At 28.2% G+C, this 144,179-nt stretch overlaps 3 protein-coding genes across 3 annotated transcripts in view; 2 read left to right on the plus strand and 1 right to left on the minus strand.

Moving 5' to 3' along the window:
- Window positions 1-7,825, minus strand: part of LOC129981247 (probable methyltransferase-like protein 15 homolog) — a 10,849-nt gene extending 3,024 nt beyond the window's left edge. The window contains exons 1-3 of the mRNA XM_056092009.1: window positions 7,494-7,825; window positions 5,147-5,280; window positions 3,410-3,601 (exon numbers count right to left, since the gene is read on the minus strand). Coding sequence (XP_055947984.1) covers window positions 3,410-3,601; window positions 5,147-5,280; window positions 7,494-7,679 — 512 coding nt within the window. The 5' untranslated portion in view covers window positions 7,680-7,825. The remainder of the gene's footprint in view (window positions 1-3,409; window positions 3,602-5,146; window positions 5,281-7,493) is intronic.
- Window positions 7,826-58,848: 51,023 nt separating this feature from the next.
- Window positions 58,849-97,924, plus strand: LOC129981547 (heat shock protein beta-1-like). The gene is made up of 3 exons (XM_056092422.1): window positions 58,849-58,983; window positions 89,447-89,837; window positions 95,706-97,924. Exons 2-3 carry the CDS (start codon window positions 89,472-89,474, stop codon window positions 95,901-95,903), a joined length of 564 nt encoding a protein of 187 aa, XP_055948397.1. The 5' UTR covers window positions 58,849-58,983; window positions 89,447-89,471; the 3' UTR covers window positions 95,904-97,924.
- Window positions 97,925-121,705: 23,781 nt separating this feature from the next.
- LOC129981552 (oplophorus-luciferin 2-monooxygenase non-catalytic subunit-like) lies at window positions 121,706-142,015 on the plus strand. The gene is made up of 3 exons (XM_056092428.1): window positions 121,706-121,841; window positions 137,015-137,900; window positions 141,131-142,015. Exons 2-3 carry the CDS (start codon window positions 137,015-137,017, stop codon window positions 141,283-141,285), a joined length of 1,041 nt encoding a protein of 346 aa, XP_055948403.1. The 5' UTR covers window positions 121,706-121,841; the 3' UTR covers window positions 141,286-142,015.
- Window positions 142,016-144,179: the final 2,164 nt, after the last annotated feature.

Below are 144,179 nucleotides of genomic sequence, written 5' to 3' on the forward strand. Positions count from 1 at the left end.
CAAACTCAACAAATTTTTAAAAATAAAAATTTATGAAAACTAGAATTTTTATCCTTGAATTCAGTAAATAAATCATTTGCCAGCTTATAAAAGTAACTTGACATTTTGGTGTTCCATGAAGATTTGCAGTGTGAAGTTTTAAATTGAATAATAAGGAAACAATTTTGGCATAAATCTGAAAATCTGGATTGATATGTTTTGTCTTTTAATTGATTTGCCGATAGATCAAATGATCATATATCTGAAATTAAATTCTTCATAAATCTTCTAGTGGTATTTGGTTAATATGAAGCTACAGAACCACAATAAAAATTTGAATTCAGAATAAGCTAACAAAAATTAGTACTATAAGATAAAATGGCAGTAAAGATATATTTTTAACATTTAACTGCTATAATATATTATAAATAAACATCAAGTAATTTTAATAGGTTAAGTAATAATTAAAATTAACTTTTTAATACCTATAAAAATCCTAAAAAACATTTAGTATATACCATCTTAAAAAAAAAAAAAAAAAAAAAAAAAAAAAAGCTTTATTTTGTTGGATTTCACTGAATAGCATTCAGTCCTTGAGTGAATTAACGACCTAAAAACATTCGCTTTCACACAATAAGAACACGAGATATAGAGACATTTAATTAGTAAAAATCAGTATTTTTAAAAATAATTTTTAGTTTAAACTTCAAATTAAACAAAACAAATGAATTATAGACAATATTTTTACATTATGCTGATTGAAATTCAAGCTATTTCTGAAAAAAAAAAAATTAAAAAATGAGCTAAGTGCAACTATAATTTGATACAAAAATTATGTGGGGTTCACAGATATTTCAAGCTTGTATAAAAAAATAGAAACACAGTATATAGGTAGAAATACAGGGTGTTTATAAAGTCTCGGACCCATTTTGATGTTTAATAACTCATAAAATAATAAAGATAGATTTAAATTAATAACATAAATGGTTAAATAGACTCAAACAGTTTCATGACCCTTGTCAATGAACTTCCACGTGTTCCCCCTTCGTCGCACGGAGAATATCAAGTCGATAGTCAATTTCACGCCAGGTAGCGACAATCATGTCGGCATCCACAGAGCCATTTGCGCACTTTATGGCGATTAAACATGCCAGAAACATGAAAGGATGCTTCATCGGAGAGCATTATGCTCTTCAGAAAATCAGCAGCATCTTCTATCGTCCTTAGCATATCTGTTGCAAATGCCATCCTCCTAGGTCTATCGTTCGGTTCCAAAACTTGAACAATTTGAACTTTGTATGCATGCAGTCTTAATTTTTTCTTAATAACCTTGTACACCGTCGAAATTGGCCTATCCAATTCTGTTGCCGCTGATCTCACAGATATTCTAGGATTGTGTAAAAATGTCTCTCTGACACGCTCAACATCAAAATCACTTGTGCAAGGACGTCTGGAACGTTTCTTATCTTCGATACTTCCAATTTCTAGAAAATTCTTTTTCCACCCCAAGGTGCTGTTTTTGGATGGAGGATCTTTTTGGTAAATTCTTCTGAAATTTCTCTGTGCTTGCACTATCGATTTCATTTCTATTAACCACCATAAAATCTGTGCTTTCTTTTGTGGTGTATGCATTCTCCTTAATATCCGCTCGAATAAAACATCACTACAAAAGTACTACATAGAACAAACACATCAAAAGTAAACATAACATTGCAATAGTTGACAAAAAAAAAGTGAGAAAAATGCAATTAATAAGCAAACCATATTTAGAAAAGTACAGATATTTAGACTGGAAAATGAAGTTATCTGAAATTAACCACACGCGCAGACGATATTTACAAAAGTAAAAATATTCAAACCTGAAAAGGAAAATATATGAGTTATTCCATCAATAAATGTCATAAGTTTGTTTATATCTTTATTATTTTATGAGTTATTAAACATCAAAATGGGTCCGGGACTTTATAAACACCCTGTATAATGTTTGGTACACTTATTGGCAATAAAGGCTTCGATCATTTCCTCCTTACTGTGCTAAATCTGCCTCAAACAGAATGAATCTACAGTTGTTGTTCCGATTTAAAATCCTACCAAATAATTAAATGTTCTGGCATGCAATTTTTCTTTAATACAAAAAGTAAATGTTTACCGGATATTCACAAAGAAAATATTTCTATTCAGGAGTACCTAACAAGTTTTCAAAATGTAACAAAGTTATGTTGAATTTTCTGGAGGTGAAATGTGAAATTTAAGCTCATACTACATGCAAGAATGACTGAATGTCATTGCTCTCTGACAAATTTTTTTTAAAAAAATCAATAAGCAATTCAAATAATTTGGTGTCTTTCAATGAGAGAATCACTTGAAAGTATATCTGAAGTGATGAAGACATCTCTTTAATGAAATGAAACCAATATATGTAGAATTCTAGATAGTAGGATCTTGTGATACGGGATATAAAAGCTTATACCTTGATTTAATTTGATGAATACTTGGCAACTATGTTGAGAAATAAAGATTGCTATTTTCAATAATTTGTAGAATATGTATTGTAAAATAAAAAATGCTTTGAAATGAAAATTTTTTTTGGAACCAAAGTTTAAAAAAAAATCTACACATTATCTAATTAGATTGTATAAGGAGCCACAGAGACAAATTAATATGCATGTCTTTAAAAATCAAAGGATCACCTTCTTTAACTTTAACCATTTATTTCATATTAAAATGAACATCAGTTTTAACTTTATTTTAAAGCACCATTTATAAAAATAACTTCTTAAATTTCAAATAAAATTGATTTTCATTAATCTCTTCTCTAAATTCATATAATTATATGGAATAAAATGAAAGAACTATAACAGCAATGTAATAATGGTTCTCATTGCAATGAAAGTTCACTGGTGATGAATGTTACAAATATTTGTTCCAATAGAAAATATAACCTCAAAATCTAATAAGAATTCTGATGATAGAGATAAATTATGTGACTATCACAAAATCTAATTATAAAACAAATACACAGCTAGAAATCTAATTTGACAAATTAGTATGGAATAAACCCATGCTTGCTTGACTTTCATTTGTTCCACTTACATCTGGTTTCATAATCATTTAGTGTGGGCCTTGACTGTTTACTCCTGTATAAAACAAATAGATATCCTTGTACATTAATCTATTTATACTCATCCAACTGATGTAGTTATTCTTGTTATTCTTAATATGTGTTCTATTCAAAAATGCATCGTAAAGTTAAATATTGCATATACTATTGCCAAATATTGGTAATTACAGTACTTAGTATATTGTATACCAATATATTGGTTGCACAATATACTAAATAATTACATAACTTAATGCTTATTTTAATCTTTACATTATAAAACAAAACAGGGAACATTTTTTTAAATATCGATTTTTAAAATAGAATTACCTGTTGCCATCCATACGCATATCTAAAGGCCCATTTTTACTTATAGAGAAACCTCTTTCAGAAGAATCCATTTGCATAGATGAACAACCAGCATCAATTAAAATTCCATCAATACTGTTTGGTGTAACACCATGTTTTAAAAGAAGTGGCTGAATTTCACTAAACTTACCAAGTAAAGGTATAACTGCATCTCTGCAATTAGATACCACACAATTAGAAGAAATTTAGCTATACATCTAATGGTGTCAATTCATGTTTATGTGACACATATCAAATGAACAGCCACAGTTTAACTTGAAATTAATAGAGTATGTTACTTCTAACTTTAAGAAATTCAAACATTTAATTAAAATATTTAAACTTAAATTAATTTTTTAAAAAAATCTATAATATCTATAAGTGAAAATTTATAAATAGTTAGAACACTAGAACAATTCAAATTGCAGAATGGATTTTCTACAAATTTTCCTTAAATACATTATAAGGTATGGTAATTTTGAGACAATTAATAAATAATCAAATTTAATACTTAAAACTATATTTCCATAAAAGAAAAAAAAATTCTCATTATTAATGCTGCCCTTTTCAATAAATAAAGATATTTTAAATATTTTAGTTATTGGCTTCTAACTTAACACTGGCAATATTTATTAATGTTTTGTATCTATCTCTCTTTAAAAAAAATTAACAACTTATAGAAAGGAAAAAAAGAAGAAAAAAAATCTTTCAGTAGATTTAAAAACATTTTTAGTGTAATTATTATTCAAATCTTAACTAAAACTGTAGATTATAAGAATATTTCATTTATTTTAATATTTTACATAAAAATATTTTTTAAATTAAATATACATATGCATATATTAAAAATGTATTAATTTACAAAAGCATTGATATATCATATGATTTATAACTTATATTTTTACTTTCTTACAAATGACATTTAAACTATGAAAGCCACAACAGCCAATTAGTATGCAATATATTTTTATTATGTCCAAAGTACTAACAATTTTTTACACAAATACTGGAAAATAGAGTTTTAACAAAGATATCTAGACAATAAAAGTTAATTTTTGATTAAAAACACTAATTATAATTTCATTGTTTTAAATAGTTTATAAAAAATAGTTTAGTTAAAAATTTTCTGGATGTATTTTAAAACAAAGAAATAAATTTAACATTTAATAAGTAAATAAAAAAAATATTTTTGATGATATCATATTGCTATTCTAAAATAAGATATGGAAATGTTGTCTTTTCAATCAATGTCAAATATAAAGCTCATCTGTAATAATCCAATGAAACTTCATTTGATAACAGAAATTCATCTCTTCAAATATAATTATACACACAGCAATTTCAAAACATTTTATATTTTAATAATAAACTATTATTATCTGATAAATACAGTTTTACAAAAATGAACATGCTTCTTTCTCACAACTAAATACAGTAAAATTATGAGAACTATTACTTGGATTTCAAGTTCATTATTGCAAACTCCATCTAAATGTTCAAATTAATTTGCGATGTGAAACAGGAATAGTTCTAATCCATTTCCAAACATTATAATTAATGCAATAATTACATCTGGAAAAATAAAGCATTAGAATTTTTCTGTGATTTTTTTTTTAGCACAGGAAGTTATATGTTTTAATTAATTTAGTTTTCAAAGGAAGTTAATTTCTTATTGCTTAATGTGTGCAATTAAAAATATCACTTAATAAATTTCCTTACCCATACTCCTCAGCCAGTTTTACTGCTTTCTCATATGCACATGGATCTCTATCTAAACAGAACAGTTTCAATTTTGCAGCTTGTAACAAACAGCGAGTATGCCCTCCTGCCCCAAAAGTCATGTCAATAAATACCTGTAAAATAATGAGGAGGAAATACCGACAATATAAAATTAGATTTGCCACTGACAGAGACAAGTGAAATAAATATTCTGAACTATTTGAGGAAAATCATAATTTATTTTATGGAAGTTTATCATCCTCTGACATAAATGATATCCAAATTATAGACAGAAAGAGATATGAGTTATATTAAAAAAGAAATACAAAAGAATATTTTTTTTATTTAATATTTAAAATATAACTGAATTTTGAACTTTTATTATAATGACTAACAATTTAACTACAGAATTAATTAGTAGCAGTTCACCATTTGAGAAATGAACAATGCCGCAAGAGATATTTCACAAGCTAATAATTAGAACATAACTTTCCTTCTAAATAACCTAAAATTTTTAATTTTTTGAATTGTATTTTAGAAAATAATCTATGCGTTTGTTTTGGATGAGTGACATCTAATAATGGAAAATGAATGTTAATTAAAGCAGATGAGCTTTTACAAGAAATGGGAAAGTGAATCAAAGCCAAATTAAATTACAAAGAAAATGAAATAAAAAAAATAAATAAAGAGAACAAAAGAGAGTTTTGCAAGAGAGGATGATGGGAAAGGTAAAGAAGAAGCATCATATAGTTAACTATGCACCAAACTTCGACTGCAACCACACTAGCTGAACCAATCAGCCACATTCAATAGGAGAAATCCTTTATCTTCACCTTCCACTACAAAGCTGCAATTTTGAAGAGAGCAGATTTTAATACTTTCTGAGTTCTCGAACACACCAAACTTCTATATCTTTTACTTATTGATTTTTTTAAAATATATTTTTCCATTTTTATTCACTAAACAGTCAATGTGGAAAAATAATCAAACAGGATTAAAAATAAAAAAAAACAAACTTTAAAAATATTTTCAGGTAATGTTGCAGCTTTAATGAATAAGCCTACCACAGGGAAAAACACAATGCTCAAGAAATTTAATGGTGTTACCTCAGAGCAAATTACACTGACTTAAATTAATTTAAAAACAATAATTTACATCATTAAAATGCTCAAGTTGTATTCTGCATCATCCTCTTGCCTTCTTTTAGAATGATTCAAAATTTTCTATTAACATTAAAAGCTCAAGTCAACATAATGGGTATATCATAACTTTCAGTTAAATAAGTCTAAATATGATTTTATATTCAAAAGGAACTTATATATTTGAACTGAGTTTAATTTTAAAAAAAATGATGAAAATGAAGGTTTATATTTAAAGCAATTTATGTTTAATCCTCTGGCTGTTTTTTTAGCTTTAAGATGCATAAAAATATCATTATGTCATTCATGACGGAATATAGCTTCTTATGAACAAATAGCTTGAGTTATTCATGATTATATTACTGCAGATTCAATATATATATTACTTCAGAATCAATACAAAGTAAACAGGAGAATATGAAAAGCTATTGAATTATTATTTGTTGATGCTATATGACTATAAAGGAACATTCACTTTTTTATTTATTTTATCAACCTTCTCTCTATATATTATATATGCTTTATTTTTTATTGTCAACTTTATTCTAAAAAATTAGTGACTTCAATTTTTTAGCGTTTGAATAAATATTTATTCTTCTTACAAGATACTTAAGTAATCCAAAGTAAAATAATAGTTTCAAATATGCAACTTTTCACTACTTGCACATTTATTTAGATATTGAATGAAGATGTGCATGAATACATTTATGCACAGCTTTTATCATAATATTGAAAATAGAAACAATGTTATGTTATTAACATCAATGAAAATCTCCATGATAATCAAAAGCTAATGTGGAAATGAAATATCACCACTTGTTTAAGGTGTTATAAACATTTAAGAAGAAAAGCAAGGTTGCAGATATGTATAAAGGAAATTTCAGATGCTATCAAAAGGGCATGCTGTAAGTGTAAGTAATTTTTCTAAGTGTAAGTAATTGTATACCTTTTAAAATAATTCTACTAAGAATTTCTAGCAAAATATATAAAAATATGGAGAATTTCTACAATTTGATACTTCAGTTCATTCAGGAGTCCTTATCAATATAAATAGAAAATTAAAGAAAAGTTAAGTAAAATAATGATAGCAAGAATTAATTTTTTAAAAAAAATTTCAACAGTTCAATTTGTGCAATGCAATTTAAAATTCTTTCTATAAGTTAATTCACCATTTAAATCCCATAGTAAAGAAAGCAACAAATAATAACCTTATTGTCTTGGGGATTTAAAGCTTCAACCACTTCATTTGGCATTACTGGAGTGTGTCCTATGTTTTCTTCAAAATATAAATCAGAAGTTCTATTACAGTGGATTTCAGTACTGATGAATCTAGCATGGACATATTTATGAAACAGAACGAAAATATTCCTTCGAAAAGAAAAAATTGAACTCATTTTAATTTACGAGTTAAAAATTTCGTAAAAAAATCACATGCTACACAAACTTATTAAACATATTTCAAACTGTTAAAATGACACAATGTAACATTCCAAGGCTTTGACAGAAATCTAATATTTGCACATGAAATGCCGACTTGTTTATTTACTATTTCAAAGAGAAATGCTGAGTTGCAACCCGCTCCTTTTTTTCAACTATTCAAAAGGGTGAGGAGAAATTTTTCTTTTGGTAAACTAGAGCTTCATATGTAAATTTTAATTGCTAAACGTCCTGTTAGTTGCAAATTCTAAAGTAATCAAAATAGTCTACTAGACTTCAAAAATATAATTCTAGAAGGATTTTAGGCATAAAATAATGTTTGTCGAGGTATTTAGACTTGAAATTTGGCGGAAAGTCATCGCTTTTAGTTATTGCGGTAAAATGTAAACTTCTCAGAGAATGAACATGCTAAATTTGCGATTTCAGTTTTTAAAACGAGAATGAGTTTTGTTATTTTTTTAAGAGTAATAAGATCCAGAACCGTTTTTCATCGGTTAGATCCAGAACCGGCAATCATTGTCACGATAGCAATGAAATTAATTCATCTGGCAACATTTCTTTTTTACTTTTTCGTATTCCAAATATATGCAGAAAGGAAATAAATAATATCAAATTTGGAACAGGATTGTCAAAGAGTAGATTGTCTAATGGTTTGTACTTTCTAACAAGATATCTCAATAATGCAATATAAACAAGATATAAAGTATATAAACAAGATATCTCAATAATGCAATATAAACAAGATATAAAGTATATAAACAAGATATCTCAATAATGCAATATAAACAAGATATAAAGTATATAAACAAGATATCTCAATAATGCAATATAAACAAGATATAAAGTATATAAACAAGATATCTCAATAATGCAATATCAAATAAATGGAATTTGGTCTGTGATTTTGTGACTATAATAGTATTTCTGTGTCAAATTCAGATTTTAATCGGTCTCGAAAAAGTCATCCAAAATGCACATTCGGTATTCTGGTACTTTTGTATTAGCAACATCCTAACGATTAATCGCAAAGAAGACATACTGATAAGCTCATTTGTAATTATTTTCCCCCATTAACTGAGGGTAAAAATGTGCAAGTACATTTGTTAGAGAATATACGAGAAAGTTGCAAGGATACTACATCTTTTGCAAGATGCGCTCTATCTGTCTACCATGAGATCTCTTCTTGACAAGAATCTAATTCACTATAGTGATAGACATATTAGGGAATATTAATTTCGAATATGAGAAATCGGATGGAAATCAGGGTTTTATTTTATTATTGACGATAATTTGAGTCAGGTAAAATGTTAATACTTCATATTTTTGTTTTCACCGCAGTTGCACGTATCTTTACATTTGCCTTGCTTGCTTTAAAAAATATTATTAAATTCTTTCTAATTAAAATTAATTACGTGTTATTATTTGTTAATTTTTTTTCTTATCTTCCAAATCTGCATATTTATTAAAATGGTCTTTTAGTTTAATAATAATTCCGACAAATGTTAAAATCCCAAACGCGTAAAACTGTGTAAACCGTTGCAGAGATTTTTTTCTCAAAATGCTGCTACGAAATCTTTAAAAATTCCTTTCCCACTAGCAATCAAAAGAACTATTTTTAAGAGTTTGGAGTTTTAGAATTCACCATTAGAAAAACTAGAAATTGATTTAATTATTTTCTTAATTTAGTATAGATGAAATTAAAACGATTAATTTTTTTAAAGATATGAATTAATCCTAATGATACTTTAAATTTCTTAAGTAATTTATTTTTTTTAATAATGCTACTGTTAGGCATACAAATTAAATAATAATTTACACAAATAATTATTTAGTATTTTTTCATTTGATATGTGTTGTTTTTTGTATACATATGACAGAAATGCATGATATTTCCGAGACTCTGGGTACTTTACTAACTTTGAATCTGTTGAATTATTATTTTGAATTTGTTTTCAAAAATTATTGATAATAATTCCATATATTGTTAATATGGCGCTGCTTACGCCATTGAAACAAATTTGGACGTAAGGTAAGTTGTAAGTTAATTTGTTCCTATAATAAGCGTAATCAATCTAGACACTAAGAAACGTTCTCATGCCGTGGATGAACACTAATGGATTCTAAAAATAGATTGGATATTTCATCATTTGTGTATTGCATGAGGACGAGTTGGCTACATTCATTTAATGTATTCATTACATTTTTTTTTTCTAAACTTGTAATGTTGAAAAGCGAAGCAAGAGAGCTTATAATGCTGCATGATACAAACTTACAAACTTTCCTGAAAGTATTCCTACTTCTGTAAATCAACAGTTGAAAAGAACCGTCATGTTCACCACAAATGGTAATTATACTTTGATTTTTAAAACAGAAATAAGCTCTGTGCTATTGGAGAAAGAAAAACACACACACACACACACACACACAGTAGAAACTTCGGAAAAAATCTAAGAACAGCTGCGAGAAGAAATTGTCGAAACTGAAGAACTCTGAAGTCGAGAACGCTTATATTGTTAAATCAGATGCATCACTTTCCTTTATTTATTGTTTAGGAAGATGCTTTAGCACATCTGCCACGCAATTTCATTTATCTAAATTGCTGCGTTTTTGATTTATTGTTAAAAAATGATTTAAGAGTATAGACTGAAAAACAGTGAATATCTTGAGGGTAAAATTTGACAAGGAGCTATATTTTAGATGCTAAATCCAAGTACCAAATTTTATCTGTCTAGTTCTTTATATTTTGTAGCTATTGAATTCAATTATATTCGAACAGGAAGACTTCCTGAAAATGCATTTCAATCAAAATTTAACAGAAATCTACAAGAGTGGCGTAAAGTCTATATATTAAAGTTCATCAGTCTAACTCAAAGCAATGTTAAGTTATCGAGTTCACAGATAGACATTATTCCAAAAATATGTTTATCGAATTCAGGGAAATCTGAAATATAGAGTTTTGTCAAACTCTTGAGTTCAAATTTTTTGCCGAGATATGAGAAAGTAAAAATAATTTCTTAAGTAGTGTCAATGAAAAAAAGTTTCATTTACTAATTCTGATATTCAGAATAGTACTGCTTTTGAAAATGGTTACTTCTTTTATCGAATTGAAATTTTTTTATACTCTTTTAAAGAATGTCCTTCGTATATCTTACCGAGCGAAATGGTAATCTGAAACGCAAACGAACTAGATGGATATTTTCTGAATATTTTTGTTCACCTTTTTATTACAGAATTGCCAATTTATTTTAAATTTTAGATCAACGACTCACTGTTGGTCCATGTTTTCATATGTACGTAAATGTGATGACAACGCAGGCAGCTAGATTTAGTACTTGGACATGAAACTGTTGTTGCAGATACGTGTCAAATCTGAACTGAAAACAGGATGCTAAGAGGCCAAAATGCGTCGTCAGTTGTCTTTACTATGCAACGAATTTAAAAGCAAAACCCATTATATTGTGTATCTTATTACAATATATTGTTCTGTCTTTCATGAGTCAAAAATCTGTATGAATTAGGGATGTGTAAACATTTTTAGGAGCGAGACAAAATAAATTTCAGGAGGCAAGTATAATTTATTATTAAAAAAATCAATCATACTATTTAAAAATATTACTGTTATTTTAAATTTTAAGGTTATTAGCTGCCTTTGGCGGTTATTTGGTTCGTTGTTTTCGATGATTGTTTAAAGATTCACTTAAATATTTTGCGTAACTTTGCCTTAATGACAGGGTCGAATTATCAAACAGACGAAGTAGGCAATTGCCTTGTGGATCCTGAAATTTCGATATATTTTTTACGATATTTTCTGAGTATATTAATATTGTGCTCTTTTTTTAAATTTACAAAGGCTGTATACATGAACTGATTGAAATAAAATCACGTATCTTTTAAATTTTATAGCAATATTCTAATATTATTATTAATTGTTTTTTTTTACATTAGTTAAAAAAACCCTAAAATATTGCCTTATATTTCAAAAAATTCCGATTTCAATAATTAAATGGTGTGTTGAAACGGCTTATTATTTTGTTTAGATTTGCTTTTATATTTGAATTTTGTATATCCAAAATATTGAAATCAAATCTCTCTAATGGGGCCTTTAATGAAATGTTATCTCAATTTATCAAAATTTTCAACATAAAAATGATTTTATCGAGAATTATAACCAATAAAAATATTTGCTATAGGAATTTGGCTAGAAGGCTTTCATTGCTTAAGTGTTTTTAAAAGGCTTAGTTTGATCCTGCTTAATGCCTCCTTCAGCAAATTATATTTAAATTTCACATTTTGATAGACATGCAACTCATATTATTTTAAAACTATACATTATTATGTTCATTGTGCCATGTATGCATTTCAATAGTTTTCTCTATATATATTTATACATTCAATTATATCACAAAAAAAAAAGAGCAGCGGTGTTTTAAACTGTGCGTACTTCATCTTTGTTTGATTCTGAAATTAATTAAACCTTAATATAATAACGAGTATAACAGAATTACAGAAATTTCAATAAAAGCATACCTTATACTGAAATTTACTCAGCATGGAGAAAAAAGTCGAATCCTCACGCATCGGTCATCAACAATGAAATAAAACAACAACAAAAAAAAAAAAAAAAAAAACCCAGGGTGAAATATTGGTAACAAAGATGAAAACGATTTAAGTTTAGTTTCAACAATGAAATATATTATTCAAAAATACGCTTGAAATATTTTTTGAAAATCGAAACAAAAGTATATGCAGAAAAAATGGCATAATTGAAAAGGCAATTTTGTGAATTATAAAATGATTTTAAAACATTTTTGTGTTGTAATATTTTTGAAATTTGCTGTAAAATTTTGACAGAAAAACATCCACATTTTGCTTAATTTTTAATTAATTGGAATTTTAATTAAAAAGTCAAAAAATCGCTTTGAAGTGAACATTTCCACTCTCCATAATACATGCATGCGAAGTTCAGTAACTCTAGGTCAAATGATTTGGCTTGTAGAACATCAACACGCACAGGTTGTTGTTTACATTCATACTTTTTTTTTACTTTAGCACAGGTAATATTTTTTCAAATTCGCTAGAAAAGCATTATTTCGAAATTTATTCATTTCACCTCAAATATTAACATTTGATTATGACAAGATAATAAGTATCTTTTATTCCACTAAAAATGATGCTATAAAGCCATTCAGTACTACGCACAAGGGAATAGAAGTCGATTCCACGAGACCTCTTAGGTAATATTCCAAGCATTTGAATAACAAAGAGAGTTTTTTGGCGCAAGTCCCGAAAGTTTTTACTGCATTGTATTGGGAATGAAAACAATGCGGAAACGAATACCATTTCTTAAAACAGAACAAAAAACGGATCTACTTTTTTTTTTTTTTTTCAGTTTCAAAAAAAAAAAAAAAAAAAAGTTACATCTAAGTAAACAGATCATTCGGACGACAACCAAAGGGGAAAAGATCTATTATTATTAACCTTGAATTCGAACTACACGCAGGAAATTTCGTAGACTTAATACATTCGCACGATCTCTAAACAACAGGTGTTTTGAAAAAGTACAAGTATTCAAGGTTCCGCCATTGTTGGCCATCGTTTTACTTTCGTTTGTTTAACTACGGTAGAAAGGCAATTACCTGAATGGCATACATAAAATCGAAATTGAAAGTTAATTACAAGAGAAACTGCTTTATATAACTCATTTTTTACTCTAATTTTACGCAGCAGTTAAAATAAAAGAATATAAAAGGTGGAATTCTTTTTATTAATTTGTTTCGCGGCAAAAATTTATTTTAGGAAACCATTTTTTTGCTTCAGAATATTTGAAAAAAAAAGTTACAATTACATAAAAATACAATTTGAAATAAAAGTCATAATTAATATTATAACAGGCTTGACGGTATCTTGGAAGTAATCTGAACTGGCAGTTGGTAAAAACAAAACAATAAAAAATATATAAATACAGTTAATGCAGAGAATGGCAATAACGGATAATCCGCAAAATGGTGCAAAAAACTATCAGTCAAATGATATAAAAATAATTAATCGAGTAACAAAGAATAAAAAAAAACAATCAAATAAATAAAATGATAAAACCTGAAGCCATTGAAAAGAATAAAGACATCAATCAATCATAACACACACTTATTTTGTTCGAAAATATTTGCCGAAAAGCCAAATTGGAGTGATTTTCCCAAATGTATACTCTCTCATGTACGTTATTAACAGCAATCTATTGGCGAACAATAGTTGTGAAATAGCATAATAGCATATGATTTTTGGCATCGGCTATAATGTGAATACACAATTATCAAAAGATTGATTAAGTATTTTGGAAGGGTTTTTTTTTTTTCCATCGAACTACTTAGAACTGCAATTGATGTTACAAAATTATATACCAAATTTTATATTGTCAAGTTACTGTGCTTTTGAGTTATCGCTTTTAATGTTTGAGAAAGTATTGACGACAGACTCTTTGAGAAATGTGAGTTAAAATTTGATAAAGGTAACTTTGGATGGTAAAAGCTGTACAACAAATTTCATTTACATGAGTTGTTACGCCTTTGAATTATCGCTTTTATATGCATACAAAAGAACAGACCGACAGATGATTAACCCCTTGACAGGTTTGGTTTCAAATTTGATACATATCTATACTTTAGATGCAAAATCCGAAATAAATTTTATCCATAAAGCTCTTTTTTGTTTTATAATTATCATATTAATTCATATTCTGATAGTCGGACAGATAGACTTCCTTCAAATGGATTTTGTTTAAAATTAAATGGACATTTATAAATTTAGCTTATATAAAATTTTTAATTTGTATAGCTCAAACGTTTTTGACTTATCTTGTTCATAAAGAGACCGACACCATTCCAAAAATGTGTGTTTGGGACACAGGAATGTCTGAAATGAAGAGATTTGCCAAAGTTTCCAGAACGAATTTTTGACGAATATAATATTTCCTCTATACTCCGTTTATGAGAAGGCAAAAATACTTTGAGATAGACGGATGAAATTTGGCAAAATTTTTGACACCAAATTGGTAAAGTCCTACCAAAATTTGAGCGAAATCAATGAATCCACAGAAATTTTGTTTGTCCGTATGCTGTTAAAACCGATAGCTATAAAACGTAAAGAGTTCAGTGGATAAGATTTAATATTGTTAAAAACTAGTAATGTTGTTTCCCAGCACGGTTAGTTCTATCACCGAAAAGACCGATTTACAATCATCTGTATTGGATGCTGCTCGGGTGCCGAGCCAGTAACCCCAGAACTTGGCGAGCCTTTGGCGACTTTATTGACAAAATGCATAATGATAGAAACTTTGAGAATTGTAACGATCCATCCAATAGGAACTGAGATGCACCTGATTGGGTACACCAGAAGGTTCTAGGCCCGCCTCTCGGGAACTATAAAATGACGGTAGTCTCAAGCTGCAAGGAACCAGAATTGAATCGCAATTGGAGTCGTAGACAAGTAACGAGTCTTCGAGAGGATAGCGAAGCAATGGCGGAGTGCCAGCATCGTGTGAAGCCCAAGCTAGTGCTGAACTGAGCTGTGTGCCACGTCCTGTTGTCATTTGTGGAAGCAGCATCAAGTTGTGTGTGGAGTAGCCAGTCATGTGGTAGTGAGTAGGCAGTTGGATACAGCTAAAGCGAGGAGACAATGAAAACTTCAGCCGTTTGGAGAGACCGTAGTGCGAAGCTCCGAGGATCCCCTCTCCTGCTGGATTCTGTCTGGCCGCTTTGTATGCTGTGGTAGATTACTAGTTGTGGGCTACTGTTTGCTGTAGTGTGCTGCTGTGTGCTGTCCTGTCTGTACGTCTCGGCTGTATATAGTTGTCGTCTTTGTATTCTTCGTCTGTGTCTTTGAGTTTAATAAACATCGTTGTTGTTTTCTACTGAGGCCTACTGATTGTGTTTTCACATCACACACCCACTACAGGCGAACCCGGTGATCCGTAACTATATATAGGTAAGTAAAGATTTGAAACAAAATTTGAACTCATTCTATCGTGATGTTGGTCATCTGGCAGTCTGCACATTCGAATACAAATAATCACTATAATTCAAAAATGTCACGACTGAGATCAATGAAATTTGGTACTTAATTTCGCTGCTAAAAATTGAATTCCGTGTCAAATTTTTGTTTTAATTATCCGAAACTAGCATCCAAAATACAAATATGAATTTTCTTTCTATAAAACTAAGAACAAAACACTCAAATGCGGCATCCTAGCAGTAAAATTTTGAGCACTCGTGGCGCTCATGGCCTTGCCCAAGGTCCACAATTTTATATGGGAGTCAGGGATAGTACTTTTATTTGCAAGTACAGCATACTCCCGAGTATCCGGTTCGTTACTATCCGGCCTAGTACTTGTCGTGTGCAAAATACAAGTTGTTATAGGAAAAGTGCGGCCCGTTGTTCATTGTTTTGTCAGTGTGTAACAGAATTCAATTGCTGCCGCTGTTTTGTTACGCACAGTATTCGTAAATTGTTCTTGGGGTTTGCTTAAAGTTTTTTTGAGTGTACCACAATGAAGATTTCAAAATGGGCAATAAACGAAAAAAAGTTGCAATATGGAGGAAAAATTACGCATTATATAATAACTAGACTCTAGGGTAACAACAAAAAATATAGCTTCGATGTTAGAAATTTGGAAAAGTACTATGAGGGACTGGCAAAAAAATCGGGTAGAAATTGAAAAGTGGTGTATTGCACAAGCTATTGGAAGTGGAATAAAAGTAAGAAAGACCATACTGAAAGCTAAGTTTAGGATTACCTTTTCATAACTGTGTGATCATTTATCAGTGAAAAGTAAAATCAGTTTGAGTCAATTTTCTTAAAGAATAGATCTAGATTTACATTCATGTTTTGTTTATGTTTCCTGCATTTAAGTTGGACATTACAGAATTTATATTGAAATGTTTATATCCAACTTACTTTTTCTCTAATAAATTCTTGAGACATGCAGTACAATATATAAACATATATAAACTGCCAGTACAGGGTCTTCTGTTTTAACTCGACACGTTACCGGCAACGGCTTCTATGATTCTCCTAGCCGCGTTCACATGGAGGGATTATTCAGTAAGAAGTGAGAAAATACGTATTATAACACTGAGTTTTGGTAAAAAAATCTTCTGGTATTGGTAGGTAAAGAAATAGAACTCCGGCATATCCGGCTTTTTTGTTATCCTGTCTGCCTTTCCACCACATTGGGTCGGATACTCGGGATTGTACTGTACAAAATAAAGTTTAGGGAGGAACAAATCCCACCGGTTTTATAGTGCGAACGTGGTTAAGAATGGAAGTGAGTTCAGTTCTTGGTAGAAACTGATGACGGGTGAGTATTTAAAAATTTTCCGTGGCATATTATCAATAAAGCTGTCATAAGTGATAAATGACCTTCAGATGTTCGTTGTTTCTCTAAACATCTATCTGCACTGATTTTTCTAGAAGCAAAATTATCATATTTTAAAATCTATTCAATAGGCAAAGCAAAAACTATTGACATTTTGATAAACTTGAAACTTTGTGCATTTTCTTGATTTCACAAGGAGTAAATAATAAAATCTAATTCCGGATTATAGTTGAATAATAATAAAAATTATTTGGATATTTATTAAATTTTTTGGTTGAAAATAAATTCTATTTAAAACTTTTATCACAGTTAAATGAAATGAAATAACATAAAAGCTTTCATTTCAGGATACTGTGCACAGAAATTGAAAAAGAAACGAAAATAACTAAAAATTTGAAGAATATACGAAAGAAATTTGATATGAAGGCGAAATCTATCAACGTCTGTCTGTTCGCCTATGTGAAATGATAATTCAACCAGTGGGGTGGTCTTCTAAAAATTTTCTGGCATGCTCTCTAATAAGGTATTATTCCAAGGACTATCTTGCATAGTCCTTGGAATGCAAGTACATGGAATAGTCCTTGGAATGCAATTCGTACAATAGTTACGAAATATTAACCTTTGGCGTGAATTTAGTATTTTTACTGAATCTATCGTGTCATTCTTGGCGATTTTTTTGGCTATTAATTTTAGGTATTCCGTTAATAGTATGCGAAAGTCGAATTTGAGTTTTAGACAGCTTTTCCCAACCAATGGATTCCAAAATTCGACACATGTAGTCACAAATCAGATGACAAATTTAATATATTTAAGTCAATGTGTTTTTGAATTATCGCATTTATATAATACAGAAAGTAAAGACCAACATACGGCCAAGTGGTTGGATTTGGCCCAAACTTTGATAGCTGTCTACAGTATAGATGTCAAATCTGTGTACCAAGTTTTTATCTATCTAGTTTTCTTCGTTTTGTCGTTATAGTGTTAACATATATTCAAACAGCCAGATAGACTTGCTCTGAACAGATTTTGCTCAAAATTTGATAGAAATATACAAATTTAATGTAACGACTGTATACCATATTTCATCCGTCTAGCTCGAAGCAATTTTGAGTTACTTTGGTCACAAATAGACGGATATTTTCCATAAAATTTTTTTGAACTTAGGGAAGTCTGAAACGATGATTTTCCTCCAAATGTCGAGTTTGAATTTTGATGAAAATTGTTGACTACAATATTTTCTTTATACTACGTGTACAAGAACGTAAAAACGTAGAGACTAGTTGGATGAAATTTGACTCTTATGTTCAGTTTTGTTGATAAATGGTTTTATCATCAGAATCACAGATTATTGTTATATTTCAGATCCATTCTATCAAGAAACTGTCTATCAATCTATCCGTCCACTCATAAACACGCGAATACAAGTTGAAAACATAAAAAAAAGCGCGTATATGAAATTTGGTATCTAATCTCTGCACTAAACCTGTAGGTCTGCATTGTATTTTTATCCAAATCGGTAAAAGAAAATTGGTCCAAAACGCAAACTTGATTTTCTTTACTAAACCAAAAATAAAATATAAATCGTGCCATAAACGTGTGTATGAGAATTTCAAGGAAAAAATACTCCTGGTTTTAATTTTCTACTAGAATTTTGCATACACTATAAAACTTGGAATATTTGCTGAGAGGCAAGTGAATTCAATTTCGATACTTTATCATGTAAATAATTTTTTTTTAAATTGCGAATTCACATTAATGAATGAAACTGACGTGCTTTTCAGTAATTTAATACCTTAACAAATCAAAATAATACGAAATTGCAGTGAGAGAGTGGCATAATCACTAATAAAGATATTATCCTTCCGTTTAAAAACTATAGATTTTGAGCAAGCTTGTGGACGCCATGGGCACTCAGATTTAATTTTCAGAATTCTGCATATGAGCGTTTTGCGCAAAAATGCATTTTGGATGCCTTTTTTACTTTCTCGTATCCGTAGTATAGAGAATATAATACATAGTATAGTAATCGTCAAAAAATTCGAACTCTAGATCTTGATGATTCTCCACGTTTTAGACCCTCCTGAGTTCAAAAAATACATTTTTGGAAAATCTCCGTCTATCTGTCTGTTACAAAGATAATTGAAAAACGCTTTGAGCTAGACAGTTGAAATTTGGTTTATGGTCTTTACACCAAATTTGCAGATTTCCATAAAATTTTGAATAAAATCTGTTTTGAGAAAGATCGTCTGTTCGGCTGTTGTAATATAATTTAATATGATAAATACAAAACGAAGAGAGCTAGATAAATCAGACTTGAAAACCCAGATTTAGTATCTATAATATAGATACCTATCAAATTTTGAACCAAATCGAACAGCTTGTTGATTGTCTGTCGGTGTGTAGTTTCAAAAAAATGTAAACTCAATAGTTAAAAAAACGCAATGGCTTAAATGTATCGAATTAGGTATAGGATTATGGAACCATAAATGCAATTTTATGTCAAATCTTTGTTTTTGTCGGTTAAAAAAAACGTGCCTAAATCCCAAATTCGATTTTCGTATACTATTAACCGCATGCCAGGAATTAATCGCCAAATAACTCGCCAAGGATGACCCAGCAGATTCAATAAAAATGCTAAATTCAGGCCAAAAGTTAATATTTCGTAGCTATTGCATGCCAATGCCGTGCAAAGCGCTCTCTGGCATGAAAGGTTTATTAGAGTACATGCGAGAAAGTGCTGGGAAGACCAATCTCACTGTTTTCCGTGCGACTGAAACCAAAAGTTGGCGCCCGCCTATAATTTTGGTAACAAGACATTATACTAAATGTCACTGATTTAAGTAATTACTTTTTTGATTTATCACATTTACATGTATAGATACATATAAAGTATAAACAGGCAGACAATTACCGCCTTAACGGTTTGGGCTCTAAATTTGATACAGATTACACTTTGGAATGCTAAATTAAATTTTGTGCATTAAATTTTTTCTAGCTTTATAGCTATCATGTTCGCTTACACTCGTTTAACAAGTCATACAACCTTCCTGTGAATGGATTTCGTTCAAAATATGGTGCAAATTTACAAATTACGTGTAAATATCATGTGTAAAGACTACATACCAAATTTCATCCTTCTAGCTTTTTTGAGATCTTGTTCGCAGATGTACACATGATACACACACATGTACACATGTAGAGCGATAAATATAACGAAAAATGTGTTTTTCGGAATAGGGAAGTTTGAAAGGTGGAGATTCGTCAAAATCTCAAAGAATTAAGTTTGAATTTTTTGTTGATTGTAATAATTTCACTTTGTACATTTCGTACACAGGAAAGCTTACAACAGCAACAACAAAAATGCAGTTTCACCCAAATTTAAAAGTTTCTTTTCGCCTTGTTTCTATTAACGGCTATTTTTGACGGATGACCTGCTTATTACATGCTTTCAAAAGCAATGCAAAAGAAAACGGATCAAATGATTTATGTTTCGCGGATCGATCTTCTTACGATGTCGGAAATGACTGGCGCCAGGACGATCGGCTTTCCTGCGGTGTCGGACAGCTCTGCTAAGAAAACAGTTTACATAGAACAAGATAAGGGGAGGGGGAAGACCCAGGAGATTTTCCTCGGGGCGGGCAGATATGAAAAGGATGGTCTATGTGAAATGTGGAGTCACTTTTTTTATTGACTTGAACATAAGGATAGCTTTATAACGTTTATTTTTATTTAAAAATCCAACAAAAAAATGACAATTTTTAGTTCCAGTTATTTAAAAAAACGTATAACTAACGTATACCAATTATTATATAAACGTATAAACATAACTTATCCAGTTATATAAACGTATAAGAGTAAAACGTCCAGTTATTTAAAAGACGTATTACGTATTTTCATAAACGTATAAAACGAATATAAAAAGGCATTCCAGTATTTAAAAAACATATACGTGCCGTTGTAAAACGATAATTGTTTTAAATGTATGCTCAATTTTTTGGTCATAAATGAAGAAACTAAACATAAAAATTATCGTGATTAAGAAATTGAAGTTTTTTGTTTTATTGCCACATATTTAATTAAATAAGTTTTATGTAATGGGTTGAAAATTAAAGGTGGAAATAGAAGACGAAAATAATACCAGCCATTTCTAATTAAAAATGTAATAAAGTGGATGTAAAAAAAATTTAGAAGAATATCAAATTTGACGGACAATTCTCCTTTCTTACCTACTGTAATTATTTTAATATGTAAAATTATGTGTTTAAAAGGTAATCCTGTTAGAAATATTAGAAAAATATTCGAGGTTAAGTGATGATTTATATACTATAATTTAGATAAATATATGATTGTATCTATAAATAGTTGTTTTAATTTTGTTTTTTCTAGCCTTCCAGATAACAGTTTCTTACCAGGTAACTATGGAATACCTCAGAGCGGAAATAAATTTTAAAATCTTATCATTGTTCTTTCAAGAAATTTCTTTAAATGACAAGTAAGATTTAGAGAATAAATCAGTTATTTGTTATTTTCTTTATGAAAAAATCTTCATGCTTCAAGAAACAGTTGAAAGAAAATAGTTAATGCTTTATTTTTAACATGATAATTTACAAGTGGTATGTTATTCGTGAACTGGATGATGAAAAAATAAACAGAACTATCTGCAGATTGTTGGGCGCAAAGCTACCAAATTTAACACATAGTTATAGGTAAGACATGTTCACTAATAAAATTTTTTCAAAATTGTAATTAAATTTTTAATTAAAAATTAAATAAAAACCATTTTTTTCTCGATATCTTGGAATATATTATGCACAAAAGTTATTTTTATACCAAATAAAAATTCAAAAAATAAGTTTTTTATTAATAATTTCATCTTAATAAACTTTTTATCCGATTTTAATACATTAAGTATATTTTAAAACTAATTTATAGATTTTAACTATTGCATTTAAATTCATGCGGGCTGCGACTGTATTAAATTTTTTTATGCGCTTGCTTTCATTGATCTAGAATTAAAAATAAGTTTAAAAAACAAAATAAAGATTAGAGAATCAAGCGTTAAACATTATAATATGTCGATATTTTGGATTAGAGGTCCGATTCTACTTTACTTGTTTCGCATCTCTTCTAATATTAAAGAAGAATGTGTGGGTGTCGCTGTGCATGTTGGCGCTTTACAGACCAGGCCGTTTGAACTAGAGCTACCAAACTTGGCACACATATATTGTGAAAGGTAGAAATGTGCACCTCTAAACGATTTTAATTAATTAAATTTATTGAGTTAAAAGTTAAACTGAATTTCGGTGTCTTTTCTGGGTAACTTCCAGAAATATTATTTCATAAAAATTTACCATTCCAAAATTTAAATTAAAAAAAAAGATAACAATTTAATAACTGTGCAGAGTTTCTCTAAATTTTGACGACTTTTTAAAAATATTTCTTCTTTTTTGCGCATTTTCTAACAATAGAATAAAAAGCTGCTATGAGACTCAAACCGTTTTCATTGTTTCATCATATATTTGGTCGCATAATTTCTCCCATTGTTAAAAGTTATTGAAGAAGGATTCTATTTAATTTCATTGTAGTTTACAAGACGAATAAATTAAAAATGAAGTTACAAGTACCGGAAAATTTAGAAGACAAATGAATCTCACTTTTATGTTTTTAATAGCACTATGAGTTATGTTTTAATAGCGCTATGAATTATGTTTTTAATAGTGCTATGATATTATGGAACTGGTTTCTATGAGAATGGTTCATTTACACAATGTGACCATGTCAACATGTAAGACACCATATGCAGCAAACTTAAGTAAGAATATACGTATAATTAAATATATGCAAGATAAAATAACACGGTTGACAATTGATGGACAAGGAACATGAAAGTATGCTTAAATTTTTCTAACTGAAACTAAATATTGATAGTATCTTTAGTGAACCAGCTGGTGGCCAAAGATGACGAGTTATGATTTTATAAAATTGAAACATACTCTTTATCAAATATAAGACCAATATTTTATTTTATTAAAATATGAACAAAAATCCACAGAAATTAAGTTTTCAGTTTTAATTTAAAAGCATTAAGTGTTTAATTGATATATTTATTGGTAAACTGTTCTTAAACTTTTGATGTGACATTTTCTTATGATTTTCGCGTCATTGAGAGCGAGTGAGTGTTTTTAATTCGCAACCAGCGAGACTGCTGCCTTTATAAACAAAACAAAACAAAAAGATTTAGGAACAAGATAAGAGTAGTAAAATGTACAAGAAACGAAAAATTATTAGGAATTTCAGTTCTCTTTAATTTTAATATTCAATTTTATTATGCGAATATTATTTATTAATTTAAAAAGAGCCGAACTTATGCATTGCATGCGGTTTAGTAAGAAGGGTGGACGCGTCTTTATTTGTTAGTTTTCTTGATTGGATGTCCGAGGCAAACTTTATAAGCAAACAAAAGTATCCGAGAGGCTGCGTTCTCGAGGAGTAATAAACTTAATTAAGAGCTTTGTAAGCTCTTAATTAAGTTTATTACAAGGGAAACAGAGTAATTTTTTATGAGAGATAAAATAACCAAAAATTAATGCTATATATTTTGATATGATTAATTTTTATACTTCTCAGTACTAGGCATAACCTTTTTTCCAATTGGTACTTTATTCTTTTCTTGAATACTTAAACCTATAACGAACGTTTTCCAATTTTTTCGTAATTCTGTAATGATCATTTTTTTTATGTGCGCGATGGATTCTATAAGGCATTTTTTTGCGATTCTTTCATTTAGAGTTATGAAATTATTTATGTATATCTATTAAAATATACGTTAAATATCTTTAAAAACCTCTTTAAAACAAAATATATTATTTTTTAAAATTAAAAAGATGCATAGTTAAAAAATTTTAAATATTCCAAATGATGTACAATTTTTGATTTTTTTATCGTTTTTTCTTATTATTCTACAAAAGTTTATCTGGAAAAAATTGTGCACGATTTCGTAATTCCAAATAAAAATTAATTTTTGGAAATACTTTTATGCGCACGCACAGAATTTCAATAAGTTTTTGTTTTTCTGAACTAAAATTGATTTCTAACTATTTAAGAGAACTAAAAACATAATATGTATATCCAACTTTCTTTTAAAGTTTAACCGAAGTCTTCATTATCAATTGTATGCAATTTACTGAAACATTAAGACACCTGGAATACTTTAAAGATATTTAAATCTAAACAGAAAAGTGTTTTTAAAGAAAAGTCTTTAAAATATATTCCCCTAAATTCTTCAAATATTCATTTTACTGAACAATACTGTTTATAATGTTTTTTAATTGAATATAACCGTATATTTAGATGATGAAACAAGAAAAAGTTACTTTGGTATTTTCGCCCTTTTTTCCTTTCTTTTTGCTAATTTCAAAGTTCACCGTTCCCTTAAAAGATTTACTATAGAAAACTTGAGTTTAATATTCATTTATAACCACTTTTGGCTATCAACTATTCTTCGGGAATATTGATTGTGTTAAATTTCAATTAAACTTATTATACATAGCCTGTTGGAATAAAAAAAAATTAAAAACAAGGATATGTAGTGTTTGTAAGAAGAATATAATACAGAAAAATAAATCAAAATATAAAAAAAGTTGAGGATTTCTGAATTAAATGTTTGTGGTGACAAACTGTGTGATAAAGTGAGACTGTTCTTAGAATTCATAACAATGAAATATTTTTTTTACTGAAAACTTGATTTATCAGATCAATAATTTTTTCCTTTTAACATCGGAAATCCTGTTGCGTGAGGCTTTAAAGCAAAATCGTCATGACATGGAAAACTGACATGAAAAAGCTTACATGCTCATCAAGATACTGTGTCACTCAGAACATTGAACTCGAAGCTTCGAAATTTAGAACAAATATACTTTCGGAATGATGGCGGCGACAACGGAATAATTTCTAGAAAATTCTGTTCTATCTTTTTATTTAACATTTAATCGGAAGTTTATGTTTCTCATAAAGTGTAATAGTTCCATTGATTTTTCATAGAGATTTTTTTAGCTAATATAAAGTTCTGAAGCTTCTTTGAACTGATTTTTGAACATATTTTTTTGCTGTTCTGAAAATTTAAAAAAAAATGTTCTCGTTTCAATTTTGTCACAATCTTTCACATAAAGATGTTACTAAAATTCATGGAAAAACTTGATTGGGGATTTTCAGGGAAAGGTTCATGACTGGTCTGTTTAAAAAAAATCTAAAAGTGTTTTGGATTATCTTTTTGATTAATGGCTTATTAGAATTGATTTTTGGTTGTGTAATCTTCTTGTTTCCCTGAGATAAATTTGGAAATTATTGTCCATAAGCAAAATTATTATCTTTCATCTTAACCTTTAAATGTCTGATTTTTGAGAAATTGAATTAAGAATGTTTTTTTACTTCCATTTCTTTGTACAAATTATGAGGAAAATGTTTTGAAAAATCATATTTTGTTCTAAGTGTGCTTTAAGGCTAAAAAAATTGCCACCATTAGGTTTTTATTTGGAAAAAAATTTTCTTGATAAAATTTTCTAATATTGAACACAGATTCGTTTTAAAATCTATAATAGAGAATTTCTTCATATTACTTTTGAAATAAATAATTTATAAGATAAATGCCAAAATTAATTACAAAAAGTTACAAAAATCAATATGAAATACAAAATAAAGTATTTTATAACGAGAAGTAAAAAGTAAAGTAAGTAAAGTTAAGAAACATATTAGTTTATCTGAAATTAGAATTTACCTTAAAATTTATGAAACGGCTGTTATTTTTATTAAAGCATAATCGAAAACGTAATTTTGCGGTATATCCTCCGTACTTTGGGAAATTATATTGATAAAACCATGTGTTCAGAATTTTCACAGAATGATTAGTTAATTCTTTTATTTTCTTTTAAGTAAAGTATTTTTTCTAGACATTTTCAAAAAAAAAAAAAATCCGAAAAAATTGCAAACAAATATAAAAGAAAAATGTCTTAGATAAATTAATTTCGGGAAGCTTAAATTTAGACCTCTCTAAAAACGAATCTTGAACAACAGATATAAAATATAAATAGTTTAATGTAAATTTAAATCAGATATATACAATCAATGCTGATTATTTCTTATTATCTAAAACCAAAACTGTTTTTTGTTCTCTAGGTTGAATGAAACTTTGTGCCTACTGTTGCCAATATTAAACACACAAAATTCTGCTTACAACAAACATGCAACAATAAAATGACTAAAATCCCTATGAATAATTCTTTAAATATCTTACTTTTCAAGTAGCAATTTTGTATTCACCATTATAAAATAAAATACGATGGTCTCAAGCGTACAAACAAAACAAAAAGAGCATCAAACCACAATTGAAAAACATAATTGTATTATCATTTTTCATCAGTACCAAGTAGGGATTGCAATACCGGACCAAAATTTCAATACCGGTATTCGGTATTTTTTAGATCTTAATACCGGGATACCGGTTTTAATACCGGTATTAGAAATTTTAGAAAAAGAAAGAAAACGCAGGTGCCAGTTTTATTAGAGAGTGTAAATATCACAAAAAATAATTTGTAACCTATAAATTATAACAGTATATAACCACAAAAAAGTAAAGGAACATCTTATTTATTTAAATCCCCAAAAAAGGTAAATATCACTATTCAGTCTATTACACATTTTTGAAATGTGATGTTAAAAAACATAATTCATCAATTGCACTGTCATTAAGCCTGAAAAGTAATTTTGTGTAAAAATGACCAGCTGTCGAAAACGCTCTTTCGGCATCTACGCTAGTAGGTGGTACTGTAGCAATGCGCGATATACTTTTTCCAAGTATTTACCTCTAAATCCTTCCCTCATCTACAAATAAATCGATTTCTCGTCGAATGGTTTTGGATATAGCTGATTTCTGTATTGTATTTTGGTTCGTTGAAATTTTTTTATTTATCGCTAATCCTAATTTTTGTTCAAGAGACAATTCCTTTTCACTGTCGACAGTAGTGACATCATAATCTTCGATAATTGAACCGAATTCTTCTGAATGTGGATAGGTTCGTGGGTAAAAAATTTTAAGAAAATTTACTCAAAACTTAATCAGATTTGAATTGGTTATTTTCTTTTCTTCTTTTTCATTTTCATTCTTAAAATCATTATAATTATGTAAATACCATAAGACATTTTCTATTTCGGTATGTCTTTCTTCTGCGCGATTTTTCAATGTAATATATAATTCTTCAGATAGTGATGTGTGTTGTTCTTTCAGTGACTGCAACATGAAATGTATTGTTGCATTAGCTGTTAATAAATTAGAATCTCTCTGACATAATGCCTCAATTGTCAGTTTTATTGGAAATAGAGCTGATATAGTTCTGGATATTAAGTCGAATTCACTATCTGAAAAATTAATTTACAGGTTTAAGTCGATTATTGCTTTTTGGATTGGATTTCTCAGTTTCAAAAACCGTTCTATCATTAGGAGTAAACTGTTACAATGTGTTTTAGAATCTAATATTAACATATATTCTGTTTTATTTTCAGTTAGTATATATTTTAATAATATATCATTTTTTATAGGGAAACGTTAAAATATCTTAATAATTTTTCGAACTTTATAGGAGGTAATTCTTGATGGGTTAATATTTCATCCTAATTATTAATATCTTCTTCAACAATTACATTGTCATTATCTTTATTGTCAATCTCACTCTCACTCTTACTCTCTTCAAAGTTGGAATCCGAAGTTTCTATATCCACAGTATTTGGATTCTTCTGTTCTTTATTTTTTTGGTATAATTCATCTATTACTCCTAATTGAATTCCATGTGCATAACACAATTGCTGATTTGTACCAATCAACTTTCCAACTTTTTTCATAACTGTTGCTCCATCAGTCGTTATGGATACAATATCTTCTTTCGGGGATAATCCATGTTTCGCTAATTTAGATTTAAGCAATTAATTAAGCCATTAATTAGCTAATTAATTTCGCCCGTTAAAAAGACATAAAAACAAAAACGTATAATATTTTTCTATGTTCGCGATCCCTGAACATATAATGAAGAAAATTTTAAAAACTTAGTAAATACAGAAAAACCGGTATTTAAACTTGTGAATACCGGTATTACAAAATTGTACAAATGGCTCAAAATACCGGCATTCGGTATTCCGGTATACCGGTATTGCAATCCCTAGTACCAAGCTACCATTTATGTATTAAAATTTAATTTAATGATTTTTTCAGTTTGTATCTTATTAATAACAAAATCAATTAGAGCTTTAATTTTATTTTCGTAACATATTAAAAGAGAAAACTGAAAATGTTATTTTAGGGCAAAATTTCGTTTTAAATGTTAAAATCCAAAAAATAATCATTTAATGACGCAATTTAATTGCTTTATTCTTATTTAATTTCAAAAAATTTCCAACAATTAATTTTTAATCATAATCTTGTAAACTGAGATAGAAATTTATTTATATTTCATATTTGCCGTAAACAGAATGGCAAAGTGATTATTAAAAAAAACGGTAACTAAAATTGTATATAATTTTTCATTTAAGGTGAATGACATCAATTGATTTAAAACATCTGTGTTAATACGACATAATTTTTTTGTCCAAATTCATACCGTGAAGAAAACAAAATATTGTTATTACGAATTTGTAATGCTGCTTCCCAACGCCGTAAGTCTTCTGATAAGGAATATATTTTCATTGATCTATCTGATGGATACTGAATAGATGTCGAGTCACTGATTTTCTCAGCTTTGGCGACAAACTTGACGACCATTTTTCGATAAAATATTAGAATATGAGTTTATATTGATTTTTCTAGAAAGTTCTTCGTCCTGTCACGGAAACCGTAGTAAACCGAATGACAGAGCTGAATAGTTAGTCAGCATTGAGTCAATCATTAATCAGTAGGTAGTCGGCAGTCGAGCTCAACTCAAGCGAACAAACAGAAGAAAGTAGCTGACGTTCAAAAGACATGGATAGTTGAGTGACGCTTCTCCCCTGCAGAGCTTTTTCTGAGCATTTTCTGACGTTATGATTGTTTAATAATAATTTGCTCATGTTTGTTGTAAATGCTGTTCTTGTGCATGCTTTGACAGTATTTTGTTCTATGTGTGTTCTTGTTTTCATGTAAAATAAAGTGTCCATATTTGTATTAAACTGTTTTTATTAGACTGTTTTACCGTAAACTCAATGAACAGGACTGTTGATTTTAGGATATTGGAAAATTCTCCTTAACAGTATATATTTTAGTAAGGCAACTTTACTTCGTTTGAAATTTTAATACTGATGTGCAATTTATATGAGTGTACAAATTATACACCAAATTCCATTCATCTGCCCATTGTGTAATTTGAGTTGTCCTGCTCACATGCTCCAAAATAGTCAGTAAATCAGTAAATATTTAAAATAGAGTCATAGTCTAGTCAGTAAATATTTTTTTTAAACGCAAAAACGTCTCAAGCAATAAAGTTCTCAAATTTCGAGACAAAAATTTTTTATGATAAGTTTTTGCAATATGTTCCGAATCCAACTTCTTATAAAAAATATTTGAAATTAAGAAAAATTTTACAAAATTATAAAACATGATTTTTACGAATATTTTACTTTGATTTTTCATGCGTAAAGAATTTTTAGAATTTTACAACAAACTGTTTTAATCAGAACAAGATTTTTAAACAAAATTCATTAATTTTTCAAAGAATCAGTAACAAATGCATTTTTTTGTATGTTTTAAAATTTCAATACATAGTATTAGCATATATATTATGCACTGAAATTTCGATTTATTAATTTTATTATTTATTAACTTTTTTCACAATATTATAAACTTCGGAAAAAAACAACAACTCATATTAACGAAAACGTGTTTAATAGAAAAGTTACCAATCACGTTAAATTAAACACGATATTTCCATCCTATCAATGAAATTAAAACAGCTCTATTGCTTTATACTTCTGAATCTAATGTTGAATCTTCAGAATTCTATCCCGACGTTAATAAGATATATTAAGTACTTCTTGACACGCATAAAAAATTTGACAATGTCGTGCTTGTCAGCTTAGTGACAACGTTTCCGCTTTCCAGGAAATATCTATTACTTACATCCTATTAATATAACTAAAAGATATTAAGTTGATGCTGTTCAAACAAAAAAGTGCTAAAAGCGTTTGCTCAGAATCTGTTACAGAATTTAATTTTAGTAAGTGCTTCATCTCTGAGAATTCCCTGAAACAAAAATATTACTATCATTCAAAGAAAACTTTTTTTTATTTCAAATATCTAATTATGAAAGGTTCAAATGATAAAACTAAGAGGAAAAATGAGATTTCATTTGAATCGATTAATTCAAGAATATTACAATATATTTGCGAACAGAATTAAAATTTAATTCAAACAAAATTCAGAAAAAAATCTGAATGCGAATTTTTTGGCTAAAATAAAGGATTTAGGGGCGAGTAATTGGGAACGAATTTTGCAGAAGTTGTTCTATTTCAAATGTTTTTATGAGAAGGAAAATAATTCTATAATTTATGTTAATCCCAATTATCCCGATCTGGAGGATTCATTAAACAATGCCTTTTTTTTAAAATTAACTTATTAATAAGACATTGTTACTCATAGAAAGTTCATAATTACCTCCATATGTTCCGAATTACTCAAAAAAATATGGGATAGTTGGGAATATGTATTTTGGCTTCTGTCAAAGTAACGAGTTGATTTGAACTGAACATATTTGTAATAATAAGAAATGATTGCTTATTGTCTCAGAATTTGTTTTATCGTCCTAAATATTGTTTTTGCCAATAAAAATATATTACATTTGATATAACATCGCATATAAATTTTCATAACTATTTAATATTTTCAATTTGGAATAATTTATAATTATTCTATCTCAAATTTTATCCTGAAATGTTAGGAAATAAGCCCCTACAAAACAGAAATGGCTGAACATTATGAGGAAATGTAACATTATGAGTAAATTTCTAAATATATAACATTTAGAAATGTACTTTAACCCTTTAAAGGGCCATTTTTTTCTAGTCATATTATGTTAAAATATTTTTAGGTTTGAAATTAGAATAAGAAAAGGGATTCATTTAGCTTATTAGATAAATTTAATTTGATTAATGAATTAATTTGGTTAATTAATAATTAAGTGACAAACCAAGACACATCATTTTGTGGGAGATAAAGAACTGAAGCATCTAAGTTTCTATCTTTCTAAAAAAATTGTCAGAACTTATGCCAACCTATATAATTTCATACAAAGATTGATAAATTTGGTGGGAAGCATACTTCCCACGGTCTTAGAAAGGGTTAAAATGAATAGGCTTATAGTTATTTAATTTAGTAGTAAAAAAAAAAAAAGAAAAAAGCTCCCATTTCAAGTAGAATGTTCAATCTCTAACTTATTTTTCGTTTACATTTATGCTGACTGAAAAAAATTTACTGAACGGAAGGATCTGGTATTATCTTAGCAATCATAAACTATCGTTAACCACCAAAACAAATTATGATTTGACCAAAATGGTGCTCTTCAAACCTGTCACATCCAGCTGACTACTGTCAAATTTAACATAAGAATGAGCAATGATCATTTATTCAATTTGATACCTCCAAGATCGATCGAAGTTTATATATTTATTGAAAACTCAGCCGTAGATGATTCCAGATGTTACTTTTTTCCTCACCCATAGCCACCATTTCTTATTAAAAAGAGTCAAAATCATCATCTTCAGATTCTTCCTTCAACAACACGTTTTGTTCCTCTTCCTTGAAGTAAGTATTCTTTTTTCATCTATACACTTTAATGAGTATCAAATCATTATCAATAACCAACTTTTCCTCGTGAAAAATAATGTGTATGTAGATCACATGATAAATTATTTAAAAAATACGTTTTTATTATATTAAAAGTCAAATAGGTTTAAATATAAGATTTTAGTATTTCCGTAACTATCTCACAATGAAATTTACTAACACCCTAATTTTCAAGAATTTCTTACATCATTGCGCTGAGATTCAAACCATGTTCATTATTTCATCAAATATTTATCTGCGTGATTTTCTTCCGTTATTGAACGTTAACGAGGAAAGGTTTTGTACAATAGCCACATTTTTTTCTAGCTACCTTTGATGACCCATTTGTTCACCCAGATTTTTGGCATTTTAGGCTATTAAATAATTTATATGGAATGCATTAAAAAAAAACACAGTTAACCTTGTTCTAAAACGACTGAAAAATATGAATTAAATTAAATCATATTACTATAACTTAGAAAATATATATATGTAATGATATTTTAATTCTAATTTCAATTTAATTAGTTTCCAAGATTTTATCTTAATATAGCCCATAGTAACTTTATTCTAAAAATATTCTCTTATTTCGTGATCTAATTCCATTTCCGGTTTAATTAGTCCCTTTGTAAAAATAATACGCCATCAGTACTACGTATCAAATGAAAGTGATACTTCCTTTGCCCTTGTCAGAGGTCAACAACATGTATTCCATTGGCACATGGCCGGAAATCCCATATTATATAAGACTAGTGATCATTTGTTACGGCCCTTCTTCCCCTTTCTTGCTTCTGCTTTTGTGCCGTGCTGTGGCGGACGTGCCTTGTCCACGTCTTTGCTTGTAAATAATTATGCTAATAATTATAACATGTCTCTCCAACGTCTTCGAATCTGCATTCTGCTTCAACCAAAAACATGTTACATATATATAGAGAAATGAAAGTGGAAATTCTACTATGGAATTAATGATTGATGAAAACACACGATTTGAATTTTAAACTTGCTTTTATTCCATCCCGAGAGACATAATTTATGTTCCAGAAGCGCTGATGGACTGACGCCCGTTCACCAGCGATACAAGAGAGAAGAGAACGAAAAAAAGGCAGAAATATTTATCCTCAGTCTTATATACCATGAGATTCTGATAGCGATTTCTGTACACGTGTCGATTTAGGCAAGGGAATTATAGGGATTTTTTAAAGGAATGTGTTAGATAGACAAATTTTTATCCCTTCATTCGGAATGTGGGAACTTGTCGATGTCAGCAATTTTACAGAGCTTTTGTTGCATTAACTAAATAAAAAAGGTGGAATTGGACCAGGATTAAATTAAGATAAAATTTTGGAAAATGATTAGAACTGAAATTAGATTTTAAAATACCATTACACACACACACACACACACACACACACACACACACACACACACACACACACACACACACACACACACACACACACACACACACACACACACACACACACACACACACACACACACACACACACACACACACACACTTAATCACCTGACTTTCTTCTGTTGTTGAAAGTTAAAGGATAAAAGATCCTGTTAATATATGTGTAATTAAGACGAATAAAAAAAATGAAGCTACAATATCGTGAAATTTAGAAAGCAGATGCACTGGGAAATTAATGAATTAAAAGCCCTGTGATATTATAAGATTGGTTTATATTAAATAGGTTCATATATTTAGCAAGCCAATTTAATGTTAGAATCCTGGACATAAAGTTATGTATAAAAGATTTAATTGAAATCAAATGCATCCAAAATATCTGGGGTATCAGCTGGTCGTCAAAATCGACTATCAATATAACATGAAAGCTACATAGATATAATCAGATGTTTAATTTTTATACAAATTAAAGGAATAGTTGGAACTATGTGCTTATTCATGCCTTATTTTAAATTTTTATGACTTTTACAGAGAAAATTTTGGCACGAATGAAAAAGTTTGAGAGAATATACTGACCTAAATCCACACTAAAACATAACAGAAAAGATTTTTCAAGTGTCTTTATTGCCAAACTTGGTTCAAAATTAAATGCAATAAATAATTTGGCGAAGTGGAACACGAAAGAAATTTTGGAGATTTTCCAATTTTGGTTTCGATGATAGGATGAATATTAGATATTTTACTAATTGGCACAAGACTTCGTCTAATGGAAAAAAATATTTATTGCTTCTATATTATTAGAATCTTGCCAATTTCATTTATTTTTACTTTCTCGAGTAAAAAGGGAAAGTATTGTAATGATCAAAAAATTTGAACTCGAGGTTTTGATGAATCTCGAAGTCCCAGACTTCTCAGAGTCTTGAAGAAAAAGTTTTGGAATTATGTTTATGTATTTCTAAATTCAATAACTCTAAAATGCTTTGATCCAGATGGATGAAATTTGGTATATAATCTTTACATCACATTTATAGAATTTGTTGAAGGAAAGTATGTCTGTCCGCCCATGTGATTAAAATAACACAATTAGAGGAAGTGGTTCTACCTTCTTTGTCGCATACTCTTTAACAAGTATACTTGTGTATTATTAATCACACACTATTGGTGAAAAAGAGTCACAAAAGAGTCTATTAGCATGCGATCTTTGGCGACGTTTTTAAATGATAAATCGCTGAAAAGGGGTTAATGTACAAATAATAGAAAGCCAAATATGTATTTTCCCAAGTCTTTTTCCCTGATCGATTAAAACCAAAATTTTGCACAAAACTATAATTAAAATTAAAAGATCACATACAAATTCAATATATTTAAGTCATTGTATTTTTGCGTTATCTTGTTTAGATGCGTGTGAAAAGTACCAGCACACTTTGACAGGTGTGACTTAAAATTTGACAATGATCTACACTTTAGACAATAAAATTGTGACCCAAATTTTATCCATCTAGCCCTTTTCGTTTTGTTGATTATTGCGTTAAATTTTATTTGAACAACCGAGCAGATAGACTTTTCTGAGTGTATTTTGTTCAAAATTTGATAGAAATCTACGAATTTGGTGTCAAGACTTTCCTGAGTGCATTTTGTTCAAAATTTGATAGAAATCTACGAATTAGGTATCAAGACTTTCCTGAGTGCATTTTGTTCAAAATTTGATAGAAATCTACGAATTAGGTATCAAGACTTTCCTGAGTGCATTTTGTTCAAAATTTGATAGAAATCTACGAATTTGGTGTCAAGACTTTCCTGTGTGCATTTTGTTCAAAATTTGACAGAAATCTACAGATTTGGTGTCAAGACTTTCCTGAGTGCATTTTGTTCAAAATTTGATAGAAATCTACTAATTAGGTATCAGACTTTCCTGAGTGAATGTTGTTCAAAATTTGACAGAAATCTACAGATTTGGTGTCAAGACTTTCATGAGTGTATTTGTTCAAATTTTGATAGAAATCTACGAATTTGGTGTCAAGACTGTATACCAAATTCCAAATTTCATCTGATTAACTCAAAGAGTGTTTGAGTTATGTTTGTCCCAGACAAACAGATATTTTCTGAAAATGTGTTTTTCTAACACAGGAAGGTCTAAAATATGAAGATTTGTCAAAATCTCGAGTTTGAATTTTTTGACGATTACAATACTTTCTCTATACTTCATGTACGAAAATGCAAAAATCTGAGAAATCATAGCATTCATAGCCTTTTTACTTTCTCATATATGAAGTACAGAAAATCTTTAAGACTTAGACTTCTGTAAGTTCAAAGAATATATTTTTGGAAAATGTCTATCTATCTCTGACAAAGATAACTCAAAATTGTTTAGAGATAGATGAAAGAAATTTGGCATACAATCGTTACTCCAATTTGTAAATTTTTATCAAAGTTTGAGCAAAATTTGTTCAGAGGAAGTCTGTCTGTTCGAATATCAGTTAACGCGATGATAACTACAAAACGATGAGAGCTAGATGAACAAAACTGAGTAAAAAGATTTAATATCTATGTTATAGACATCTTTCAAATTTTGAGTCAAATCCAACAAAGAATTGGCAGTCTATCTGTCTGTACTTTCAGAAATATACAAACGTGATAATTCAAAGATGCAACGATTGAACTATATCAAATTTGGTCTGTGATTTTATGACTATAATTGCAATTCTGTGTCGAATTGTTGTTTCAATTGGTTTGGAAAAACGCGTCTGGAACACAAATTTGGTTTTTGGATACTATTAACCGCATACCAAGAATTAATCGCCAAATAACTCGCCAAGGATTTCACGACAGATTCAGTAAAAATATTAAATACACGCCAAAGCTTACTATTTTGTTACAATTGTAAACCAAGATGTTCTCTGGAATAACATCTTTATTAAAGAGTAGGCGAAAAAGTATGGAGAGATCACTTCTGCTGGTTCAGTTTAGAGTTTTTATGTTAGTGATGGTGAGCAAACACTTTTATGTAGAAAAATTTCCAGTAGACCCGTTCTCCCAAGCTATGAAAAGAAATTTGTTAAGAATTCCTCCATTGATAAGATTTATGCATTATTTGAAAGAGTCATTTATTTCCCAGAAAGAAAATTCCCGAAATTTTCAGACAGCAAAGTGAAAAATGGGCGCAGTTACGCAGTTGGGGACTCATTCCAAAGTAAACGGTTTTGAAATATAGCTGTTTTCGCAAAGCACTACTGAAAAAATAAATTCCAAAGGAAATTTCAACCTCTATTCTGAAAAGTCGTTGCAGGGTAATGTTTTATATTTGGTTCGTCTATCTTTACTTAATTTTTAAAACTTACTTTTAATTATATCGAAGCGACAAATGAAATATATATAATATCGTTGTTGTTGTTTTGGAGTTTTGGCGCAAGAGCCATTTTTTGGCCATACTGTATCATAAAATATATATAATATTTATAAATGACTAGCCGCCTTTCGAAACCAGTTTGATGGATGAAACCAGTCGTCGCAATGCGCATAAATATAAATCAATCAACTAAGACAAGGAAAATTCTTGTTATAATATATGCATAAAATGTTTTTTAAACTTTATTAAAAAATAGAGAAAATTTGTTCAGAAATAAAATTGGCATCATTAAAAATTTACTATTAATTTTTTTAGAATATTCGCATTTTAGATCTTTCTCAAACAGAATAACACATATTTAGAATTATGTCTATCTGTCTATGAAGACTATAGTTCAAAAACACTTTGAGGTAGACGAATGAATTTGGTATGTGGACTATTGCTATCGAATATTATTCGAAATCCATTCAGAGAGAATCTGTCTGTCTAACTGTCTAAATATAAATTAGCACAATGATTATAAAATGAAGAGAGCAATATGGATAAAATTTTGTACACAAATTTAACATTAAATTTATAAATCTGTAATTAAATTTTGAACCAAATCCTTTGAGGCATAGTGGATTCGTTTGAGCCCATATAGCTTTCTATTCATGGTCAGTCGTGTATATCGCTAAGATTTGCCACCGTGGCTTCAAATAAAGCCACCCCCTAGCTTGTATGTAAAATGTATGAAAAAAATTAATAAACTGTCATTTTCATTTCGTTATTGTGCGTTTGTTTCAATTTAATCAATTTCCCTCTGAAATTCAATAGTTTTATGTTCTGTACCTCAAAAGGTCAAAGACCTGAAATTTTGAATGTGGTTTTGTGACTACAATTGTAGTTCTGTGTCTACTTTTCATTTTAATCGATTGGAAAAAAGCTCCAATATACTCATTCACTTTTCTTGAGGCTTGTGTATTAGCAGTATTCCAGAGATTTATCGCCAAAAATATCGCCAACCCGTATAGGCTTTTCGGAGTTATTTTTTCCAATAATTATACAATTAATAATACACAAATACATTTATTAAAAGTACGCGAGAAAGTTTCGATGAAATCACTTCCGCTGGTTTATAAACATTATTGCGTGGACAAAGGAAAGACAATTTCAAATTTGTAATATTCATTAACTTGTATTATTGTATTGTAAGCTTCAATAATATATTAAAATTATTCGTAATCCATTCTAAATTAATTTTATAAATTTCTTGTAATTCAATAATTATTATGACGGATGATAAATAGACAAACAAATGACAAGTTAATCAGACAGATAAGTGCACCATTGCTATAGCAACCCTTAATAAAGACAACCTAGGGTCGTATACCAATAGATGATATTCGACTAAGGCAGGCTAAGCAGCTACTTAGATTCGCTGAGCTCAGTGAAGTGGTGGTCGTAGGTAAATCGATAAAAGAATATTACTTGTCTAATTGTCAAATGAAAAAATAAATATTTTTTTTTAATTATAAAATATTAGGATAATTTAAGACTTATACTCAAATATTATTGGTCAGAATATTATCTATGTTTTTATATTTATTTACTTATTACAATATTTAAAATACCGAGAGTCTACTCGAATTAAGTTATTTATAAGCATGGATGTTGCTTATCCATGTGTCACGATAAATAGAAGCGTTTTATTTTCACAAAGCTATTAAAATAAAAAAGGACCTAAAATAAATCTTTAACACGCTGTTTAAGCACAAAAAAATGTTGAAATTTAAACGGACCGGTTTATTAAAAGAAGGCCCTCCATCATATGCGCTGTCTAGGGCTGCAAAACAACAAAATCCACCACTAGATAAAACAGACCCCGCGGTTATTCAAACAGTTCAAAAGATTTATATTTCGTACTGTCTCAAAAACGCTTTTGAGAAACACTAAAAGTTCGTTCCATTAAGTTAATTAGATCACATTATACACAAAAGGTAAAATATTTTCAACATTCCTGGTGTCACGTTTCAACAATTGGAACGATTCGTGAATGGATTTCGCATACAGATGAAACGTCGGGGTCACACGCGCAAAATGCAAATGACTGTCGATGAGACACAACTGTTAGGTGCGCATCTTTTTTGTCGTCAGTTCCTGACGATGCAAAAATAGCACCCACACGCTGCTTATGTTAAGAAATGTTTGCCTTGGCATTCATCAGCAGCGCTCTACGTAGAAGAGAATTCCCGATTCACTCCTTCCAAATTTATGCTTTTAAGGGTGAATCAGCGCACACCGGTTGCCAATTACTCAAGCTGATTGCGCCACCGTTTTGTTGTTAGGCCCTTTTTGTGCAATCCCCCGCCACCCACTGGCCCATAAGAGAATTCCGCGGTAATAAGCGGCTATAAGCAACTTATGTGCGTAGGCGTGCTTTATCATAGCTGTTGGTAGTTTTGAATGAATTCTGGAATTAAGTATTTCGTTTTAAAACGTATTCGAAAACTCACAGTGTTCGATTAATTAATGCAGTGTTTTAACGATCGATGAGAGAAGGGGCATATAGAGGGGTCAGGCTCCAAACTTAGGGAAAAGCGGTACTGTAGTCTTATATGAATAAATGTGGACAGATATTTGATGATAAAAGAATAGTTGTAGAGAAAGGAAAATGTAAAGGGAAAAAGAAATATTTTAGAATTTTTAGTTTCATATGGATAAATGTGGACCATATAATTGTTGATAAAAAGATAATTTTTAGAAAAAGAAAAATGCAACGGGAAAAAGTGGTACTGTAGAACTCCAGTTTCATCTGAATAAATGTGGACTGGATGATTGTTGATAAAAGGATAAGTTTTAAAGAAAGAAAAATGCAAAGGGAAATAGTAATATTGTAGATCTCCAGTTTCATCTGAATAAATGTGGACCAGATAATCGTTGATTAAAAGATAATTTTTAAGGAAAAAAAATGCAAAGAGAAAAAGTGGTACTGTAGAACTTCAGTTTCATCTGAATAAATGTGGATCAGATGATTGCTGATAAAAGGATAATTTTTAGAGAAAGAAAAATGCAAAGGGAAATAGTAATATTGTAGAACTCCAATTTCATCTGAATAAATGTGGACATAGTAGAACTACAGTTTCATCTGAATAAATGTGGACTGGATGATTGCTGATAAAAAGATAAGTTTTAGAGAAAGAAAAATGCAAAGGGAAATAGTAATATTATAGATCTCCAGTTTCATCTGGATAAATGTGGACCAGATAATTGTTGATAAAAAGATAATTTTTAGAAAAAGAAAAATGCAACGGGAAAAAGTGGTACTGTAGAACTCCAGTTTCATCTGAATAAATGTGGACTGGATGATTGCTGATAAAAAGATAAGTTTTAGAGAAAGAAAAATGCAAAGAGAAATAGTGATATTGTAGAACTCCAGTTTCATCTGAATAAATGTGGATCAGATAATTGTTAATAAAAAGATAATTTTTAGAGAAAGAAAAATGAAAATATAATGTATTAATGACTCAAAAACAATGTTGATTACATTTTGTGTATTTATGTATATATTGCATTAAAATATCACTGTCTAAATTTATCAATCCAAGTCAGTTAATTGTTTTTTCTCTTGCGTCAACTTAAAAATGAGTGGATATAGACAGTCACACTTGAATTTTCCGCTTCATCCTTTTTAGCGCTGTGTGAAAATACCTAAACCAGTGGTGTAATGAAGAAAGGGACAGGTTACGGAAAAATAGTTGGCCCTGACGCCAATCTTAGGGGACGCCAATGGGACATGCGCCATTTTTTTTAGTGCACTCATGTCATTTTTTTAAAAATAAAATATAACCAAGGAGGGAAAAAATATGTCATGCCCCTGGCGCCATTTCCATTTGCTAAGTCAATGGTGTCATCTACACCACTGATTCAATAAGTCTCTCTGAGTAACGACCCTGCATCTGGTTCAGTGGATATGTCACCGCCATTTTAAGGGCCAACGAGTTCTTTTCTTACTTTGTGAATGAGTTTATCGTCACTTAGAATTTGAAATCTAGGAACCGAATATTTATTATTCGATAATATTTATATATTTTCGTCTTTAAAGCTATCCAGATTATTGGAATTCGGATAGCATTTTATATCGCTAAATAGCAATTTGATTTTATATCGCTAAATATGATTCTAGAAGAAAAAAAATAATTCAATACATTCGACTGCATTTACTTTCGCATTATTACAGATTTTCAACCTTGAAGCAATAAATATCGAATTTACCCTATCATTTTCACACGATCAATGGCTTTTGTATTTTTATTAATGTGCCATCCTCTCCATGATGTAAATTTAAGAATTTTAAATAAATAATATTAAAATATTTGTATACATTTTCGTAACAAATATTGAAAGAGAAAGTATTGCAATCTCCAAAAAATCCGATCTTGATATGATGATTGGCCAATTTAAGTTTCTCAGAGACGAAGGCAAAAAAAAAACCCTGGTCACTTGGTTGTTTTTTTAACAATCCGCGTTAATAATCTACATAAATATAAAAATAAATGTTTATTTTATAACTTTTATATAAATCTACAGTTTTTTTCCCGATCTTGCTGAAATTTGATTCATATGTTAATCAAGAAAACAGGAAGGAAAGTGTTTGGTGTCCAAAAATTAATTAAAAATAAATACAGTTTTTAAATATTTTTCAATTATATCTTTAAAAACATTTCCCCACAAAAATTTAGTGATTGTGATTTTACACTAACTTATAATTCAAAAATTTAGCTCTTTTTAATGATACTAAATTCATTTCCTGTAATATTTTTTCTCTAATTTTAGTAATTTTCAAAACTTTAATGCGATACTCAATTTGTAACAGTATTTTTACTGTTATGATGAAATTCAAACTAATTTCATTGTTCCATCAAACTATTCAGTCGCTTGCTTTTACTATTGTTAACACTGGGTTTTAAAAAAAGTGATTTCTTCGGACAGTAACACAGAATTTCATTTCCGCTTTGATTTCGTATATATACTTTGCGCAACAATTTATAAAAGCCCTTAAATTCGTATTTTTAGTCATCAAATAACAAGGTGAAATTGTAATTAAATGCATTCCATGTTAGTAGTTTAACAATCAGAAAATGCAATATTTTGTACCATCAAACTGGTTTCGAAAGGCGGCTAGTCATTTATAAACATTTATATCATAATGTGAAAGCTTATATATGACTAAAATATAAGCTTTTTGTAAAGATATTTTATCAAAGTTGATAATTATTTTTAATAAAATTTGAATTTTCTGAATGATGATTTAATACATTTGTGCATTAGATTGAAACATATATTAAAATACTAGTCGCCTTTGGTGATCAGCTAACTTGTTGTCATTACTGCTCGCTAAAATTTTAATTTAAATATTTTATGTAATTTCGTCTCTTAATAGCTTCTTCGACAAAATATATTTAAGTTTTAAATATAAATATAAATTATACTATGATAGAAGCGTTAAGCCGTTCCGTTCATTGTACTACGTATCCCATAAATTTTCTAACAGCTTCCATAAAATTTGAACTTCATTAATACAAAATTAAACTTTAATTAATTAAACTTCAATTAATACAAAAATACTTTTGCTGAAACCGAGCACGTTTTGTTGTTTTTAAATATGAGTACGGGAAATAGAACGACATTGAAGTTCTAAGTGCACAACAGAATAAATTTCATAACTTATGCAATATTTCAAAGAATTATTCAATAAAAAAATTCTCTGATTCATCATAAAATTCAGTTTTTAGTTTGCTTTCAAAAGAATTTAAATGATGTAAATAACAATGTTTTATTTTGTTTCGGTAAATAAATATACTTCAAAATAAAACATAAAATCTTTCTTTCTGCGATCAAACTTGACTGGATTATGAAGTTTAGAATATTGCGATTTTTGAACAAAAAAAGTTTTCGTAATCTTAGGCTAATCAATCTTGGAGAAACTTTTTACACTGATTAGTGTATCTTTTTTTGTGATAATAGTTGGAATGACACTCAGATACTAATATTCAACACACAGATACTAATATTCACACAGATACTAATATTCACACAGATACTAATATTGACACAGATACTCAGATACTAATTTATTATTCACACAGATACTTTAAACACACAGATACTCAGATACTAATTTATTATTCACACAGATACTTTAAACACACAGATACTCAGATACAAATATTCAAAATTTTATTATTCACTCAGTATCAATCACAATAAAGTGGATCTTTTTAATTATTTAAAATTATTCGTCTTTAACGACCAGTTGGTTCGCTCTAAATATTGATTATATTTAATTGTTTTCAAATCGTGTTGATATAATTTTATTTTCAAGGTTCCCCGATATTATCATAATTAAAATCGTGTTATCTTAATTGTTTCTTACACATGCTCTGTTTATTGTGCACATGAACCTTTCTAATGGTGATCAGTCCCAAAAATCATCATGCTATTAGAAACATGATATCCTGTTAATCTATTCTATAAATTTGTAACATTAGAACTATTGGAAATTGCGAAAAAATTTATGAATATCTATAAAATTCTAATATAGATCTATTTTCTCGATTAATTTTATAAAAAAAAAAGGAAAATGTAATCTCTAAAAAGTGAAATTACTTTTAACTGTATATTGTTTATCATTGCTGGAAAATTACAGATATTTCCAAAATAAAATATGAAGTTTTCAAGTCAAAAACATCAATAAATTCAAGTTATTGTATGTTAAATACATATACATCTTCTGCTATAAAATATATTGAGAAAACAAGCAGGAGTAATCTCGCTGAAATTTTTCCGAATACTCTGAAATAATGATTTTATTTCCTTTCCCTCGGTTAAAATTGTAGTCCCTAGGTAAGGCTACGAATACCTTGAATAATATTAATGAACAATAGTTACGAAATGTAGATCCTTTGTCAAAATTTAGCATTTTTATTAAGTTTATTGTGCGAATATATATTTTGAACGCCTTTTTTATCGATTAATTGAAGACCAAAATGGACAAGGAACTATCTTTGTAGCCACAAGATCACAAATCGAATTTCACTGATTTAAATCATTGAGTTTACAAAAATGCGGAAGTACACTGATAGATGGTCAACTCTTTGATATTTATATTTTAGATACCAAACGTATATTAAATTTTATCGGTCTAGTTTTTTGCGTTTTGTTGTTATAAAGTTCACTTGTACTCGAACAACTAGCCAGACAGAATTCCTGTAAATGAATTTCGTTCAAAATTTGATAGAAATCTACAAATTTGGTAGCAAGTTTATACACCAAATTTCATCTGCTTAGTTCAAAGCATTTTTTTAGTTAACATCTTCACAGGCAGACAGATAGACAATGCCAAAAATTAATATTTGGAACTCGAAGAGGTCTGACACGTTAAAAAAAAAAGACAAAAATCTTTTTTTTTTTTTTTTTTTTTTTTTTTTTTAATGACTTTAATAGACACTAAACTCCATATACAAAACATTAAAAAAGTAAAAAAATATCTTCAAGATTTGCAATGTTCTATTTTTTTATTATTATTACTATCATCAGATTGGTCAGAACTGGGTTAGTTTAATTTGTCTTTTGTCAGAAAAAATAACGCATGACAAGCAAGAGTGATTAAGCTGACACAATTTTTTTTCTTTCGCATTTGGGTTCCTATTACAAGCTAAGGGTTTCAAAATATAAAAGAATAATTTTTATCATCAAAATGATGTAAGCCACTCAGTAGGAGAGACGGTGTATCTTGCTATTATGCGGAAGAGAAGAATTTTATGACTCTGTGTTCAAGTTTTACGATAGGTCCTGAATCAGTCGACCGAGAATAGCCAAACCCATTAGACGTAAGTGTTCGGGAACATTCTTTTTTCTCTAAAAAAATGCTACGAGCCCCCCCTAAAAATAAAGAGCTGTCAACCCACTTCGGACCCAGAGGGTATGACGTCATTTTTACCCTCTTCCCCTTCTTTATATCCACCGATTGACGTTGTCCGCGTGTCTTTTGAACGAGGATGCGAATTCCATTCTTTCGGATGAGGCAGACCATCCCGCCTTCGGTGAGAGAATCAGGATCGATGGATTGCTGGGTTGCAATATTTGGCGATATTTCACTCTTTTATGCTTTATTGCTGAATTTGGTGTTGCTTGCAGAATAGAACGGAAATTGATGTACAGGGCAATCGGTTTATTCGGTGTGGGAGGATGTTTTGTTGGAATTGCATGAAAAGACGCATCGTAGCGTTTGGCAGGTCTTTTCAAAGGCTTAATTGGTTTTTAATTTGTCTTTATTATAAGGCATCTGGTTGAATAATAGGTGTGTAGCTTACGCCCAAGCGAAAGAAATATTTTTCTTTAGTATCTGATCGTACCTTATATAACCTCTTGAGTAGTTTGAAAAAGATATTTGGCTTTTTTTTTCTGCGAGAATGTGTGTGGCATTCAGATAAGAATGAAATCTAGATATAAGGATCTGCACTTCATCATATAAAAAGCCGAACATAAATTTATGTTTCATAGAATATGCATTTTTAAAAAAAAATAATAGTCGGAAATACAAAATGCAATCAATTTTTTTGTTAGCATTTCTAACAAAATAAAAATGAAATAAATTTCATCAAAGTTTTTTTTTTTTTTTTTTTACATAAATAAATAGAAGATTAACTGTTTTTTAAAACAATTATTACAGTAAATTGTTTAACAGAAATACTTTTTAATCAAATTTCGTCAAAATTTAAATAACTTTTTTTTAAATTACAGAAACCAAAAGTGCTTTATAAGAAGATTTAAATATTTATTAAACACATTATAAAGATAAAAAATTAAGAATTATAAACTGAAATCAAATAAAAAAAGTTCATAATATTGATCTGGAACTTTTTAAAAATATTCCAAATCTCCATTAATTTTATATTCTCAAAGCAATATATTTTTTAAAAAGATGTTATTTCCTTTGTTTTTATTTGTTAAATATTTAAACAAATAGGATTCATGTAATAAATATTGCTATAAATTAAAAATAACTACATAATTCATTTGCTGAAAATTCAAAATTTAATCTTCTATAGTTAAATTATCAATTATATTCACAATGAAGCAATAAATTATAAGACATACACTCATGAGATGTAAAAAAATTAAGTTAAAATTAAAAGTAAACTTTTCATTAAAAATAAAATTAATTTTGAAATGTAAACCGATAAAATTCTATTTTGCTATATTTTTACTTTCTTGCATATAAATTATTAATAATGTTATCTTAATGTTAACAATCTTCAAAATATTCAACATCTAAATTTCGATGACTATTTGGTTTAGATATATTTAAATATTGTTGAAATTGTGCCTCTAGGTAGGTGAACATACTAAATAATAAAATCTGCGATATTAACGGACAAAATTTATTTTTAGATTATTTTGGTTTAGAAATTGTTAGAATGCATCACATTTTGGAATAGTAAAAAAAATTCATTTTATAGAACTACATATTCACAAATTTCTTCCTTTTCTACAAAAAGCACAAAGACTTTCCACATTAGGAAATATTTTATGTTATTTGAATAAAACTACCAAATTTAAAAATTTTCGCAGCAAATTTTTTTTAAATTAGTAATATTAAAATTTTATAGACTGTTATCATGTGACATATATTATTAAAAAAAAATTCGTTGAAAACACCGCACTGAGAGATAGTTGAACCTAAAGCTTTTAAGCTTTAGCCTAATGCTACAACTTTGTGCATAAAAACTAAAGTTTTGGTATTTAGACGTTTATTATGTAAACAGTCAAAAAGAAAGTTTGAAAAAATGTGTTTCAAAACATTAATTAAATTTTTATTTAAAAGGAATCGAAATTTCAAAATCTTTTTTTAATAACTTTGGAGCAAATACTTACACAAAATAATTACATTACAGAGCACTTAAAAATTTAAAAAATTACCTTTTTAGCGATTTAAATTTTATTTCTGTACTTTTTCCTCATTATTTTAAGAAATTAAAAAAACATTTTAAAGTAAATTTTATAAAAATACTTTTCATTTTTTAGCAATTGAATTTATACTCATGCGCATTACAAGATATTTAAATGTATATATTTTTTGTGCTGACGTTAAAGCTTCTACAATTAAGGCAAAATTTAAAAAATAAAGATAGATAAACTTAGCATTCAGCATTATTAAGTTAACATATTTCCGAGAGGAACCTATTTGGACCTTCTTTAATTTTTTTTTTAATTTTCTGTTCGTTATCTTTTATATCCAAGTGGGATACTACATGTACTTTTTTTATTAACACATTTGTTGCCATTAGCGAGGTAAAAAATTACTTCATCTGCTCACTATTGTGGTTATAATTAAGAATTAATTTTGAAATATAATAGGCAAAAAAATTGACCAATTAAAGCGGTATTATTGAATAGGCAATTTTCTTCAGAATTATAAAAATCGTTTGCTTTTTCATCTGATAGTAATTTTACAATCGATGAGAATTTTCTGAATTAGAAATAAAACAAAACATCAATGATATGTCATCGATGAAAAGGCTTAGAAGATTATTAGAAAAGTGAAAAATGAAAAAAAAAAAAAAAAAAAATTAGTAAGGAAGTCACTGCCATTAAAAATCTCGCAACAAAAATAACAAATTTTTTATACATTCCCGGGAAAACAATTTATGAAATCCTTCCCTTCTTCTAATTAAAGATTCAAATAAAATTAACAACCTTATTTGGATGCCTATTGGCAATTTGAGTTAAGGAGAAACACACATGATAATTCCCTAAGAAAACTTATTTCCCTATCTCATTAAACAAAAATCAGAAAAAAACAACAACATAGAAGGCACTTCAAGGAATGTATATATTTGGTAACACTTCTACAATAGTAGAAATTCGTGAACCCAAATTTCGTATCTCAGTTGACGTATATTTGATTCCCAGAGATAAGAGAATCTTTCATTGACGGAAAAGAAAGCAGACTCGAATCAGCGGGACGTTTAAGCGAAAGAGCAACAAAATGTTGATGCAACAAAATGTAACATGAAAAGAATTTAATTCCATTTATAGAATGGAGATTCGCGTATGGTTTGGGTAATTCACTGTATTATGAAGCATTTAAATACTGCAACTCTTTTACCTTGAAATGTACTTTTAACATAGATGGAATTATGAATGATTTTTAAATTGGAAGCATAACAATTACTTGAAATATTTTAGATTATTATAATATTTCCTAGAAATGCATAGTGACTTCAAAAAGTCTTCGTATACTTTTAAAATATGAAGAAAAAGGGCTGTAGCTTGGAAATGAATTTGAGAATGGAAATCCAGTATTTTTCATATCGTCTCCACGAGATTTTTTTTTATATCTTTTAAAAAATTGATTTTATTTTTTAAAAATAAAATGCAATAAGGCAGAGATAAAGTGCGTCACAAAAATACTCATACATTGAAAAAATTTTGAATAAAATCATGACCAAAATTATCGCCTGTCACTTTTTTTATGTTTGCATTTTGATAAGGTTTAAAAATCGCTTGGCTTTAATCTTTGCTTATTTACTTTCCAATGCTTTATTATTTTGAGATGTATATATTAGATGAGAGGTGTAAGGCAACGACAATTAACAAGAAGAAAAGTGATTATTGTTCGAAAAGTGATTACCTTTAATCAGGATGATGATAAAGCAATTTGACATATCGTTAAATTTATTAAATTTATCCTATTTTACAGTGCAGTGTGTAATAAAATGCTTTAAAAAAAGAAATCAAATCGGAAACGCTTTCTCTATAATTGTCCATAAAATCTGAAACACCACTTCAGACATCGAATTTTAACCCAATAGATCATATTTGGGCAGAACTGGAAGTTAGAATACGAAGACACAACATTAATACGGAAATCGAACTAAAAACAGTAATGACAAAAGAATGGAATAATATTGTCGAAGAAATAAGAAAAACACTAGCGCATTTTATGCCTAAACTTTTAATTGTTGTTGCGGATTCTACAGGATATCTTACAAAACACTAATTGATCGAAATATTTAAAAATATGTATAGCGTTTTTTAAAGTGTAGGAAGAATTTTTGTGATATAACCTTTTTTTGCTTCTTTATTTTACTAAAACTGTTTTTGCATATTCTTAAGAAATAGTTGAAGATATTATTAAACAATTCTCCTTCTGAAATATTAATTTTTAGTAATGAATTGATTAGTTTTTCATTTAAATTCACAAATATACGAGCATTTTTGGGAGCCACTTTATTACCATTGAATCATATTATAGTTGCCAAAAATTTTAAAAAATAATTGAATCATGTTGCAATTGTCAAAAATGTAAATATAATTTTGATATAAAAATATGATAGTTTTATTTATTATTTTGTTAAAAAATTATATGAAGCAGTTTAGATTATATTTTTACAATTGTTAAAATCTTGTAAAAATCATTGCTAAATTGTGAATTGGGTTGATTTGAAATTTTAAAAGTAACAGTAAATTTTTAAAGTGCCTTTTCCCTGTAATAAAAATATCCCTCAAGTTTCTGATCCTTCAAGAATAAATTGCCCTGAATAGAGAGAATGAATATTTATTGATTGACGCTCGTATCACTAAAATCGTAAACATTATTCTTCATCACGTCTTCCTTTTTAATTAATTGTTTTCATTTTTATCGCCTTATTTCACCAGACGATATCATTGTCACGAAAGAAATTAATCTATAACGACCCACTTCATTCTCAGCGCATGGAATTGTTCCAGAGACGAACAGCAGGAGTCCCTAATTTTGTAATCTAAACAAGAATTTTCGTGAAGAAAACATTTGTAGAACAACAATTTTAATTCTTGAAGCTACAATATAATTTTACAAAAAAAAAAAAAAAATCTAATGTATAGATCTAAGCCTACATTATACTTTTGCAAATTGTGGAACAGCACATATAGATTCAAGGTTTTGTTGCGATTTACCAAAAATTGATGGACGACATACAGATTGGGAACGTCTAATTTAGAATGCATAAATACTATTTTTTGCTTATTTAATATGAATAATATCTGTATCGCTTGCAATTCGATTGGGCCAATTTTTTAATTTTAATCGTGTATATTTTAAAACAGGCTTATTTCATGATTTATTGTGTTCACTCATTTATATTAAATACCTTAAATCGAATTTAATTTGAAACCAGAGGACACGATGGCATTTTTGTTGAAATTTTTTAAAAGGCTCTGATTATGTATGTAGATTTGGAATTCATTTATAGAGAATCCTGACGAATGTATTTTTCGTATAAAGATGCTTAACAATGATTCAAAATTTTATAAAAGAAAAATGAATTAAATATTAAAAAGACTTTCTCTGGTGAAAAAAAGTACAACTAATTCTGGTCAGAAACATTTAATTGCTAAAGATAAAAAAATCTAGCTTTCATTTTGTTATTCTGAATGTTAATTAGAATAGTCTGTGATTTTGTAATTAATATTATCTGATGTAGGGTAAATTTGTTCAGGAAGAAGAGGGTTTCTGTACATCAAGAAACTGTTTAGCAAAATATCTGCATTTTATTTTATTTATTTTTGTCACAATATTTTGGGAATAATGTTTATATTTGGAGTATACTTACCTGAGATGAAATAAATTTAAGGATTTGCGACTACAAGGATTACTTGCAGACCTTAGAAACTTCTCTTAATGCACTCTGATGACTATACTCTTTGAAATGCAGAAGCCGTCTTTGTTTTCACAAGCTGAGCAACGTTGCAAGAAATTGAGAAACTCTGATTTTCTTTAAAGAGGGCTTTCAGATCATGTATAGTCAAAGTATTGCAGTTTTAAAAATGACAACACAAGCTTGTCTTACAGAGAATAGTGCAATAATAGAAATATTTATTAATAACTCATTATTCAAAGACTGGATAAAAAGATTTTTGAAATATCAGTCTGACAGGATATAATGGTATATAACTGATTAGTAAATCAAATTTACGTATAATTTTTTTCTTGTGTTTTGACCCACTTTGTAAATAGATATGCCTAAAGCTGCAATAGACAGTGTTCGTTATTAAAATGTACTAAAAAATAATCTGTGAAAAGAATCCTCAGCTATAAATTAATTTCAAACTAAAATTTGAAATTTCTTAATTATTAAATTATTAAATGATTGAAATTGTGGAGATAAACGTTTTTCTAGTATTCACCTAAAGGGGAAAAATCTAGAGCAGTCTTTAAAAAAAAGAGATGCATGGAAATAATTTGGAATATTTTCCAAGGTCATGAAAATCGTTGTTAAATTACTATGCTAAGAAAATAAATAAATATTCAATTTCCTGAATAATTAAAGAAAAGCTTCGATCTTTGAGCAACAAAAGAATAAAATGCAATTCGAAAAACTAGAATTAATATGTTTTTCAGAGGAAAGTAAGATGAAATCAGCGATTTCAGGAACTCATTAAATCTATTAGAGTATAACGAATAAAAATAACAGATAATTCTCGGAATAGAAAGGTTGTGAAATAACTATGAAGAATCATTCTCGCATTATTTAACAAAATATTCCACCTGAATATCCAAGAACTGTCATTTAAAGAAGCATTTGGTAAAAAGTTTCAAATTAAAATAAATATTATGAGTGAAATTACATTTTATAAGTTATTATCACCTGAATTACTTTTGCGTTAAATATTTAGAACTAACATTTGTTTCTAAGAAATACTAAATAATGATGCTAAATTCTTTTCATTTTAATAGCAGCATGCTTATTTATTTATTAATCGATTTTTCTTAATGGTGTGAAATAAATAATATCACTAGAAACAACAAGTAAAGAGCTATACATTAAAAGAGAACAAACTTGATAAACTTTCTGTCAGTATGGTTGTAAAAGTTAAATGACTAGAATTAAATTTTATTTTAAAAAATTATAAATTATGATACTACATTCATTTCGCTTTAATAACTTCATATTTATTTATAGATAAACTTGCATTTTCTTAATGGTGTCAAATAAATAGTACCATTCTAAAATTTATGAACTTAAAATCAACTTTCAAGAATAAACTTTCAGGAATTTTATAAAATAATAATAAAAAAATTCATCGAATAAATGCAAATGTCAGAATATCCTTTCATTTAAATAATAGTTCTATTTCTCTTTCATTGTTAAGCTCAAGGCCTTTTTTTTTACATCAATTCACTTCAATCATTTTTATTTTTTGTATCCTGCTTTTTAATGTCAATAGAAAACTTTCGTTTTCTGTAATTATAATGCTTTTAAAATAAGGATGTAATAACGGATTTTCATAATTTAATGATTTATATTGCTTGTTCTGTTCTGTTAAAATTTAATATATTCCCAGGAAATACAAGTGATGATGCCATCCTCTGATAAAGAAACTAGAAATTAGAGTTGTGCTGTAAAAGTTCGCATATTAAACTAAATTATATAATTACAAACATTATAAGTACATTAATTGTGACAATACCTAATATCTAAACCTTTAGAGATTTATATCTGATTAGAAAAATGCACCAAATGATTCAAAAAATTGCTTTTTTATTATTTTGCATTAATAAATGCAATATTGAGAAATTAGGAATTCTAAACTTCATACAATTCTATTAGTCATATTTACATAAATATTAACACACAAGCATTACAAAAAAATAAATAAATAAAATTCTTTTTCTACGACCCAAACTGATTAAATCAAAGAACTGAATTCAGGTATTTTAGACCTCAACGTCCTTACCAAGGAATGTATTGAACTGTGGAGTTTCTTAGAGGCGGTTAATGAAATGTGAGGAAATCATGATTTCAAAGCTTCATAATTCCATATTATAGAAATATGAAACTATTTTTTATTTAAAATGTCAATCTGTCAAGAATACATAATTTAATATTGTTAAGAAGACAGAGGACTATATAAAAAATTGATTTCGCAATTTCTTTAGAAGTAAGTTTATTGACTAAAACAGCATAAAATATAATTTTCTATATCATTTGGATCCTTTTTTTCCTTTAGAAGTATATGCCTATTTTGCCTTTGAATGATTTAGAAATTAGCTATTGACCTTCGTTTAATCTGGACACCCTCTATGCCATTCTTTTAATATAAGTATTGTTTTATCAGCACGTAATATAATTTCATAGCAATAAAAGCCTCGAGTAGGCAAATTGTATGGAGATATGCCCAGTTTTCTTTCTATGCAAGATAAATAAATAGAACAGACGCATATGAAATAATCATTCATAAATATTTATATTTCCAGGATGTTATTTCAGGATTTGTGTGAAGTTAAAACATGTAGTTAAGGCAGAAAAAAAAATCACCTGCTTTATCCATTCCATGAGAGTTTGTATATATAAACTTGGTCCTGAAATGGAAAAAAAAATATTTTGAATTAATATCATTTATAACATCCGTATGCAGAAATTAAAAAAAGAAATTTTTAATGAATCTTATACGCTTAAAGGGATTAAAATCAATTTATTCATGTAATATACAACAAATGCGTCGAGAAAATTTAACATAGGAAAACATTCCGTATTTTGACGATCACTTGCTACCATGGCATCCATTGTATTAAGCATTTAAATAGCAGACGATGTATGTATGCAATTATCTTTTCATGCGGATTTATCGCCAAACGGATTGATTCCATTATCGAGTTTTTTTTTTATCATTCCAAAATATGTAACATACACCATAAAATATCCATATATCACATGTTGAGAATTTTTATTTTATAAATCGATTTTATGACTTCGGTGACGGATTTTAAATCACCGAGACAACCATTTGTTCAAAATCTTGAAAGAACGTGTCTGTGAGAAATTCAGGCTAAGGCCGAGATAAGCATTTTGTTCATACGAAATCACGAAATTTATGACGGTGATTTATTTGATGAAATTTTGTTGTATCGCATTTTTTTCTTTTGGTGCCAAGAAAGTCAAAAGTGAACAAAGAAGAATGATTCGCAATGTCAACATAGTAAAGTGGAATTTTTAATATAATGCACGTAAAAATCCAAAATAGATGGATGAAAACTTTTAAATATCAAAAAAATAAAGCGATTTATTTCTAAAAATGTTATTTTGGAACACTGTGCAATCTCATCCTGCTGTAAATTGGAAAGAAAAATTATTCCATTTTTGATACAAACTGAAACTGCTTGTAAATTCTGCGGCTTATTGAACTTCATTGCCCGGATATAATCAAGTTTTGCAGAATTTGTTAGTTTTTTTGTTTGTTTGTTATAAAACTTCTTTGAATTTCTAATTTAAAAGTATGTTCTCATACTTTTCAGGAATCATATACAATTAGGTTTTTCTAAATTTCTAAAAATCATTCCATTTTAATAACTATTTTTTCCATATTGATGGCAACAGCGTAACATAAAAAGCAGATGTACAATTTGAGACAAAATCTGTCACAATTTTCTGTTTTATTTATTTTTTTAATTGAATTCTAAGCAGAGCAATAAATACATTTTGAAGGAAATATCTAGAAAGTTTTCTTTTCGAAGATCTAATATGATAAAGATTAATTTTACTATCAAAAGGATCGAGAAAGTAGGTTCCCGACAAGTATATTTCGAAATATATAATTTGAATTAAATAATAATTAAATTTAGTCAACTATTTAATAAATCTGAGATTGATGGCTCTCATTTATGAATTATTAGTTTTATAAAAATTTTTAAAGGAAAAAAGTTATTAAATTCAGAACAATTTACATTTTGGAATAATATAGAAAATCGTGCTAAAACTTTTGCATAAAAAGGTAAAGGAGATTTGACCTTCTAGTACGAAATGTTGTGGCATAGCAATGTTTTAGGCTTGATTCATTTATCCTTATTTTATCCTTAAAATTTACTTTTAATTGTATAACAGCAATAACATTGCCCCGAAAAAAAAAGTGTTCTCCATCATCACAGCACACATGAATATAAATCCCGTGATTAGAACAATCAAATGTGGTGAGAAATATACTTGAATTTTTTTTTTATTTATTCCCATTAAAAATACATAAAATAAAATAATTATCACTGAAAAAGATAATTTTCTAAATTTTAATGACAACTGAAGATAATTTTGAACTTTAATATGATTAGAAATTATAGGGGAAAAAATGTTTTGAATGAAAAAATGAATGAATATTTGAAATATCCTTTTTTAAAGAACACCAACTACTCAAGAAAAGATACCACAGCATCAATTGTTCTTTCCTGTACAGCATTTTGAATGGTTATTTTTAAGCCAGATTATAAACTTTTATCATGTAAAAGTACATAAATGTAACATATAATATTCATCTTTCCAAAATACCGCCAGTTCGCTTTGCATCGTATACTGGTATCTACTTGATACTGTATTCAAAGTATGCTAATCGAAACTAAGATGGTAAATCCATATTATGACATAGAAAAATGTGTGCTATTCGATGAATGGGTATATATGGCTACTTTTATTGTTTTTTCTCTCTTGATCTAAATATTTTTTCAATTATGTTTGAGACTTACTTTTGATATTTTTTATTACCCTTAAAAGGATTTGATATCATTTAATATTTATTATTATTATTTATACATTGCGAACTTATATTTTTCCATTTTTAGTGGAAAGATTATAATATTTTTCTGTGTTATTAGTATTTGTTTCTCTATTTGGGTTTCATTTTCACGGGCATTTCTAAGAGAGGGTAATAAAAAAAATTCGTATTTTTTTGTGATTCTTAATTAAAAAAGACGTTTTCAAATCCATTCAATCGATCCGTAGCAATAATAGCTACACGCACAGTGGTATGAAATGGTATTTTATATAATGAATAAGCAAGTTATTTGAAATATATATTTTTATAATGGTATAACTGAAATTTTTTATCTCGATAGGAGCTGAGTTGTAAGAATGGCAAGTTGAAAGAAAGCTGACTGTGTAGTTTTCGATTTCTAAATTGCATTGAAATAAATAATCTAGATGCAATATACATATTAATCCAAGCTTAAAAAATATGCCTAAATATTTCAATGATTAAATTCATAAGATCAAACATTTTATAAATATGATGTAAAAAATTTCAAATGAAATATCTGTGTATTATCAGCAAAAGATTTAAAAATGATAAAACCATTGATATGCAAGCGTTACAATTTTCTTTATGTAAACATATTCTTTGAACGATTACACTAAAGTGATTTCGATTACTTGACAATATTCCTATGATTCACAGTAGCGTAATCGATACATATTTAGTTCTAAAAGACAAACGAACTCTCTAAAATGTCTTTAAAAAGATATTTAATGACGTAAACATGATTTTATCAATAAAAAATGTGGGAAGATTAAAACTCTGCACTACTTTAAGATAAAAATTCTTAGCTATTTTTATTATCATCCAGAAAAGGCAATATTTATCACTTGATAAATTTTGAAATCTTTTACTTGGGTGTTAAAATCTTAAGATTAGTTCTGAGTCTTTAAATTCGCTTCAGCAAATCATTTACTTCAGTTTGTTGCCATAAATTGTTCAGTGTAAAAGACTACAGGGAGGAATTTTAAGTTGAAAGAACATTGTTAATTTGGACTTCAGAAAAGCAGGTGGATATTGATTTATTATTACAGCAATTTGTAAGTACATGTCTTATTTTTTTCATTATTTAATTCTACAAAATAGAAGAAAATAAAAATGTGAAATTTAATTTTAAAAATGAAACTGGAATTTTAAAAATTAGATGAAAAAAAGCATTTTTTCCCTTTTAGGTATTTAATTTCAAATTTTAACTATAGGTGTAAATAGTTTAATGTTAAAGAAATGTAATTTACTTTTATTATCTACCAAATTATGTGCGCGATGCTGCCCAGGGTTAAAATTTCCTGTCTAATATTTTTAATACAAAAAAAATACTTTGTATAAAATATCATAATACACAAAAACTTTTTATCGTCTAAAAATCAAAAGGCTGTCTAAAACACTTTTTAATAAAAACGAAAATATAAGCTGGATCAGACGATTTTTAAAATCCACCGATAGCTAATTTACTGTTTATCAATAAACCAAATAAACAGTTGTTCCTGATATAAAATGTGAATCATCTGCTTTGAAACCTTCTTAGTGCTCTTTCAAAATTCTGTTAATGTATTCTGACAACATTTCTTTTTTTGTATTCTTTTTTTCCAACAGCAAAAATATTCTTACAAAAATTAACGAAAAATTTAAAGCCAATAAAAAAAAACGTTGCAAATATATTTAAAAAATAAAATAAAAATGTCAAAAAATAAAGGTAGTGTAGTTTAGAGTCTCACCGTAATCCAGCAACGGAGAAAGTAACCTACAAACTTCCATATTTTAAAATCCACTGCATCTATTTAATTATTTATTAAATTTTGAAATTTTTTTTAAGAAACTTCCACAGAAATAAAATGATGTCATCAATAATGTAATTTTTTGAATTATAGGATACTTCAAAAATATTTCTTAAGGAAGAACTTACTTCGAAGTTATTGTTGGAAAATGATCCAATAAATAAACAAATCCAAAAACAAAATTCAATAAATGAATAAAATAATTATTTCATTGTTTTTGAAATATTATGTTATAAAAACCTTAAATAAATTAAAAGCATTATCATATTTTTCTTTTTTTTGTTACTATCTTTGTGCAGTCTTAAGTATTTACATTAGTCATATATAGATAAGCATATTCAGGGTTGATAATTTTAAGACTTAAATTTTAGAACAAAAAAATGAAATTATTTTTAATAAGAATGACGCAGAATTTAAATTTAAAGCCAATTGTGGACACTTTTCCAAATCCTGTAGAAATTATTGAATGTTTGGAATAATGGATGTTTGGTTATTTAATAAGAATGAATAAATGCCTTTTCTTGTCAAAAGTATCGTGATTATTTTCTAAGATGAAAACATCTATTTTCAACTCAAACAGAGCTTGAATTTTGAATAGAATATTTCAAAATAGAATGTCAATTAATTCAAACTCTATTTTTTAAGCATGGTTTATGATTTGAGGTTTGTTACGCTTTTTCCATTAACTGTTTTAAGTCTATATTTATTAAAATTATATCTCTAATTTTTTGGATATGAGTTATTTACAAATAAAATTGAGAAAAATTCTGGAACAAATAATCAATTGCAGCCTAATCTCGATCAGCCACTTTATATAATTAAGTTTTACATCATTCAGCCATCATAATTTTTCTTCTTATTCATAATATTTTACCGCAATGGTATTTAATTTGTTTTCTTTAAAATACATAACATATTTGGTAAAAAAGAAGATATACTCCAAACCTTCGGAATATCACAGTCTTATAGATTTGATTAGTTCATATTTTATTTTTAAATTTTGCTTTTAATATATATAACAGAGATAAAGTGTACACAGAGATGCCTTGAATATCATAACAATACACATGGGTATAAATTCAGTAGTTAAAATAAATATAGTTTCTGTTGAATGTATATTTAAATTTAAAAAAATAATGTGAGGAAACTTTTTAATAAAATAAAAGCGTTACCATTGAATAATTTATTATTATTAGCGTTATAAAATTATTTTTGTTAAATAATATACGTCGAATTTATTTGCGGTAAGCGGCATTAATTTTGATTAAAAATGTAATTAAAATTTTGAAAAATCTTTTCTGAGTGAGCATCTATTGATCAATAAGTATGCCAAATATTGTTATTCCATGTTGGGCATCCAGCATTTCTATGCAATGTTGATGGTTTCGAACGATTTATCACTATGCATGCCACATAAATTGAGGAAAATTAAAATTTAAAAATAGCAGAGCTCTAATATTATTGATTCAAAGTAGATAATTAAAGAATCATTAAGAGATCAAAGTTATTAAACAATATGAATTATAAATAAAGAAAACAAATAGTGATTCCGGAGAGGTTATCTTAATGGAGGAAACATCTGCAGAACAGTTTTTTAATAAAATCTCTCCGGTGCAAAGTCTAGCTTTAAAAAAAGTAAAAAAACTGGCGGCAATAACTGACTCAACACCACGTATTAATGCCAAAAAGTACGTAAACTGAAAAATGTCAACTGAGAAAAAGATGAAACATTTGGCGACCTTTCCTTGGCGAAAAATTTGCCATCACAATCGGCATTGCAACCCTAATTTTGCCGGTTATGTCTGCGACGCCACTGTCTGCTTCAAATTAAAGGTCAGCGTGGTACAGAAAAGTTGTGAGAAAATTTTGTGCAAAAACCACCTGAGAGACAACCGTGGAATCGACCTTTTATTCTAGGTAAGTTCTGCCTATTGCCGTTTTGAACTGTCAGTTGACATGTCACATTGTATATTGTTTTCCGCGGTATTCTACTGTTCGAAACTTTAAATGTGACGTAGCGTTCATCTGTTTCCATGACAACTGCGCACGAAAAGTCGTGAGGAGAAAACACAACGCAAACGATAAGTTTATGTATTTATTCGGTTTTAAACGTATTTGCGTTGAAATGAATTATCGGTATCGCAAAGTTTTGCCCGAGATTTGTTTTAAGATTATTTTTAATCTTTTTATTATCTGTCACTTGTATTCAGCATATTGTGTAGTTACATAACTGTGTATGCTTAAAATATTCTTCATAATTTTTTTAAAAAAGCTATTGAATGAAATAAATTGCGGTTTAAATTGGCATAAAAATAAAGAGCAAAATGAATGATGCTTTTATAAGTATATGCCGAAAAATATAAATAAAAAAAATTATTACTCGGTTATTGAAAGATATTGTTTTAATTTTATGTAAATTCTGAAAATATATAACGTTTTAAGTTTTAAAACTTTTCAAGGAAGTATTTTTATTTATAGATAATAAATGAAATTATCAATGATGACTTAATTTTTGTATATAATATTTATGTAAATATAAAAAAAAATGACTTTTTCGATATGCAAGTCCTAATTTTTTGTGAAACATTTTTGATTAAATCAGTTTTGTCTATTTTTAGATGGCTAAACAAGAACTAACATAGTTTTTAAGTATTTAAATGATTTCAAATAAATTTGTTTCACTTCCTGATCTCGTAAAAAAAATTCTTAATTTTATTCCAGAATTTTTAATAAAATATACAAATATATAAAATTGGTTGAGATATTTGTATTGCATATTTTTTTTCCTGATATAAAGCCAGAATTTTAGAATTAAAATATAAGTATTATGTTGAAAAAAACATAGTACAGATTTGTCAAGAAATGTAAGTTTAACATCATTTCCGATAATTTGCGCAGTTTGCGTAATGTAAATACTGATAATAATAAATATGTCGCCGTTTTTTCCATTTAACTGTTCTACAGGGTTCTTTATGCACTTTAATATTATTATTAAAAATACTTTCTTTTATTTTTTCAAGCTCTACAAATAATTTTAGCTCAAAATAATAAAATATTAGATTCTTAGAGCATAAAATTTAGTGAAGTTTTTTATAGAACCACTTTTATTAGAAGATTATTCTTAGTATCATACTGTTTAATTAGAAAATCAATCAAATTATCTTCAGCTATGGTTAATATGATGGTTTGTTTAATTCAATTCTCGTGGAAATCCTAAATTTATACCTAAATTTAATTTGCCATAAATGTAGATTTCTAAAATTATTGCAAAAATAATTACCACATTTTTAGTGGCTTTTCTGTAATTTTTAAAACCTTTTTCCTAAAGAAATAGTTCAGAAAATGGTTAAATGATGTCCTGCATTCGTTTACTTTATTTATGTTAGTATTTATAGAGCATGTGTGTCGTAGATGCGCTTATAAAGAGCAATGCATTTAAAGCATACTTAATTATATTTAATTAATATGTCTTACTTAGTATTGGAACTTTGATTATTATATAACTGCGTTAAATTTTATGTCTTGTTTTAAGTTCCGAAAGGAAATTATCCCTCTTCTTTTTTCGTGGCAGTATCCAGTATATTTTCATATATTCAAATAATAATTTATGCCTTTATGAAAGTCACATTTCGGATACTTATAAGTATATTTATGTTATATAATTTAGACCTAGATATTATAAATTTATGAAGTTCTAGATATTTTTGAAAATAATGTTATAGATGAAATAATAATAATAATAATAATTTTTAAAATTATATATAAATAAGATATTTTAATGTTTATGATAAATGTATTTATGTATGTTTCATTAATTGCAACTGAATTAGAATAAGAAGTTAACATTGGCTCCTGATTGTACTGCGATATTATAATATTTACGTTTCGGTAACAAAAAGGGAAAAAATTAAAATGCTTTTATGAATATTAACGTTTTTGTTAATAATTTTACAATCAGAATTACGATTGAATATAATTAATATTTGCGTTTACCCCTACAAAATTTAAAGGCCGAAGTTGGTGTGGGATTTTGGCGTCTATATCATGGGATTGCCTGTGTTTGTTACTGCCGAAACTTCACACTATGTGTGAATATGATGTAATACTGCGTGCTTATTATATCGACATATCTATTTTTATTTATGTGTCTTTACATTAGTGTGGCGTGGTAGTTTGGTTAGAGGTATATCGTCTTGAGTACTGCAATCATTTTTCATCCACGGTTTAAAATTGAGATATATTAATTCAAAATACATTTCATGTAATTTCAAAATAGATATTGCATATATCTGTCAGATCAAAATTGGATTTGCGTATATCTATTTTACTCCTTGAACCGGCAAAGGCACCAATTAACATCAATTATGAGGATTATATTTGTGGTTAACGTTGTCAGTAATTTGATTAAATAATATACCTAGGCTTGGAACAAAAAAATCGTTTGTAAAGTAACGAAAAAAGTTGAAATTGTGTAAAATTGAATAATCGTCCGCATAATTTTGATTTAAGGCAGAAAGAAATTGTAAAATAATTTGTAATAATAATTATTATTGTTTTTCAAAATTCTGTGAATTTATCATATATATATATAAATTCTAATTTCAATTTAATTAATTTCCAAGATTTTATCTTAATTTAGCCCATAGTAACTTTATTCTAAAATATTCTCTTATTTCTTGATCCAATTCCACTGTCTTTACTTAATTAATTCAAGAGAAGCTATGTAAAATTGCTGAATTGTCTAAAAGCTCAACTTTCCCACACTCCGCGTGAAGGACCAAATACCGCTGACGAGACAAATTCTTTTTTAAAACCTCCTTGTGTTTCCCCTGCCGTGTCGACGCGTGTAGCGAAAATCCCTATCGAAATCTCATTATATATTAGTACTATGAAGAAATATTTTCCCTATCAAAAGCTTAGGTCGTATAAGACCAGGGATAAAATGTTCAATAGCTTATTCCTCATTCCTCTCTGTGTCGTTGTGCGTGTGTACTCATCGCTTGTACATATGCCTGCTTCTCCAAAATGAAATAGAACGACGTCACGAAATTGAAAGTCTTTTCACTGTCATCAAACCTGCATTCTGCTTCACATAAAATAATGCTTATAAATGATGCTAATTGCAATCGATTATTAAGATATACTGTTTGCCAAAATTATGTGAATTTATCATAGCAAGATGATAAATTCACATAATGCAAATGAATTCAGTTTATTGAGTAATGACAGAATGATCAATATGCTTTTAAAAGTGAAAAACCAAAACGAGAATGTTCGTGTAGTATATTTAAATAAAGCACGTTTTGCATGATATAATTTTTGCGCAGCATTTGGTCAATGGTATGCGTGTCACGTTTATAGGTTACTATTCTATTTCTTCATTCACTTTCATGATATAACTGAGTCATACATAAAAATTGCGTAAACTTTTTACTTATAAATGATTAAGTTAAATGAATTTTCCGTGAGTCATTCGATTGTGTAACGTGTGTTTTGATGTAAAAAGCGGTATTAATTACAAATTCGTTCTTAGCCCTCAGATTTTGTCAATAAGGAAATGTCTTAACGGAAAAATAAATTCGTAAGCTTTGGATTTGGCAGAAATATTTTGAAATATCTAATACTTCGGCGTTTCCACTGGTGTCGTAATTCAAAATAAACGCGGGGGTAGAGGGGAAAGAAACCTTAAAATACAAATAAATGACGGGAAAGAAAAATAAACTTATTTTATTCTCCGTAACTTAGAAGAAAATCTTTTTAAAAAATTTTTTACAGAGGAAGGTTGTTTTTTAAAGTAAGTATTTATTTGTATGCTTTATAGAATAATTTAAAGGAATTCGAATTTTATTATACTTTAACAATATTGTTTCAAAAAGTTGTTGCTTTTAAAAAATTCGGCAATTTTTTTTTTGGGGGGGGGCGGGGGTTATTTTTTCGAATATTATGGAAATAGAAATTTTAAGCGTATGTAAAGTAGAAACTAATAATTGGCATCTCTTTACATGGTACTTAAGATAGAGAAATGCTTTTCTACAGGAATTCTTTGGAAAAGTTAATTTCATGTATATAACGCTCTAAAGATAACGAAGTAAATATACTTTAAATGCAATTGCACATTCAGTTTATCTATTTTCCAAATAAAGTTTAGAGATTTGGGTAGATCAAATTTTTATATTACGAGTTTCGCAATATTGGATGAAAACTTGGAAACAGAATTAACATTTGGTATTGTTTTAATTTTAGTTTAAATAGTTTTTAATTTCATTTAAAACTTTATCCTCATTTAATTATTGCTTTGAATAAAGTTTTTTAAAAAACAAGAAATATCATTTATGCATAATTTGATTGTTGTCTTAAAGAAATGATCTAAAGACAGAAAAAGAAAATACAATCATTGAAAGAATGTAACTCTATTTTTTCTTACCATATTTTTAGTTATGGCGCGGAAAATTACAAGCAAATAATAATAAATAATTACGAATGGAGATATAACCTAGATTAATGCATATTTTATTGGAAAATTTACTCTTTTTAAGTGTTAGAGAAAATTTATGCATCTTACCGTAATTATAGTAAGCTTAGATGCAGAAATGACGCTCTAAACTTTATCTAAAATCTACATCTTGATTGATTTTAACTTTAATTTTATTGCATTTCCTTATGGGTGTATGCTTGAATATAAAGGATTTGCTTAATCATCGGTTGGATAAAAGCTGCTGAATTTGGACGATCATTTAGGTTCATTGAACGTAAGGTTAACAACCTATTTCAACAATTCAATTAATAGAAATACACGAAGTAAAAATATGCAAAAGCAAACATTCACTTGTACATTTTTAATAGATACTAGTATTACGAGAAATAATTTTACTGCCTGTAAATTATACTAATTGTATAGTTTAGCCGATCTTTTAAAAATTCACCACAAAAATTAATTATTTTTTTTGCATTAGAAGTTTCATACGCATTTTTATTATGCACAGAATATAATCATCTATTTATGAGCTATTTATTTATTAATCATCTATTAAGAAAAAATAGTAAAATTAATAGCAAAATTCATTATTAATGCGTCTTTATCTGTTTGCTTTTTTATTTTTGAAAATTTCCCAATAACTATTCGTTATTATTTCAGATTGCATTATTTTTAATTATTTATTATTTAGATTTTATTATGTTTTATATTTTATTATCACCCCCCCCCCCCATGCGTCTCTCCGGTTAATGCCCTGGATTGCATATCTTGGTTCTACAGCATTCCAGTTAGAAATCCAGAAAATCTGATTGCTTTATGTATAGTAAATTCTATTTATTCTTGTTTTTCGGAATCTGATTAACTGTAACTTTCACTATCTGATCCTCAGTATCGAGAGCCTCTTAAAAAACACCAAGGAAGCACTTTTTTTGGGAATTCCTCTTTTCAAATTTATAAATACCAACTGTACATTTTTAGTTTCTTATTTTTAAGATTTCATTTTTGCTGTCCAAATTCCGTTTGCCATATTTCCTGGATTTATCTAAAATACCAGTTTATGATTTTAATTCAACCATTTTTTTTAATCGCCTATCATTGAATTAAGACTTATATGAAAACATTAATAAAATGAATTTCCATCTTTTGTCTCAACGATCCAAACTGACTTTAATATTCATGTTTTACTGAATATTTAAGCTTAATCGATGTCGGATGGCGAAAACTATGATAGTAATTCCATTCATAAAGAATAAATGTTCGCTAATATGCGGCGAAAAAAAATTATGTGAAGGCGAGTCATTTATTTCATCTTTCTCACGAGCATTTTCCTTGCCCAGTCCTCTGTTCGAAGAGCGAGAGGGGTAGAGGGGTCACTGATCTCCATTAACTGCTCTTTAGTAGAGACTAACTGCTATTTGATTAGCGAGGTAAAAGGCCAAGTAATCAAAACCTCATATAAATCATTTCAGTTTCGCTTTGGATGAGGATAACGTTTATTAAGTGGGACGTAAATTGCTGCGATGTTTACCATCAGTTGGAGGAAATGCATTTAAGAGATCCGGAGGATGTTTTTATGGTGCTGTCAGAGTTTCTGTGCATTATGCGTTTTGGTAAAAATGGTATCAAACGCGTCGATTATTCGTCACTTTTCTAGATTTTGCCTTGGCTGTTTATTTTTTAGCCTTAACATCAAGCAGTATCAGTGAAAATGAAATTTATATAGTATTAAGCTGCTCGTGTGAAATCTATGTTATCAAATTCGCATTTTATTTGCATTTCGTATGCTAATGAAATACAATATTACATTTTATGTTGTTAGATTATGTTTACGTTTGACTCTAGCTATAAAAATTGCTGCTGTTCCAATGCTCAGAAGTTGTTTTTTTTAGATAGTTAGCTAAATTGTCGATGAAAAGAAGCAATACATTTGTGTGGATTTAGTGGGATTTTAAAAATCCTTATATATCAGTATTCGAAACCAAAAATTTGTTAGGTAAAATAAAAAACTATTTAAGTTTCTTGAAGCTTCTAAGATTTTCAGGAGTATGTTCGATATTTGTTTTTTAAAAGATTTTAATGCTATATGTCATAGGCTTAGAGCAGAAATACATTATATTCAATTTATATGTTCTCAAATTTTTCATTTTTTTTCCCTCATCAGCATTTGAAACTCATAATTTTAAGATTTCAATTCCTGATATTATCGAGAAAGATGAAAAAAAAAAGTAATACATTTGTGTGAATTTAGTGAAATTTCAGAAATCCTTACATATTAGTATTCGAAGCCAAAAATTTGTTAGGTAAAGTAAAAATCTACTAATGTTCCGTGGCATTGCCAAGATTTTCAGGAACATATTCGGTATTTAATTTTTAAAAGATTTTAATGGTACATGCCATAAGCTTAGAGAAGAAAATTATATTCAATTGATATGTTTTCAGATCTTTTATCTTTTTTTTTTCTCATCGTTATTTGAAACTCATAATTTACGATTTAAATTCCTGATTTTGTCGAGAGAAGCTATACAGTGGAATGTTTGAATTTCAGTTTAAAGAAATAGCTATGAATTTTAAAATCTGATGTAATATTTTTTATCTTATCTTAACGTCTACATAGTTTTTAATTAAGTTGAATTTCTTCCAGTGCATTTTTTTAGTGATTACATTATACTTATCTCAGAAATAATAAAAGATATTTAAATAAAGAAAACGTTAATCTGACAGATATCAGACCACAGAATGGTAGGATAAAGAAAACGTTAGATTAATGTAAAATTATTAAAAATAGCATTTTAAAAGAAAAAGGCTATGTTTATTACATATTACGAAATTATACAGAATTACCAAATTATATGGAACATATAAAATTATCTTTACATATAATAAAAGAAAATGTATGTATATTGGTGCTACAAGGAAAGACTGTTTGATTTATAATTACCAAATTTAGCACAGATGTACTTTGGCGTGGAAATGTACATTTCGGTGTGATTTGTTTAAATTTGTAATTAATTAAAAATCAAGAAAAATTTTCTTGTTTTTCCCATAATGAAAATATTATAGCACAAAACATATTTTTATACCATTTAAAAATTTGTAACTATCTTAATGATAAAAATTGAATTATTGTGTAATTTTTTTCTAAAATTTGGCAATTAAAAATATGTTTGGCATAATTTTTATTAATAGATATTGTTGTTGCCCTGACATTAAAATCCTTTCCGTTTTTTAAATCAAATATTTAATTACGTGATTTTTTCCAATCTGTGAAAAACAGGGAGATTCTGCTAATTAGTGCCCAGTTTACTGTTGGAATCGAAAATTCAGGTTACATTTTCCCAAAAGAAACGCAGAATTCGAAATAAATGGTATTACAACTTAAATTTGAGATGATAATGTGATGTCATGGGATTCGATTCCATTAAGAAGGTTCACATGCATACTAAACATAGTAAATACTATTAAATAAGCCGTGTAAGGCTGTGAAAATAATACGCCTTTAATGTTTATCACAATTTGATATTTAAAAATGCTTGAAGAAATCATGAGCTTCAAGTTATGCATAAGAGATTTTAATTCAAATTAATACGCAATTTGTAATTCTGGCAAACGTGTTAGTCACCATATATAGCTGAAATATAATAAATATGGAAAAATATTAGAAAATCTGAGTAGCAGCTAAATATTCATGACTGAACTTGATTAAATCATTTTTTTTTTTTAATTTTTGCTCCACAAACATTTTAAAATTCTGTCATTTACTTTGGAATAACTCAGCTGTAATGTTTAGCGAAAACATCGGTCACTCAATCCCCCCAAAACTAACTGCATTCGGGAGTCAAAAGAGAATTAGCTGAGGGGCTTTCAAAATACACCAAGAAATTGTAATAAAATGTAATTTATGATTGTGATTTGTTGAAAGAAAATCTGTTATAAATGAACTGTAAATTAGATTCGAGAACTTTCGCACTTAAATGCGCGCAATTGCAAGAATTTGGAATGTAAATGGGTGGGAAGCAAATAGGAACCCCGGAAATGTTGCCAGTGTGGGAAAGGAATGAAATCAATTTTCATTTGTATTCGAAAATTGTTAAACGTAATTAGGGTGCAAGGGGAAAAAAGACCTTTCAATTACACAATTGGCGTGGAGCAATTGCCCTTGAGTGATTTCTTTCATACTTTTTTGATGGGAAGAACTGTGAATAGAAGGGAAAAAAACTCATTTCAAATTGATTTTTTGCTTTGCTTCAGGGTAATAAAAACACGTTGAGAATCGAATTGGAAGCGTGAAATTAAATATTTGAGCATGTCTAAAGCGTTATATTAATGTTTTGACAAGAGTTAATAAATATATTTATTATTTCTAAAGTTTCCAAACGATTTTCGTTTCAGGAAGCATGAGTTTATGCATCTATGTTATTTCATCATTGATGGAAATAATAAAATAAGAATGAAATTGCACATTAAATGCATATAATAATAGTTTCTCAATGAATCGAAACCGGGAATTGTTGCAAAATTAATTTTATACATTATTATTATGGTGTAAATTTCGAAATTATTTGAAAGAAACGTTAAAGAATAAATTTATTTAACAGCGGAAAAATATGAAATGTTGAGATATATGCTTTGCATTATAGTATTAATCTTATAAAGCATTTAATAAAAATAAATATTTTAATTCTTTTCAAAAATGATAAGACATGTAGATTAACTGAAGCTATTTTCCTTTTTATACCTATAATTTGTTTAATTTTTTTTGTTCATATTTAAAATTTGCTGAATATTTATTTATTACTGCGGGTTTTTTTTCATTATGAAATTAGAAAAATGAAAATAATTAATTTAAGATTAATTACTACTGTAAAATAAATTATTTCTCATTTTGATAAAACTGAGAAATAATTATTACATTAATTTTATAAAGCCTTTAATGAAAATAAATATTTTAATTCTTTTCTAAAGTCATAGGCATGCAAGTTAACTGAAGCTATTTTCATTTTTATACGTATAGTGTGTTTATTTTTCTTGTACTTATTTAAAATCTGCTAAATATTTATTTATTATTATGTGTGTTTTTTATTATGAAATTAGAATAATTAAAATAATTAACTTAAGATTCATTAATACCGTAAAATGAACTTTTTTCTTTTTGATGAATATACAAAATATAATCTCATCATAATTTTGAAATATTAAATAACATTTTGAAATTTTTATAAAAATTAAGTTTATAATGAATTTTCTCAGTGAAGAAATCAGAAATATTCCTGCCATCAAAGGCTAAAAATTATTATATTTACCTGTTGGATTATTTTAAAGCAATAATTTCTAAAATGAAATTCATGATAAAGATTGACATTAAGAATACAGATCTCTCTAAATGATTCCCAAAATTTTAAAATTAAAACTCTTTTTCATCATTAAAACGGTAGAAATTTTAATCCGTCCATTGAATTTTAAATGCATTTTTAAATTCAGGATTTATTGTGCAATTAATTTTAAAAATTTTATCTTTTCGAAAAATATACGTTAATATTTATTTCTAATAATCACGTTCTATTATTAACAGTTTTATTTTTGTAATTTCCTTTATAAACTAATTACTTGCACCAGTCCAGACAGTTGCCTTTATGTTTATTATAATAATTTTCAGCTGTCTGATTCTTTATGGAATGATACGAAAGCGATATGGAAAAAAAAATCACAAAAATGATTATGAAAATGCGTATGCTAAAATTAGAATGATGATTTTTTCATACGGTTTTAAGATTATAATTTTAAATACCCATTACGTATTAGTTGATTATACTTGATTAGATAAAACTGGTGTAAAATTATATCTTTACTTTATGAGGGCATAATAAACTGTGAAAGCCATTAAGTATTACAATCAATATAGGTAATTAACGAATTCAGCTAATTATCAAAGATTTTGATATTTTACATTATTTATATATTTTCGTTTGTGCAAATGATGCACAAGAACTCTGGAACACAATGCAAGAACTCTTTTAATTAACGCTTTGGAATAAGAGAAGGAAAGAAAATACGATCATTTGACTTCACATACCACAATCACTATTCTAACGAGGTAAATGAACTTTACTTAGGGTTCGTGCTTGTGTATTTAGTTACAGAGCTTTGAATAAATTATTTCATTATTATTACTGGCATCATTATCTGGTCAGTTACAGCAGTCTTCATGTTCACTGATACGAAGCTTACGGCTACTAAAAAGAAAGAAAGAATTTATCGATTTCGATTTGGAATTATTCCAAAAATTGATATCCGACCTACCCTTGAATAGAATGAAGAACCTCATTGATGAAGGATTTCATCAATGGCCATAATCAGTATTAGGAGACATGGACATGTCATCGGGAGTAGGCTTGTTTCATTAAAGAACTGAAAAGAATTTTGCGTAATATTCTAATGCTTCCCAAAATTTTAAAACGAATTCTTTATATATTTCATCAGAGACTGAACAATATGTAACGACAACATATTCAGTTAATCTTGATTAAGAAAACCAATTTCAGATATCCCAAGTATTTTCTTCACCTTTGTTTAGGGAATATTGATTTTCTAATTTTCAAATTAATTTTAATCTCATTTAGTTTAGTGTATATTATTATATTATGGCATATAATGTCATTATATTATTATATGATTTCATTATATTGTGGAAGCTCGTCAACCTCAGAAATTAGCAGTTTTACAAAAATATTTATCAAGACATTTTAACTTTAAAATACGCAAATTAAACTATAAGTAGTCTAAATTTTTTAATTTCAAAGTCTGATGTGATTTTTTTTTACTAAGCATCATAATGTCTGTAAATTTCTCAAATATTTTTCAGGATTTTTTGTAAGCATTTTTTTTTTGGAGATGGATGACGAAATTGATTCACATTATTAACATCTCCATGCCTCATCTCCATCATAAAGAAAAAAAAAATACAGCCCCCCCCCCCTTATAACCATGTATAAGTATCATTACATTATTAAACAGTGATTAAAATAAGTTTGTCTGTAAAGTTTTCATCGCTATTGGTTTCTCATATATGCTCATATCCGGCATAGAATGACTTGTATTTTTATAATCAATTTTTCTTCTTATGAAAATTGTGAAAATATTTTTTGCTATGTTTTTCGTTTTTTGCATGTAATAATTAGTAATAAATGACTCCTCTTTATAAAAGCTTTCATTTGAATAAGGTGTTTGGAAAATATCTGCGTACCGTTTTTTCGAAGAGCTTTTTCTAATAAAAGCAAATGAATATTCAGTGAACTTGATATGTTTTGTCGAGGCCATAAAGAGCGAAACTAAAATTCATAAACAGCTAGTGAGAGAAAGTAGAAAAAAACATTAAAAGAACAAAATCAAACTCTGTAAAAAAAAAAAAAAAAAAGATCAGTTGTTTGTTAACATCTTCAATAATTAATATGGATGTAATATGAGAGAACATTTTAATTGCGGATATGTACATAAAAAAAATTCTTAAAGAATATTTACACCGACAAAAACAAATCTGATAACTGGATTTCATGCTGAGTTGAGTTCTAACTGATATGACGCATACTGTTGCTTACGATTTAAAGTTAGTCTAATGGAATTGCAACTCTGATATTTCTAAATTCAAACGGAGAAAACTTTGATTTTAGTCTTCACCTCAGTCAATCAATTGTCTATGCAGTGAGCTTTCATGAGTTGCCCATGAATAATCCCGACGTGAGTTTCTCTTACTTGTTGATTTATTTTCTATCTTCATGATTTTATTGTTTCTTCCCTATTCTCGTTTTTCAGAGGACACTAAAAATGATAATATAGGCACAGAACATCTTTTCAGAATTAAAAAGTTAATAAATTCGATAAAAAACAAAAATGCGATTTTCAAAACTAATTTCAAGGGGTGATGCACCTCTACAGCCCTAATAGAAGAGCAAGCATTGATATTAGGCCATTATATTACAATGAAGAGTTATGCCTTCTTCCAATGGTCAAAACGACCTGGAACACTTGATGCAGAAATCTGCCTTACCTCCAATATTTGGATGGTGGGAGAATATGGGTTGTAGTTCGAATTTCAGAAAAATTAACTCATCTTTATGTTTCCTTTGAGGAAAGTAAGGAAAAACTACAGGTGTCAGCCGGGCAGCATCAAGCAATTCGTTGTTAAAGCACAAAATAGTTTACCAAATTTTAAATAAAATTAGCTAAAAGCATTGTTTGAGGGGGAAAAATCGTATGATCTTCCTTCCATTCATGTTCCCCAGCCGTACATCATTCCTTTAACTCTTAAACTTCTGGTTTCTTTCAATCTTATGGTTGTTTAGATGTAAATACACAAGCATTAGATGCAAGTATACAGATTAAATTAGTAGTGGAATCTGAGCTTAATTTTATTCTTATCACTTGATTATTAATATAATTACTATATGAGTTATATTATAATTACTATATGATATATCTCTCCCACCAGCTAAATAAAGACAGTCAGCGGTTACTTCGCTCAGATTTTCCATCAAATATTTCTCAGCAATGGTAATCAATGGCAGATTTCCGACTGGGAAATTCTTTAGAACCGTTAAGCTGAGAAGAGGAGCATAGGCAGATTTATTGAAGAAGTGTTATTAGATAGTTGTCAAATAAATAAATAGTACAAAACTACAAATTCTATTAATTGTAAAACATTAGGATAATATTAATACTTCATCAAGTGTAGTTGGTATGGTTGTAATCTTTTACATTATGATTACTTTTTTAGTACAATATTCGTAAACACAAATCATCTGTTTAAATGGTGTTGAGCAGCAAAATGCTGATGCCATGCTAACATGAATAAAAATGATTTTAAAAAATAACGCTATGCCCACTTTTATGAAAATAAGAAATTAAATCTTAAATAAATCCTGAAAAACACTATTATATTTAAAACGTGGTTAGTTATAAGTTTATCATAAAAGATGAGTCCTATAATGGGCACTAATAAGGCCGCAAAATGTTTAAATTCGTCATTGCAGTCCATATTTTTTATAAAATTTTTAATTATTTTATGACTTATCACAAAAAAATAAACAAGCTTTGAAAAATATTCAAAAAAATATTTATTTCAACTACTCTGTAACAAATATGTCCCAGAGATCGTGTAAAACGTGAAGCATGGCTCCAAACTATTGCACTGCGATTGCCAAATATACAAATGTTTATAATAAAGCAGGTAAGTAGGTATGCAAAGCTAAGCTGAAATTGTTCAAGGTGAAGGTTTCGGAAAAGTGCGCGTGTGAGCCAAGAACTCACCATCCATCACATTCCATCAAAGCATGTGGAAAAAGGGAAAACAAAACCAGCAGGAGTTTCGTCTCTCGAGTGAAAGTTGGCTCGTGCATATAGATTTCATCACACTGGGTTCGTATAAATCACGCCCACTTCGAATCCACCGTTTCCATTAGGGGGGGACGGAAGCTTTCAAAAGAAGATGGCGGGACTAACTGAAGGATTTGACAAATGCGATTATCCCACGGAAGGTTCTAGCATTTGAAGAGTCGGACAACCATTTAGGGATTCTGCAAAAAATGTAACCATCCATTTCGCGTTTCTTTTGTCGGTATCGGGAATTGCAGCTGTGTATGGCGAATTACATGGTTGCGATCAATAGAATAGAGTAGGTTAGATGTCTTGTTGAGCATCGAGCTTATTCATTTTTGGGATGTCTGATTTGTTTCTACGCATCTGCATCTTTTGAATTCTATCAAGAACAGAAACTGGGGAAAAACATATAGCATTGTTGTCGTTCATATAATTAGAATAATAATAATAAAAAAAAAGACATTGTCGGATCGCAAATTTTAGGTGTCTGCTTGCTACAAGAGGAAAATAAAATTTTTTTTTAATAGTCATATAACTCTTAAAACTTAATAGCATTATTAGTTTGTGACAAAGCTTGTAATATTACTTACCAATGGAATAGAGTAGGTTAAACGTTTGTTGACCATATCGAGCTTTATTCATTTTTAGGATGTCTAATTCGTTTCCATATATCTATTGCTTTTTAATGGTGTCAAAAGCAGAAACTGGGAAAATATCATTGCTGTCATTCAAATAATTAGAATGAAAAAAGTAACATTAGCGGATTGCAAATTTTAGTTCTATAATCTTGTTGCTTGTTACAAGAGGAAAATGAAACAGTTTTTTTTGAGGCCATATTACTTTCAGAGCTCTACAGAATTACTAGCTTGTGGCAAGGCTTATAATTTTACATTTTTACAATGAAAATCAAAGCAGTTTGTTGTTAATTTTTTAGAAAACTTTAAATTTTTAATAATTTAATTTGATATCGTTATTACTGTGCTCTATAAGAGTTATTAGAATTTCCGTGTACCCGTTTTTTAGTTAATTCCTACTGCTACTAAATGTTAAATAATTTAAAAAAAATATTTGTTAATTCAGTTTTTTTATACTTCCTTTCATTTCAGTGTAGGCTTTTTCAAATGTTCATAATGGAAAGTTCAGCTTTGGAAATTAATTCACTTTAGCTGGACAAAACTGAGCACTTTTAATACGATTTTGAAAGCTTTGGAAAAATTCCAGCAAATGGAATTTAAGTATAATAATCTTAAAATCAGCTAGACAATTACTGCATCGTCTTATATTCTAGAATGATACTTTTTTGTAATTATAAATGCACATTTTTTTCGTCATTCAATGTATTTTTAAAAAAAAAATTATTTTCCTAATTTTTTTCTCAAAAAAAACAAAAACAAAAACAACAACAAACGATCTTAGAACATATTTGGGATTCGGTAATTTGATCGATTAAAAATATACTTAAATTGTTTTAAGGTTTTGAGCACCTTTCTTTTCTTTCTCCCTCCCTCTCTTTTTTTCTTTCTTTCTTTCTTCTTTTCTTTCTTTTTTTGACTATCATTAAGGTGGCTTCACATTTAAAGCCATTTGATAATCGAAATCGAAGATATACATATCCTGCTATTCAATATTAAGAATATCTGGGTATTGATTAATGGTTTGCCATGGCTATTGATTTTTTTAGAAGATCTTGCCACCTATTCAATGTATCTTTTTTTTTTTCTTTGATGATAAGGCATGCGTAAATTGAAAAATTATGGATATACTAGAACAATTTAACAAGTTCTTTCAAATTTTTATTTTGAAGCATTTTCGACGAAAACTATTAGCTGAAATATTTATTTACTGTAACATTACCTTAACATTTATTAGCTAAAATCATTTGTATAAGTGAATGTAAATTTAGAAATAGATTAATAATACATATCTACGTTATTCCTTTTTATTCTCCATATTTAATATCATTGTCTGATTAGTAAGATACAAAATTTATGTCTTAATATGTGAGTCAATTTTTGCACCAAGTCCTTTACTCGATGGATTTTGCTTATGATGTATTTAGCTATGATTCAATCATTTGTTTGCAGCAGTGGAGCTAATGTACATGAAGGGGAAACAACTGAATATAAAAGCATTTTGTTTTTGCTCATCGATGCTTGTGAGTTAAGTAGAGGTAAAAGCAGGAAGTTATTAAGCAAGTTAGAATAAGAATAAAATATAATAAGGAAAAATTTCTTAGTTAAAAATGGCGATTTTATTACAGACTCTTCTCCATACTATGTCTTTTTAAGGTAAGTTTTAAAAAAATCTGCTTTGGGTCGTGATTTTTGAAACAATGAAAGACTGATATTTGGATAAAAAAAAAGGGGGGATGCATTTAAATATTGTGTATTGGCTGGATTGTATATGTAACGCTCTACCTATGTTTAAACAGAATTATATAAGGTTAATTTAACTTCACTGTCATTGTTTGACGGTAGACCGTCTGTAAAATGTCTGTTAGCTTTTATACTAATTTTTCTGTTTAGAATACTCTTTAATCCACTGAGCAATGGACTAATCCGCAACAACATATTATCGAGTTTTTGTTTAAATTGCAGTCAAATATTTAGTTTAGCTGTACTGTATAAATGGCACAGTCAAAGTCATTTCATAAATATTTTAGCATATTACTTTGCTTATTATTTCAAAAGAATTTTGATAAAATAAATTAATTTAAAAATATTTGTAACAATATTTAATGATCATTGTAGCATTTTTATTGTATTAAATCTTTTTTGGATAATTATATAAAGATATTTCTTTTATTTGGAATTCTCTTTTCAGATTTGGTAACAAATGTAATTCTCATTAATGAATGCATTGCGACGTTTAGATAATTTTATTAGAAAAGATGGAAATTGAAATGATTAATTTTTATTATAATATCCCCCCTTCTTTTTTTTCTTACTTTTAGGGGAAGGTTTGCCAGGAAACGCTCCCAATTTAATTTTCTATCGACAAGGGAAAAAAATCTGTTATTTCGATTGTTATGATGTTTGATTTTACATTAGAATTAAATTTCTGAATTTATATTCTTCTTTTTTTTGTTTCATGGTTTTAGTGACGTAATATCGAATATCCACTACGTTATAAAAATAAAATTTGTAAACATTGTATTGGATTAGAGTTAATCGGGGCCAAGGTAATAAACGAAAAAAAGAAAGATGCTTATTTGTATTTGTAAAAGCATTAAAATAAAATAATAGTAAAAAAAAAAAAAAAAAAAACGATGAAATAAGCATACAGTACATGTAGTTACATTTTATTACATGAAAAATTCATTGCATTATATAAATGTAATTAAAATTGTTATTTTTCGAGATTTCTTGTTTAATTCCTCAAGCAATATTATTTAAATATATTTGGATATATCTGAATAATATTGATTCATTGCACTTTAAAACAAGTTTTTGAAGTTACGAAATGTAATTTAATGGATGAAATAATTTAAAAATAATTGCTTGAAACGAACGAAGTTTTTTTTTATACAGTTTACGTTATGTTGCTGATTTTGTTAAACATTTCCATTGTATTTAATTTTTTATCGTTTAGTCTTACCGAGTAAAGAAAGAAGGAATGGAGAAACAAATAACTCGATTTTTTAAACTTTCAGTTATTTTCATTTGATTCATATGCCCCCTTTTTTTAAAATGTAATTTGATAATTTTCCCATGTATCGTACATCCTATTTTAGAGATATGCGAAAACAAAAATTTGGAAAGTACAGTTTTTTTTTTTTTTGTTCAAAAATAAGAAAATTAGTGGCGAGTTTCCACTGCTTTTCTGATATTAGGTATCTGTCTAGGACCGTTAAACTGAGAGGCAGTTATAAGCATTTTGATTTAAAAAAATCCCTAGTTGTCAAATATCATAAATATGTTTGTAAAAAATATAAATTCTTTAAATAATAAAATATTAAATAATATCAGAACTTTTATCAAGTAGAATTGGTCAAGTCATTATATTTCAGTACTTTTACTTAATTATTAGAATATTTATAGATTCGGACATATTCGTCAACTGTGTGCAAATATAATGGCAAGCAGTCTGGATTTATGGTAAATAAATAAATAAAAAATATGTATTCACTAAATTAAAAAATATTATCCTATAATTAACCATTAACAAGTTAAAAATGTGTTGAAATGCAAAGTTACACTGACAATTATTAAAAAAGGGGTATTTCGTAAAGTACACTGCCATGGACTGCAAGATACCTAAATTCGTCACTGATGAAATGACGTATTTATTAATGCAGGGTGTCCCAAAATTAACGCAAGATTTGATTTCACCACCATTCGCGCTGTAAAGCGTTGGAAACCCTATTAAAAAACCCATTTGACAGCTGATAATTTAGAGTTAGTAAAAATGGAGCGTTACACTATAGAACAACGTGTTAATGCAAAATTTGAATTAAATAAATTTTTTTATAATTCAATAAAAATATAATAATTAAAAGTGCACAGGATAGGGTCATGTATGGAATAGCACATAGGACAAATTGACCTGCACGGCTTTGCTGCCACATACGCACTTTCTTTTTTTTTTTTTGAAATTTTCCATGATCATTTTGGATAAATGAGGCTGAATTTCGTTGAATTTCCACCTTCAATGCACGCCATAAAAAAAATCCAATGGTGTTAAATCACACAATCTAGAGGGCCAATTCTCAGATTTTCGACTGTGGCCTTGAGATTTTCATTATTTTTGAAATATTGTTCAACAATGAAAACACGTTTTTCTGTCGTGTCATTTTTACAAACTAATCTATCAGCTGTCAAGTTATTTTTTAATAGGGTTGGTTTACTGCACGAATGGTGACAAATTCAAATTTTGCGCTAATTTTGGGATCCCTTTATTTGACGAAAAGAAAATATGAGACTCAAAATTGATAAACTCCAACTACAAATATAAAATGAAGTGTTTTAAAACTTATTTTAAACATAGAAATATAAAGCAAAATTGCTAAAATTGATAGAGAATTTATTTAACCGCGAGTAATCAAGTAATCGTTTCTAACTCAGTTTAAAAAAATAAAGCAAATTTAGGAAATAAGCACAAACGATTTTTTTTACTGTGCGGCATTAAAATAAATAAGCCTTTGATCTAGGCGCCTTTTCTTTCTCTCTCCCTTTTTTTTTCTTTTTTCATTCGTTTTCTTGAAACTCCTTTTCGCAATTCCCAAAAGAGTAAATGCGTGCCTTGCAAGTTAAAACTTAAGTATACTTTATGGTCCTTTTTTTATTTTTGTTTATCTCCCAGAAATTAATTTTTTGTTAGATTTTTTTAAAAAAAATTTAAAGGAATTTTTCAAGGTTTTATTTTTTCCCCAGATACATCTTCTTGTTCCAGGAATGGAATTTCCTTGTTCGTTCGAATTAGCCCTTTTAGAATCGTCTGTAACATCGAGAGCAGAGTGAGGGGGGAAAAAAAGAAAGAAAGGAAATCAATATTCATTTGGGATTTCGGCCAACAAAAACAGGAAATCGCAACCGTAACCTACTGAGAAGTGACGTCACACCTCTGAATCACAATCAGGGGTGAATGGGGCAGGAAAAGAAGTGTCGGGGTTTGAATATCCCAACTTAAATATTTTCATGCTTTTTGGCCCCAGTCCCGAAATTTCATATTCATCAGATTTTGTGTTGCAACATCGCGTGGCAAGACGCCTTTTCATTTTATTTTTTAATGTCTGCTTATTTAATTAAAACAGTCATACATTGTTACTCATTCTAGCTGGGCACTCTTTTTATTTACTTTCCAAATTCACCTGTTATTTAAATCATCTTTACGTGTTGAAAATCATGACAAACAGCATTGCAGCTGTATTTCTAAAATAAGTGAACAGGTGTATGTTGTTTTTACAGCTGAATTTAGTAAATGATAGATATGTAGATAAGTTCTGAGAGAAATGAGTAACTTTTCACAGATTCGTAATGAATGTGTTTAGTTTTCCTGATTCCCATTGTTTGGTCTTTGTTAAAATTTATCTTTCTTCTCTCAATATTGATCAATTCATGATAAATTAATATAGATTTTTCTATGTATTTCTTTATGTATACATTTTTATGTTCCATATATTTAAATATGTTTATAAATGGAAAAATCATTCCTGCAAATTCTATTTATTGTACAAATAAATTTCTTTTAATATTCACTGTAACTTATCAGTCGTTTTTAGAATCCTTTCTTTAGAATGAAACATTTATGTAACAGCCCTCTTTGTTCTACTATGCATTATATAATTCGCAATAAATTAAACTATAAATCTGTCAAAAATTACAAAATTTGTCGTTGTGACTCAAAGCTTAATTTAATATTTTTTAATTTGTCAAATTTCGTATGATTTAATTTTTTTGAACTTCTTACATATTTCGCGATAATTATTATATGAAGGGCAAAATTTAATTAAACTTAAAGAACGATTTTTATTAAAAATATGGAATTTTTGTATTTTGAATTAAAATTATGTTTATTTAATTTTGTCTACATTGTTTATTTAAGTTAAAATTGTGCGTTATGGTTGCTTGTTTATAAACTTGCGTTATTGTTCCGACTGTTAACTGGAAATATATATGAGAAAATTTAAACGGAGATTTCAATGTAAATATAAAATTTGCAGAATTTTTATATTGAATATTTCTTTTTTTTAACAAAGATTTTTTTTATCAAAAAACAGTCGTTAAAAAAGAAAAATAAGGATTGAACTCTTGTCATTTTCATCTTTCTGATAAAATGATATTAAATTATTTTTTAATCCTTCGAACTTTATGAGATTTTATTTACTGCCATCAATAAATTTGTCAATTCATATCTCATACTGAAAAATAGTTTTTATCGATATATAATTTTTGATGAAAAAATACCTTACTATATGCAACACAGTAAAAATTTGCAAGCCTTGTTTTAATATTATCTTTAAATCATTAAGATATGAATATCTGAATGTATATAAAATATTAAAAAATCTTGCAGAACTTCCATATATTACTTATTTTTTTTCCTGATCAATCTATTTATAACTACCATACAAGATTGCAAATACATCTTAACTAACAACAAACATCAAACATTTTGTCATGGTCCATAAAAACATCCCAAAAAAGCAAACTTGTATAATCTTCCTTATTAACCTTCAAAGAAGTATCGTAAATGAGACTGTGGAGCAGTGACCATTACAGCCCCGTTTTGTTAACAACATAATAAAACCAGGCGTGCCACGTTTATTATCTACTGATAAAACTTCGTTGCCATAGAAACCGTTACTGCCGCATTAATCCTATATGATGGATGAGGGCTTGTTATTCTTTGGCATTGTTATTGCGAGTGCTTATCAATCAAAGGGATGCTATTGTAGACCGCTTTCTCATGAGACGGAAATTGGACAATTTTTCAATTGCGATTGCTTCTGTAGTCGTCTAAGTCAGTCCGGACCATTGAAAACGTCTGTCTTAATTACAAGGGATATCAATTAAAAATGTCTTTGTGTCTTCTATTTATGCTATTTTTTTTTCATTTTTCTTTTTTAGAGTATTATTTATAAAATCCTGATAAGTTGAGTAAATAATTTGAAATATTATGCGCTTCAATGATGTGTTTTTCAAAATATATTTTACGATATTTAGTTAATTGCTGACAGCTTTTGCAAAATAATATGCGTTTGTATTGTTTGCTATTGCTGAATCTGATTATTTTTGATTTTTGAAAGTATAGAGCTTGTTCAATAAATAATAGTGTTAAAAGAAAAAAAAAATTAGAACTTAAAAATGTTTATACTGACAAAAAATAAAATAAAATTAAAAAAAAAATAAAGGGAAAATTTTTTCTTTGCAGAACGTAGTTAAATTTTAATAGTATCCTTTAAAATTTATTGGATATATTTTATATAATTGATTATAAGAAATACGTCATAGTTGCCGTCAATCTTTTGTACTTCAGTATATTAAAATCTTTTGAAATGATAAAAAAATTTTAAATGTCATAGATTGTTAAAGAAAAATACTTTTGATTATATTACTCGTTTCCGTTGCCTACATTTTCTTCTGATTATCAGAATTTAAATTAAAAAAATATTGTTTTATAAACAAATTAAAATATGTTGCATTTCAAAGAACTGCAAAAATATTTTTTTTTTATAATTTATAGTTTCTTGTAAACATAAGATTAATGATATATATATATTTTAAATGTCATTTTCGTCTAACCGTAAACGATTTAATTTTACAAGAATCGATAGTATCAATTTGGCAAGAATCGGTTGAACAGTAAACAAACCAGTGTGTTTTTCCCTTGAATTCCTGATTTCAGAGATCAGTAACAAATTAAAAATAATCAAATTACCTAAAAATCAATTAGTGTTAGTGCTTTTTAATTTTTTTTAGTAACAGATGTTCTGTTATCTGTGCATTCAGTACTTAATGTGTATCAGCATTTATAATAATTTCTTATCTACTCTCTAAAAATAAGTTCCTAATAACTCGATCTCTGGCTTCACTGTAACTTTAACATCAAAGTTGCGCGGGCTATTATTTTTCTAACAGAATCAAATTTATGGAAATGAAGATAGGGAAAATGAGTTTCCTAAAAAGAATGTTTCGATTGTATTAGTCATCATAAATTTTCTAATTTTTTTTTAATAACTGAACCGATGTTTTTGGTAATAAAGGACCGGAAAAAATAACCCGTTGTACCTTGCGTATATAAAAAAAAATCTCAGTTGAATAAATATAGTTTTATCATGATCTTGTAATTAAATTTTTCTCGCGCTCAGTACTGATCTGACATCACAGAGTTTCCTGATGTGTTTCATTCTAAGAAAATGCGAAGTAATCTTAAGGTCATCTGCTGTGATGGATCGCCTTAACCTGCTGGCAGAAGAGCGGAACTTGTGATTGCAATTCAGCCGTTACCTTCTTATGAACAGGCCTGGCGTATGCATCTTGCTCAAGGGAGGAGGGGAGGGGGGAGGCAGAGTGCTATAATTTTTATTTACTTCCTCGTGCAATGAGGGCAAATTGAATTTCAGACTACGTCTTCTCAGTTTCATACTAAAAGACGAAAAGTTTTTATTCTGATGCCATTGAATGGAGTTATTCGTCACATTTAATCACATGGCCAGGGTAACTTCACTTATTATTTTATATCTAACTGCACATTATCGAGTTATCTTATGCTTTGTTATGATGACATTGTTATTTTTGCTCTGTAAACCATACAATAAAGGTAATGTAAATAGCACAAAAGAACTAGTCATTGATCTGATTCGGCCAATTTTTATTTCGTATGAAAGCTTATCATCTCTAAGTATGTGATAAGTTGACATCTGATGGCACCACTACCAATTTTCTTAAGAAATCTCAAAAATACTGTTGCATTGTATGTTCTCTATTACAATCAATAAATAAAAACTCACGACTTAGCTTCCAGCTCCAATTATTGGTTCAATTTTGGTAATTTTTATTCGAAATAAAAGCTTATTGTTATTGTTTATAACGGCACTTGCCATGGATAAGCTCGCTGACGAAGTCATCGATTTTAAGCCGAGGGAGCGTCTCTTGTTTTAGTATTGCCAACTTGGGCCAAGAATACGTCTTAGCTACTCACGCATTACATTCGCTTGCACAACCCCTTTCTATAGGGGGGCACATTCACACATCTCACAGATAGAACAGATGAAGAATAACTGTACGCGAACTGGGACTCGAACCCAGGACGCCCAGGTCACGGGGAAGACGCGCTACCCCTATGCCAGGACGCCGGCAAAAAAGCTCATGCCCTCTAGATATGTCACTAATGTGTGTCTGAATCCCAATTTTCTACAGAAATCTTAAAAAAGGTACTTCACTGTGAGTTCATTACTGGGAAGTAGTTAAAGCAGATTTCGCCAGCTCCAACCATGGCTGGATTTTGCCAATTTTTATTTCATATGAAATCTCATGACGTCTAAATTTGATATTAATGATTGCCTTCCCCAATCCAACTTCCATTTTCAAAAGATGCCTCAAAAAACCTGTGGCACGGTCCCCCAGCTACAACAGCTGCACTTTTTCACCAGTTTGTGTGCATAGTAACAATCAGAATGCTTTATGTTAACTGTGCAAATATAATTTCAAGTTGTGCTTTATTTTGATGCGATAAGAAATAATTAATCGAAGTTGGATGATAATTTTGAATGAGTGCTATAATGGTTCATGAACAGTTAGTTGCTCGCGAAAAGTGAATAATGGATTCAAAAATTAAATTAGAGCGTCGCATTTGATGTATACTACATAAGCATGAATTCCATTTAGATTGATTATATTCATTGTGGTTCATATTTTCTCACTGAAATGTCTGTGTCTTTAAATTATTTAAAAGAGGAATATACAATACTACAGTAAAGAGAAATCTACTGGACAGTAAGTTAATGTACAGTACTTAAATTTTTATTTTTATATAGTACATTTAGAATTTTTTCATAATATTAGTGTAAGGGACACAGAAGAAATAATATAAAAAATAATTTATCTCTTAAATTTATCTGGTTAAAATTGCCTACTTAATTTAGTTAAGGTAATTTTTAAAATAAATTATATTAAAAAATTATTTTATTTATAATTATTAAATTTTTTTAAAAAAACGCAAATTTGTAAGAGATTTAAATAATCCAGTATTAATATTTCAATATTGGAAGATATTTAACATTTTTTTTAAGGAAATTGTGGGATATTTGCAATTGCTATTTATGCACGACTCTGATATGCGGAAATACAGTACAGTGTATGCACTTATTGGTTCTTAACCTCTAATTATTGCTTTTTTGGAATGCAAGTAGCATTACAGAATTGAATCACAGTTATCAAGTTATTCTTGTCGATTTTGCCTCTTAATTAATAACAAAAGTCATTGTTAGTTCTAATATTGAATTATGCATACTGTTTGGAAACTCTCAAGAAATAAGAGTTGTTGACAAAGAGTTATTTCACTTCATCCATTATCGTAAATCCATTTTGTCCATTTCTTTGTAACAGTTGGTAATTGTCATTTATGTTAAATCAGTTTTTACTTTTTCTATGATGACCTTTAAACTTCTTGATACGCCACTTTTATGAAGTATCATTAACATTTAAGTGGCAACTGCTGAAAAAAAAATTCTTAAACAAGAAAATGGTCCTTTGTTGGATTGTCAATCAGCAAATTTCTCTAAAGTAAATAGGTATTTGATCGTTATCAATTTATTTTACAGAACTCAGATTACCGAATTATATTGATCGAAAACCTCTCATTATTTTTGGGGCAAAGTTTTAGAGTAAATTATGCAAAAGCATTTTTGTATTGTTTTAATTTAGGGTTTTATAAACTGGGTGTCTCGTTTGAAATGGCCAAACTCTTTAGATCAGCCGATAAAGCAATTTTTTTTAAATACTAATTGATTAGTAACTAAATAAAAAAAATTAATTGAATTCAGGAAACTTTAATAGAAGACATTCACTTAAATCTCAACATTGAAAGGTTCGTCTCTTTATTTATTTTACATTTTTTAACTATTAGCAAAAATAGTAAGAAAGTCATTTTCGTTAAAACCACTTTCTTAAAATAAGAGGAATAGGATAAATTTTTAATTAGCAATATATGCTCTATTTTCGTTATTGGTTAAAATTACCAATAAATTTTCGCGATGCAGCAGAAGTTTTGAATAAAATTGGAGACCATTTTTTAAAATCACCTAACGGAACCACAAATCAAAAAAGATTAAGCAGCAAAAGATTTATTGTTTTCAAGTTTTTATTATAGTATTTAGCTCTGCTTTTAATCCCTCTGACTATGTAATTTTTTAAAATCACTATTTAGATGCGATGTTTGCAAATAAGTTCAAATATTTTTCACACAAAGTGAACTGACACTACATGTTACACGATAATAATATGATATAATAAATATCTGTAATCGTAAAAGTAAAAATTCTAAACAGCGAAAAACGCGGAATGCAATAGAAAATGAACTGATTTACCAACCAGCGGAAATCGCGGGATAAACAGCTGGAAAGTTAATTATATCACATCAAAATACATCATTTAAAACAAAAAATATATGTTAAAAAATTTAATTTCTTGCAGGGAAAAAATTACAAATTAATTGGAATTCTAGGCCTGTTTAATAATTGCTAGATGTCTAATAAGCTCTATCTTAGTTGAAAATTTAATTTTCTCTTTATATGAACATGCTCTTAGGTTGAATGACTACGCGCTTCATTCATAACGATCCAGCATTCCTCACGTAATTAGGTGTGGTAGGGGCAATGCAACAGATCGTATCCGGTGTAAGGGGTTTATGTATGTGTTTTTATGAATATCATTAACGCACGCGTGTATGTCTTTTCACTAAAACTTTTTCATTAATGAGCAGTGGAATCATTAATGAGAATGGGCTGTAGATATTTACTTCCGGTGGATAAGGTTGACGCCTCGAATGTGAGTAACTCTTTTATTTATTTATCTGTTGGTAAAAGCGCTAGTGCTTATCTATTTGGCGTGGTAGGTTCAACTCTCGTATCCAACGAAATAATGCTTATAGGTTACAAGATAAATATAAGAATTTTTTTTTCTCGACAAAAGTTTTCTTTTATTTTTTGCTATCGATTCTTTTTTTATTTGTTTCAGAGCTGTTTCTCGAATTCGGTAGCTTTTTTTAAAAAAAATAATGATGTTAAATAGATTTCATGAATTATTTAGGAAATCAGCGGAAATTAATATATTATTCAGTCCAGAATTCTTCTATGGTATTAATTATTTTCTGAGACATTAATGTTTTGTTCTTTTTGGCAATTTATCAGAATGTAACGCTAGATACATTCGCTTTTAATGATGCGCTTTTAATGATGCATAACATATATAATGAATCGTTTGGAAAGTCGATGGAAATAAATCTGCTAATTTATCTGTAATTTATCCAGTTTTAATTAACATATGGCTATCTTTTAATTCTATTAGGCGGTTTTTGATCGTTCTTTAACGAAACTGGCATTTCTATATCAATTAGTATTTTTTTATCTGGTCTATTTTTAAACGTAAAGGCAGGTCTAGTCAAAAAAAAATTCTAGATTTGATTAAGGGACGATAAAAAATAATATATAAGTAAACGAATATATATAACTAAAACGAAATAATATATAACTAAGTATTCGATATTTTAAATTAATTATTTATTACCTTTTAGTATATCAAAACAAAAATTACAGAATTTACTTTTAGTCTAAAGAATTATTAATACAATGCATATGAATTATTATTTCTTCGAAATTCATTAAATGCACGTTTATGGGGAAAACATTAAAAACCAATAAATGCTTTTTTTAGTGAGATTTGCATTTTCTTTTGCATTTCTTCTTCTTTTTTTTAGTGAGATTTGCAAGTTTCTTTATTTTGATCCGTTTGTGTTTATACTAAGCAAAATAATTTCTTTTTTTTGGTATTAATATGGGTTTTAAGACAGTTAAAATTCGATGATTGTACTTTTATTAAGCATTAAACTATTGTCTGTCATATGCATCAAATAACTGTCATTTTATATCAGTAGATAAAAGTATTGAAACCAAGTGAAGCAATTTCTTATTTGTTTATTTATATTATAAGTTAAAATAAACAATAAAATTTTTTCGCTTCCTATTGAATAAAATTAATGGGAAAAAAAGCTAAAAATATTGAAATATTTTCTAACTAAGAATAAACAAATAATTTTTTTCTAATGGAATAAAATTCTTAATAAAATAAAAATATTAGGAATATATCTAATTAAAATAAATAAATAGTTTTAATTTCTAATTCAGAGATATTTTAGTATAAGCAGTGTAAGCAGTATAAAATTATGAATGACCGTATATTTTGCTTTTCCCCCCTTATCAAATCCACTTATGTGTATCGATACAAGTGAATATAAGGAACAAGGGAAAAACCATTGTAAAAGTTAATATTCAATTAAAATCTTTCTTAAAATTAATTAATCAAACGATCATTTTAATTTTTTCAATCTTTTGTTTTTCTTTTTCAAATCTAAAATTAAATAGATTTTAAAAATAATTATAACTATTTACTTCTTTAAATAAGGTAATAGGCAAATAAATGTATTAAGTAAAGATGCAGTTAAATATATTAAGTAAAAAGGCAAATAATGTATATTTGGATTATAGTGCAGAGCAAAATACAAGTTCGAAAATGAGTAAAGGTTATGCATAATTAAAATGGAGCAGTTATGATTAATTAATTAATTTTTTTAAAAATGTATGCAACAATGTCAGATATTAAGAGATATTTTTCTTAAAAAAAAAAGTATGCTTCCCACCAAATTTATCAATCTTTGTATCAAATTACGTAGGTTGGCATAAGTTCTGACAAATTTTTTTAGTAAGTCAGAAACTTAGATGCTTCAGTTCTTTATCTCAGACAAAAGGATGTGTCTTGATTTGTTACTTAATTATTAATTAACCAAATTAATTAATCAATCAATCAAATTAAATTTATCTAATAAGCTAAATGAATCCCTTTTGTTATTCTAATTTCAAGCCTAAAAATATTTTAACATAATATGACTAGAAAAAAAATGGCCCTTTAAAGGGTTAAGTCAAAAACGGAAAGAACAAGTTTTTTTTAGTAATTATAAATATGAATTTGTTTAAATTAAACAATAATACGACAAATGTGAACGTTGTAAATTTATTAAAATCTGCGACTTTCCGAAAAATATTTCAAATTTAAATAAATAATTACAAATAATGCGCAACTTTTTTTTTTCTCAGAATTATTATATAGGTTTTATAATCAAAGACATGGATTGTTTTTTTTTATTACTTTCAGAATAAAGAGTTAAATAAGGAAAGAGAAAATTCGAAATGAATAGAAAATTCATTGCATCAGATAGAAATAATTCCCCATCCAGACACGATTTTAGTTTTCTTCCTTTCAGATGCACCGATACTAAGAGCCTTTTATTCATTATTTCCGTCATATCACATTTCAAGAAACAGCAGTGTCCCTCGGCTCCACTTAAGAAATCAGATATTCTTCTACTTAACAAAAACGAAAAAACGAAATTGCCGAATCAAGGAAACGTATTAGAGAAATTGTTATCTCTAATCATCCGTCACACAATTGAATCTCATCCTCTATTATTTCCCTCTTTGCCATTCCAACTTGCCTCTAATCACGGGCTGACTAAAAAATTAAAGCTGACCTTGCACTACGGATGCGTTTGTTTAGGTTTGGTCACGTGACGGACTCGTTTCTGGCCATTGAGTCACGTGGGTATTGTTGTCCGAGCATGTGAAGTGGGTGGATGGGAAAAAAATGTACACAAAAACAGCGAAAATATGCGGGGATGAGTTCGGTGTGTATATCACCCAAGTGATCTGTTTCGGTCAGCACGAAGCACGGAATGTGTGATAGAATGTTTACCTGGGTATTTAGATTCATGCCTTTTAGGTCAAGTTGTTGAGACTTTGCACGAATAAGTATATTGTGAGGATATACTTATTTGCTAAAGTCGACGACTTTATTTACGCTCTGTATATTCATATCTGAGGATTTCATAAAACGCCTTTCTTTAAACAATTTAAAATGCAATAAAAGTGATGATGCCATTATGAGGAGATTTTGAAAAAAAATTCTTTAATTTTTCTGAGAAATAATTATATTTAATAAGTTATAAGGATAATTATAGAAAGTTATATAAAGATATTTTATTAAGCATAAAATTGGAATAATTTATTTCAAGTAACATTCGATTTTTCCCTTTTTAAAAATATTTTTAAATTATATTTATAAAAACTTCATTTATTATTGGATGAAATTTTCGAATCGATTTTTAAATTATTATTTTTATCGATATGAATAATATTTATATTTCTGAACCTAGATATTTATGTATAGCAAAGTTCTGAAAATTTACTGAAATCACTTGAAAATATTTTATGCTGTAAACTTTTAATAAATAAAAACATTAGTATAATTTATTGAATAACGTGGATTTTTGTTTCAGAATTTTTGGCTTATTTTTGTAAAAATATTTTAAAGAATTTATCTTCTACCTAAAGTAAGAAATATGTATTTGCAAGAATAAAAAAATAATTGATAAAACAAAGTAAAATATAAAATAAACGAAGTCAATAACAAACTAAAAATTAAAGATCTTCCGTACTTTAATTTAATATTTTTAAATTACATTTTTAATGAAATCTCAGCATTACTATGTTTTTACAGAATTTTTTTAAAATAAATGTTTATAATGTCTTATTTTCTTAATAACTTTTAAATATCTTATTAGATATCCTTTTAATTATAGTTTTTTTTTTTTTAAATAAAAGATGTCGTTTTTACAAAAATCACCCTTTAGCTTATATATCACAATTCGAACACAATTTTAAGAAATTTTTTTCCGTATAATTATTTTCTAGTATCAATATTACTTTCATGTAAAATCTATTTTAACTGATTGTAAATCCTTGTCTAATTTGGTTGTCTCTTCCAGGCTTGAAAGTAAGCGCATCTCAAAAATGGCACCAGAACGCAAAGTTCCTATCCAAAAATCCGATTTCCATGTCTTGGATGAAGAATTCCAATCAGTTCGGGGTCGATTTGAGGCCGAAATGAAAAAAATGGAAGAAGAGATGGCCAAACTTAGGGCCAAGCTTCAAGAGCAGGACCGAGGGTCCTTTAAATCGAGTGCATCTCTCCGAATGTCCACCACTGAAGAATCGACCTCCAGCCACAAGTCTGTGGATCACAGCTCGTGGATGGATGATCTGAACTCACCTCTCATCCAGAATGGAGACGATGGTAAGAATCTGAAACTCAGATTCGATGTCAGTGATTATGCTCCGGAAGAGATCCTTGTCAAGACAATCGACAATAAATTGAAGGTAAAAATAACTTAATAAATATTCTGAATGCTGTGGGAAAAACAGGAAAATAATTAATAAAATATTTTCCTATTAATTTGTCTTAAGTCAAGAACCAAATCATAAAATTAACTGTTTACTAAATCTATCTTACTATTTTATAGATTGACAAAAATAATATATACTAATAAAGATCTATCTACAATTCTATGATATTCTATTTTTCATTCCATCTGAAATCGATGGCGCATGTGTAAAAAACAGTATGCATAAAGACATTTAGTTATTTAATATCTGCTTTGAAGTTAATGCTAATACTGCTTTAAGACGGATCTCGTAGTTTTCAATCATGGCCAGATGATGACCACATCTAGAAGTACCCGTTCTCCAAGTTTTTATGCCACACCAACGGAAGGATTTGTTATCTTCGACAACAAATTTAAAGTGCACCAAGCCCACATAGTAGGTGACATGATCTTCGATAGCAGATTTAATGTGCACCAAGCCAACATAGTTGGTAGATATCATCGACAGCAGATTTAACGGACACTAATCCCACATAGTTGGTAGATATTATCTTCGATAGCAGAATTAATGTGCACCAAGCCCACACAGTTGGTAGATATTTAGTTGAATCTAATTTCGAATATTGACCAGAAACCGAGACCTCACAACCTTGCCATTTTGATGGCTATTCTCATCCTTTTATATTTTTGCTTATTAAGCAACATACTAATTTCTACGAGTCATTTGATTAAGGTACTGATTTTAAAAATACATTTCCAAAAATGCATTCAATACTGAGACCCATCAACCGATCAGAATAAGAACAAATTGTTCTGAAATTCAATTTCTCTTCTTTTTTTCTTTCATTTTACTGTTGGAATTTAATTTAATTTGACAATTGAAGCGAGACATTTCAATTCATTTCTGTTCCCTGTGTTTGAAACTCCTTTTTATGTTGAAAAGTTCCGTTCTTTTAGGCTAGAGGTAGTTTTTTCCATTATTTTCCTGTATTATCTAATCCTTGCCAGACAGTCATCTGGTTTCGATCGTAGTGAAAACTTTAATTAGCAACCTTGGAGCGTGTTCTTCCGGCATTCTCAACCTGGAAATAGCCCAACTCATAAATTTATTCACCAACCTGTGCTTTTTCGGTCGTGTTCCACTTCGGTGGTTTTCAAGCAAACCGCAGACTTTGTTAAAGGAGTAGAATTGATTCCCTCTTTTCGGGAGAACTCTTTTTTTTTCTTTGGAAAAATTGCTGCTGCAGGAGTTATTCCCTCCCCCCCTTTTTTTTATCTTGTTGATAGAATTTTGCACTTAAAGCGGCTGGGAAATTTTAGAATTTGATTTAAGATAAGTCAAGCATGTCCAATTCAAAGGCGAACCGAGGGCAAAGAAATCTCTTCTACGTTTATGTCGGATCATTTGTATTATATATTCGAAAAGTTTAATATAAGAAATAAGAACTGCAACCACTTAATAAATGTTCTCTTTCTCATCTCTGCTACATATTTTCTACCTTTGCTTTTTCAGAGATAATATATATTAAGCACACTTTGAAATCGTTTGTTATATAATTTTTACTTTCTCGTATACGTAGTATAGAGAAAGTATAAGAAACGTTGAACAAAATTCGAACTCGAGATTTTGGTGAATCTCCACGTTTTATACTTCCTTCAGTTCGAAAAACACGTTTTTGGAATATGTTCCGCCTGTTTGTCTGTGACAGAAATAATTCAAAAACGCTTTACGCTAGACAGTTGAAATTTGTCATATGGTAATTGCATCAAATTTGTAGATTTCTGACAAATTTTGAATAAAATCTGTCCATAGGAAGTCCGTCTGCCTCCTATCCGAATATAAGTTAACCCGATATTTACAAAACGAAGTGAGCTAGATAGATAAAATTCCAGATTTAAAATCTATAATGGAAACAGCTGTCAAATTTTGAGCCAAATCCAATTACAAGTTGATTCTAGTCGTCGATAGAAAGGAGTCGATCAATATTTTCAGAAACAAGTAAACGCGATAGTTAAAAAACGCAATGTAGTATGGGATTGAAATTGGACTTGTGGGTCTTAGTGGCGCAAGAGCCAGTTCTGACTATACTGTGCCACAAATTTGGTACGAGGTTTTGTGACTCCATGTGCAAAGTTTTGTATCAAATCTTTGTTCCAATTGGGTGAGAAAAACGTCACTAAAGCACAAATTCGATTTTATTATTATTCACTAAAGCACAAATTCGATTCGGTATTATTATTGCAAGCCAATTAACTCGTCAATTATGACGCGATAAATTCAGTAAAATTCTAAATTCAGACTAGAAGTAAATATTTCGTAATTATTGTACACCAATACCATTCAAGACGTTCTTTGGCATGACAAGTTTATTAGAGAGTATGCGACAAAGATTTTGGGAGATACTTCCCATTGATTTTATTAGTAAATTTAACTAACGCCAATTGATCGATGGCAGTTTTGATGACTTTTCACATCCCTAACTTTGCTATAAAAATTAATTTATTTATTGAAGACCTGATGATGATTTCCTCTTCACTCAGTTTTTGAAACTGTCTGTCTGATGGTAGGTTATTTTTGCCAATGAAAATTCAATGAATGATAGGAAATTCAAATATTTCTAATAGTTATTAAAAATATTTGAGTATTTACAATAATACTGATATACCTAACTTGACTATAATTAAAATGTTTGCTGTATATATATTTAAATTCATAATTAAAAGTATTAACGACTTAACTAAATCAACACTGACAATGTTCCGAAAACTGGGAAAGAAAAATTTAATGCCTTTTATCAGTTTTTATAGAAGCAACGAAATCTGTTCTGCGCATGTCAACCTCATCGAGAGTTGCCACTCTCTAAAAATCATCCTAGAAGAAGCAAAAAGGATTTCCTGCCAGATATAATTTTACAGAGACAGGAATGCCTGATTTTGAAGGTATTTCCTGTCTGTTTAGTTTAGTTAGTTAACGAACATCTCGTTTTGGGGCAACACTAGGGCTATTTTGGGGATGGATTTCGTAATTTTGGACCGCGGTCTGGTGACGATGTTTCCTGCTAGATAATATTTGATAATATAATCCATCGCCTCCGGTCATTTGGATCTTTGGAACTTGTAAGCGTTTTAATGCCCCAAGCAATGTGTTGTTCTTCAGCGCAGTATTTTTTTTCATCTTTTCCATAGTTCCGTAATATTTTTCAGCACAATTCAATGAATACGTATATCTTCAGTTTCCTTTCCTTCATATTCATTGTAGTCTGATGTTGCTGAATTCCTATATGATTTCATTCTTTGAAATGGTATTTAAATGATTCCTTAATATTACATAAAAAATAATAACCTTATATATGTACAAAGCGACCAGATATCCTGAATTTTAACCCTGGGAACTCTGTATAATGCTGGGGGGAAAGGAGGAAGAGACTATATAGATTGAGCAGCTGAACATAATAATAATAATCGATGATAAAATTTGTTTAAGAAAACATGAAGAAATTAATAATTTTTATTTGTTATTACAATTAATTCTTTATTTTTCAAATTCATTTATTCTTTTATTTTTCGAATTTATTCATTTGTATTATTTTTAGTAGAGTGGCCATATTCTGAGACGACTGTTAAAAAGTAAAATTCTTCTGAAGGCAATTTTAATTATCTCTTTTTAAATTGAGTTATTAAGTATAAACAAAAAATGAAACGATGCTGAACATGTTTTAAAGACCCGGAACAAACTCAGTTTAGATTCGAAAGTTTATTTTGAAGGTAAACCACGCCATTTGAACAACTCTGCGTTATTCTCAAGGCAATAAATCGTTTTAGACAGTACAAAAAAATGAATAACTTCTCTATGACTTTCTGGAAAAAAATCCAAGCATTAATTTATTGAATGCTTCTCAAAGAACATAAATCATGATGCATAAAAAACAGATAGATATCTAATTGTTTTTGAGATCACTGTTTTGTTTCAGTTGATCTTCGGTTGAGTTTTTCAATTGAAGTTAAGTTTATAAAATTATGATTTATGAAGAGAGACTTTAGTTTGTTGTATCGTATCAAACTTGTTCAAATTGTAGGTATCATATTTTCTGCTTTTTTTTCAGGAGGCTTAGTTTTTTAATGAATGTCTTTTAATAAATTTCCAGTCATAAAATCGTATCATCGTAATTACTAATTTGATGAAAATTGGGAATTTATGAAAAATTTTCCCGCATTAATTTATGAAAATTTTTATTTAAATGGAAAATTGTAATTAAAAAAATAATTTATCAGAAAGATGCTGAAAATTTGATTTCCTCGCATAATTCTGAGACCAAACGATTTATAGCTAAATATCTTAATAAATTCTTTTTTTTTAGAATTTATTTATTCTTTTTTTTATTTAAAATATATATTCAAAGATTATTTAATAAATTTTTTTTGTTTTAACATTTTAAAAAATTTTTTAGTAAAAAGAAAAATAGTTCTACTGATATTTTAATTTTGAGTTTAAGAATACAGACTCGCTTTAGAATAAAAAAAAAAAATTAATATTGTTTTAAATTTAAATATGTTGACTTAACGATAGACTATATTTTTTACAAGTTCAATGTCATTATTTAAATGATTTTGTAGTGAAAAAATGCCATTTTACTCAGTTGCTAATGATTTCTTATCTTGATAATAAGAAATGGAGTGCTAATTATTTTTAATATTGATTATTGATTGCCAATTTTGGATCAATGCATCTATTTTTAATACATTTTTTTAGTTATAAATAATATCATTATCTGGAAAGCCATATATATAAAGAGTTTGAAAATTGGTAAATCGAGGATAAAAAGTCAGGATCATTTTAAATTGTGTTCTATTTTGTTTAGCTATAAAAAGCAGGTTCTATTTATTTCAATGACTCTAAGCAGACCGATTTACATTTATTAGTATAGCAGTTATTCTTTCTTAATAAATATAGTTGAAATGCTAATTTTTGACGAAAGCGATGTAGTTTGATACTAACCAAATAGAATTACGTTACTCAAACAGCAAAACAGGAAAAGCATATTAATATTTCCCAAAATATAGTATATCGATTGTTTAAATTTAATTTTTATTTATCCATTGATAATGAATTATCTTTTACATTTTAGAGACTTGAAGTGTTCTAGTATTGATAAATTTTAAGTGTAATATAATTAGAATTAAACTCTCCTTGCCCAGAATACTACTTTAAAAAATAATGGTAATAAGAATATTTCAGTGGTATAGGTTTCAGTTCATATACATTTCGAAACTTAGGGAAGCAAATGTCATAAAAAAAGCTTTGAATACAATTTTTTTTTTTGCAAAGTTTTAAGAAAGTTAGTCTAAAAGTCATCAACAAAAATCAATCGTTTTCTCTTGCTCTAAAACACGCATTACATTTTTTTTTTTTTGGCTTTTGAATGCTTTAATCTTAACAAACCACACAATATATAACAATGCCAGTTATTCATAAAGTTAGTTGTATATAGTAAAGGTCAATGAAAAAGCAACTTTTTATATTTTGTTATTTTATAAATGAAATTGATGCAGTCGAAAGATGACTAGAGTAAAATCAATAATCCTTTTATGCGTTCCTATAGCAAACCAATCAGATTGCCTGTTTTTTACAGAATTATTTGCTCATTTTAAATTTATGAGCCGTATCCATAAAAAATTGCTATATCGAAAATATCCACCTGCCGTATAATATCCATAAATGCCGTATTATATGTTATATTGCCATATCCATAAAATAAAGCAAATGGTGCGTTTTCAGTGGCCATTACTACATTTCTCTTTAAAAATAATTCTAGATTAAAATTAAATGTACAAAAAAAAAAAAATCTTTCTTTTCTTTTTCCAGGTGAGCGCCAAGCACGAAGAGAAATCTCCCAACAAGACCGTATACAGAGAATACAACAGGGAATTCATGCTGCCTGTGGGCACCAACCCCGAACTCATCAAGTCCTCCTTGTCCAAGGACGGCGTCCTCACCATTGAAGCTCCCCTGCCCAGCATCGATTCTTACCGAGAGCGCACGATACCCATCGACAAATGCTAAGCCACTTCACGCTTTTGCGGGTTTTACTTTTCTCACTGAGTAGTGACTATGAAACAGCTTAGTCTATTTGGCTGTTTATTGTTGTACGTATTTGCTATATACTTAGCAGGACTGCATGATTTCTTTTAGCATTTTTGCCTATCATACCTTCTTGGAGTTTTTTAATAACTCAAAAACATATAGTAGTGAAAATAAGATTTAAATATTGAATTTTTGACGTTATTTAAAGCATTTTTAAACCATTTTCGGTAATTACTTTCTGGTCAGTCGTATTTTTTTTTATTAACATACGGATTTTGGGAATTTGAGAATATATATATATATATAAGAGATAACTGCTTTTTGAATTCTGTATTACACTATATTTTAAATTGGAACTGAAATTGTTAAAATGTCAAATAAATTTTAAATTGTGTCGAAATAGAAGAGTGCAAAAGGAATTTTAGTTTTAATGTGTTTTATATTTCTGGAGGAATAGGATAAACACATACTGCTCTGTACCGAATGCTTATATTCAGCGGCAGATTCAGGTATTATGATGTCCCTCTTTTAATAAAAATTAATTTAACATTTCAACGTATTTTTAGTTTAATCAATATAATAATGTAAATTTAATCGATATAAAATTTTAATTAATTTAATCAACATAATTTTAATTTAATTGATATAATGATTCACCCTAGGGTATTTTTTTATTTTAGTAACTTTGCGAAAATAGACATTTTATTACTTATTTAATTATTACGACATATAATTTCAGTTTCAACGTTTGAATATGATAATATCTAAGCGGATATTTGGATTTTATAAATATTGTAATAACAAAGTGAACGAAATACGGCACAGAAACCTCATCAAAAAAGGTAAAGTGTTGATATTTTCAAATATTTTAGAATTCACTGAATTTGTATTTTTTGCAAATTTATTTAGTTACTAAACAATTAACATTTATTTAATTGATCTGCCTGAGACCTCCTTCAGTTCATCGACCCTAGGTAGCTGCCTAGTTGGAAATATGTCACTGCTTATATTTATAAATTTAAAGTAATGCAGACTGTATTTAGATAGTGGGTATTGTTCTTATTTCTTGGTAATATAAAGGAAATAATATTAAAATTTAAATTTTATTTGAATTGATATATCTATAATATACATTTCCTCTGAAATCAATTTTTAACAATTTGGAGTTAATTGAAAAATTTTGTCAAATAACTTTAATGCAGGTCGCAATTTAATTCTAATGTGGCAGTGTTTTGTGTCGTATGATATTTTTTCTAATTTATAAGGTACATTAAAATGTATTAAAATAGTTATAATATGAGTTTAGTTAATTTGTTAAATCTGCATTAGAATTGGAAAATAAATATAAATTTTAATGTAAGATTGTACTTAAAAATTCTCCTTAAAAAGTTGACTTTTATTTATGATGGTAATTAGAACTACAAATAAAAAAATTTAATAAATTGCGCATAATTATTAATAAATGAATAAAAAAATTCTTTAATATTTTAAAAATTAAAAAACAAACAAACAAACTTAACATTAGATTGTGTACATCAATGAAAAGAAATTCGATTGTAAAGCATGTGTGCCGATTGATTTTGCGCAAAAACTTTGAAAATCAAAATAATGCATGGAGTATTTTTTTTTTTTGTAAGATCTTGTGTACATTGTTCAACCTCATGCAGTCCTGCTCTTTTGTGATTCGATGATAATTTATTATTTACCCATTGTGAGAGAGATTTTGTTCGACGTCTATCCATCTGTAATGTAGCATCTTTCTACTTCATCAGTGTAGTTGTAACTTGTTTGCCAACATTCCTTTGATGAAGCTTCCGGACAGCTTCGAAGTGTTCGTAGAGTTATTATTTTTTTTCTTGTGGTTTTCATTACGCCGCTGAGCTTATGCTAGCTTTGAAAGAAGCCTTGGAGGCATTTTTTTGATGTATTATACATATAATATAAATGTATGAAGAATATATATATTTCAGAATTGGACGAATAAATTTCTATGTAAATTCTGTACTGTAAGCACTGTTTTTTTTATTTTATAATTTAAAATATACCACACTTCACCTTAGCATATTAAAAACACAATATATTTTTTAATGTAATTCAGACACATATAATATTATGATATACAAGAGGATTATAAAATATTATCCTGATATACGAAACCGTAACTATTATACCTTTCAAAGGAACGGAATAAAATTTTGGTTCAGAGTATTTTGAGATATGCGCTCAAGAATCATATGAGAAACAACAAATAAGCTCTAACAGTTACGATTAAAATGACAAAATTTTCCGATGACTATACCAACTTTTTTTTTTACTAGAATATGTTTTTAGCAAAAAACAATAAATAGCTTTAGAAAATGGTACCTCTACCACGAAAATCTCTGTAGACAAACTAAAAAGAAAAAAAAAGATAAAATAACCAATAACAGCAGAGAAATAACAGAAAAAAATATTTTATTGTGTTTCACAAATTTTCCATTTGAGCTACCTCAACCCCGATGACACTTTGCATGCGGTAAATGTTGCCTAGAACCAAAATTCGTACCATGACGAAAGAAATCTGTTGAACTTCATGTCTCTGCTAGGCATACCACAGTTGTTTTATTTTTTCTTCTTAGTCGGTCTAACACTGATGATGTTCGACTGCTTAGCATTACAGATACCTTTCCAACACTATTTATTTAGGCCGTGGTGGCCTGGTGGTAAGGTCTCGGCTTGTAAGCCGCAGGGTTTCAGGTCCGAGACCCGATTCCACCGAAGAACCGTCGTGTAAGGGGGTCTGTTGCACGTTAAATTCGTCATGCCAAACGTCCTCCCGCTGGTGTGGTGTGGAGAGGGGGTGCCAGCTCAGGTGCCGTCCTCGTCATCTGACCGCGGTTCAAAATGACGAGGTCCGTCCCAAAATAGCCATAGAGTTGCTTTACAACGGGACGTTAATATATAACTGAACTAAACACTACTTATTGTTTTTGCTATGAAGAACACATTCCAATAAAAAAAAGTTGGTGTTGCTATTTGAAAATTTTGTCACTATAACCGTAATTGTTAGAGCTTAGCTGCTGTTTTTCGTATGATTCTTGATCGCATACCTCTAAGTACCTTGGATTAAAATTTTATTCTGCTCGTTATGATAGTTACGGTCTCATTCGAATAATTAATAATTACGAATAGTTTTTTTCATAATCATCCTGTATACATGGAGTTCAAAAGTTCATGCGAATTTTAAAATACAGTAAAACATCGATTATTAGTTTCTCATTTATATATCATTTCATCATATCCCAAATCATTCATAATCATTATAATGATTGTATGCCTTAAATCTTACGTTATATATCATTTCAATGTTGAAAAAGGCTGTGATTTCGAAAGATATTTGAATTACGATAAAGAGTCTTACTTTCGCAACTCAAATAAATAGAGAATAAATTATCTGGCTCTAATTTAAATGATAAGGAAAAAGTAACGCCACCTCCCCTTTAAAAACGCTGTGGACTCTATTGAAGAATTTATTTAGTCTGTCAAATTAATTGTGGTAAAAACATCCAATCAGTTTAATTTAATTTATAATGCTGTACTTAATATTCTCAGATTTTGAGCACATCAGATAAGGCTGAAGTTGTTTTTTTTTAAATTAAATAATTAGCTTTACATTATCTATTTATCGTACAGAATGAAATAAGAATATACTTTGTATTCGGCAATAAATGTATAATTTTTCTCACTTTTATAATAAACATTTAATTTTAAAAATTATTATTTTCAATATTATTTAGTGATTACTAGTCTTATCTTAAAATAATAACTTAATGCTACTTATTTATGCTAATTGGACTAATTTCGTTATACTTAAATTTGTTAATAAAAAATTGATTATACGTTTTTTTCATTTATTTGTCATTTTACATTAGTCCCTTGAAAAGCGGGGAAACATGCTTCAAAGTAATTGTATAAATTTAATAGAAAAAACTAGTTGAGAAAATTGTTGGATATAGTTTTTGTTCCTTTCAAAAATTTTAATTTTAGAAGTTAAACGAAAGTAGTTGTCTGAACCACTAACTTCCCTAGAACAAAAAAGTCAATTGGATTCTTTATTTAACTGAAATAAATTTGTTTTAAGAAAGCTTTAGAAGCCAATAAAGAGAAGAAATACCAAATCTGAAAGGATGTTAGTCAAATACATAATCATTTTTTAATGAAGTCATTGGTAATAGCAATTCTGAAAAATAAGCACATTTAAAAGCAAACAAGTAGAAATAGCAGATACGCATTGAGCTTGACTCTGACTAGTTGGCGAGTATGATGCAATATCAGAAGAGTCTATTTTTTCCCCTCAGCAAATGCACGCGACCGCCTGAGACCGTCTATCGAGACTAGCAGTCTCGAACTAACCGGAGCTCCACTATACCATTCAAAAACTTTTTTCTGTGATATATAGTATATACATACAGTGGGAAATTACTTTGAATTGAACGTAAGAGTTTATGGATAAACTTTATAGATTTATTAAGTAATGTACGGACTTCGGATAATCTTTGAATGTTTGGCGAGTACTGTTCCCGAGGATCCCGAGGCTAGCACTTTTCAACGCTTAAACTATGCTAAGAGGGGGGGGGGGGGGTACGAAGAAAGATGAGCGGTTATTACGCCTCCAGATTCCACAAATAATCACTTTATTATTGAATATAAAAATCTCCTCTTTTCATCTTTTCTGTGAACCCTTTTTTGAAATAAACGCCTCTTGACGCATCCGCAATGGCATAGAAGGTTTCATAATCTGAGAATGAACATCATTTGGCATGGAAAAATCTGTACTCAGTATTGCGATATTTTACAAAGTTCACTAAATTATATGCAGATATCTAAATGAAAGGTGAAAAGACATAATCTCCTACCTTAGGATAATAACAGGATCCCGTGCAAAGTATCGATATATTTTAAAGCACGTAAAAGGTGAATAATCTGTTATAAATTCATACCGTTTTTTGAAACCAAATTTATTATCATTGTGATTTTTAGAAACCATAATTTCATTATACTAACAGTCTTAAAGATTTAAATTCTTTATAAAATATTAACTCAAAATTCTTTCGCAATTGAAAAGCATGACTATGAAGAAAATTTTACACTTTCCTTATATTCATAAACAAAAATACTTTAACATTTCCAATTATTTTATTAAAAAAACATAATTTTTTTCAGCAGTATCAAAGTAATTCAAATTTCTTTATTTAGTTTAATTATATATTTATTGCATTTTATTAGTAGAATTTATAATAATTTTTCTTCAAAAAGATAATTAAAGAATTATAATCAGTCGAAGTTAAATTTTCGGTCAAACATCCGAGATTTCTTTTTCATAAATATATAAAGATAAAATGGTGGCCGTTTCTTCATTATTCTTTTTTTAAAAAAAAGAGGAATTGAATTAAAAGATGATCAGTTAAAGGTAAATATTTACAATTTTAGACAGTTATAACACAAGGGTGACTAATCAATAGTGTTCTTATATTTGGAATGAATGTTGAATTTATCATAAATATGAAGAAATAAATATTGGCAAAAAGAAACTAAAAAGCCAGTAAAAAAACAAAACATTAAACAATATAGGAATATAATACAGGAATCTAAATGAATTCTGTTCAGTGACATTACATCGGTAGATTTATACTTTGTGAAATAGTAGTGCATTTGAATGGTGTGAATTATAACTTCTATTAAATGTTTTCTATTTACCTATCACCATTATCAATTTTTAATTTTAATTTATATTTTTCATGATGTTCAAACAGTTATATGGATTTCACTCTAATAAGTACTAATTTTTCTGTCCTAATTTATAATTTCATTTATAAACAAGTAACAAGATATTTATTAGATTATGAATATGCTGATATTTTACACGTTTTATTCAAAATAGATATACAATTGTTTTATAAAAAATGAAAAGAGGTTATAAAAAGATTTAAAAAATCATGAGCTAGCAACAAATACCGCGAACATTGATGGATTCTGTTCAAATTTTTGTTTCTCAATAGAACTTAAAATTATGACAAATTTATTGTTTTGTTCATATTTGCAAAAAAAGAACAAAAAAAAAAAACCATATGAAAATAATCATTATTTTTCAGTTCATCCTTCCAATATATCTTAAAAAGAAAGGGAGAATTTATTCGAAGATATTTTAAGCATAAAATTCCTTAGAAATGTATATATCCCTTGATTTTTATTGGACAATTATTGTTTTACTGCTCGTGAAATAACAATTAAACTGATACCATTCTCTACAATCTTTAACAACCTGTGTTGACTTTATGTTGTCAACATCCTTAATATCTATTGAATTTCAAGTCCAGAGAGAGTTAAACGTTAAATAAAAGCTGGTATTGAAAGAGCATACATAATAAATTAAAAACATTATATTAACACATATTGAATTGAGAAATGCTATGAAAACCATAAAATACTGCTTTAAAAAGTGGAAAATAAATTGCGCATTTCACTTTATAGTGAACTAGATTAATTATTAAATAATAAAATTATTAAAAAAAGTAAGCAATTAATATGGCAGCCGATCGATCGTCTTCTTTCCAAATAAAATTTGAATAAATACAAAATTATTAGAGCATAGTAACTGGAATTATTTACTTTCATGGAAATATCAGCCAATCATTTTGGAGAAAAATCTTTGAATATAAAGCTAGTGTGGGAAATTCTGAATACTCGCTGTTAGATGTCACATGCTTACGATTACCGATTTAACTTTATCGTATAAAAGAATATTACTATACAGTGAAATAATTCAGGATTGACTGCCGGGCAATCGAATTGTCATACTCCTATCCAGATAAAATTTTAACTTGTATGTGCATTTTATAGATTTAAAAATAAAATATTGTGGAAGGTGATATATATTCACTTAGGAATAATTAGAGATTTTTGAAAGTTGGTGTTCGCATAAGCTTGCTATCTTATTATGGTTTAACATTGAGAATCTTCAAAACAGAATAGGAGTTATAACAGACTGGAGTTATAACAGAAGGCTTTTTATAATTCCAGAATAGGCCTAATTTAATAAACTAAATCGGGGCCAGTTGTTGTGTAAAATCTTTTAAACTTACATAACCCATAAATTGTATTCAGGGCAATTTTGTATTTATGAATTCGAATAAGCGACACTTTTAATACAATCATAAAAAGTCTTCTTCAATGACTATAATTCTTCCCTCAGACACATAAAAAAGTTCTTTACGCAACCTCCCCCCTTTTTTTTTGTTTACATTCTTTTGTCACATATCATCAATCAATAACGCATTTTATGGAGTTTCCTATTCATTTGCGACTTCTCCAAAATCAAACATGACTGTTTACTGCCGGACCTAATGTATTTACGCATTTTCTTTACCGCCCAGACAGTTAATACAGTTATTTTTGAACTACGTCTCAAAGGCGAAATCTGTGACTAATCAATACCGTCCGTCTGGCAATTTGCCTTGCTTTATATCCAGGTCAGTAGGGACACTTGTGTCCTTTTGTTCCTGACGATTTCAGGACACACCCTCTTATATCCTTAACACATTGCACAGTCTCTAAAAATATGGTCATCCGTAAAGCGCTAGGGAACACCCACGCCTTTTGTACAAAATGGCAACTTGGCGTGGCACTTATATCTGTTCTCGTGTTGAACGTAAATAAATCGGTGCATCTGTTAACTTAACCTACATTGTCGGTAATTCCGTGTACACTCAGACACTCTGGTGAGTGGCATGCGTTTGCGTGATATAAATAGCCCTCTAGGTGAAAAGGGCCGTTGTTGAAGACCCGTGTAAGCCCACAGCTGACAACTTGTTTATTGATAAATAGTCAGATGTGTAGAGGATGCGGTCTTAGTATGGTCTTAGTATGTAGAGGATGCGGCTATTAATGGTTGATGTCAAAATGTCGGATGTTCCTTGTCAGATTTGGATGAAAGTTTGTCATATTTTATCGGAAATATGATTGTAGACAGGTGATATTGAGATTAAATTCGCTGTATAACATTGGGGAAATGACAGATGGCATTGGCGGTTTTTCGAACATTAATATTTCTATTGTTGAATTAAACTTAATAAAATCTAAGAATGAAGATTTTATAAACTTTTTTTTTTCAAATTCTGTTTAATGATTACTAGAATAAATAGATCTTAGTGTTACCAATACTTTTATTTGCGTAGTTTTTTTTTATTGTTCATATATATATATATATTAAAATTACAAATTTCTCTGTAATTATGCTAGTATAAAAAAGAAAATTTCGAGAAAACTGCGGAAAAAATATAAAATTTTTTTTGCATATCAGATCAGGAAGAAATAGCTGTTGAATACTAAAATGTAAAACGTTTACTAATACAGAAATTTTTCCAGATCAGATCAGGAAGAAATAGCTGTTGAAAATTAAAATGTAAAACGTTTACTACATATAGACATTTTTCCAGATCAAATCAGGAAGAAATAGCTGTTGAATACTAAAATGTAAAACGTTTACTGCATATAGAAATTTTTCCAGATCAGATCAGGAAGAAATAGCTGTTGAATACTAAAATGTAAAACGTTTACTACATATAGAAATTTTTCAAGATTAGATCAGGAAGAAATAGCTGTTGAATAATAAAATGTAAAACGTTTACTACATGAAGAAATTTTTCCAGATCAGATCAGGAAGAAATAGCTGTTGAATACTAAAATGTAAAACGTTTACTACATATAGAAATTTTTCCAGATCAGATCAGGAAGAAATAGCTGTTGGATACTAAAATGTAAAACGTTTATTACAGATAGAAATTTTTCCAGATCAGATCAGGAAGAAATATCTGTTGGATACTAAAATGTAAAACGTTTATTACAGATAGAAATTTTTCCAGATCATATCAGGAAGAAATAGCTGTTGAATACTAAAATGTAAAACGTTTACTGCATATAGAAATTTTTCCAGATCATATCAGGAAGAAATAGCTGTTGAATACTAAAATGTAAAACGTTTACTGCATATAGAAATTTTTCCAGATCAGATCAGGAAGAAATAGCTGTTGAATACTAAAATGTAGAACGTTTACTACATATAGAAATTTTTCAAGATTAGATCAGGAAGAAATAGCTGTTGAATACTAAAATGTAAAACGCTTAATACCGATAGGTATTTCCTATTATGCATTTAAAGCACGTTTTTTCGTTTTCAAATTCACTACGCGGTTTTACAATTCATTTGGGGGGTGCATAAATAAAAGGGAAAGTCCTCCGGGAGAACGCTTCCAGTTAAAGGAACGCTATGGCTTTCCGACTCCCGATATCCCTTTAGAATATGTCCTTGGCTTATATCAACCATTCAAATAAGTTTATCAATTCTCGAATAACGTGCATATTCTCAATAGATCGTTTCTCGCTCTGAAATTGATAAACATATCCAATTGTTTGCTAATTTTCTGAGAAAAAATAGTTATCAATTTAGTCAAATAAGTGTCACTATTATAAAGAGAACAAAGCATGTTACCTTTATGACTCATGATAACTTTCTTTATAAAAAGATAATAAAGAATTTGTTTCGTTGAAAAAAGTTGACAAAAGATAGAAATAATGTTGAATGAGTTGAATGCTGAACAAAGACATACAGTTGCGAATTTGAAAACACGTTTAATTTTAAAAAATAGCAATTTCTGACAGGAAAAAGGAACAATTTTTTTTCTCTGGGAAAAACAATTGGATATTGTCAAGAAATTCAAATTAATTCCAAATCAAATGCATATAAAAAGATTCTTAGAACTATAACAGGAGCTTTTCACTATTTTACGGATGCCGGATTAATTTCGATGGGGAATCCTGTATAGTTTGTTGATCAAAGTTGATAAATAGCAATGTCACCGAGCAAAATGTTTAGATAAAACAAATAAAAAAAATGGAAGAATTGCAATATCAGAGTTTGTCGATTAATGGATCACATAAACCAACTAAAAATCAGCAAAAAGTTAATATCTTGTTATAAGAAATAATTTTGTTCCATTCCTGCAGATACGACATATTAATGTTTATAACGCAATTCAATATTATTAGGTAATGAAGTCAAAATTTTTTATCTTTCACATGTTTGGGGAAAGCATTAGAAAAAACTCATATAACCTGAATTTTTATCTTTATACGACTAAATATTTCTATAAGCCGGAATTTTTTAAATCTGCCTGCATTTCCTTTTAAGTATAAAGTAAACAATGGAATTAGCAAAAGACGAAAAAGCGTCGGAATTCCGAATTTATATTTTTGTCAATCAGAGGAATATTAAAAATCACGAAAATTTCTTTCAAATTATGGTAAAGAAAGTGCTAGTAAAGCGATGACATCGATAGTTACTAAAGGACTTGAGAAATGAAATTTGGTTGAAATGCTATCTGGAAAAGGCAGTATAATTTAAAGTTAGATAATGCAAGTAAAAACTTTATTCTGAAAAATATTCTAAATTATACTATATCTCTATATTAATATTATTATAATTCATATAATTTAAATTTAAAATACTTTAAATTATATGAATAAGGGCTTCTTTGGCTAAACAGAGGTTTAAAATAAAAATATTCTAGTTTTGAGATTTATCAAATGATTTGCTTAAAATTTTGCAAATAGCTTAAGAAATATATTATCGAGTTCCTAAATTAAAGAAAGGATTTCTGTATTTCTATACATTATTTAATCATTGGGGTTCGATTGATATATAACTCGAAATTTTCATTTTTTTTTCACATAGTGAAGCATGAAAACAACTATAAAATATTTCTAAATACATAGATTACTTAGATAATTAAATATATTATTTGTTTTTCGCATTTGATATAATAATTTCTCAATATTTCAAGGAACTGCCGAACATAATGAGAAATTATTACACCAAATTTGAACAAAAAAAAAACCTATGCATCAGATTTTTAATTTATTTTAAATAAAATTAAAACAAAAATTGGAATTTTAGAAAATTGCTTATAAAAAATGTAAAAAAGCATTAAAACATACGTAAATGAAAATATAAAAACCAATGTAACTTTCCAAAAATAAACTTAGAAACAAAATTTTAATGGTTTCATGTAGAAACCTATGCAAACATTAAGAAAATTCCATTTTATTGACTTTTCAATCTCTTAAATGATTTATTGGATAAATTTTATTACAAAAACATTTCACCATGTTATCTGATAAGACTGAAAAAATATGAATTCAACTTAATCAGGTTGATGTAAATTAAAATATATATATATTACGAAATAAAAGCGGAAGTGGAAATCCCACTGCTACCTAGAATTAATGATTGGAGAAATCAAACGATTGAATGTTTTGATGGATGGATTAAAAACATGGTTATATATATATATAGTGTGTCAAATTGAATTAAAAATGTTATTAAAATTAAGGGAAAAATTCTTTGGGAACGAAATTAATATCATTAAAAATATATATATTTTTTAATTATAAGATAATAAAAATACAATTTTTTTAAGGTCATTGTTTTGGAAGATATGAACCGTAGTTACATCGCAACTATTATCATCTGGTTACAGTTAAATCTATTCTTGCCTTCTAATAAACTTTCTGTTTGAAGTCTATTTCATAATTTCGTTTTGGTTTTCTTTCTTCTAACTGAATATATTATTTGGCGACCTGGCGAATACTCTCCAAAAAATTTCTAAATTTTTTTTTAATTGCTCCATTAAGTAGCCAAGCGAAGCATTAAATTCAAAACAGCTTTGAAAACTTTCGTTAAAGCTGCCTAAAATTTGCATGAAGGTTTATTTATATTTGATTGTTGCCATTCGACAATGATTAATAAGAATGATTTCTATGCGACGAAGTTAGTATTTTATTTATGTAGGTTTGCTTTATTTAATAATGATGCTTTCACTTCACCATCATTCCAAATTTCAGTTCCTGCATGTTTTCGATTCCTAGACAGATAATGCTTTTTTTTTCTTCTAGATATTTCGTAAGTTCGTATGAGATGTAATTTGCTCATACAACTTTTATAATTACTCCTTAATTTTAGATGATTTTTTTTAACTCTTACGCGCTTTGTGTTGACCGTTGATTTCTCCGATGATTTTCGAAATCATTTTAGAATTTTTCCTTTCTCAAATTGATCTAGAATGAAACCGCGTCATGAAAGTGTGTTGTGAACAGAACTCACCAGAATTCATCAAATCAAAATTACTGGACAAAAAGTACATTCCAGAATTTGAAACGATGCGCCCCTTTACAACTACAACAATGACATAAGACTGTACTAGAATAGAATCTAGAATATTATTGAATACTGAATAATTTTTTGGTAGCTTGTTTTAATAAAATTCATTTTTATTTCTATTACAACAAAAGTAATTATTAATTTCATAAAATAAAAAATAAGATGGATCTGATAAGCATATTTCAATTTTAAAATAGCTATTAATTATATAGTTAAAAAAATTGTTAGCAAAAATGCAGACTAGAAGCAAATGAAACCGCTACAATTAAATTTTCATTTTACGAAAAATTGCTAATTTTACTGCTAATCTGGGATATTTAAATTTTGTATGACACAGATATAATTTTTTTACTGTTAATTAACATTTCAAATTTTACCTTTTTACCTTAAAGGATGCTATTGTTTTTGAAAATATAAATATTTGGATTGGTTTAATTATAGCACTTAAATGATAAAGAATATAACTGCTTGAGCTAAAATGTTATTTTCTCTGTTCCCAAAGTATTCTAAAAATAATAATAATAATTATTTTTTTTAATGCTTGCATAAATGCAATGCAAATTAAACTGTTGCTAAGAGGATTCAACTTGAAATAAAGAGAGAAGACAAATATTCCAAAATGTTACTTGAAAATCAAACGATTTTTTTTAAAAATTTCGAATACAGATGTTTCTGATTTTTAAAAATAAATAAATACCAATGTAATATGCAGTGATTGCAATCTTCTGGAACTGGTTATCTCATTCGATTTTAAACAAAGTCAGGAACAAATACGCGGAGAAACGGCCCAACGAATTTTCAAATTTTTATTATCGTCCTCAGAGCTACTTTCATTCCCAGTGATTCACAACAAACATGTTCTGCACTAAAATCCCCATGTCCCCATGTCTGTCCCAAAATAAAGAAAAACATTGATTTGCAAGACCAATATGGATTATATGAATCATATGAAAAATTCTTTGGAATTATGTTACAGCGGGTATATATTCTACTGTGTTTAGAAATTCAACTCCACTGTAAAGCAAGAATATAATATGTAATAGCTCATATAATTTTTTTATATATTTTGATTTTATATCATGCGAAAAAAAATTGAAAGGAAAATAAAAATAAAAATAATTGAAGAGGACGAACACACACACACAATTAGGATTGGTTTAATTATAGCATTTAGAAATTATGTTCCGGTTTAAAACAATTAAAAGGAATTCAATATTTTGATGAAGTTCATAATTTTGGACGATGTTATAATAGTCAGAAACTTGAAAGGGTTTGTTTAGCTATCATTGGCTAAAAATAAAACAAACAAACAAACAAAATATGGACGTTTGAAGAGAGAAAAAATAAATTGATGTGATGCAAATGATGTAGAGAAAGAAATAATTCCTACAAATACAAATGGGATTTTTCTGATAAAAATTTATTAAATTAACTATTTTTAAAGAGTCAGAAAAAATAAACGCTTTACTTAAATAGAATTATCTATCCTATTTTTTTTTCTAATTGATTTACAGAATAGTCTCATATCTTTTAACACTTGTGGCGCCATCTTGTGATTGATACGGAAAAAGATTAAACTTTAGAATTAATTTTAAGAAAAGGGTTCTTTCTTTTAAAAATCTTATAAGTAAAATAGTAATAAATAAGTAAAATAGCAGCTGCCTACAGACCCCCGAAACTCAAAGGGTTTAAATCTTTTACTATATTTTGAGAGAAAAATTAATATACAAGCATCGTGAACCCGAATATGTCAAATGAAATAAAGTACAGTTTAAACCTGAGAACATTATTCTAATAATATTCCTATTTCATTACGGCTTGCAAGTTTTACGTTACATTTTTTAATATAATTATAACAAGTTATATTGCTTTATAATTTAAAAACTCTTCAATCATATAATTAAATAAAGTTTAGATTGTGTTAAAATTCTTTGTCTTTACCAATATTTTATTTGAAATTAACTTTAAATTCTAATTTTGAACTCTTCTGCATACAAGCCAATGAAACCAAATTTTTTGAAAATCACTATTTGATAATGGAACCAAATTTTTTGAAAATAATCTCAATTTGATAATGGAACCAATTTTTTTGAAAATAATCACTATTTGATAATGGAACCAAATTTTTTGAAAATAATCTCAATTTGATAAAGAAACCAATTTTTTTGAAAATAATCACTATTTGATAATGGAACCAAATTTTTTGAAAATAATCTCAATTTGATAAAGAAACCAATTTTTTTGAAAATAATTACTATTTGATAATGGAACCAAATTTTTTAAAAATCACTATTTGATAATGGAACCAAATTTTTTGAAAATAATCTCAATTTGATAAAGAAACCAATTTTTTTTTTTAAATAATCAGGAACGAAGAAATTTATGATTTCAGTTTGCCAGAATTTAATGCAGAAAATTGCTTATACCGAGGTTAAAATTAAAATCAATGAAAATATACCTGTTTTTGGAGGATGAGAAAGGGATAAGTGGCCCCGCGACTTGAATTCTATTTGACTCAGGGTCCCTATAAGGCTAAATCCGACCTTGAGAATGGGACAGGCAGGGCACGTGCACGGAGCACCATTACCAGAGGATGAAAAAATTGCAAAATCAGTTTGTTGCATCCTAGAAAAAAGTATGTTTGCTTTGACAAATTCTTAAAAAGTAGTTTCTTAAAAACTAAAATCCTTCTAATCAAGAATAGTAAAGCATACAATCCTATTTACATTTTGGAAATCAATTTAAGTAGGATTTCTCAAAACAAAATACAAATAGCTTTTGTTAAAGAAATATGATGATCAAAATCAAAAAAATATTTAAAGAAAAACTTTTCAAACACTTTGTCTCATCAAAGAAAGTCTACTTGATAATCCTTTATTCTTTTTAGAAAAGATAAGTTAATATCTTTTAAAAGATATTACATTAACTGCAGAGGCTACTTCAAGTTTACTCATAATATACGTGAAGATAAATGACCATGTTTAGCGTTCATGGTTATACTTTTGGGACATTAGTTTCTTTTGACGTTCGAGACAAATGAATGTGTAATGAATAAAATGCTATATTTATTGCACAGAGCATTCAACTCAACTCTGGAAAAGGACAGGGAGAAAATGACCGTTGCTAGGTTACGAAAATTTACTTTATTATTACTTGCTTATTTATCATTAATTATTCAAAATTATTTTTAATCGCCATTTGAAGATATATATTTTTGTAGAAATAAAAAAAAGTTTACTGAAGTGCGAGAATTTTTTTATTTTTTATTTACAGACATTTCAAATTGGTGATACAGACATGATTTGAAAACGCAAGGTTCTGGTCTACAGTCAAGCTTCAAAGAGCAGAATAAAGTATGGAAGAAAATATTTCTAAAAGGGAGTTCATTTCAAGTTATCATATTTCACATCTATAAGTAGAAAAGTAATAACAATGCCTTTATTGTTCAGATTTGCAAATTTTATTCAATAAATTGGAAGCTTTAGATAAATTTTGTCTATTTTTTTTAATTTCGTAAAAATAACAAAATTTATCCAATGGATGCATATTATATATATATATATATATATATATATATATATATATGTAATGATATTTTAATTCTAATTTCAATTTAATTAATTTCCAGGGTTTTATCTTAATTTAGCCCATAGTAACTTCATTCTAAAATATTCTCTTATCTCGTGATCCATTTCCACTTTCTCTACGTAATTAATTCAAGAGAAGCATTGTAAATTTGCTGAATCGACTAAAAGCCTAACTTTCCCACACTCCGCTTGAAAGGACAGAATACCGCTGACGAAAAAAATTCTTTTTTGTACCTCCCTGTGTTTCCCCTACCTCGTCGACGCGTGTAACGAAAATTCCTATCGAAATCTCATTATATATTAGTACTATGAAGAAATATTTTCCCTATCAAAATCATAGGTTATATAAGAGCAGGGATACAATGTCCAAGAGCTTTTTCCTCATTCCTTTTCTGTGTCATTCTGTGTGCTCATCGCTTGTACATATGCCTGCTTCTTCAAAATGAAATAAAACGACGTCACGAAATCAAAAGTATCTTCACTGTCTTCAAACTGCATTCTGCTTCACATAAAATAATGCTTATATATATATATATTAATGAATGGGACATTCAAACAGCTTTCATGAACACATGTTTACGAACTTCTTATTTTATTCCTTTATAAATGGCTAAAGTAACAATCATTTATCAAATTTTAGGAACAAATTTAAAACAATTTCAATAAAAACTTTCAAAGCGATTTAAAAGGAAATACTTTTAAATCTTTTAAAAAAATATTTCCTTATAATGCTTTTTAAATGAAAGAGTCGTCTCTATATAATACCCATCATTATTACTAATACTAAAAGCAAATGCGTGTCTTCTGTCTATCTGCCGATAGGCGTATTAAAGGGCAGACCTTTTGACTTAAATCGAAAAATTTGGCCCAAATGATTTCGAAGGATGGAAATATGTATCTCGAAGTGATTTTTTTTTTCTGAAATTTTAATAAGATTATTAATTTATAAAGAAATAAGCGCATTTTCTTTTGTTTCAAAAATAAATTCAGAAGATATTAAGATTACTTCTATGACATTTTTGCACACAAAATAGACTTTTAGAGAATTTGTAGATTAAAAAAATGATAAGAAAGAAATTCAGTTATTGGTGGTCCAAACACTTTCGCGGGTTCTATATTTAGTTTACTAAAACAATTTTTTTTAAAGATATAATAGGTATATATGTAAGTATATAATAGAATAGTATCATTATTTTAAAAAAAGAATAAATAAGATATATGGGTGCGAAATGTTATCATTTAATCACATTATTTCATACCAGATGGCGACAAGAAAAAAAAAATAATTCTACAAGAAGTATCGTTTAATAAAGAATCAACAGATGGCACCACAAGGTTTAAAGTTAAAAAAATATCAGATGCATTGTGAAACCTGGTCTAACGAGAATAATGATGTAATTTTTTTTATTTATAACACATTTTTTTTTTGAAAGAAAGTAATCAAGTAATGTTGTATGAGTAAATTTCAAAATTTGATTTTAACTTAACTCGTTTCCATTGTAAAATAAATTAATCCAAAGTAACTATGGATCATTAATAATAAATATGAATTATTATAATAGACAATGATTCTTATTTAGGTAAAGACTTTTAATGGAAAAGGAGTAATCAGGGAAATTTAATCTGAATCAATCAAAAATGAATCAGTCGCATTGCTAGTAAAATTAAGATTTTACAGAATTAAATAAATTTTTTATTGATGCTGAAAGAACTTTAAACATTACAATTAGCGATCATCGAAGAAATATATTTTCTAATTCGTTAATCGTTAATAATTTCAAATATTAATATTTTTCAAAAAGATTAAGAATAAAAATAGAATAGGCAATTAAATTTCAGATAGAAGCTAGTTGTATTAATTTCTCAACGATTTCTAATATTGGTTGGAGAACTCTGTGCACACTGAAAAGAATTGCAATCTTCAGAAATCCGACTTCAATATTTTGATGAAAAGAAATATTAAATTTTAGAATGTCTGAAAAAAGAACAATATTTTGGAATGTGTTTGTATTTCTCTTCGTCTTACAATGCGTTTGGCGAATGTTAAGATTCAAAACCACCAGTAATCAAACCGATACATTTGTAAATTTGGATCGCAATTTCGATTAAATTCGCCAGTTGGTAATATTGGATTTTCTTATCTGTAGAAGCTAAAAAATAAGCTTGATTTGCATATATTTTTTAAAACATGAGCTTAAAATTAAAAGATTCTAATTATTTTTAGTTATTCTATTTAGTTATCTGCATGTTGCCATTTAAATTCAAAGAAAATATCAAAGAAGATTGATATATTTATATTTAGATATTTTTTTTCTCTAAAATTATGAGTAGAGAGAAAAAGCAGAGTAAAAACAGTACGGTAAACAAAACTGAAAATTTAGATTTTTTTTTTTTTTGAATTTTCAAATGACATAAAAGATTGGTTTTTGTAGGGATAATATTTAGTAAAATTAAATAGGGATACATCAAATTTAGAATAAAAAGAAAAGGAAAAATCATCAATTTAAAACAAATTTGATATTTCCCGATTATTTTCACTGATGCCAGTTTAGGAAACAGGAATTACAGAATAACACATGGAATTACATAGCAATTCTCCACCTCACATTTTTGGCCACATTTTTATTTGTAAGCATATAAAAAAGTAAAGGGGTTATTCCCTAATTTTTTAAAATCATTTCTGACAACACTTCTACCCACATTCGCAGCATGTAGGTGTCATGAACACGATTTCGGCGAAACGCTCATTTGCAGCATTCATTGTAAAAACGTGTTCCAAAACAAAGCAGTCATCTGCTTCTTTGTTCCGATGATACCTGTCAGTGGTCGCAATCGGACGTCCGCTCACCCGCTGTTGAGGTCGCTCTCACGTTTTTGCCCATCCTTGTTTTGTTCATCATTATTAGTTTCCTTTAATCAGGGACAATTCAGATCTGCATGCATAGGAATCAAGGACACCTTGGGCATTTTACTGGAATACAAATGCTACTTCAGTTTCAAACCGACCGAAAAAAACTGAAATTGGCATATTGAACAGATTTCTTGGTTAACGTATTTAGATTTGTATCTATCCGTTTGAATATGAATGCGGTAACTCAAGAAAGCAGTAAGTTGGTGTCTGGTGGATGATTTTAAAATTAGAATTGTAAATGCATATCGAGTCTAGTGATGTAGTATAGGGGGCAAAAGATGGGCATGTCAAGATGCATTTGCGTCATTTAGCCAAATATAATGTGGGAACGAAATATGGTAAGTAAATGATGCAAGATAAAAAATTATACCATGCCTAAGATACCATTTATATTTGCAAAAACACAAGGCGACAAGAGGAATTTTTAAAATCAAATTATGCTTCGGAATCATTTATCTTTATGTCACTGATCAAATTTATCATAGGATTGACTATATGCCTAATCATGCATATGTAAAGCCAGTCAATTTTATGTCTAATCGTATGTAAAGGACCAGATAGATCAATTTTAAAGTTTGATAACTACATCAAATGTATATTGAGCAGCTGATTGCTTTGAAAATACCAAATTCTGACCAATTTGTCGAAAACATTAAAATAATTTTTTTTGTAGGTCAAGCTTTTCTCTTTCCAAAAATAGCTTATTATCCCCCCCCCCAAGTGCGTTAGAAAAATATTTCAGCCACCGTAATATACTTTGTCTAAAGCAAAGACAAACAGAAAGTAGCATTCCGAAACAAAAATTTGGCTTTAAAATTGTAATATTTTACTATTTTTTGGCGCTTTTCGCATACAACGCAGTAAAGAACACATTTATAGTGCGAGTTCGTGAAAAAGTTAGTTTATACAGGAAATACGTAACAAAGAGTTGCTCTTCTTCAAAAACTCTTCAACAAAAGAGTACAAAAATGTATAAAAATATATCAAAGGACTAGGTGGAAAAGAAAAATTGACTTATTGCTACATCGATCAATTGCAAAACTACCATGTAATTATAATTCGTAGCAATAAAGGCAATTTACACGATATACAAAGTACTATTTTCGTAGTATTTCGTCACTGTTACATTATCATTGTGCTAAATGTAGTAATGGTGTAAGTACCAAAGATCAAAGGCTTTCGACAAGTCATTTAAGCATAAGACTGCTGGACCCATGCAACATATAATAGGTATAATACTTATTTTCAAGAAATTTTGCGATTAACAATTACTATGCAAGTGACTGCATAGAAAAACGCAAAATACAAATGTATATTTTAACGGCAAGCTATGGAACTTCTGATCAGTATTTTGTAGAGTTAAAATCAATGCATCTGGACTCATTTATACTTGTGCTTTAATTTAATTAGGATTATAAAGCTATATTAGCAGTTTTAAAGAACTTCAAATTAAGAATTGGACACTACTTATTAAATTGGACAGAAAGTAATTGAAAATTAACTAATTAATGATTCTAAAATATATTCTCTCCCTAAAAAGATTTTATGGGGGTATGGACTGATTTCTCCACTTAAATGTTCAGAGCTTCAAGAAACGCTACGGCATTTAAACAAGAACAAGGGCAATTTTTTTTTATACACAAAAGGACAAAACAAGAAAAATTAATACAACAAGCAGAAGTAGCTCTTTCGAGTTGGAAAAGAAATACTAAATTTCTGAAGGTCAGATTACATAGTGAGTAGTATACAACAGACCCCACAACTTCAAGAAATAACTTTTTGCCCAACAAAATAAGAAACGATAGCATAATAAGAAACAGGGTTTAATCTATCGTTATCGGAAATTTTATACTCCTATGAAAAGAAACAATTGCAAAACATTTTTAACTGCAATTTTCTCAAATTTTTCTTTTTTATAATAATTTTTCACCCATAATATGACAATTCAAAACCCAATAGAGATAACCATCTGAAATTTACATTACAGATTTTAAATAATATAAGTAATAAAATGGAGCAAAAATGTTACAATTCTTGAAATACTTTTTCATTTACAGGTGTTTAAATCAAAATTAAGTTCTAAATTAATGTATATTAATATGAAAAATATGTATTAATAAGGAAAAATTCATATTAATATATATTTTTCTCTCTAATTTATTTGCGTTTAAAAATTTTTCTTAAATTGTGCGTCATTTCATATATTACTGCCCTTTATAATTTGTGAGAAAAGAAAATTACGGCATTACAGTGTAGAGTCAACCATTATGATTAAATTTTATTAAAATTTATCAGAAATTCCCTGTCTCTTAAAAAATATATTTATAATTTTTTTTCATCATTTCCGTGTTTCTAATTGACAATATATCTAAAGTGATTAGAAGATTAGTAAATACTCAAGCCTTTTGGAAATTTTGTTCCAAATGGGATCACCTTAAATACAATAGTGCAGCATTCCTAGGGGTGATATAACTGTCCTTAGAACCATATTTGGAAGGCACCATGAGGAGAAAACCTTAGTGTATTTACATCAAGCATAATGAGGGAACGAAAACAAAGTTATACCCAAAATGCGAATTACGCTTGCTAAGACAAGTGCTCACAAGTGGTATAAATAAAATCATGCCCGGTGCTACGTTCATATTATTAGAAATATAAGGCCGATTATGAATATGAATATAGAATAAATATGAATAGGAATATAGATATAGAATAAATATGAATATGAATATAGATATAGAATAAATATGAATATGAATATAGATATAGAATAAATATGAATATGAATAGATATAGAATAGTCAGAATATTTATCTAGTTTTGAAAAATCCTGGAGATGAAAAATACATTAAAGAAATACATCAACTGACTTCTGCATAAAATAGTAACAGAAGAATTATTTCAATTATTTAAAATTGGAAAAAATATGGTGTGTGGAGTTATTTTCATTTATTTCTATATGTTAGTGCTGAAAAATGTATTTGAAAGCACCTGCGGAAAATGGACTAAGACCTATTTAAGCGGCAGCTGTTAGCTACTGTTTTGTTTATCTTATTTCTCATAACAGAAAGACTGCATTGTTCGCCTTTCATTGCTGACAAAAGTTCAGGATGTTTTCGATGATTTTTTTTGTAAAAGTTTTAAACCTGAGATTTATACTATAGCGGTTCTTACAATTGGAATGAGAACATTTTCTATTTCTTTAAATTATAAAAGCGTTTATCTTCTTAACTTTCTAATATGTTCCCGCAATGCCGCACAATTTTTTTTTTTTTGCATTGTTTATACATTTTATAGTTTTTTTACTATCGATTGTGCAGAAAGTTTGATACATGCATGCATTTTATCATAAAGATCACATACTAAATTTCATTTATCTCATGCTTTGTAATTTTTAGTTAACATATACTAATTTCAACAAATTGACAGAGAGAAAAACAATCTTGGTTTGAATCCAAAATTTAATGCATAACTATAAGTTTGGAGATAAAATCACATTTTAAATTTCGTGCATGAAACTCATTTCGTTTTTGAGTTATTGTATTAATGTACAGATAGACAGACAAATTCTCCTTTTAACAGATTTTGTCCACAATTTAACATATCTATAATTTTGGTAACAAGATCACATGAAAATTTCATTCTTCCAGATTATTGCATTTATTTCTTATAATGTTCACATGTAGAAAAATTCTAAAAGTGCTTTTCTACTCTTTAGTATACGAACAGGGTTTATACTGCAGTCGTCAAAAAATACGATCACGTGGTTTTGTGAACACGATAATTCAAAAATGCTTTGAACTAACTAGCCAGATGAAATGTGTTACATAGATTTTACACTGCATGTGCAAATATCTATCAAATTTCGAACGAAACCCATTTATAGGAAGTCTATTTATCCGGGTGTCAGAATACAAGTGAACACTATAACTATAAAACGTAAAGAGCTAGATAATTAAATACAGATTTTTATCAAATTTTGAACCAAATCTGTCAAAAGGTTGATCTCGATACTTTTCGCGCACATGTAAACGCAATGATTTCAATAAATAAAATTTGATAAGTGATCCTGTGGTTACAATTGTAGTTCTATATCACATTTTGATTTCAGTTGTTCGGGGAAAATAAAGGCCAAAACATAAATTCGATTTTCGGGATTTGTATTTTAAACGCTTGCTAGAGATTAATTGCGACTGATTATGCGATAGATTCAGAAAAACGCTAGATTCTCGTTGAAGATTTCGTGTCTATTATTCACCAATGCCTGGCAAGCCTTTCTTAGCCTTACTCAAGGCCCACATGTGGGGAGGGTCTATGATAGCTTTATTACAGAGAAAGTATTTTGGAAAAACACCCTTGCTGGCTTTTAGACTCAGAATAGACTCGAACTTTATACTCAGAATGTGCTAATGAATAAAGCGTGTTGAATTTTTAAAATCCCTAGATTGAATAGTTTGTGATATTACAATACTTTATTCTTCTATATAGGGATATGGACATTCAGGAGAAAAAGATTTCTTTTACATCATAAGACTTTTGAAAATTTAAGTTAAAAAAAAAAGACAATGGTATTTTATAATTATTATATAAATTATGATGATGATGTCCGCGTTAAAACGGAAAGGGGGTGCAGTAGCTTCTGAGGGTAAAGATCCCTGAGTACCCGAGGGCAGAAGTCTGACTTCTAACTCTAGAAACTCACACATTCGCTTGCACAACCCCTTTTTACAGGGGGGCACATTCACACACCTCACAGATGGAACACAGATGAAGAACAACCATGCCCGAACCGGTATTCGAACCCGGGACGTCCAGATCAAGGGGAAGATGTGCTACCCCTATGCAAGGAAGCCGGCTATTAAATAAATAGATATATAATTTATCATTTGTCAAAATGAAGAAGACATATCAACATAAAGTCAGCAATCATCCTTTTATCATTTTTTTATATAATTCTTTAGCAATTTTATAATTTTAACATGAAATTATTTGTCTGAAAAATTATTCATTACAAAATAAGTATATAGGAATTAAGAAAATATAGAAAGGCTGTAATCTGGCTTTTTTTCCCATGCTAAATAAATGTTTCATAATAACAAGCTCCTGTGAAACCATTTAAATTTTAATAATTGTCTGTTCCTCTTAATATTGAAACCAAAGAGGTTAATATATAGATGATAAATATTTTAAAATTTTTATTTTATTGACCATTTATGAATCAGTGTAATTTTAAGTCATAGTCATATATTTTGTTAAATAACTTTTCCTAATTTAGGTAGATTACTATAAAGAAAGCTACCTATTGCATTTTATTTGGATTTTAACTGCATTGGAATGTGTTTTTTGAAATGTAAAAATCTTGCACGAGTACGTAAATGGACCATCTAGCTCAAAGAGGGTGGAAATGGTGGTGGTGGGTGAAATTTTCATTTCGTTATAACTTTCTTAGTATTGAAGATAGAAAAATAAACTCAATTAGCCAAATTAATACCTTTTTAAAGCGAACAAATTTTGTATTCAAAGGTTTTCTATAACTGCAATATTTTAGAAATAGGCTGCAAAGTGATTTTCACGCTCTAATTTTGACTGTTTCTAACATCAACAATTTATGTTGCCAAATAGTAACTAAAATATAAAGGAATCTACCTTTGTCTTCTAGCTTGCCGAGAGGGTTTTTTTGTACAGTATCTTCTTTTATATGAAATAATATTCTTAGTAATAACGATTACGAAATAGATTTAACAAGTCAAATTAAACATATTTGTAAGCTATAAAAATAAGTTATACGAATCTTTACTTTTTATTACTGATTTTCCTGTTGGTGTTTGCTAGGCAATTAGTCAAAATTGTAGGCTCCAGTATATTTAATATTATGATTGTGATTTTTTTTTTTGAGTTTCATACATTTTATGAGATATATATATATATTAAAATGTTTAAGATGAAACTATCAAACATAAGTACTGAAACTTCAGTGAAATAACCTGTAAAGAAAAAAAAAGTGAGGGGGTGGGGTGGATTTTTTTTATCATAAAATCATTGAAAGTATTGAACTAAGCGCTTTTAATTTATATCGATACCTATTCATGTCAGGCAAGGGAAAGATGAGAAGAACATACAAATTTTATTTAATTGAAATCTTCATTCTGTTTAAAATATTTCGACTTACGTTGGCGCACTATCTATAAATTGCAAAATATGTGATGTGACCTTTATAATCAGGAAATGTGTAAACCCTTTACAGGACAGGTTTTGGACCTTGAGATAGTAAATTTGACAAGTAATTACTTCTAGAGTAGTGCGCATTTAGTGTGAGATAATTTTTCTAAATTTTAATTAGAATTTTATTTAAAAATTAATTAAATTTTATATTTTCTTCAATAATTCCGGGACACTTTATTGAATAAAAATAATTTTTAATCCATTTTAAAATTTAAAGAATTAGTTTCTTTAATAATATTAATTTTATTTCTGTGCAATTTTTTCAGCTAAATTTAATAAAAATTTCAAAATATTTTAAAGGCACATTTCAAAACCATATTTATAATAACTTTTTAAACCCTGATGCAATAATACTAAATTCATCTTTTTTGTGTTCTCATTATCGTCGCTAAAACTAAGAATGAGTTTAAAAAAAATGATATAAGGGTAAACTCATCAATTCTAAAACATTATTATACAAGGATATTTTGAACTAGAGAATCGAATTTCCTTTTATATTATATATATATTGCAATATGTTTTAAAAAATCATGTTGTTTTCGCGATCAGTGCACTTTTTTTTTGTCCATTCGATCTATCTGAATGGTTCGATCCATTAGCATGTGAATGGCCTTTTCTATCTACTCAATGAATGGGGAAAATGTCGAAAAACTCCACTCTCCCATATTCATAATTAAGTTATGTGGATCTTTTGTGCCCCCACTTTCACAATGCAACAACTGGTTACCGTGCAACACATGTGCGTGTGGTGGCAGCCACCTTTTTCCGCTGGCCATTTGCTTTTATGCCAGTTTCGGGAAGTGCTGTGTTTTTATTGGCTTGCAGGATCCCTTTGTGCACACAAATGACGTATTTCGGTTTCATCTGCCCCTAGGATGGAAGAAATCAAAGGACGCTGGAATTTGCTCTGATTACTCTTCACCTGGAGAAGTTGATCTTCTAAGGTGAGTAATTAGAAGATGAGTTCTTTCAAAATCGTTCTTACAATGGCTTAGAATGTTAATAATATTTTTCTTGTTGTCAAGTGGTAATTTATGTAGTTTTAAAGTTGTCAATATTCTATAGAATCAAAATGATACATATTTAATTAAAATTTCTGAAAGAATATTGTCTGTTAAATATTAACCTTACTTTGAATATTCATAAAATTAATTTTGTTTTGTTTTTTAAAAGTTCATTTTGATTAATTTAATATTGGATTAATTTACTTTTTACTTTTGACTTCAAAACTTTTGTAAGATTTTTTATTTAATATTTTTTAGAGTTATTAATCTTAATTAAATAGTTATAAATAACACTAAAATTAAAATAATTTTTCTTGTATTTATTATTATAGTATTTACAATTTTTTTTGCAACAAAAATTTAAAGAATATATTATACATTGTTATGTTAAGATCTCCGCTTTGTATTATAATTGGAATTGTTTAGTTTAATTATATTACCATCCCATTTTGAATTTGAGATCCGTAAACATACTATATTTAATTTAGAAATTATAAACATTAACAATGAAGAATTGAAAGCTTCTACTAAAATTTATTAAAAATCAAATGAATTTATTAAAAAAATTTAACTTAAATAGTTTCTATGATGCATAAATTTTTTGTAAGGTATTGGAATGAATTTTAAAAAGTAAAAAGACATTTTATTTCGGCAAATAAATATTTTTGGAAAATACCAACTATAAATATTTTTAATAATTAATTATTTACTGTATTTTAATGATTATCTATTTTGTGGAAAATAATTCTCCTTTTTCAAACAATTTTTTTATTATTCAAATCACTTTGCAAACTATTATTTATTACATCCTAGTGAATAAATTATGGATGGAATTTTTGTGAATTCCAAAGAGTTATGAAATCTTTCTTATGTTCTAATAACTGTTATTTTTTGGATTACTCTGAAGTGAATAATAATTCATTAGAACTCGTAATTTTTTAAATAAATGAATAAAAAAAGTTTCCGACTTCGGTTTATCGATATTTTCATATTCCGATACCATAAACTAAATGCTGAAAAAATGGATAAAATACTTCTTTATGTTAAATCTTTTATATGTAATCAAGCAATGCCATTAATTAAGCAATTAGAAATCTGTCTTGCAATTCATACTTTAATATTCGATTATTTCTACATTTCAGAAAAAAAATTCAAAGATTCATTTTCGATAAATTAATTTTTTCATTATAAGTCTATAATGCAATAGACTGCATTTAACTAAATGGCAAGCTGTGCAAAAACTGTGAAAATTTTCACTAATAAACTGAATATGGGTGAGTAACTGATTGGGTAACTGAATATGATTAGGATCCTAATATTCCTTGATCATGTTTTGAAACTCATTAAGCATTTTGTCATGAAGTCAACAAAGAAATTAATTTGCGCCTATATTCTTTACAAAATTATACACAGTTCAATACTCATTGTTTTATATTTTAACAATCAGCACATCAATAAAATTTTTTCCTTCTATAAATATCACTCTTCCCGAATTGAAATAAATTAATGTAGATAAACAATAATTTACAATATTTCAGTTTTTATTACCTTAATTTCTAAATTATAAAAGTCTTAACTATGCCTTAAAGTCCTTATTTTTTTATTTATATGTTGATGGCTTGAAGAAGCAGTTTGATTTGTCCAAGATTAAATATTTTAAGGAAAGATTGTTTCTTTCTGAGTAATGATGGTGTATATGTGGATTTTAAATCAATTCTAGCCTTAATTGAAAAAAATTAATATTTTTCTGAGGTACTTTATAGTAAGAAAATTCATTTTTTTACGAGAAATTATAAATAAACAATAAAACAAGTACAAAATTCATTCGTGTAGTTTATACACCATAATCGATAATAACGTAACGATTTCAGTGCTGATTTTAATTATCTTTGATATTTTTAAATTATTAATTGCGATTTAAAATCAAACATATAAAAATTTGAATGAGGTTTCGGAGGAATTATTCGAGATAAATTATTTTAGCTTCTATAAAGATTGAAATATTCTCATTTGGGATTAAGTTTTAAATAATTTTGAAATAGAAAATACTGAGATAAACTCAAAAATAAAAATCAAATGATCATGAGAAATTGATAATACACAGAACGTGAAAGAGAATATTGCTGATAAAGTTAAAGTAGGACTACAAGATATAGAGTTTTCTTAAAAAATAAACTGACAAATAAGCACTTAGTATATTTTTTGTTTAAAAATTACCGATTTATAATAATTTGTTCAGAGAGATTTTTTTAATGAAAAATCTTGATGAAATACATAAGTTTATGTAAGTTGTTGAAAGATTCCGAAAAATTAAAAAAATAATTACGGATTTTAATGCGAAAGCAGATACTGAATCCAATAAAAATGGAGTTTTTTCTGTATTTGCTGTGATTAATAGGCTGCTTATGAATTGTATTGATATTTGCAAAACTGTGAAGCACTCATTCTTGTTTTTTTTATAATTATTTTCTTCTTAAATCTTACGTTTCTCTATGATATCATTTTCAACTATGCCAATTTGATGGCAGCTGTTCAATATTCTTTCGTTTATAATGTTTTTTTAAAAATAAATAAGAAAAAAATTCCAAATTTCACTTTTTAATAATTTTTCTGAATAGCGATAAATAATTATTTAAAATTGCAAAACCATATATAATTGTAGATTTAGAACAGAAATATTTTCGCTTCTTGAATTCTGACAGGTAGGAAAGTTGCATTGCAGCTGTTTCTTCTTAGTAAGTCGAGATTTTAGAAAAATAATATATATATTGATATGGAACTTATATCAGATACTCCCTCTATTAGAACGCATACTTACAAAATATTCACTCAAATTATAAGAAAAGTGTAGACGTTTTCTTCAAAATTTATGTCTTTTTATTTTTTAATTTACTTCTGATCTAATTAGACAACTTAATGTTCAACATTTTATTTTGCAGGATTTTTTAAATACATTTTTTGTTTTTTTCTCTCAATTTAATAAACTTGTATAATGTATGAAATATGAATTTCCATTCGGCTTCCCTCCTTTTCCCGGTCCTATATCCTAATGCGTGATGTCGTGGCAAGTTTTGGGACAGTAACACAAAGCAAACATTGATGCTATTATACCTTTTTTTCTCTTTAGATACATTTGACGGCAATTTGAATGGACTATTTCAGTCAGCTTTTTTGACAATTACTATGTACTTTTTGTACATTTCATATAAGAGAAAGTAAAAATATTATGATTAAACGAATGCAATTTTAAACAGAATTTTCATAACAGAAATAAATAAATGCCATGTTTGCTGCATATAAGAAACAATGCAATAGTATTAATAATACATTTTTGCATGATTAGGCCTAAAAAGAAAATAAATTCGTTTCAATTTGATACTTATTATTATTTTTGTTATATTACTAATTGTTTTTTTTATTAGCTTTTAAATTTTCACTGATAGAATACATACATATATCAATATGTAAATAATTATTAACATGGATTTAATTTTTGAAAATATTTTTAATGAAATGCCATATAAATATGTTTATTTCAACAGAACGTAATATGGATTTGATTTTTATCTTTATAATCAGCCCCATGATAGCAATATTACAAACATCACACAAACCGACTACTCATTCTATTTTATATAATAGAAACATGCAGTATACGAATGAAATTTTTTTTTTGCTATAATCAAGTTAATCCTACAACGCAAAAAGTTTCAATTCGGGGGGCGGGGGTGATTATAAATACGATATTATTCATTGACCTGCAAATTTAAAGAAAAGAAGTAAATAGAGTCAGATGCTCGTTATAGTAGAAATCGATTCTCATTCTTTGTAATATTAGTATTCTAATCTTAATAGTATTCTAAGAATACTATTAAGTAATCACAATAAAATTATTCATTTACCTGTATATGTATCAGGGGTTTAATCGAATGTTCATCATCGAAGAACGAGGTAGGAATTGAAGTTGGTTCTTGAGGGCCAAGACTAACACAATCGTAACTTCTCCTAAGAGGAACGTTCTATTGTTAAACTGGAAGCAAATGGAATCCATTACATTGTTATACCCATCAGAGAACTTCTGGTAACTTCTCAATTATAAATTGCTGGTCTCGCTCCTTTCTCAGAGAACATATTATTACATGTAAGAAATTGGGAAGAATGTGTATAATGAATAAATATTTTGTTAGATCAGTTACAGGTTTTCCAAAGGAATGCTATTTTGTTTCTGTTTCTTACTTTTGCACCAATTTGTTTGACCCATTTTTGACCCTGTGAGTTAACTAGGCGAAATTTTCAAAGGAAAGCACCATTATTTTTTATTTTCTTGTACAGGAACTAAACAATATAATATATCATAACCATAAAAAAATTTGGCCTCGAGACTTTAATCAGTATCTATATTTTATGTCTTTCCGAGTCTGTTCAACCCAAGGAATTAAATATGTAGCAGAGTGAGTGAGCCTCATTTATATAATTAAACTGTTAAATTTGTTGTTTTTATATTTTGTCAAATATTCCTCCCAAAACTGGATTCTCTAAACTAGATAATCTTCATTGAGATATACTCTGTTGGTTTGTAACCTTCCTATTTAAATCGTTTTAAAGTATGATGGATAACACTTATTGTAATTTTTATTTCCGGCTAAGAGAATGATGAGAGTTTCTCATCTGTGATACGCGTAACCCTGCAGGCACGCGACTAGAGTTTATACAAAAACCGACTTTTTGAGAAACCTGTCTACGAATTCAATATTTCCAAAAAACCAGTTTTAGCCGGTTTTCAAATTTTTTTTTTTTTTTTTTTTTTTTGCAAAAAAAGAAAAAAGAAAGAAAGAAAAAAAAGAATACGGAAGAATATTTTATTTGATTTATATAAAACAACAAAAAACAAAATCAATATCAAAGTCAAAATATTAAAAAAAATTAAGGATTACATCGACATACTACTTACTCAAAAATAACCTAAACTCAAACAAAAATTTCAAATAATATTTGTATTATTTTCACTCATTTTAATTTCTCTTAAGAAAACAGGATTTTTAAAAACATAAGATATCCATTGAACAGTGGCTAAGTCTTGTTCTTATATTGGGCACAATATTTTAGAAAATTGAAAATATTCATTCACTAGCTACTGAGCTTCGTTTTATAGTTTTCATGGCATCAAATAAAATTTTTTTGTTCTTTTACTCTTTGCCTCAAATAATAAAAATTCAGCTTTCAGTGTCTTTGGATTTGTAAGTTTTACTTCAGGGTCTTCAAGAAACTTATGGATTGATTTTTCCATGGCTTCTTTTTAAAAAGCATCACTCTGATGAGTAGTTTCTTCAATTTTCTCTTCATCAGAATCGATTTCCACATAAGAATTTGGAAATATTCTAGACAGTATCTTTCCAGATAACTCAATAATTTCGGTTTTTGAAGCTAAAGAAAGTACACTAGATTTCTTCGCTGAACTAGAAATGTTTTGTGGATTTTGCAAATGAAGCAAAAGAGTTGCTAATTCTACTTGTCTTCTTTCTTGAGTTTGTTCTTTTAAAGCATATAATAATTTCAAACTTATTTGTGTGTAAAGTTTTAGTTCATTTAACAGAAATTCAAATACACCTTCAATTGTTAATAAATTGTCATCTCGTCGCCCTAAGCCTTCAGCTGCTAGATGAATCGATCCCAACTGATAAAAATATTTGTTTGTTTTTTGAAGAGGAATATCTAGATGTTCCGGAAAACCGGTTTTCTTAATTTAAAAACCGGTTTACAAATGTGACAAATTTACTTTAAAAAACCGGTTTTTTAAAACCGGATTTGAAAAACCGACAAACCCTACATGCGACAGATGAGCAATGACTAAATATCTGGATACTGGAGAAGAGCACGAAGGATTTAAGTAAAAAGAATTCCCGAAGCTCGTTTGAATTAAAAATTGCAAATCCGATTTTCCTACTCGCGAAATAAGGAAACAGATGGAGCAGATTAAGACAGTGACTAATTAATAATTGATTTTTACCAATCCTTCACATAATCAATCATATTATACATCAAGCACTTATATCCCCTCGAAAGTTATTCTATCGTAGATACCCTGTCCCTTCTTTTTCTTTTGTATTTAAGGTTAAACAGGGAGGGGGGGGGAGACTGAGAAATCCCGAGTCTTCATAACCTTTCTTATTTCAATGCTTTAATTTAAAACACGTTTAAAAGAAACCATCACTAATTAATTACCAGAATGAGTAATTGTTGATTTTATCATAAATTTATGCGAAATGACTTCAGTACTGTTTACTTTTGATCTACCGTTGAATTAATTTCTTCGAGTATGTTGATTTATTTCCTGAATCACTTATATTAAAGTATTTAATGCTTTGTAGTTCCCTTCTTAAACCACTCAACGAATAAAAATATTAATTAAAAATTAAATTGATACTTCAATTTAAGTGGCGAGGAAGTCAACTACCATAAAAGAGTTTTAACTTTTATAGTAAGTCGAATAGAATGGAAAAATAAGTTTTATAGATAGGATTAACACTTCGTTAGATATGCATTTTTTTAAACAAATGTGGTCACTCTGTATCTGTCAAATACACCTGTATATATTGTTAACATTAGTAAATCAACCATCTGACTCTCCGACCCCCCACGAAGACACAAGGATTTAAACCATAAAACTGAATGACTGAATGAAACCGCAACAGCACACTGGCGGGAACTGTGGGTGTATCCTAAGGGCCATCACCGGTCACATTACAACCCTCCCCGAAGGAAGTACGTCCTGTCATCAATGGGATGAGTCAGATCCCCCACCTATTTGTGTAACTTCCAGGGTGGCGAGATTCAACCACCATGCCGGAAGCATCTCATCCTTATTTCGAGGTGTCCCCCCCTGGGGTTATGTTAACATTAATAAATAATATAGCTTAGTAATAGAAAAATATAGGTATATAAATAGAATTTAAAGTAAGCACAATAATTTTTTTTCTAAGGAAGATAGCATAAAAGAAATTTTTTTCAGACATAACATCATTTAGTTACTGAAAAAAAAGAAGCAATGTTAAGTAAAGTGGAGACATTTAAGTCTTGCTAAAAAGCGATTAGCTTTATCAATGAAAACATTTTGAACAGGTGGCGGCATCTTTTTTTTTTTTTTTTTTTTTTTTTTTTGAAGAGGGATATATCACTGGAGGGTGCTCAAAAATAACAAGACAACTCAAGGAGTACGTGTCTATAAAATATTTAGAAACGTTCTGTAAATAATACATTTCCAATACTTTTTCTTTGTGATCTACCTCATACGACGATTCTGTATTCCGGAATATTATCTCTGGACTTAAGTATAAAATTCCCTTTATCCGTCTTATCTTTAACCTGTCTTACAATGTCTTATTTGGTGGACCATTCCGAAATTCTCTCCGAGATCTCTTTCTTTATATTTTCAATGTATTTTCATACTTCCATTATTTCCACTTCATAAAATCTACTAAAATAATAAAGACATTGTTCCGCCAACAAACAAATGGTGATACCATTTTCTTACAACACCTTTGTTCCTTTCCAACATTTTGTTCGTCTTTTCCTATAACTTTATTTTGAATAATTTTTTGACGTCAATCACTTACGCACGACTTGAAATGCAAGTCATTATGGTTTATTTGTTGTTCTTATAGCTTTTTTCTGATGTGCTTATGAGTATTTGTATGAAATTTAAAATTATCTAAATTGGAACTGTACCTTGTTATTCGTTCTAGCAAACAGGTGTATTCCTTTTTAATCAAAGAAGAAATTACTTTTATATTTTTGTAATGGTTTTGGATTTATGAAATAAGGTTTGGGAAATTAGTAATAAGATTTTTGAATCTTATAATAAGACTATTCCAGGTATTGTTTTATATTAAATATACGCCAAATTTTTGCATTGTGTGGTAAATGATAGATTATATTTATAATATATCAAATAATAATATAAATTCTGAATAAATAAATCTGATTCAAACTTCTAGGCCGAAACAACATAACACAGTAACGTTTTGTGTTTAATTCGCCTGACTTGATTGCTTCAGCAGTTGCAATCTGTGCGTAGCGACTTTTACATTATTTACAGAAAAGGTGCAGCTAAATTTCCATCATGTTAAAAAGCATTAAGTATTTTGAAATATGTTAAAGAGTTAGTTAGAAATAAGTTAAAAAAAGCGTAATATTCATTTTGATCAATCGCATTAGAGCTTCCAAAATAGTCATTTTGATTAATCATTATTTTGTTGTTTCCTGCGCTCTAATGTAAAGGAAAAACAGCGTTGAAACATTGTGTTTAAAATAAATTTTTGAAAAAAATCAGTAAAATTAAAGAACAGATTCTGTGGAAATAAAATTGGCACCAGCAAAAAGTCAATTTCTTTATGTATTTTAAAGGGGTGCGAAAATAATTTTTTTACGATTTTATCCCCCAAAATTATTGAGAAAAAAATGTTAAAATATTGACTAAATTTATAACTGAAATAAATTTCGAACTCTCCGCTTTCTTAAGAAGCAATTATTCAAGAAGTAACTACTAAATTAAGTAGTTCTAGGCCTAAATTATCTTCTGAATAGAACGTTTTGAAGGATTTTTGGATTGCGCATGCCTAATAGAGAAATTTATGAATTGTATACCAATCTATAACAGAGCAATTTATGAATTGTATGCCAACCTATAATTATTATCATGTTAAAGGGTTACATGAAAAGAAGTTATTCTTTGTCGATTTTAGGATGATTTATCTGCGACAATTTTCTATCCTATTTAGTTTCTGAACAGTATTGAAATTGGTAGAAACGACTGAAAAAAAAAAGAAATTTGAAACATTCTAGCATGATAATATTTTAAGTTTCGTTTGTCTATTTTTGTTTTATTCTTAAAATGTACTCTTAATGATATAATAATGATTATATTCATACAAAACATGCAGTTAACATCAACGCAATATATGTATAAATTTAGTAACAAAAATGATGAAAAGTATTGCTGTAAAATATACTTAAAACATTAAAAAATAATTAAAATAGAGAAAGCAACAACAACAACAACAACAACAACAATAAAAAACTGGAATAATATCTTTTGGCATACCTTTTGAATTTTAAAATAGTATATATATGATTTTTCACACACACACATATATATATATATATATATATATATATATATATATATATATATATAATTATTGAAGACAAACTTAATTTGAATTTTGATGAATTCTAAAGCAAGAAATTAAAATTTTAGCAAAATATCTGTTAGAGTGGATTTGTTTTTACGAAATAACTACATACTAAATGTGATAATTCTCTGTCCATCGGTCTGCCTGTAAAGCATTTCGAAGAACTCTGCCAGCATGATTCAAGTGATAGATAATTTGCCAATCAAAGAACATTACTTGTTGACAGGAGGTGTGGAATTTTGGTGTAGTTTTCTACAGTACCACACACATGTTCTGAATTATTTCTGATGATATGACAAAAAAAGTACAGATAATAAATACACCAATCAATAAACATTATCTTGTTGACAGGAGGTGTGGTATTTTGATGTTGTTTTCTACGATGTCAAAGACGTGTTTTAAATTATTTTTGATGATATGACAGAAAAAACGCAGATAATATACCAATCTATGAATATTATATTCTTTACAGGAGGTGTGGATGTTTAATGATGCGTCTACCAATACCATTCTTGTTCTAAACTATTTTTGATGATAAAACAGAAAAAATACTCTTTCTTATTATATAGAGTCTTCACAATTGTGACAAAAAGACTTGGGGATTTTAAATTTTTCATAAGTTTCCAAAGTGCATGGAGTTCTAGAGTGAAATTGTTGTCTCGTATTGATTTGCTAAATTATTTAAAATATTGCAAAATGATGCCAGTGTTTTTCTTTATGCCATTATAAATATGAAAACTTTTGATATTAACGATGCCATTAGAGATACGATGTCCTTTGATGATTTGACTCCTACATGAAATTGATGTTATTATTGTGGACATCAGTCTGAGAAGAGGAAAACATTGCATTTAGAAAACAGTCTGAAAACTCTATTTTAGTTGACTCTGTGAACAAAAACGCTCGATCAATAGAGACAATGTCATTGCAGATTCACACAATAGGGCATCCGTACTTGTCGTTGCTACACGAAACGTTTATTTAGGTCAGGGTTTCCTTTTTTTTTGATATTTGCCTTCCATTTCGATGAAAGCCAATACTCTGGAACAATAACTACAAGGCTGCATTTCTCATAAGTTTTACCTGTACAAAGCTCTTTACGTTTTCTGTTTTCCTTTTAACACTAATAAAACCCCTTTAACTTTGGGATTTTGATGAATCTCCACGTTTTAGATCATCCTGAGTTTAAAAAAAAGCAAATTTTCGATTATGTTTTGTTATCTGTAAGCATCATAATTTAAACATATAAACTAGGCGAATGATTAAAATTTCCAAAATGACTAATTTCAATCAAATTTTGAATGTAATCGTCCCTAGGAAGTTTGTTTGGCTATCAGTTTGTGAAAATGTTAACATAATAGTTAGCAAACACAATAAAACAAATTTGAGAAATTATTTTGATCCCTAAAATTTCAGATATGTATAAAGTTTTTACAAAATCCGTCGAAGCTGCTGATTGTTTGTCTTTTGTGAAATCTATTATTTAAGTAGGAAGCTAGATGGATGTATTTTAGTAAGTTATTTTTTTAATTAAAATGTAGATCTATGTGAAAGATCTAAAAAGAACCGTCAAAGGTTCAATGACAATGATACAGACATATATACGGTATATTATTAGATAAAAAGTAAGTTCAAAGTTTTATTCTATGCATTCGGCAAGAGTTCTATTCATTAGGTGTTTTATAGTCTTTAAAAATTACTTCAAAATCATACTCATCCAATTATTTTTAAGATTTCAGGTTTTTTTATATAAGATTCTCTCTCGAGATTTTACAATTTCATTCTGCTGGATACCATCCCATGAGGGATATATGTAGTAATGAGCAGGCTGAAAAGAGCGTCAAATTTGCAGCTCTTTTTTTTTAGAAACACGCATTCCTGCATGCGATTTGAAGAAACAGACAAAGCGCTGTTTTTATATCCTCTAGCAAACTCAATGGTATTCGAACTTCTTCTTGTAAGCATTCGTACTTGTAAGCCTATCATAGAAAATTGATCTTCTTTAAATAATCGAAAAAATGACACAGTTTTAACTCATCTGAGAATCGGTCACATTAGGTTCACACATAAACAGCTATTATTAAATGATCAATTGCCGATGTGTCCACACATGGTAACTGTGGAGCAATCGTTTATCATATCCTTATAGAATGTCCTTATAGTTATTTTCGAAAGCATTTACCATTTTCATCTGATGTGCGAGGACAAGCAGTACTTTTCCCTTTATATATGCAAACATCTACGAATTTCTTGCATGAACTGCAAATCTGTTTATGACAAGGTGGCTTTCTGTCGACTTTTCAACGAAATACAAGCTACAAAACAACAACGGATTCTCTTTTTGTATAATGCAGCATACAAAATGATTTTTCCAAACTTATCACCATTTTCTTGTAAACAAAAAACACTGTCTGTTGTTCCGGGATAATTCGAATGCAAAAAATAAAATTTCGAACTTTCCTCTTTGCAATGATGTTGTTTATCTACAGCCTTTAATTAGAAATAAACATTTTGAAACAGTTCCTTCTTTTTTTAAATAACCTTGTATATTTTATTAAGCCAAATTTATCACCACTCTATGTGAGTTTTCAGTTTACAAATTACGTTCAAAATAATGAACATCTGTTTAAGATTAAGTCTAGTATTGGAAATTTCCTCGCTATTTATTAAATATTATGTAATGTATGAAGGTTGTATAATAATTTTTCTCTCAGTACTTTACAAGATAGAAGCGACATGAAAAGGAAATCTACCGGCAAGTTAAAATAAATATTTTACGGCGTATTATGTGTAAAAAGGACGAAAATTTCAACAGCAGTTGTTAAAAATGGCAAAAACCTCATTAGTAGAACAAAATGTTTAGTTGAATTGGGGAAAAATAATATACAATTCAAAAAATCCCATTTGATGTGTCACCGCGAATTTAACAAACGCTTACATGGATTGTAGATTGGTCGTGTTGCAACTTACAGGAAAGATTTATTAGAATGAAATCTTTTTAAACTTATCGTTCAAATTTGAAAAACGATGAGTTCGCTTATCTCTAGGATAATAGATCTCTCAATTTTTACTCTTTCTGTTCGAAAAAATAAGAAAAGTTTCGATATTTATAAGAAATTCAGTTAGGGTCATACTTCGAACTTAGGTGGTTGCTTAGTCACGTTAGAACTTAGTCACGTCGCAGAGGACAGAAGCAATGCAGAATAAACTTTGCAGGCCTCTTAGGCAATACAAGGTTCAATACAAGGCTTTTCCGACATTGCATTTCAATTTAATCTCTGTATAAGCAGTTTTTAAATATATATATGATAAACAGGAATAACAAAACATTTAACTACGAGCGGTCTACAAGAGAATTAATTTCCGTCTTTCGAAAAAAAATTAAAATCGAAAGTTATTTCAACAAAATAATAAGGGAAAAAAAACATCGCACAACTTTTTTTATTGCATTATAAACATTCACAGTTTGCCAGGGATATTCACTTGCAGGAATTTAGAAACAGCAAGAAAAAGAAAGGGACCTCGCTAATTTGCAAGTGATTTTGGAAACATGGAAAAAATCTTAAGAATAACGTTTGAAATTTAAGTGATATTTGAATAATTTAATCTAAATATATTCAAGAATCTGAAAAAAAACCCCTAAAAATAATTGATTAAAAAATATGGCAATATTTTTTTTCCAAGACTGATAGATGTCTTGAAAAAGACCCTTGAGACTTCGGGGCCCACGGAAATTGATTATCTTCTCTATTTGATAATCCAGCCTTAGACGAAAGTTCTATAGGGTATAAGGGACTTAACTTTTGACTTTTTTTTTTCGTTATCTATTCGCAATTCAAAAATATTGGGGTCCGTCCGGACTTGTGTAGTCTCATTGTAGTAGTCTTGCCCATTTTTAGTTGAAACATTAACTTTTCAAAAATTTTGAAATCTAAGCACAAATAGCTTGCAGGTATTAACACAACCGGGAAATAAAAATATTCCAGAAAATTTCTATTTCTTAATCGAAAATTATACCGAAAATATGATTGTATAAGCGTAAAACTAATTGTAACACAATTGACTGCTTAAAAATGTAATCAATTTTGAAAAAGTCTAGTATCGAAATTTCTTTCTACAAAATTCTACGAAAGGATATGTCGGACTTTTTTCCCCGATTGCACTTCAGTGTTCAATCTGTGATAATGGAAAAATATAAATATTTATTAAATGATTTTTAATTAAATTCTTACAATGCTAAAGCATATAACAAATAGAATTTTTAGACCTAAATACGCTTAAGTTCTTAAAATATATTATATGTGTATATCCAAACGTGTATCTTGTTGTGGAAATTTTATCCAGCATTAATTTATTTGCGTTTCAATCATGTCAAACGTATATTTTGAACACAAAGAGTCAAAACATGATTATTGTTGTAAATTAACAATAATAATTTCATAATTTCCGCTGTATATAGATATAATCCTTGCAATACGTTTGATATAACGTAAGATTTTTTTTTAGCATTCTTAGTATTTGCAGAAATATTTTTGAACAATTGATAAAAAAATATTAACTAAAACTTTTATCGATATTATTCATTTACTATTGAAACGTGTTCATTATTTTCTTGAACACCCTATTAAGGTTTCCGACTAGATTGTAAAATGGCATTTCCCAGAAAAAATCGGAACTTTTTTAAGGATTTAAAAACAAAATCTAAATTTTGTAGATTCTAAAATAGTCTCTATTTTAATATATGCAAAATAGAAGTACAGATACAGCTATTTTATTAAAATGCAAAAGATGAAAATGAACTAGTGATATTTCCAAACGGAAATGAGCGATTTATTTTTGCCGTAAATTTCTCTAATAATAATATTTGAAATGTTTATATTAGCTCCCTTCTTAACCAGACCCATCTGTTTATTTTAGGTAGTTTTATTAAAAAAGTTGGAAAGAGGAATCTGTTTCTAATGTATTTGGATGCAAATATATTTTTTAAGCGCATTTTCTGAAGAATGAATATTTTGTTATGATTGATTCACGGAAAATAACTCAAAAGCAATTTATGCACGAAAGCATGAACCTCCATGCATGTGTTCAAATACATGCACATTTTAAATGCATGGGCCAAACACCTTCAAAGGTGTAAAACACGAATTTTAAGATAGCTTTATTTGTCATGTTTTACAGATGTTTTCAATTCAAAACATAGATAAATTTTGGCAAAAAAAATCATTAACGGCAAGTAGAAATGTTTATAAAATATTTATTTATTAAATTAATTTTTATCTTAAGGTTTGTTATATTCTAGATAGTTCAAGAGACGTATATATGCGAAATAAAAATTAAATATTTATTTTTTTAACTTAAGCAGTTTTTTCTAGCATTAAAGTTTGTGCTAAAATTACATTAAGTAATCAGTTTTTTTCAAAAACCAATGGCAATGTATACCTTTTCCTCCTAATTATAACCTTTTAGGCGATTTCAGTTACTTTGCACGATACATTTTTTATGCAACATTTTTAAAAAAATTGTCTCTAAACCTAATCGTATATCTTAAGTTGATTCCATTATTGTTATTGCATTCAATATCTATTCATTACCCAATGGGAGATTTTCTCTGTATTATAATTGAATCAGTGAGAAGAACAACAATACAAATTCCATCCATACTGAATTCCACCATCAATTTTATGTATCCGTTCAATGAATTTTGATTTAAACATTTAATATAAGAGCAATACTAAACTAGCTTCCCTTTGTTGACTCCCAGTATGTAATCTTGTATGGATATAAAATATATCTGTCCAAACATTAAACGAGATTTTCTTGAACTGGGAATTTCGGACTGATACTGCTGTTCTTTTTACAGATCCAGTTTGTCACATAATATATTTTAAAAGAGATAATTATAATTCTTTCATATTTTTTTAGATGTCTGTGACAAATTTCATTATTTTTATCTTGGTGCCACTCGTCACATGCGAGGGTGATGTGGTGCTGTTTCATGCGGAGAATACTACTGCTGAACTGGAAGCCTACTATGTCGAAGAACATGCCTGGTGTCCCCCGGCAAGAGAAATTCTACCCTGCACGTGCGATGGACCTCCTCATTTTTTGCTCTTCCAATGCGATAGAATAACTGAACTATCCAGCATTATACAAGCTACCCAATCAGTGCCATACTTCAAGAATTTCGGTAAATTCAGTCTCACTAATTCCAGGATAACTAGTCTGGAAGCCAATGTTTTGGGTTACCTTCATTTCGAGTATATCTTCATGAGAAAGAATACAATCACTTCTATCGATAAGGAATTTTTCGATTCATCGAGGGATACATTGATAAGAATCGAAATCGTTCACAACGATGTGGAAAAGTTTCCCTTTCGGGAATTGTCCGCCTTTCCGAAGTTGGAATACATAAGCTTGAAATACAATTCCATTAAAAGAATACCCGATGAAGCATTTGGCAGAGTTGTGAATGACAAAATAAAACAAATTGATTTATCTTTCAATAAGATTAATCATATAGGTGCTAATGCGTTTAAGTATCTGACGAAATTGGAAAAATTGGATTTACGCTATAATAAGCTGAGGGTGCTCAACAACTTGGCATTTTCTTCTTTCCAAGAGAACTCTAAGTTGATTCTTCATCTTGGAAATAATAAAATCATGTTTATTGCCGAGGATACATTTCAAAATCAAGTCTTCAAAAGTCTCAATTTAACGGATAATAACTTGACTACCCTTCAAGAAAAGGCATTCCGTGGGATTCTAAAAAGAATGGCTGAAAGAAGGACTGGAACAATATCAGTTGGGGGTGAGTAATTTTTTTTCTGGTACTTGTCGGTTTAAATTTCAATCAAAAAGCGCCAAGAAAAAATGTCACTGATTTGGCGATTTCAATCATCAAACTATATAGCATGTGATCGAACTTGAGTACATTCGTATAATTTGGCGAAATTTTTTCTTGACGCTTTTTGGTCGCCGTAAAAACACTAAATTATTCCTTTTTTTGGAAATTATTCTATATATCTTGTTTGAAAAAGTTGTAATTGGAGAGAATGGGAAAGCTCACGATTTACAGAATAATGTTTCTTAATGTGTTTGCAAATTTTTCAAATATAGTGGGATATTTTATATAATGAAAATCGCATAAAATTGCAATTGTATATAAAAAAGTTTCAAGAAAGTATTATATATAATGCATAATTTTGTAAATATATAGAGAATATTTTTTATTTAGAAACAGTATAAAAATATCTGTTTCTTAAAATATTTGTTTTTTATTTAAATAGCAAACCAGAAATGGCTTATGACTAATACTAACTTTATTTTCATTTCTATATACTTAAAAAAATTTATTTGAAAAATTGCGAAATCGGAATTTTTTGTTAATAGTAACTTAAATTTCTGAAAAACTTTAATATTTTTATTACGAAGAACATCTTCAAAATATATTATTACTATTTGAAAAGAATTAACGATAGGTTAAATAGATTCATTTTGCATGTAAATAAAGTTACTAAATTTGTATACTAAGCATTTTTATATCGAAAATACCGAAATAAAAATAATTATAAAGAAAACCCCCCCTTTTTTTTAAAAAAAAATTAAAATATATTTATAAAAAACGAAATGCCAGTGTGTGTTTATGGTGTCCAAAAAATGTATTGCACATTGCAGCTACGAAATACAGCGAACAAGTAGTCGTATCAGTGATTCAATCGATCTCAAAGCCTGAATTTCAAAATTTAATGTAGAAAGATTTTCATGTAGATGTTTTGCATTATTATTAATGATTTTTCTCGTGCATTTGTCCATAATATTGTTCCACTGATTGTAGTATTTTTTTTTTTTTGCTCTGTCAAAAAGATAAAACAATTGTTGTTTAAAAGACTTTTTGGCACCTCGGTAAAATTTGCTGAATTTTAAAAACTTTTTAAATTTGCAATTTTTTTCAAAAAATTTTTTAAAATTGAAATTAAGCATCCTGATTTGATCTTCCAGTTCAATTTTTTTTTCGAATTTTTTTTGTGATCTGAGATAAATACAAAATACTGATTGATTATAATACGGCGTAAATGAAGAAATAGATTTAATAATTAGGTAAAAAGAATATAACAAACAGCTTCTAATTAAAAACTGAATGAAAAATGCGCATTTTTTTCTTTCCATAAGAAAAAAAAGAATAAACTAACGGCCGAAATATACATGCACTGATAATGATATAATATATGAAAAATTAATGATTGATTGTGCTATATAATTGTGATAGAAATTAGATACCAATTGTTAATTTTCTATTGCCCGTCGGCTTTGGTGGTTAAAAAATGAAATATTGCTAAATTTGAAAGACCAAATCATCTAAATTAATTCGTTTTTGAAGATTCATTTATTTGTGTTATTGTGTGATATTTTTTATTTGCAATAAGAAGTATTTATAAGAAGCAATAAGAATTAAAGTCTCTGGAAATATAATTCAATTTTAGACTTTACTAAGTGTTCTGATATGCTATTTTTTTCTCCGATTGATGGCAACAGGTGATCTTTTATTGGGAAAAATTGTAGAAATGCTTATTTAGTTATAAGAAATAATGACAGAAATTAATATAGCTTCATTGGCCCTGAATTTGATTTAAATTATTAACCCTTTCTTTGGCATGGTTGCCCAGAAGCAACTTTTGTTTTCCGTTAGTCTTATAGGAGATCTACTACTCAAATGCTGTACATAGTATTGTAAACATGCCTTCGTACACAGATTTTTGGTTACTAATTAAAATAAGTAAGTTAAAATTAAATTTACAATAATTAAAATAAAATTAATCAAATTATATATTTCTAAAATTAATTTATTTATTAAAAATAAATTTTTAAGAACACGTAATTATAGTATACATATCTATTTATTTAATATGTGCATCGCCAAAATTTTTTACCATTTACATATTAAAGAATAAAATAGGTTTTTAGGAGTTTTTAATAGCATTTTCTGATTGGGATTTAAAAGCAACCTATTATTTCGAGAAAATAGTTTTTTTTCTCAAGTTTGTGCCTAGCGTGTAAACTGGACTTCTGTAATGGAATTTCATCATTATACCAGAGACATCACGAAATATAACGAGTTTTTTTAAACAAATTTAATTTCCTTTTGCGGCCAGCGGAACATTCTACATTTATTTCTACTTTACGTTACGACATGTACGTGGGTGTCATAATAAAATTATGCCCAAATATTAATGTTATGCGAATGAAAATAAAAATTCCAAACATAAACTATCGGATAATTTTTTTTCAAGTTACATATATAATGTTTATATAGTTTTTAATTTTTAGTCATTTTTAAAAAAAATCATTTTTTTATTGAAAAAAAAAAAGAAGATTTAGATGAATTTGAAGAAGTAGTTTGCAGATTTCAAATATCATTAAAGAGATAGTAAAAAATCTCTTTTTAAAAAAAGATTTAATTTTGAATGAGTTGTAGAAATTTTGAGCGTATATCTGAAATGAATTATTCGCAAATTACACAGCTCGTATTACTAAAAAGGCGAATCTATAATTCAGGAACAATTAAACATGACGTTTCTTAAATGGCTACTAATGTTGAAAATAAGGTACAATAAGAATAATTGTTTTTCAGATATTCTACTAGAATTTTACTATTTTTCATATTTTATGGATTTGCTATATATTTGCATCATAATCATATTAGCCTTTTATAGATTAATTTTGTATTATTGAATTAAAAAACTTATTTTTAAAAACTTATCTTCAAATATCATAATGTTTATTAGCTAACATGTCTTGAAACACATTCGATAAAAAAATATTCAAAATGCTCTAAAGGGTCTCTCTTTCTCCCGTCGTTTCTTAAAATATCAAATCCGAACCGGTTAGTAGAAGAAAAAGTTTTTAAAATTTAAGTTAAAAATTAATTAAAATTTTAACTAATTACATCTTTTTATTGAAAACTTAATGAATCGATAAAACTACATTGGATGTTAAATATTTAAAAGAACATAACATCATAATTCCCTTTTTTCTTTTCAGAAAACCGTTTCCGCTGCACTTGTGATAAAGCCGAATGGTTGGTTAGACTTCCCACTCTTTACAAATTACCCATCTTGGAATTCGAGTGTGCTGATAAAGACAAGAAATCCTTACAAGAGCTCACCCTACAAGACATTGGATGTTTGGGATCGTAATTTGCGAAAGTTCAAAATGTGCTTCAAAGATACGATATCATTTGGTTTCTTTCTCCTGTTTTCCATTCAAATTTTTTCGGATACTCAAGATTGTGATTCGGATTCGAATACTCAAGATAGTGACTCGGAATTTTCGGATTCGGATACTCAAGATTACGACATGAATAAGATATCACACTTCCAGAAAATTCTTCAAACTTGTTGATTATTCGGTTGTTTTCACTTGAAATCGCAATCGAATTTACACCCAACAAACATTAAATGTTCAAGAACTTGAACTGATCATGATTCAATATACTCAGATGACCATGATTCCTATTTCGAATAGATATTTGCACATAAAAATGTACCTCAAAACACTTTAAACAAATGTTTAAGATTTTGAATTGACAATGGTTGCATATGTTCAGAATCTACTTCAAATAGACACTAATTGGTAATTCACTGATTTTCCATTAAAAATGTGGTGAATTTTCATATCACTTGGCATCGAACGTTGAAGACCATGATCTGGAAATCTAAGGCTTCAATTCAAAACCTACCTGAAAAAAATTATTGTTTGTGTATTTTTTAAGGTTTTACAATTCAAAGCAGCATAACTTTGTATGCTACAGGGCACTGAGTGGTTGAAATCGTGATTTGGTAACAGATTGAAGCTACTTCAAATTGAAAATGTGTCAAGCTCACAATAAAGCTATGAATAGTTTTGTATAATACTGAATATTGGATGTTCGAGATTTAGGATTCAGAAATGATTGATTATATTTTTCATTAAACATTTCTCATATTTTGTTACATTCTTTTTTTCCTATTTTTTAGATAGTTTAAAAAGATTGAAGAAATACTTTATGTTTATTTTGGACATTTTTTTGAAACTCAAATTTGATTACAATGGTTAAATGAAATCTGAAAATAATATACATTTTTAGAATCGATTTGTGAATTGTTTATTATTGTGTTGTCTTATTATCAAATTTTAAAAACAATTTGATAAGAAGATGAAAATGCAGTTAATTATTGAGTATTCAATAAAGCCTTTTTTCCCCATTTAGCATTCATTTTTAGCCTTTACATGAGACTTTGTGTATCAAACCAAACATGGAAAAGGTAATCTCATTAATTTGTGATTTATTCTTCCAATTTCCTTGCGTAGTGATTCTTTATTCTTCCAAGTAACGTAATGGCTCATTATTCTTCCAAGTAGAATTCATTTTCCCTTATTTCAAATAGATGGCGAATCAAGTGTTTCAAAATAAGCAGTAACTTTTATGAAAAACATATTCATAATTAAAAAAGGATTAGAAGTTCCAAATGATTTTCCTGGTACCATTAAAAGAAGTCATAAATGAAAGAAAACTTAATACATGCAAAAGAAAAAAAAAAGACTAATTCATGAATCAGGAACTCTATATATGGAAATGGAAAAAAAAGAAAAAAAAAAAAAAAAAAAAAAAGCAAGAGAAGCAATAATCTATTTCATTCTTTTCTTAAATTTAGTATAATTTTTTACCCGATTTTGCGAATATTCATTTACTTAAATTACAGTTAATAATAAATCTTGAAAAAGGATAGTTAAAATTATTGTTTGAAAATAGCAAAATTATTTTAAGAATTATACAATTTGAACAGTCTCTGAGAGTCACAAAAAAACTATGTTTAATCATATAATTGAGGTAATTTATATTATCATTTTTCAGATGACCCAAATTTTTAATCGGTATTTCTAATTTTATAACCCATTGAGTTAATTTTTCAAGAGCGAAAATAATTTAAATGAGATTAGAGGCTCTAGTACAAAATATAATAACCTGATATAATATTTAAACAATGAAAAGGATTGTTGTAAAATATGCATAAAAATATTACAAATTTATCAAACTTTGAGTTCAAAACTTTTTCGGAAATAAAATTAGTATAAATGAAAAAGTTATTTTTGTGCAATACTATGTTCAAAATTATTGAGGAAAAACTTTAGGATTTTGATTAATTTTTAGTTAATTAAAAATTCAGTTTAATCTTTACTTGCATTCTTATTTTTGTGGCAAAGACAATTTGTCAAGCAATGCAGACATCATTTATTAAAAATGTTTAGTTTAGCAGACAGGATCAACGACAAATAAAGAAATAATTCTTTTTTAACGTCTACAATTATACATTTGACATCATATTATTCAGTAATGGAGTTTTAGGTTTCAGCTTTCACTCATCTTGTTTTTATCTTGGTTTTATTTGGAATTTGAATTTTTTACCTTAAACCTTTGACCACATATCATTTTTTAAAATGATTTTTACCCATTTTCTAAGAGAATAAGGACGATATTGTAAGGAATAGTTTAAAAGATCTAGCATACAACAGATTTCAACAATATTAACAAAACAATATATGTAATAAATATTCGCTTGTTTGGAATAGAATTTATTCAATTATTAACCTCAATTTTAAATGATAGAATATCAATTTGAAAGAGACCAAAATGTATTTGACTAAATATACAATTTTGAAAATAATTTTTACGTATTTATTATAAAGAATATAACGACGTACATCAATGAATTAAAACATAATTTGAAACAATAAATAAACTTTTAGCAATGCCACACACTTCATTTTGCTCTATTATTACTAGTTTGCCATCATTTTTGCCAATTCATCATACCGCATTTACAGTATTTCTAATCATTATCTACAAGAAAATAAATTAAATGATATTTCATTGTTTTATTCTTATTATTGACTTTTACCATCCAAAGAATTTGGAGAAAACATAAATGTTAGTTTGAAGATTCAATTTCCTCTACTTGATGTTTCATGTAATATCATCTCAATAAATTTTAAAAAATCATTAAGAATATGCATACGTTATTATGGAGTGGCAATTTCGAAACGATTTGCC

Source organism: Argiope bruennichi, chromosome 8 (genome assembly GCF_947563725.1).
Source record: "Argiope bruennichi chromosome 8, qqArgBrue1.1, whole genome shotgun sequence".
NCBI lineage: Eukaryota > Metazoa > Arthropoda > Arachnida > Araneae > Araneidae > Argiope > Argiope bruennichi.

Coding starts and splice junctions, on each gene's coding strand:
- LOC129981547 (XM_056092422.1), top strand. CDS start 89,472: ATGGCACCAGAACGCAAAGTTCCTATCCAAAAATCCGATTTCCATGTC. Junction 89,838..95,705: donor CAATCGACAATAAATTGAAG/GTAAAAATAACT, acceptor TTCTTTTTCCAG/GTGAGCGCCAAGCACGAAGA.
- LOC129981552 (XM_056092428.1), top strand. CDS start 137,015: ATGTCTGTGACAAATTTCATTATTTTTATCTTGGTGCCACTCGTCACA. Junction 137,901..141,130: donor TGGAACAATATCAGTTGGGG/GTGAGTAATTTT, acceptor TTTTCTTTTCAG/AAAACCGTTTCCGCTGCACT.